The 127,510-nt window shown below is 41.5% G+C and overlaps 5 protein-coding genes across 5 annotated transcripts in view; 3 read left to right on the forward strand and 2 right to left on the reverse strand.

Annotated features, from left to right (window-relative positions):
• Positions 1–4,151: 4,151 nt before the first annotated feature.
• Positions 4,152–14,465, forward strand: MCM6 (minichromosome maintenance complex component 6). Its single transcript, XM_075180950.1, has 17 exons — positions 4,152–4,380; positions 6,071–6,217; positions 6,313–6,423; positions 6,714–6,963; positions 8,009–8,174; positions 9,004–9,149; positions 9,316–9,466; positions 9,553–9,694; positions 10,469–10,610; positions 10,828–10,935; positions 11,026–11,181; positions 11,634–11,762; positions 11,854–12,015; positions 12,182–12,308; positions 12,558–12,713; positions 12,812–12,951; positions 13,581–14,465. The coding sequence occupies exons 1-17, from the start codon at positions 4,274–4,276 to the stop codon at positions 13,698–13,700; spliced, it is 2,460 nt and encodes an 819-aa protein (XP_075037051.1). The 5' UTR covers positions 4,152–4,273; the 3' UTR covers positions 13,701–14,465.
• Positions 14,466–18,448: 3,983 nt separating this feature from the next.
• On the forward strand, positions 18,449–54,964 carry LOC142098566 (lactase/phlorizin hydrolase-like). Its single transcript, XM_075181402.1, has 17 exons — positions 18,449–19,046; positions 24,610–24,680; positions 27,956–28,036; positions 28,839–28,944; positions 30,760–30,838; positions 32,878–33,553; positions 36,230–36,875; positions 38,073–39,626; positions 41,112–41,380; positions 41,799–42,089; positions 43,735–43,939; positions 45,933–46,129; positions 47,056–47,165; positions 49,304–49,438; positions 51,695–51,915; positions 52,391–52,627; positions 54,744–54,964. Exons 1-17 carry the CDS (start codon positions 18,449–18,451, stop codon positions 54,962–54,964), a joined length of 5,697 nt encoding a protein of 1,898 aa, XP_075037503.1.
• A 7,549-nt stretch (positions 54,965–62,513) lies between these two features.
• LOC142098567 (lactase/phlorizin hydrolase-like) lies at positions 62,514–92,333 on the forward strand. Its single transcript, XM_075181403.1, has 18 exons — positions 62,514–63,111; positions 68,160–68,230; positions 69,730–69,810; positions 71,050–71,155; positions 72,774–72,852; positions 73,224–73,239; positions 74,994–75,653; positions 76,993–77,638; positions 77,873–79,429; positions 81,077–81,345; positions 83,310–83,600; positions 84,578–84,776; positions 85,643–85,845; positions 87,545–87,654; positions 88,373–88,507; positions 89,334–89,554; positions 90,821–91,098; positions 92,055–92,333. Exons 1-18 carry the CDS (start codon positions 62,514–62,516, stop codon positions 92,331–92,333), a joined length of 5,799 nt encoding a protein of 1,932 aa, XP_075037504.1.
• An 838-nt stretch (positions 92,334–93,171) lies between these two features.
• Positions 93,172–108,198, reverse strand: UBXN4 (UBX domain protein 4). Its single transcript, XM_075180951.1, has 13 exons — positions 108,021–108,198; positions 105,581–105,683; positions 104,372–104,400; positions 101,995–102,113; positions 99,867–100,017; positions 99,692–99,785; positions 98,526–98,580; positions 97,932–98,096; positions 97,142–97,269; positions 96,956–97,058; positions 95,770–95,901; positions 94,981–95,198; positions 93,172–93,821 (listed from the first exon to the last, which is right to left on the reverse strand). Exons 1-13 carry the CDS (start codon positions 108,100–108,102, stop codon positions 93,686–93,688), a joined length of 1,515 nt encoding a protein of 504 aa, XP_075037052.1. The 5' UTR covers positions 108,103–108,198; the 3' UTR covers positions 93,172–93,685.
• A 6,489-nt stretch (positions 108,199–114,687) lies between these two features.
• The window catches only part of R3HDM1 (R3H domain containing 1), a 255,260-nt gene continuing 242,437 nt past the window's right edge, over positions 114,688–127,510 (reverse strand). Inside the window, 12 exon segments of the mRNA XM_075180952.1 lie at positions 114,688–115,699; positions 116,421–116,505; positions 116,810–116,892; positions 117,702–117,846; positions 119,614–119,786; positions 121,779–121,882; positions 121,975–122,126; positions 122,505–122,662; positions 124,161–124,236; positions 124,238–124,285; positions 124,858–125,025; positions 125,027–125,116. Of these exon segments, the coding sequence (XP_075037053.1) occupies positions 115,320–115,699; positions 116,421–116,505; positions 116,810–116,892; positions 117,702–117,846; positions 119,614–119,786; positions 121,779–121,882; positions 121,975–122,126; positions 122,505–122,662; positions 124,161–124,236; positions 124,238–124,285; positions 124,858–125,025; positions 125,027–125,116 (1,662 nt within the window). The 3' untranslated portion in view covers positions 114,688–115,319.

The raw sequence follows: 127,510 nt of genomic DNA on the forward strand, positions 1-127,510 counted from the left end.
GTTACTCCAAAGCTTGTCTGTGGTACGCAGGTGCAATTTCGGTGATAATACCCAACTTTAGAATATAATAAAAATATTCCTTTATTTGGAAGCCGTAGTCCAAATGGTAAACTGTACCTCAGTGTTTCAACAAAAAGTTATAAGGAGAATCATTCCGCACAGCGATTCTGGGTGTATCTTTAGCTAACGTGTTTCAGCTGTAGTTTCTCAGAGGATAGTGGTGTATGAGAGTTGGTTTAATCCCGGGGGTGCCTATAGGGGTAGGGTGGGTACGTTCTCTTATTTGTCTGGTCTGATACATTGCTTAGTAAAATTGTCTCTCGGCAGCACCATTCAATGATCTGGTAGTTAGTACTTAGTTGGACCTTTAAAGTGCACCCAATAGCGTGTACAATCAAATGCCTAAAATGCAACATATAGTAAAGGGTCCAACATATATGGAAAAGTTACATGTCTATTTACATTAAATCTGTTTGCATGGTCTTAACAGAGTCTGCTTATTGACTGCTTGGAGCTATGCAAAAATCACACCATTTTGGCCCCGGGGGCCAAATTCCGCGATTCCCTGAGAATTGCGTCATTTACGATCTAATACTGCCTCTTTCACTATGATGTGGGACGCTGCCATACTCTACCGAGAGTCCGGGAGACCTACCCGGAATCCGAGAGTCTCAGGGACATTCCGGGAGAGTTGGTAAGTATGTTCTTAAGAGCTCGCAATATGTAATCAGGAGGGAGACCACTGTGCTGTAAAAGGAAGAATTTCAGGTGCACACTGGAGACAGATTGGGGAAATGACAACACCTGACAAAGCCGTCCAATCAGCTGCAGTCTATACCGATAAACAGGTTCTCTCATACTTGTCAAATGCACCTTCACAATTAGACCTCACTTCATACATCTGTTGTAGCTGCGCAGATCTTCCCGTAGCGAGACTAATGTAACACACAGCTGTGTGTGTGTCTTCCTTGCTCTCTCTGAGCTACCTCGGGGCATTGTGCTGAGTCACTATTAGAGATGAGTGGATCGGATCATGTGGAATCCCCCAAGATCCGACGTTGAGAAAAAATCGTGAATTAATTTCTCCCGCCAAACTCGGATCTCAAAACGAGGCAAAACATCTTTTGTATATATAGTTTTCCCTTATTTTCTCAAGTGCCCTTCTAGAACAGACAGCGTGTAGGGAGGAGATTAGCTGCGATGCTCTTCTCAGAAAATAGCGTTCAAGGTGAACAAGGGACATAGGAAAGCAATAGGATCCTGTCATTATTGCAAAACAGTTCTGTGGAGAATAGTCACATAGAATTGTTTGCTGATCAATTGCTTTTAATTTCAATCTTAAATACACTTTACACGGAGTAGTGGCAACTGGTTGTTGTGCATTGCATATATATAATAGTACTAGACATTATATACAGACTGAGTTAGATAGATATCATTCTGAACTAAGTAGTATATTTTTAGTTCTTGGAGAAAAAATGTGATTTTGCTGTATGACAGTAGTAGAATCCAAAAAACAAATATATTTATTTCTTTTAAAATTTAAAGTTTCTCTAGTGAAAGTAATCTTGTGTGGGGCAGTGAGGACCGAAATAATTTTGAAAAGAACTGGGTGTTTGCATGTGAGATTCAGCAGCAGCTGCACACCCCCAAAAAAGCCATATATTATATTCTATTTTTCAATACTTGTCTATTTTGAAAGGGTCATTCAGTGAAATCTATGGTTAAAAAGGGGTGTTTGCGTGAGAGGGTTTTTTCTGGGTATAATCGACATTCAGCGATCGCATGTAGAACGTTGCAGAGGCTACAAAAAAAAAATGTCATCTGCCATGCCACCAACTAAAGCAAGCCCATTGGATAAATTAAACAACAACAAAAAATTAGTGTAAAGTGTAAGACATAAAGATGTTGAAATGCTACGCACACACTAAATTTGAAATGTTTGACATGCAGTATTTGAAATGTTTGGCATGCAGTATGGAGGGGGAAGAGGCAGTAACAATCAGGTCATTAGATGGACAGAAGCATCAGAAGATATTTAGACAAGTAGATACCCAATTGTAAATAAATAAAGTATAAATAAAGCAGTTGTGTACTGCTGCTAGTCCGAGACCACCGGCAGAAGATTCACCCGACGGCAGAGGGATGAGGACCCCTGAGGCGTAATCCCTTTAATGAACCTATTGATTTAATCACTTTTATGTGTGGGCCAATTGCCATTGGAGAAGTCAGAAGACAAGTTCCAAGGTCAGTAATGTATGTGGAGGCCTAGGTAGACACCATCAATGCCCTTACTCCTAGCTCGTCCAAGAGTAATGTAAATGAACCCACCCTTAGACGGTCAAAAAGATGCAACAAAGGTGTGTTACCCGCCCGTTATAGGGAGTAAACTGTTATCTACTGTATATTCCTTGAGTGTTGAAGTTAATAAGTTATGTTACTGTTTGAACTGACTATATTATATGAACTTTTACTGCTCACTATTGCGTGAGGACATGCACGATTTCAGTCGGGAGGCATGTGATGATACCCAGAAACTGTTTGGCACTAGGAACCAGTGAAACAGGAATGTCTCACAGCGCGATACTGGAGAGACTTAAAGACCCAGAAAAGTCCAGCCTGTGAGGGCTGCTGGAAAATTCTGTGATTTGTGTGACAGGAAAAATGATGAGACTGTGGAGACTGATTCAAGTTAGCAGAGTAACGGAGAGAGGGCTGAGGAGCCTTGTGATAGGATAATATAGAGAAAAACAGATAAAAAGACAGCTAATGAACTGGAGCGACAGCAGCAGTGACCAGGAGAACTGACAGAGGAACAGAGAAGCAGCAGTGGCTGATACTTATGTTTAATCACCAGATAAGTGTGATGTGTGTCCAGTGACCTCACGATCACACAGAACCTCCATTATAACTGTAACTAACTGTCACCTCAGAAACATCCTCCATCTTGTGGTTGGCATCCATATTGCCTGGCTACGTCCACTACCACAAAGACTACCGATTGTTCATAGAGAAAGAAAAAGAGTAATTGTTTTATCTGGTATGCAGTATGTAGAAATGTACAAATGTGTTTAAATGCGACGCGCAATTTCCATAATAACTATTGCCAAATCATTCAAAGACAGTGAATATTGATTTAAATTAAAAGTAAAATATTTGTGAGTAGCATTGCTTATAACTAGAAAATTGTAATTATATGGTATTTTTTGCTAAGCATTATTTGCCCGCAAAAAAAACATTTTAGTAATATATTGTTCCTGAATAATAAATTTGATGTTACTTAAATTTTGGTGTCCTATTTGTATTGGGGACCTGATGGTTCTCTGTCCCATTACTGTGTCAGGATTCTTAGAAGAGCATCGGGAGACCAGGTATGATCCACACTGCACTCTAATAACACCAACCTATAGGAGGGTTACATATGGTTTGGCTTTATTTAGGGTGGGGTCACATGGGCTCTTGTTAAAGCTGTTCTTGAAATCAGGAAAAAGGGTCTCTGAATTACTCCTGTATTGAATAATACGATACTTGCGTCATTAAGCCCCCCCCTTATCTATTGCAAGGGCGAGAACGGGGAGGTTGCCCTGCTCTTCCGGGAGCCCAGGAGGTCTCCCAGAAATGCGGGAGTCTCCCGGACATTCCAGGAGAGTAGGCAACTATGCGTTAAAGAAAAGCAGCTAATGAATCTCTAGAGACTAAAGTGTCTTTTACATTTCTGTCTCCATTATTGAAGTCATGTTGACTTACCTGTCAGTCTATGATTAAATCTTGGTCTCCATGAAAATGGCCACTCTTCTGCTTTAGTGAATTTGCTGTTTACAAAAATGTAAAACTAGAACTATTTGCTGTTCCATACATTGCAGGGAGGGAATAACACCATTGTTACTTGAAAAACAATGTTGTGTGAGGAATGCAAATTTACTTTAAATGAAAATAGTATTTTGATATACATAATCCTAGTTCTCCTGACACACAATTTTCAGTAAAAAAGAAGCCCCCGTGAACTCTCTCTGATAATGTATCCGCCAGCGCTAGAGGGCGCTCTCCTTACAGTACGTCAGGTCAATTCTGTCCAGCGCACAGAGGGTTAAACGTTCATGCTCCACGAATAGCCCCGCCCCCTTCACCAGTGGCGCGAAAATCTCAGCCGTCTCTCTTCTCCTATAGGTCGGTACTGGCGCGAAACGAAACACGTGACGCCGCAGTTTGGCGCGAAAAGTCTATCGTGGTCCCGGACAGAGCAGGAAGCGGCTACTTAGCAGCAGTTAGTACCATGGACGTGTCTGAGCCCAACGCCTCCGCCGCGGCCGAAGCAGCCGCGCTCGTCAAGGACGAGGTGGCCGAGAAGTGCCAGAAACTGTTTCAGGACTTCCTGGAGGAGTGAGTGTCCCGGGACCCCCGAGCTCCGGCTGTTGCCCACCCGCTTCCCCCTCTGGTCTCTCTGTGTGTGCTCCTGTGCCCTTGTCCCCCCTTAATACCGACCTTGATCCCCTGTACAATCTGGGGAGATGCTGATCCGACGGCCTTTTATTTAATTTACTCCTTGTACTGGGGCTCATCCCTGCCCCCCCCCAAATACTGATCCCCTCTGTTACCCATTTGCCCCAAAAAATATAGTCCTGCGTGGACTCCATGCACCACCATCCCCCACATAACTGACCTCTGCTTGGTGCCTTTTATCATACTGGGAAGACCCCCCGTCCCCCCCCCCCGTCCCAATCTGTTAGTGCAGCCTTGCTGGAAGAGTCTTCCAGTACTGGTGCATGTTATAATTTACTCTATAGTGTCCTATGTTATTTATACAGGACTAACGTTTAGATGTCTGTGTGCAGGATATGTCACATGTGGCAACTGTCTCCTTTATGTGACCAGTACTAACATTGCATGTAATAAAGCTTATGTGTCTGTGTGTCTGTCACTTGCTTACCACATTGCAGAGAAGTCTATAACCCAGTGGATCCCAAACTTTTTTTCAGTTCGAGGCACCCTTATGGTCTCCATAATTTTTTTTCAAGGCACCCCTAAGCCAAAATAGTTACTAAGTAGTCCCCTGCTTTGCTTACCACTGGCCCTGGTTGCGGCACTCAGTTTGGGAGCCACTGCTATAACCCATTTGTCTTGTTTTTTTTATGAGGAGGGTTTTCTCTTCCAGAGCAGTGATGTTCAGAGTGTAAACTTCACACATGTTGAGTGTCTGTCTGACTTCAATTTGATCAGATTTGAAAACACTGTCCATTATCCTAGGAAGACTTGTGTACCAATTTCTTACATTAATGCTGAATACCCTTGCTGAAGTTTCTGTCAAATATATACTTTGTACTCTACACCCTCTAGATAAAACTACAGTTAGGAATTAATTGTATCATCCTCCTATAAAACAAAGCCTGTAATTAAATAAAAACATTACTGTATTAAACGTGCATTGTGTGTAGGGATGGACCTTGGCTGACAGAAGTCACATTTATGTTGGAGATCTGTGCAACTACTGGAGTTTTGGCTTCCACATTGTGGAACTTGGTGCATTATAAGACCTAACTGTAGCTGCTTACATCTTCTACAGGATTTTGGAAATTATCATGTCTGGTCCAAAAGTTAAAACATAACACATTGGGAGTAGTGACATCACCTCAAATGAGGTTTCAAGTGCTAATTGAGTATAGATTAAGGCTTTGCAATTGTCCACACTATACCATAAGTTCCTATGCAAGTTATTCATACTCCTTGTTATAAAAACGTTTGTTTGATACACTCACACTCCTTATACTCTCATACTGCTTAGATTTAAAAACACAGACAGCAGCTGTACAATAGCTATTTATGAAGCTTAAATAACCAATAAAAGCAACTCATATTTTCTAACCAGAGGCCTTTTACTTGTGTTTGCCCCCAAAGTTACTACTCCTGTCCTAATGCTTGCTGGATGGCAGAAGATACACCACTCCCTACATTACCGTTACTCCGATAGGTCTAGTTCTTTAGGCTTTAAAACCATGCATGTAAAACATTTACTATAACACTTAGTTGCCCCATGCAATAATGAGGCTAATAAATTGGGTTTGTCAAATTGCAGGTTTCAGAATGTGGATGGAGAGCTAAAGTACAAGAATGACGCTGAGGAGCTAATCCGTCCTGAGAGGAACACCCTGCTGGTCAGCTTCCAGGACCTAGAGCAGTTTAATCAGCAACTGGCTACCACTGTCCAGGAAGAATTCTACAGGTAATCAGTTGGTGATTATTGTATCACTGGAGCAATTGCAGAATCCTCTTTAGGTAAATTCTTCACATTGTCACCATTTGTTTCCTCCCTTTCAGAGTCTATCCATACCTGTGTAGAGCGGTCCGAGGCTTTGCGAGAGACCATGGAAATGTGCCACAAAACAAGGAATTCTATGTGGCTTTCCAAGACCTTCCTACCAGACATAAGTAAGAACCGTTCTATGTAATTAACCCTTGTTCCATGATAGGTTATTTTTTTTTTTCTTCTTCATAGGAGGGAACATTTATTTACATATTCAGCTGTCTGGAAGGCTCAGAGTGACTGATCGGGGTGTCTGCTAAAATATTCTCTTGTATTAATGAAAATGCAAGAGGCATTGGAGACTTTACCGTTATCTCTGCTGTCCGTCACTTTGGTTTTTGGGGGAGGGGGGTTTATGCATCTTTCGTAGCTGTCTAATAATTGCAATGAGTCCTAACTTGTGGTGTCCTCGCAGGATCCGAGAGCTGACCACACCTCGCATTGGCTCCCTGATGAGGATCAGTGGTCAGGTTGTCAGGACTCACCCTGTGCACCCGGAACTGGTTAGTGGCACCTTCATGTGCCTGGATTGTCAGACTCTGGTCAAAGATGTGGAGCAACAGTTTAAATACACCCAGCCCAGTATCTGCAGGAACCCGGTGTGTGCCAACAGACGGAGGTTTATGCTGGACACCAATAAGTCTAGATTTGTTGATTTCCAGAAGGTAATAACATATTTCAAGTGTAATGTGGGATGTGTATTTGCTGTAAAAGGTGGGCATTGTATAGTGAGCTGGGATTGTTTTGCATGTATTCGCCTTGGTGATCTTATATATAGATTCCTTGTTCCAGTGCACTTGTTAATATCTGATTTCTATAATGTATGAACTGATGCATTTCCTACATCTGGTGCCCTGTTCTGCCTCTCTGATGTATCACACTTGGAGCCTGAATAGATCATATTGGTACAAGCAGAGACATCATTGATCTGCTGCTAAGTCATGGGTGCACAGCTCAGGTCTATGTGAGGGCTATAATGTGAGATGACTGCATGCTGGAGGGGTGCACCCCATCCCCTAAGGCAGTGTTTCTCAAATCCAGTCCTCAGGACCCACTAACAGTGCAGATTGCCAGGTGACCAGTGAAATAATTATACCACCTGCTACACTGTGTCGGTCAGTAATGAATACACCTGTGCTCCAGCAAGGAGATTTGGAAAACATGTACTGCTAGGGGGTCCTGAGGACTGGATTTGAGAAACACTGCCCTAAGGTGTTCAAGTATACAGTACAGTGGATGATTGTCAGTCTCTCTCAGGGATATGGATATGCAGACAGCAGTGCCAACAAGATGCGTTTGTGTGATGGTATTTGTATTCATAAAGGGACATATTAATAGCCAGATATTAAAATAAACAGCAGGAGGGTACAATTAGGTTCGGTCTTTGCTGATCCTTTACACCATAAGTCAGCTTGGTAAAAGGGACTATACTCTCGGCTTGTGTGCAAAATTTTGTGCACCCTTGCGGAATTGTTCTATTGCACAAGATCCCCTTATCTTTCATTTAAGCTCTGCGTTCCACCCGCCACAAGTATAGATGTACGAATGAAGTCCTAAATGTGGTGTGTGCGGAAAAATATAATGTTTAAAGGGATAACAGGCTAATATTTTACAGGAATATTGTAGCTAAATTAAAAGTTTTTACTTCCTTTTAAAGCATGATGTACTGTGCTGCTGTAACTAACTGCTGACCCCCGTCTGTTTGTGCAGGTTCGTATCCAGGAGACGCAGGCGGAGCTTCCACGTGGCAGTATTCCACGCAGCCTGGAAATTATTCTGCGGGCAGAAGCCGTGGAGTCGTGTCAGGCCGGGGACAGATGTGATTTCACCGGTTCCCTTATCGTTGTCCCAGATATCGCTCAGTTGGCTACTCCAGGTATCTGATTTATGGGCCATATCTATAGAGATAACGTTACGATAGACAAGACAGAAATAGATTGTATACAGCGTGTCTGTTATTAAATGTCAGAGTCCGGGCTATATATCATTATGTAATGTGGTAATAATTCACCTCCTAGCTCATTGAGTGTAACATTGTATAACATTTATGTGGCTAACCTTTACACTGTCCACAGCAACTTAAACAATCAGCATGAGCCACGTCTTAAACCTATAAAAGACTTTTGATACTGTTATTCTCAAAAGATTATACAAGTGAATGGACCTGTACACACAGATTCTGAAGAAGATTTGAAATTGAATGAAAGTTTCCGACGCATTGCCAGTCTGTAAACTACAATGGAATTCTATGGTTGTGCTGAATACATGCATTGTTCGTTATGCTACAATGAGTGGTTTTCTTGTGCCATTGTGTTTCACCAGCTGCATTGCACTATAGCTTAAACCTTTTTCTGGCTCAAGTGTTTTATAATAGTTGCCTCTAGATGTATTGGAGCTTGTAAATTGTGCATTATGAAATGTGTGTCTACACTGGAAATGGTTTAACTTCAATGTAACGTAATCAAGGCCTCTGGAAGCATTTTGTTCGGCATTCAGTTTAGAATAAAACACGAGAAAGCGCCATGAGAGTTTGTGACCTATGTTTTTTTTGTGCTGAATTGAAACACATGCGGTCACCGGGATGAATGAGTCTGGTGCCCACAGCATTGTGTGCAATTTATTTTCAGTGTAACAGAATGTGGCAGAATGCCCAGAGCTCTCCCGTTAAACATCAATGTTAAAATGACCAAATGTTTTCCCGGCAGGTGTTCGTGCAGAGACCAGCTCCCGGGTGGGAGGGGGAGAAGGCTACGAAGCAGAAGGAGTACGTGGCCTCCGAGCCCTCGGTGTTAGAGATTTGTCTTACAAACTTGTCTTCCTCGCTTGCTACGTCGCACCAACAAATCCCAGGGTATGTAATGTGGGGAGGGTGATAGATCAATCTGTGGCCATAGGTGCTCTTTAAGTAGAAAGACGAGGTTTCCCTGATCTGCAGAAATTACTGTTAAATGTGCGCATTTTGGAGGCTTGGAGCAGATCACTAGCAGCATCCAGACCTAACTGCGGTCTTGTTTCAGTTTGGTGGCAAAGACCTTAATGAGGAGGACATGACGGCAGAGAGCATCAAGAACCAGATGTCTGTGAAGGAATGGGAGAAGGTGTTTGAAATGAGCCAAGACAAAAACCTTTACCACAATCTATGCACCAGCCTCTTCCCTACTGTCCACGGTAAGCAGGGTCCTCCCACAGCACCATCGGCTGCATCTTGTGGGTGTAAGTATCTGGTTAATTTGGTGTCTTTATTCCTCATTCAGGCAATGACGAGGTGAAGAGAGGCATTTTGCTTATGCTGTTTGGGGGTGTTCCTAAGACGACCATGGAGGGTACGTCTCTACGTGGGGACATCAATGTGTGCGTTGTTGGAGATCCCAGTACGGCCAAGAGTCAGTTCCTCAAGTGAGTACAATTTGATTGGTAAATAGCTCAACCCCTTTAAAACTTTAGAACATTATGGATTGCTATGGAGTATTTCTATTGACCGTTTCATTCTTGGATGTGTATATTTGCAAAATGCAACGGTCCTGACTTAATGGGTCTCCAGAAAAGAAATAATCAAGAATAAATGCTGCAACTCTGCCATCTGTCAGTAACCTTGTTCTAAGTCTGTTGCCCTGTGCTGACCTTATGCAGATTGACAGACAGGATGTCTCCTCACTGGCATTAGATGGCTCTGGTTCAGTATGGCAGTCTGCATGGGCTCCCAGAGGGTTTGATTCCTCCAAAAACTGTTATATTACATTGAGCCGCTGCTCACATTTTTTTTCATTCCTTAATGGATCTGAAGACCAAAACTGTATTACATCCCCAACTAAACTAGACCTTGTACCTCCTCTCTTTATGTAACAGACTTGTGCAACGTATAGCTAACATTGTATAACCTATGCTGCAGAAAACCCGATAGGGCTGTAAAAGTTAATATTTGTTAACCAGGCCATAACACAGGAATATTCATCTGAAGAGAACATTTTATTGCAGAAAACAAGTAAGATTCCAACTAAACAAAAATGTAAAATGCAGGACAGAGCCAGTGGGCTCTATAGTGCAAACTTGTGTTAAGCTTAAAATTGAATGATAGAGTTCAGTATACTCTGCTTTTTTGACTCTTGATTGCCTTGATTTATTAAAGAGTGATTATCTGCTGGATTGATGGAATAACTTTCCCTCCACCAGGCATGTTGAGGAGTTCAGCCCCCGGGCGGTGTACACAAGCGGGAAGGCCTCCACTGCCGCGGGTCTAACGGCGGCTGTAGTGAAGGACGAGGAATCGCACGAGTTTGTGATTGAAGCCGGAGCGTTGATGCTGGCGGACAATGTGAGTGTTGTGTTGGTTCTTCTGCTTTTATTGTCACTGTTTGTGGTCCCTGAGGGATGACAACCTGGGGAGAGGGAGCGTTAGAATTGTATGAATAGACGATATGGCTGCTCGCTACATTCCTGCAGTTTTTGCCCATTTTATGACGTGTTTTAGCAAATTGCCCCATAGTCGATAAGTATTGAGCGTCCAGTCATTGAGCTTTTATTCTCTCCAGGGTGTGTGTTGCATTGATGAGTTCGACAAGATGGATCTCAAGGACCAGGTGGCAATTCATGAAGCTATGGAACAGCAAACCATTTCCATCACCAAAGCTGGTGTCAAGGTAAAGAGTTCAACATATCAAGGTGCAGCGACCAAGGCTCTTGTTATCCAGAAATGAACCTTCTGACATCTGTAATCTGTTCTCTTCTAGGCCACGCTAAACGCAAGGACGTCTATCTTGGCTGCTGCAAATCCCGTCAGCGGCCGTTATGACAGGTCGAAGTCCCTGAAACAGAACGTAAACTTGTCTGCTCCCATCATGTCAAGATTTGATCTCTTCTTCATCCTGGTTGATGAATGTAATGAGGTAACACAAAATGGAGTGGCATTCCCATTTGTTAAATATTAAAGATTTATTGTTATTACCATTTATTTATATAGCTCCACTAATTCCGCAGCGCTGTACAGAGAACTCACTCGCATAAGTCCCTGCCCCATTGGAGCTCACAGGCTAAATTCCATAACACACACAGACTAGGGTCAATTTTGATAAACTATTAGTATGTATTTGGAGTGTGGGAGGAAACCGGAGCACCTGGAGGAAACCCACGCGAACACAGGGAGAACATACAAACTCCACACAGATAAGTCCATGGTCGGGAATTGAACTCATGACCCCAGTGCTGTAAGGCAGAAGTACTAACCACTGAGCCACCGTGCTCCGCATAGATACATGTTAAACTTGCCATAGTTAGTGCAGAACACACATTTCACATCATGTTTAAGAAGTATCTTCTAATATCCTGTAACGGTTTTAAGGTGACAGATTACGCCATTGCTCGACGTATTGTTGACCTGCACTCCAGGATTGAAGAATCGATTGACCGCGTTTACTCCGTTGACGAAGTCCGCAGATACCTGCTCTTCGCCCGGCAGTTCAAACCCAGAGTAAGTTTCAGAATAAATTTACTGCTGTTTCTGCTGTTTTTTCTGTTGTGTTTTTTTTTTTTGTTTTACGAAGTTCCCTGTTTACCAACAGATCTCTAAAGAGTCGGAGGATTTCATAGTGGAACAGTACAAGCGCCTGCGTCAGCGGGATGGGTCCGGCGTCACCAAGTCGTCCTGGAGGATAACTGTAAGACAGCTGGAGAGTATGATCAGATTGTCAGAGGCGATGGCCAGAATGCACTGCAGTGACGAGGTGAGAATAGAACATTGTACAAGAATCGGGTATAGGCTGTTGTTTACATCTGTGAAATAAACATTCTGCACAAATACTTCTATCTGTATCCTAGCACCTTCCCATTGTTTATTGTATGGCAAATAAGTAACACCCCCATCTCCTATTGTGACTTGTTTTATTACAGGTGCAGCCAAAACATGTAAAAGAAGCTTTCCGGTTGTTGAACAAATCTATTATTAGAGTGGAAACGCCCGATGTGAACTTGGATCAGGATGAAGAAGCGGTAGAAGAAGTTCAAGAGGGCGTCAATGGTGAGACTGGGGCCTAGATTTACTAAACTGCGGGTTTGAAAAAGTGGAGATGTTGCCTATAGCAACAATCGGATTCTAGTTATCCAACAGTCTACAAAATGACAGCTAGAATCTGATTGGTTGCTATAAGCAACATCTCCACTTTTTCAAACCTGCAGTTTAGTAAATATACCCCTTGGTGTCAGATTTTCAATTTCTGTAAGTATTGATGTAAGGTCTACCCGCTACTAACTTGTTGTCTCCTCCTAGGTGATGCTGGAGTTCCCAATGGTCACGTGAATGGAATAAACGGGCACGCGGACAGCGAGCCCATGGAGACGGCAGCTAAACCGTCTTTCCGCCTCGGCTTCACCGAATACAAGCGGATCTCCAACTTGTTGGTTCAGCAGCTGAGGAAGGGGGAAGGTTGGTAGCCGCTCGGTTTCCTCATGACGTGTATATATACACAACGTACTGTGTGGACGCGGCGGTCCTAACTGTGGTCTGTGTTTTGCTCCTTACAGATGAGGATGATTCATCCCAGAGGAGAAGTGAGCTCATTAACTGGTATCTGAAGGAGATCGAGTCTGAAATTGACTCTGAAGAGGAACTCGTCAACCGCAAGCAAATAATCGAGAAAGTTATACACAGACTTGTCCATTACGTGAGTAGTTTTTATGATGACGCAGAGCAGTTGGCAGTGACGCCCTAAACCACGCTGCGTCGTCGGGGTGGTGGTCTCAATCTGCATGAAGGTCTCGCGAATCTTGGGGGATTTTCTTTCATGTTCTTAAATGAATAATACCTAATATGTTTTGTCACCATAACATTTAAATGCCTATAATGGACCTTATTCCTATTGGCCGTGGTTTACACTCCAGTTAGACCACACAGGTGCTGCGAAAGTGAAACTGTTTTTTGGAATGTCCCCTGTGGACTATTCTAATCTACTGAAGGACACTGATTTAAAAAAACAAACCAAAAAGAAAGAGAATTTCAGCACACCCGTCCTTCTCGCCCGCTGTCACTAAAACACAGATGTGCATATACTGAGCATCAAAATCAATAAAGACGTTTTAGGACCTGTTTCTGGGGTTCGTGGATTATAAAACTAATTTTTTCAGGGTTATAAAAACTAAATTTAGATTAGAACATTTGTATGTTTTGATATGTACAATGCTGTGTTCTCTTATGTGTGGGGTATATTTCATACCCACAATCTGACTATATATTTTCAGGGGAGGCAATTGTTGCTCTTAAAACTATTTATTTTAATCTATTTCTTGTCTTCAGGATCAAATCTTGATTGAACTGTCTCAGACGGGGCTGAAGGGCTCGGCCAGCAAGGAGGAAGTTACAAAGGAAGAGGATCCTTACTTAGTTGTGAACCCCAACTACATACTGGAGGATTAGACCTGTCGGCATCATAGACATTATAGATCTTTTTCCCATTTACAGACTTCTTTTGAGCTTTTGAAAGCTTATGTTCTGGACCATCATCTGGGATTTCACGTCTGCTGCATTTATTTGACAGATTGAGCTATTCACATTCTGTAGCTTATATGTGTAGATAATTTTCAGGTATATCTGGCCAGGGTTTGGGCAGACCTTCTATGTCTGATGGCGTTTAAGAGATGGCCCTACCAAATGATGATGCATCATTATTTATCCCATGACCGTATAAATCTACTCTGAGAGCTGACAAATTCCTCGGTGGCAAAACTTCTTATACGTGGTCACTGACCATTGCCGAGGGCAGTATGAATATGTTGGAGAGGGCTTTTAAGTGACTTGAGGGCAGTTGCAGTTTTAAAGAGGATGTATGGTAATCACAAAATTTAAGACCGTTGCTGAGCAATTCTTGATTTTAAGAGCGAGATTTTGTTTTATTGATCCCTAATGCTGTTACTAATTCCTAGTGGAACAATAGGCTGAATATTCGATCAGACAACAGAAGGGGCTGCCTCTCAGTTTGTAGACAAGCTGTATACTTCAAAGGGTATACGTTTTGTCATAGATATACTGATCACATTTTAATGAGTAGTTTAAAATATTTTTGGGACTGGGGGGATTTTTTTTTTCTGTGTATTCCACTGTTTTACACACTGATCTTGTGTATTTTTATACTGCTTTTAAGTGCTGTAGATTTCTTGGAAATACATTACAATTGTTCTTGTATATGTCTTATGTTTTGCCTATTACATTTTATACCCTAGACACAGTCCGTTACCACCAGCTATAATTATAGTGACTGGTCCTCATGGCTGTTTATTGAACTTTTCAGGCAGTATCAGGGCAAATTATGGGAATAAAAATGTGTGTAAAGATATAGTTTGACACCTGTGTCAGCTGGCTATTAATACAGTGTCAACGAAGGGGCGTAATATATGTGCGCGTGGGCACAAGACGGATGAAAAGCTGGAAAATGTGAAAACTGAATCGGTTTCAGAGCATACCTGTAAATTGGCAAATAATCATTATATACCCATGTTGTCATCTGACTGCATAGGATCAGGTTCACTGGACCGAATGCTGAAATGGATTTGGCCAAATTGGAAATGCTTCCTGTCCCTCGTTCCAGGTGAAGTCAGCCCATGTAGCACCAGGATTCTGTAACTGCTTTGCAATGCACCCCAGTTTAGTTCTGTCCATGTATAGAAATAATCGTGTGATTTGCACAACTGCAGGATATGTGGGTGTGTAGTGCATTTAATTGTGCAAATGTATCTATAAGTCCAGTAAAATACTTAAGGGCACTGCCCCAGTAACTGCTGTGCGCGACCTTTTGATTGCCGGTCCACATGAAATGTGCGCGGGAGAAGGAAGGAAAGCGTCCTTTAAGTACTTTTCACTCGGCATCACTTTTGTCTGCAATTAACACAATCAGGTGGTGGTCGTCTCCATAACCTAAAGGTCATTACATTTTTTTTTTTATCTTTATTCAAATACATTTCTATTCAGGAATTCTTATAAATAAGATATTTATTTTATTGGTATCACAAAACCACCCTTTTCCTTTAAACCCATTTTTATAAAGGTTCCTGTTGCAGGAAGACCTTCCTGCACTTGTGTGAATGTTAAAGGGTTAAAACAAAACCACTTGGTGTGTGTTCTATCAAAATTATATCACACTCACTTCTACCACTACTAAGTTTGATACTAAAGCTGTTAATTTTGGACAAATTCAATTCCCTGCAGCGGGAGTTCCTCTGGAATAGTTGTGAAGGCAGTACGCAGTAATGTAACATCACTAATTTGTCTTTGCACCCCATAGAGGTGAACATCCCCCGCGCGCTCTGGGTACTTTAGTGAGATCAGCATTCTCTGCTATATTAAATATATGGGATACTGTACCTGGTAGTATGTAAAACAAGTCTCCACTCTTTAATAGGACAGAGGAGTACAGCAGTAGTATAGCCTTTGAGGACAACCCCCCATATCCCCAAGTCAGGGGGGAATTCTGCAGAGAAGTTATTTTTAAATATTTCGCCATAATTTAGTGCGTTTCTCAAATCTGGTCTTTGGGAACTGCTGTACAGATTTACACATAGATCTCTTAATATTTTCTGTAATGAATGCGCTTCATATAAGAGATATGGAAAACATGGCCTGTTAGGTGTGAACGGACCGATTTTGAGGCCAGATTTATGTGATCTCCAACCAAAACGGATTTATTTATTTATACATTTTTGGCGGTATTATTTAATTGTATAAAAACACCGAAAGTAAACCGTGCAGGATTGTATCCTGAAAAAAAAGATCACATTTTCATTTAAACAATGATATCTATATAGTAGAACAATATTAAAAATCCAAAAAAACAGGCTATTGGCAGGGTTGAACAATACAAAGATTTGACTTTGATGTTGGTATTAAAGAGAAATAAAAATTAGCATATAAAACATACATGTTCAAAAATATCTTACATTAAATGAAAAAAAGACTTGTACACATACATAGGTAGATATGGGAAACATAATGTAGGTGCACATAGTTTGAAATGTTAAAGACCAAACTCCGGCATATGTTCTATCCAAAGGTACCATTAGGAACAGTCTGTCTCCGATGCAGCACAGATAAAGTGTTCTTTTATTTACAATGAACAATCATTGGTTATTGGCAGTCATTTATAACTGGGGCCAATTCAGTTAGCAGCAAGGTTCTATAAATAGCCTTGGGTGTTGTTTATAGCACAAAAATGGCGATCTATTAGGTGTAAGTGAAAAATGAATGAAGATCATTACCTGAATATCACTGCTAATTGAATCGGCTTCACAGTTTCAGACTTACAATCAACTGATAAAGTCTGTTAACACAGACGTCCTTGTGTATTATATGGTGGATATAAGGTCGGTGCTCTGTGTTTGTAGGGCTGTTATCTAGGTAACCTATTCCGTGTTCCAAGCCAGTCTAATGTGCATTTATGTAACTAAGGAAAAGATGCAGCTTATTTTTATAGCGAGGAGGCAAAGTCTATTAGATACGCAGCAATGTAAAACGCCATATAATATGAGCTGCACACAAATGTCATTTTCTTTAATAAAGGATCTGTGGCCGTGAACCTAATTTTCAAGTAAGATTTCTAATAATTTTTAAAGAGATGCTTTGAGTTATCCTATGACTCTGTTTTGCAAAACTACGCGCTATCTACTAGAGAGTGTGCGAGTACAGAAGATGATTAGTGTATATAGCACCTACGTCTATCTTCCTTCTCTTTATTGGAGTATAAACAAAATTCTAAACAAGTAAAAGGTAAGTGCAACAAAGGTGATAATATAAACAGCATTGTCACAGTCTGTCCAGCAAAGCAGTAGCTGTTCTACAGAGGAGCAATATCCAGTTCTAGAAGAAAGTACTTTCTCAGTGACACACATGCTGAATTAACAATAAAAACATATATACCAAATATCCAAGTGCTTTCCAGTCTTCTTCCTTATAGCATCTGGTACCGACTCTGTCTTTTGTCCCTTGTCTTCATACTATATCTCCATTTCCCCCAATGCATTGTCTTCACTTTCTCCAAGTCCACTTCTCCTCTCTACTATTTCACTGTCAGTTACTCCACTGCTCACCTGTTCTGCTTCCTGCTCCTCACTCACCCTCCTTACTCTCTCTGCCACTTTACCCCCATAATAAAAGCAACCTGGCCTCCGCATCTTCCCCGCTGGATATAAAAAGGTCGACGCGCTACTTGGTTCACATTCACGAAAATGTAACTTGCACAACAAATATATCTGCCTATAAATACAATATCCCTAGGCAGCGGTGCATGCAGTGGTCAAATTAAAATCAATATACACCTCCAAAATGTCCCTTTATTTCTGTTATGTGCAGGAACGTAAACGTGAAAATATGCGTCTTTTTATACCCCACATTTCATCATCATCATCATTTTTTATTTGAAAGATATCAAAAAAACTTTGCAGCGACGGGCAGTCGGACTGACAAATCATACAAAATACAAATCGCTCATAACAATAGATAAAAGTACGTACAAGGTTGACTGAGGGTGCAGATGTGAGACGGAGGGAAGAGAGAGCCCTCATGGGGGACAGTCTAGAGGGACTGCCTACATTTAGTCTGGGGTGCAACCCAATGGAGCATTGTGAGGTGGATCTTCAGCACACAAATATACTCATCCAATGACTGGCTAATCAGGTATCACCATGGTATAAGGCACTAATGAGTGTATGCAGGGTTTCCCAAACCCAGTCCTCAGGGCTCCCCAACAGTGCAGGTTTTCTGGATCACATGTGACATAATTAGGACCACCTGTGGATCTGTTACAATGTATCAGTCAGTAATGAATACACCTGTGCTCCAGCAAGGAGATATGGAAAACCTGCCCTGTTGGGGAGCCCTGAGGACTGGGTTTGGGAAACCCTGGTGTATGGGATTGGGGGACATGCCCCTCTAATTAAATAAAGTTTGTTGGTTGTCAGTATATTAATCCTCCACTGATTCTATCGAGACTGACAAAAATGTACATTTGACTCAGGATAAAGACATTCCACTGAGCTGTTCCCTTTGCATGAGCAAATGTCTGTCAATAAATAGTTTTTCAGCCGTTCGTTTATCTGCATGGAAGATAATGGCTGTTTTATGGCCTCTGTTTAGGTATAAATGAATGAACCAGTTTCTGCGTGTCAGTTCTGCTCACAATGGGGCCAGCCTGGAGAGGGGTCCTCCTGGTTCTCCTCTCATTTCTGTGCCATGGACTTTCCTGGGTCGCAGATAAAAACTTTATTGCACTTGCTGGACCTTTACTTAGTAATAGAGAGGGTCCAACTAATGAGGTGAGGTCAGATGAAGTGTTTGGGTGCCATGACAAGGTTCTACGGGACATGAAAGACCAGATACCTGCTCTACAGAAGAACGGTGTCACCCACTACAAGGTACAACTAGACTGGACCTCTCTGTTCCTCAAGGAAACCCCCAGGACTGCGGATGAGAGACAACTACAATGTTATAGGACACTATTCCAGGACCTGGCTGAAGCTAGTATTAGACCTGTTGTCATCTTACAAGGAAGAAGCCTCAGTGGACTTTCAACGACCGGGACCAAGACTGCTAAAAACCCAACTGATTCCTACTTAGAATACGCTGACTTGGCCTTCCGTTCATTTGGGGATCTGGTCCATACCTGGATTTCCTTCAATGTTCCTACAGATGGCGTGACAGATCCACAATCTCTGCAGGTTCTCCTAGATGCACACGAGAAGGTCTACACGTTATACCACAAAACATACTATACAGGAGGTAAGATTGTCCTGGGGGGCTGGTTAAATATTGAGAATTTTTAATAATAATGCGCATTATAGGTCATGCAGAAATGTTTCCTTTCAGAAATTTAACATTGACCTGTAATCTTGTTCCAGCCACAACCCCATAGTTCCTATTTGATAGATTATTAGTTTAACTAACATCTCTATAGATCTGCAGCATAATCCTCTGTACTGTCTACTTCTATCTGTATGCGAGCTCAGACTTTTGATATCTAAATAGATACCTCTCAGCTGGATACCCAGCTCATCAATATGTGGGATAAAAATCAACTTGAATATGATTATATTTCCTCAATAAAGCTGCAGAAAAGTTTATAAAGATAAACTGTAAATCATCTTTATTATCAATTGAGTGATATGTTTTTTAAATTATTTGTGTTCCACATGAGTCCTCATAAAAGCAAACTGTGCAGACAGCAATTGTGCGGGCTGAAGTAACATTCATGAGAGTCTGGTGGCTAGTGTACGGGAGGACCTCCAGTCTGGTGGCTATTATATGGGAAGACCTCCAATCTGGTGACTAGTGTATTGGAGGACCTCCAGTCTGGTGACTAGTGTATAGGAGAAAAGCCTGTCTGGTGACTAGTGTATGGAAGGACCTCCAGTCTGGTGACTAGTGTACGGGAGGACCTCCAGTCTAGTGGCTAGTGTATGGAAGGACCTCCAGTCTGGTGGCTAGTGTATGGGAAGACCTCCAATCTAGTGGCTAGAGTATAGCAGGACCTCCTGTCTGGTGACCAGTGTATTGGAGGATCTCCAATCTGGTGGCTATTATATGAGAAGACCTCCAATCTGGTGACTAGTGTATAGGAGAAAAGCCTGTCTGGTGACTAGTGTATGGGAGGACCTCCAGTCTGGTGGCTATTATATGGAAAGACTTCCAATTTGGTGACTAGTGTATTGCAGGACCTCCAGTCTTGTGACTAGTGTATAGGAGAACAGCCTGTCTGGTGGCTAGTGTATGGGAAGACCTCCAATCTAGTGGCTAGAGTATGGTAGGACCCTTCTGTCTGGTAGCTAGTGTATGAAAGGACCTCCAATCTGGTGGCTAAAGTATAGCATGACCTCCAGTCTGGTGACTAGTGTATGGAAGGACCTCCTGTCTGGTGGCTAGTGTATGGTAGGACCTCCTGTCTGGTAGCTAGTGTATGAAAGGACCTCCAATCTGGTGGCTAAAGTATAGCATGACCTCCAGGCTGGTGACTAGTGTATGGAAGGACCTCCTGTCTGGTGGCTAGAGTATGGTAGGACCTCCTGTCTGGTAGCTAGTGTATGAAAGAACCTCCAATCTGGTGGCTAAAGTATAGCATGACCTCCAGTCTGGTGACTAGTGTATGGAAGGACCTCCTGTCTGGTGGCTAGTGTATGGAAGGACCTCCTGTCTGGTGGCTAGTGTATGGGAGGACCCCCTGTCTGGTGGCTAGGGTATGGAAGGACCTCCTGTCTGGTGGCAGTGGGGTGATTGCAATTAGCATCATCCTACCTCCGCTACCCGATGGCGCAAATCAAGGCTTTGCGCAGTAGAGAGCGGGGTCACAGTAAGCGATCATATTCCCGCCACTTGCTGCCTGACGTCGATGACCCCTGAGATCTCAGAAGGGAGGTTTTCAATGTTGGCAAGTATGGCAAAACTCAATTGGAGCTATCATTTAAACAGCAGTAACTCAGTTATTTCAAATCGTGCCCAGTGTGTTTACTACAAGTTCATTTTTTTGTTATATAACAGACATAAATTCTGCTTCTCAAACTGTTGGTCATCAATAATTTGTATCATACTTGTGTCTAGCAAAACATGCTGGATGTTGTAGTCCCTAAACAGCTAACAAGGCAGACACCAAAGCCTATTATACAGGTGCAAATTTAAGTTGCAATCAATTATTTAACTTTTCAACAGCAGTTTGTTGCAATTCAATTGATTTGAAAGCATTGTACATTGAGAGCAGATTGTCCTTCATATACACGTGTGACTTAACAGAGATTTATCGTAATAGATTCCTGTGACTGTTTTCTGTATCTGGAAACCAGAGCTGGCTTTTATGGGCTGAGCAAAGTTCATGTCAAAGAGAAGTCTTGTCAGCTGCTTTAAACAATCGGAGCGCTAGACTGCAAAGTGCATTTAATTTTAATAAAATATAAATGTTAGACATAGCATTAGGCTGATGTATGGGTAGTATAAATGAAAATCTCTTACTTGGGCATCAATGATCCTTACATCAAAATATGTCAGAAAATCATGCACCCTATAGCAACCAATCAGATTCTAGCTGTCATTTTGTAGAATGTACTAAACAAATAACAGCTAGAATCTGATTGGTTGCTATAGGCAACATCTCCACTTTTTCAAACCCGCAGTTTAGTAAATCTAGCCCTAAGACTACCCAGAATGCAATGTGAGAAAATGTGACAAAATTGATTAAAATCTTTCCTTCATATAGCCCTTATTGTACTCTCAACCAGGGCCGTTGCCAGGATCTGTGGTGCCCCCCCGCTTTAGCACTTGCTCTGTTGCCCCGTTCTGTGGATTGCAGGGGTGTGGTCTTAACACAAATGGGTGTGTCCTATATTATCCCAAGCTTCCGATTGCATTTGTTGGCAGGTGTGTTCTTTCCTGAAAGTACAATGGTCTTAAATATGTCTTAAAGAACTAAACCTAAAAAAAATTAAAACCAATTTTTTAAAACTCAACTTAATAGACATCTTGGGCCTGATTCATTAAGGTACTCATACTGAGCACAATGTGCGTTAGTTTTAAATCGAGTATTTGTATGACCAAATTCAACAAGGAGCGGATGTGAAGATACGTGCGGTGATGGATACAGGTCTAGGTCCGCTCTGCTCTACGAGACAAAACACTGCAGGATACGTCCAATACCTATGTGGGATAGAAACTGACTAAAGAACCACAGAAAACAAAAACCTATTCAGATAATATTACCTGTTAATAATATAGGCATTAACGATAAAAACATTAAAAAATAAAAAAGTGGGTTTTTTCCCAAATGAAATACATTTATAAGGCTGTTATGAATGTCTATTGTACATAAAATACATTTTTACAGTTGCTCCTCCTAAAGACATGTAGTAACATGCGTACACAGCCATCACCTTACCTATGGCTGGAGCAAGAGATAGAGGCTGAGAAACAAGAGATAGAGGCTGGAAAACAAGTACCTGAGAGATGTTCAGAGCTTGGATCTGGCGCTGCTGCGTGCACCCTGTTCTCTCCCTGAAGTCGTAGGTTGTAGTAAGTGTCCATTGTACTCGAAGGTGAATTGAACGTTGCTGCGCTCTGTGTCGTATAATCATCATCATTTATTTATATAGCGCCACTAATTCCGTAGCGCTGTACAGAGAACTCACTCACATCAGTCCCTGCCCCATTGGAGCTTACAGTCTAAATTCCCTAACATACAGACAGAGAGAGAGACAGACTAGGGTCAATTTTGATAGCAGCCAATTAACCTACCAGTATGTTTTTGGATGGTCCGGTGTGGGACATGCGCAGAGTAATTGTATGGATTATACGCACAAAATCACTATTTACGCCCCTTAATGGATCAGACCACTATTCTATAGTGTCCCTAAATTCCACAGACAGTCTCTGGTACACTTTGTCTCCCAGGAAATGTTCCTGTGTTTCCTGATACTCTATATACACTTACAAGATCTGTTACCCAGAATGCTTAGGACTTTCCCAGGACCGCTCAGGACCACTAGTGCTCAGGAAAGCCCCCCCCCCCCCCCCCATCCGAAAGGACTACCTAGTGGCAATACTAGCTCCCTACCCAAGTTTTGCTATGGGAACTAGTGGTGCACTGTCCTGCCCCTGTATTACCCTATCCATGCACAATATAATGTAATGGAGTGTCATATACACAAGTTAATTGTGTCTTGACAGGATTATTAATAAAGTGAAAGTCACATTTTGTTATAAAATGTCATAAACTACGAATACTCTCACATCCGTCATTTACCACTTTATAGATCAGATGGTGATCTTTCTTCCTGTAGTAGTCCAAATTAAATTGACAAAAAAGTAATGCAAATAGATGACTACAACACTAATTAATAAGCTACTATCAACTGGAGGGGTCAATATGCAAGCAACCAATCAGAAGTGACTAGACAGTGCTGCTGGTGTCATCTTCATGTCAGGATTCACTAGGATGAGTGGGATCCTTCTGTTTTGTCTGGGATTGATGGTACTTCACCCGGAGGCGCGGAATCTAACAGAGTGGAAGGTTTTCACCAGAGGTTCCCGCAAGGGAATTTGTGCTTGGCAGCTTCCACCCTGCAGGTCGCGGCCCTCTAGGGGAGTTCCCAGTGAGCGGTGATAGAGAACCGAGTACAGAGAAGGATGGTGGCACTAGATAGCTACAAATGAGCAGGATTACTGAGTGATGCTCGGTGATAATCCACAGAGAGATAGTAGGTGATTTGCAGCAGCCCACTTGGAGAGATGGTAGCGATGATCTGCAGTAGTTACCACTAACGAGTGGAGCAGGTAATAGGTGATTGCAGCAGAACACTTGGAGAGATGGTAGCGATGATCTGCAGTAGTTACCACTAACGAGTGGAGCAGGTAATAGGTGATTGCAGCAGAACACTTGGAGAGATGGTAGCGATGATCTGCAGTAGTTACCACTAACGAATGGAGCAGGTAATAGGTAATTGCAGCAGAACACTTGGAGAGATGGTAGCGATGATCTGCAGTAGTTACCACTAACGAGTGGAGCAGGTAATAGGTGATTGCAGCAGAACACTTGGAGAGATGGTAGCGATGATCTGCAGTAGTTACCACTAACGAGTGGAGCAGGTAATAGGTAATTGCAGCAGAACACTTGGAGAGATGGTAGCGATGATCTGCAGTAGTTGCCACTAACGAGTGAAGCAGGTAATAGGTGACTGCAGCAGAACACTTGGAGAGATGGTAGCGATGATCTGCAGTAGTTACCACTAACGAGTGGAGCAGGTAATAGGTGATTGCAGCAGCAGAGTGCATGAGCTGCTTCCAGGCCAGGAGTCTGACGAGAAGAACCAGCACTGAGAGGTGCTGGGAGGAGCCTTATAAACGAGAGGTAACCAATGGGTGAGCGGGACAGGTGAACACAGGTGGGATGATCACCTGCGCATGTGCAGAGCTGGTTGCCGGCCTGACAGCCAGGGAAGAAGCAGGGAATGAGGAATGAATGATATTCAGGTTAGCGGGTGGCAGCCGTGGGTGAGCGACGTGTGACACTTCATCATCGTGGATCATTCACCCGCTCTCCAGCAGCCGCACCTTTGGGGATGCGTCCTAACCTCATTACGTTGATCACAAGGGGATACGCACTTACTGTACTCACCTAACGCCTGCCTGTCCCTTCAGGTGTAACAAATGTATATGCAGAGGGATTTGGATATTGGTAAATAACAGTGTAGATGGAGAGAGAGACACTATATGGGAGGACTCGTCTTGTGTAGGGATACAATAATAATGATAGTGATGATCAGTTATTCTGTGATTGCACCTATGTTATATATTCTTGTTTTGTCAGGTGGAAAGTTGTCTATTGCTCTGGAGCCGGCCCTTGTGGACACCAGTGTATCGCTACGAGGACGTTTCCTGGTAAAGTTTCTTACAGCGTTATTCAATGAACCATTAAACCAAAAAACATTTTGTATTATATTAACCGTTAGTTCCATGTACAGATCTATTATTCTCAGCCAGGCACCAGGCACTTACTGAAATCACAAAGGGGGGTGATGGGATTGTAACACATTCATATATATATATTTATATCATAAATGTTAGACTGGTTTATGGCGTTGCCAGGGGAGGGCTGGCAAATTTTAGCCGGGGAAGGCAAGAATCGACTCAGCAGCCTATTTTAAATGATATAACCACGCCCCTGTTGTTACAACACCACGTCCCATAACCCTCTCTGTCCCCATTTGAACAGCCACAATGTTAGAAATGCCCCCGGCTGATTGGGTATCAGCCTGGGGGGGTCAAACAAAAGAAAAAAAAAGAATCCTGGCTGCGCCCTCACTTCAATATCCAATCTGCTTTTTTTGAAAATGTAATAATATTTATTAAAATATAACATTAATCACAAGCTACCAGCTGGCAATTAACATGATATACATTAAAACATAATCAGAGAAGTGTAATAAATCAAATAAAATAATACACTTCACACTTATTACTCACAAATTAGCCAGGAACGATAATAATGTGGTTAATTAGCTGCGGGAGATGTGGCCATTCTTTAAGGAAAGATTCCTAAAGAGACTTTGGTGCAAATATTGCAGCAAACTCAAAAGTATGTATCAGCACTGCTGAAATAAAAGATATCTTCACTAAAGCACCAATCTCTTAAAGGGGCACATTTATCATTTAACGTTGAAATAGAGAAATGGTTATCAATCCTTATCGGACGGATAAGTATTGATTCATTTCTCAAATTTATCAAAACCGGAGTACAGAAACAGCAGTCCCGATAATCTGCTGTTTCTGTGAAAAAAAAAAATCATACTTACCTGCCTCTTCGGAAGCGCTGTCTTCGGGTCTTCTCCTTACTCTTCAATTGCGCATGTCCAGTTCCAAGAACTGGACATGTGCACACAGATCCCCTCTCTGTCTCTGCAACGATAGTTGCAGAGAGAGAGCTGTGAGTGACAGGGAGAGATCATGTGATCCCTCCACACATGCGCTGTCCAGCTCTGCTCTCCGGAACAGAGCTGACAGCATTAGATTTCCTCATGTACGCCAGCTGCAGCTGGCGTACATTAACATGACAAGTTCCCGAAAAAAATGTTTTTTCGGGACTTGTTAGATTGCGGCCAGGAGCAGTCACCATTCTGTTGAATGCTCCCAAAAACGAAGAGGAGTGCAAAGCAGCAGAAATCCATGATATCTGCTGCGATGCCCCCTTAATAAATTTGCGGAGGACACTGTGGGACCTTAATTATCCGTTAAAAGCACTATCGTGCTTTATTAAATATGCCCTAAAGTCGTATGATTCCCAATATGTACATGTAAACTTGCACTCACTGAAAGTCTGCTCCCGTGTAGTGTTCTCCATGCGGCTGTCTCAAACCCCGCTACATCTGCTAATCCGCTGCTAAGCTGAGATCACTGTGCGGTCTCCTACGTGCGGTTTATCACAGTGATGTTTGTGTGATTCAGCTATTGCTCTTACTTTACTTGGATCCGATCTCCCAACATCACAGTTAATGCACTTTTTTAGTAACCCACTCGTCCCTGTACACATATATTATGTAGATAACGTGTAAGCTTATGTGAAATGTAGAATATCTTGTACTCTAACGCGTTTTGGGGTCTTTAGACACTTCCCTCAGAAGCCAATGGCTGAGTATGTACCAACTTAATAGAGATCGACCACCCAATAACAGAAGTCATTTCATATATCCACGGTTGTGGATATATGAAAAAATCGCTCTATACATAATAAGTAATTCCAAGATAGCATAATCTTCATGAAATCACAATCCATTATTCTATTCTAATTTGACATAAATTAAGCATCATATTGAATAATACATAACATACACATAATCTAAGTCTAATGAATGTTGTTTTAACGAAAACCTCTGGCTATTTTATAGTGTCTAACATGTAATTAGCCACCTGCAGAATATTAGAATATATATTATTCATGAACTAAATCCCTATAAATTCACAATTTATATGAAATTTCAATACTTAGTTTCCTATCTAAATATACAATTTATACTATATGATTATATAGGTATATACCTGTGGGATCACATTAGACCTCACTGCATAGTATATACCGTTATTAAATTCAAATATATATATATATATATATATATATATATATATATATGATCCTATTGGCTATATGATTGTTAATGACATATACAGTCTACCAGGCACCAAAGAAGAAATTATTATCCCAAAATGAAATAAAGGATCTACATGGAAAATAGACATTTCCTCGTATTGATCCTTCTCAGAATAGCACCATTTAGTAGCTGGATTTATATTAGTCTTAATCAAAGTCCAACTCCATTAATCCATTCAGGCCATCTGGATGTAGCGGGTAACTTTTGAGATTGTTACTATATTTGCACCAATAATTGTTAATTGTATTATTTCATTTCATTTATTGCCTGCAATTCTGTGATAGGTCGATGTTTTAATAGGTATCATGTTAATTACCAGCTGGTAGTTTGTGATTTCCAAGACCGCAGATTGATTATTGAAGCGAGGGCGCAGTCAGTATTCTCACTTATTTTCTTTGTTACCCTATTGGAGCTTACACAGTCTCCTCTGACGGCTGCATTCACTTTAATATAATTATTATTTTATTCATTTAGCTCTTGGGTGTGCCCTGACATAGTCAGACAGGGGGAAAACCTGACCAAAGAGGTTGAACCAGGGTTGGATGACGGTGTCACATGGTCGGCTAACATCCCACCTGGGGGGCCGAACTCTTCTGTCAAACAAAAAAACAGCCAAAGATTTGATATATGTGAAGCTTTAGGCTTCTGTGCACCGGCCTCCTTCCCCATCCCTATTTCAGAGTAAGACAAGATAGCAGAGAATTCCATTAAACAGTCTTTTCAGGTGCCTCTGACCACCTTTCTTCTTGTATCTAGTTTTCATCTTGCCCGGGATGTCCCCAGGTTTGAAGCAGGGAACAAACAAGCTGTAATAAATTAGGTCATCACAATGTTAGCAGCAGTTGAGTCACAGTTTAGTTTTGTATTAGGACTAGTTAGGATTAGACTAATGTTAGTTAGAGTGTTAAACGTTGGTGATAAACTTGCTGCAAAACTGCAGCTCTCCAGCACTCTTTGTCATTAAGTTGTCATGCTCTATGTTTAATACATTGCATATTACTTTTATTTCAGGAATTTGTTGATTTTATTGCACTAAACATAGATTACAATTGCCAAAATGCCGAGAAACTGCAGAAATGGAGCACAAATCAGGTAGGAACCAAAACATACTGAATTCTTATGTTTAGACCATATTTGGATGATATTGTTGTTACACCTATTTTGGTCCTGTCTCCCATGCTTACTGATTTCCCCGGACTGTCTGGGTCTTTATCCATTTCCAGAATGATTATTTTCACAGAATTAGAAACCCATTTGCACCTGTTTTAAACTGTACCCCGGTAATTAATAAATAGTCTAATTTCTAACCAGGCTGCCATACTGCGAGCAAGATATCGGGCCACGGGCCCCATATTGTAGTATAAGTGGCCCTAAACAACCTACCTTATAATGATCCTGATAATTATAATGAAGATAATTGTTGGGCATGTTGGTAAATTTCATCAGATGATGATCTCATAGTCTGTACTAATAGGCGGTAAGTAGTCCAGAAGCCATACTGGCAGTCACCGCAAATCCTGAACGCACTTGGGCGTCACCGATCTTGGTACACCCAAGTGCGTGGCCGAAATGAACAGAGATTCTGACGCTCAGCTCTTGGGCCTAGTGGAAATTCTCCCAAAAATTGCTCCACTTTCGCATGAATATTAATATATGTTTATAGGGCCTATAATAACCCATCCACTATTCCTGTAATAAGACACAACCTTTACAGTCTGCGATGACACCTCAATGTGAGTGTAACACAAACGGCAAATATAGAGAGTAGATGTGGGTGGGGCCAGTGCCCATGTGGGCGGGTTTATAGGTAGATCTAGAGGCAGCAATGGATGTGTAACAGCATGGATTAATGACATTTAATCTCAGTTTTATTCATTTTGTGTGTTTTTTTAAGAACATCGAGGAGAGTCCGGAGGTTTTAATATTTAGTTTAACGCTGACTGACTGCAACGTTTTATCCGAAGAAAGTAAAAATCTGCTGTTATTTAAATTATCTGCAGGTAAGAGGGTCCCATAGCACATAATGATCCGTGTGTCAATATATCAAGAATGAGAGAAAGCTGAAGTGAAATCGATTGATTCGAGTACTAGATTCACGAGATAGACACCAAGTTCACCTGTTGCCTCCGTATGGCAGCCATTTTGTGGTGTGACGCCATATTCTTGAGTTGCAACCATTCATTCAGTAAGACTTTAAAACTATATGGAGGTATGAGACATGAATTCGGGTTTTATCCCACAAATTGTGTAATTCCATTGTGTATCGAGGCGATTTCTGCCTGCCTCTATGATTTCACTGGTCCCTTGATAGGTTGCTTACTTGCACATATTGGTTTATTCAACAAAATGGCTGCCTCCTCTGTTTGATGGCAACGGGTGCACTTTAAACAAATCATGTAATAATGTTATCCTTAACAATAATAATAGGTATGTCATATTTAGACAGCAGGTATGAGAAGAGACTTGTGACCCCCTAGGATAAATAAATAATTTTCAGTGCAGTAAATTTGCTCCTATACCTAAGAAACACACTGTGAGTTAGATTCATCAAACCATTAAGGAAGGTAGAGAGTAGGTGTTGCCTGTAGCATAGGCAAACCGAGGGGGGGGGGAGTTCCTAGTGCCTGGAAACCCCCCTCCAAGCCTGGGTCACTGTATAATTGAGGTGGCTGGACCCTGCTCCCACTTCACAGAGCTCTGCTTGAAAAGGGAGAGTTGTGTGCACCTAACAGTAGTACACGCAGCATTGTCCATGTATATTATGGGTATAGGAAGAGTTGGAGAGCAGCCAAGCACTGTCTAAAATTATAGCGACGCCCCCATGCATGCTGGTCACGCCCACTGGCGGCGTGGTGTGGAAATCCCCCTCTACAAATCCTGCGTTTGCCCCTGCCTAGCAACCAATCAGATTGTAGTACATTCTAGAAAACGGTAACTGGAGTCTGATTGGCCGCTATCGGCAACACCCCACTTTTTATTTTTAGAAGAATTGATAAAGATGTTTTGAATCCATGCGTAAATGTAATCTAGAACACATTGCATTGTGGGTTGTTACCCCAATAAGTAGCTTTAATCACCGTCCATTTTTGTGTCCAAAATTAGTGATTATTTCTAAGTTACATCTGTCACCAGTGCCAGCTCCTTTAACTAACGTCCAATTTTATATAGTTAATGTAATAAGAATATTATGATATATTTTCTGTCTTAATTATTGCTACTCATTTTAGCTTGAGAATCCAGAAACACTTATCTATTAGGAGATGAGATTAACAGCAACATAAAGGAGTAAGATAATGAACACATTCTTTGTACTTCGATACATTTTATTGTTGGTGTAGAGACTGAGTTAATGGCACACAAAGGTAGTTACATTCTTAATTGATCCTATTTGTAGGGCTCAAACACAAGTGCACTTAATAGCAATGTCATTTTGATTTAACTTTAATAACATTTCTTAGTTTCTTCCTTGTGTGTTATGTCATTACTGTTAGTTTGCTTTGAATCTTATAATTATATTTTATTATATTATTATTATATTATATAATATAATTTTATTTATATTATATATCAATATTGTGTTTATTTAAAGGTTTGCAAAATAGAAATTTATTCTGTTCAGGCAGCTGCGTAATTAATATCTTAAAATAAGACAATAAGAAAGAGAAAACAATAATTGTCTCCGTATTGACAAAAGCCCCGGGCGGTGTTAGCTCTATCAGGGTGTTGCTGGTGCTCTCTGGTATTTAACAAGGACAGATATTTCCTGTAAAGTTTTATTCCTGCAATTTCTACAAGACTGTGTTTTGTTTTTATAGCGGCTATTGGTACGTTTGCCACCTTCTTGGGATATGACATCAATAATTTCTTACCTGTGTCACCTAGTGGAAAAGGAAGGTAATCATATATTACATTGTCACCATTAAAAGATATTAACAAATAGAAAATATATAGACGTACTCAGCGCTGCTGTGATCACATACATGAAGCAAGATAGTAAATTCTACAATTCCACTTTGATAAGTGAATACAGAAAATAACTAAAAAATACTTATATTCAACTGGAGAGTAGATCTTTGCATCACAGTGTTCTGGGGCCTGATTCATTAAGGATCTTAACCTGAGGAACTTCTAATTTCAGTCTCCTGGACAAAACCATGTTACAATGCAAGGGGTGCAAATTAGTTTTCTGTTTTGCACATAAGTTAAATACTGACTGTTTTTTCATGTAACACACAAATACTTGATAGCTTATTTGTACAATGAAAATTAAAGTTGATATGTGTGTGCTACATGAAAAAACAGTCAGTATTTAACTTATGTGCAAAACAGAATACTAATTTGCACCCCTTGCATTGTAAAATGGTTTTGTCCAGGAGACTGAAATAAGAAGTTTCTCAGGTTAAGATCCTTAATGAGTCAGGCTTCTGGTCTTTTTCTCCATATTACGTGGAGTGAAAATGTACCATAAAAAAAAGAAAATAACAACATAGTGTGATATTGTCAGAACAAAAAATGTTATACAAAATATCAGTGGAATATTAGTATTCTTCTCCAACATAATTTAATCCATAATTTTCCACTGCCGAATCTCTCCTTATGTGGTTCCACTCACCAACTAATATATGAATAAGCGCCTTAAGTGCTCAAATGCTTTTGATGTAAAATGGTGTCTAATCCTTCACCAACCGGATCCTTAAGTAAAAACACTTAAAAGAGTAAAATCAATATAAAGCCTGGTATCAATTTCTTTCAATTCCTCCGTAGAGATATATTTCCTCAGGATTTTTATGAAAGAGAAAAATAAAACGGATCTAGTGCGACACCGTTTGACTAAAAATACATATTTATTGCACATATACAGCTCATAAATCAATGAAAAAATCCATAAAAAAATATATAAAACACTGGAACATCAGATTCTGAGGGTCCCTACCAGATATAAAATGGGAAATATAAATTCCCAGGATGTACAGTCCCCACTTCTCTGGTCTTTCAGATGGTAAAGATGGGATCCTGAGGGGTTCCAGATCAAAATAGCCCTAATTGTACCAACGCGTTTCAACCTCTTAGTTCAGGGGGTAAATGTATCATACTCCGGTTTCTTCAACTCGCGGGAGTTCGGTGAGATGACAGCTAAAATTTAAAGCGGCGTTGCCTTGTAAAGGCAAGTTTCCCTTTACAGGCCAGCGTCACTTTAAATTTTAGCTGTCATCTCGCCGAACTCCCGCGAGTTGAAGAAACCGGAGTATGATACATTTATTCCCAGGTCTTTTTCAAGGATATTTAAATGATATGCCACAGTAGACATTCAAGAATATATTTCAGTGGGGATAAAAAAATTGTATTTATGAAATGTAATTTTCTATATTCTGTTTAAGTGTCTCTGGTTTTCATATTTAATACCGACCTAGAGGTGGCAACCAATCAAATTCTAGCTATCATTTATTTAGTACATTCTGCAAAATGATAGCTAGAATCTGATTGGTTGCTATAGGCAACATCTCCACTTTTCAAACCCGCTGGAAAACTCTCAGCTTGATACATTTACCCCATGTGTTTTTATGCATAAAGGTCAGAAAATGCAATTAGATAATAATTCCATTCAAGAGTATTTCGGTGTAAGGGCATGTTTGCAAGTTTTATGCCCGTTTGCGGACAGACGCCTCTTCTATGTTCCGAACGTGACATAAACAGAGCATTTTTACTGCAAAAATATTAGCCTATGATCAGAGCCGTAACTAGAAATTACAGCTCTGGGACAAGAAGGAAAACTGACAACCCCTAACCCTCAACTAAAACCAAATAAACCTAAATTATTAATTTCCCTGCACAGCAAAGTAGCAAACCAGAGCATAATTCAACAACTTACATGATTGCAAAATGTTCTATAAATGTGTTGTGTATTACATGTTGTGTTGTCTCTTGGATTGTAGATCGGAGAACCCAGTGGACGTGTCTTTATCCTCTCGCTCAGCGTTCACCACAGTTTGGGAAAGATTTTCCAGCCAGACCCCGGCAGAGAGAGATTCCTTCTTACAAGACACGTTCCCCAGTGGATTCCTGTGGGGCTTATCCTCTGCCGCATTCAAAGTAGAAGGAGGATGGGCGGAGGGAGGAAAAGGAGAGTCCATATGGGACGAGTATGGGAAGCACGGTCACACTGTGGACAACGGCACCGGGAACGTGGCCTGTGACAGCTACCACAAGACTGACTATGACGTGTATCTCCTGAAAGGCTTACAATCTAATATCTATCACTTCTCCATCTCCTGGTCTAGAATATTCCCAACAGGGTTCAAATCCAAAGTCAACTCAGCCGGTGTGAAATATTACAATACACTAATTAACAGGTTATTAGAAGAAAATATTAAACCGATGGTGACTTTGTATCACTGGGATTTACCCCAAGCTCTGCAGGAGTTTGGGGGTTGGCAGAACGAGAGCATCGTCGATGCGTTTGCGGAATATGCGGATTTCTGCTTCAGCAGTTTTGGAGATCGGGTGAAACATTGGATAACGTTCCATGAGCCTTGGGTCATTAGTTACGCCGGATACGGCACCGGAGAGCATGCGCCTGAGATTAATGATCCAGGAGACGCCTCATTCAAGGTACACAAAGGATAGATTTATTTGCCTATATTTGCTCAACGATTTTTAGTATAATTGTTGTAAAATTATAGAATTGTATCACGATGGGCCTGAGTCTTTAGGGAAAGTAAAGCATAAAAAAGGAGTAACTTTGCACCTGGGCAAAACCATGTTGCATTGGAGGGGGAGGTAAATCTAGCTTTATTTTTACACTGAAATTTAAAGTTGATCTAGTACAGGCCCTACCCCTAAAATAAATCTGTCCTCACATTTTAAATTTACCTCCCCCTCCAATGCAACATGGTTTTGCCCAGGTGTAACGTTACTTCTTTGATATGCTTTGCTCTCCTTAATGACTCAGGCCCTATATATTTAAATGAATACAAATCCATAAATGTCAATTACACAATCAAAGAAAACTCTGAAAAAGCATTTAACAGTCTCAGACAGGGATTCTAAGGGAGCCCCATGTTAGCCAGTTTCATTGAGCAGGAAAACAGCTTGAGAAAACGCTGTTTAATACAGGGCTCCCTCTTTATAAAGACAACTTAGCACACAGGCCTCAACATTGATGTTATAGCGATAATGACATTATATAAAAGGGGAGGGCATCATACGTGGGTGTCCAATGGTTGATTACAAACTACTAATTACAAGTCAGTACACAAAAGCCAATTTGAGAGGTCATCTATATTAGCAAATATTCAGATGTCGGTATTAAGACGTAAGCTGATTCAGTAACACATACGGGTAGACGTAAGCTGTGTTGGCCCAGAAGTGGGTAGTCAGTTACAGTTAGGCAAACCGAGAGGGGGGAGGGTTTCTAGTGCCTGGAAACCCCCCACAAAGCCTGGGGCACTGTATAATTGAGGTGGATGGACCCTGTTCCCACTTCTCATAGCTCTGCTTGAAGAGGGAGAGCTGCGCCTAACAGTAGTGCACGCAGCATTGCCCATGTATATTATGGGGATAGGAAGAGTTTGAGAGCAGCCAAGCACTGTCTAAAATTATAGCCACGCCCCCCTGCATGCTGGTCACGCCCCCTGGCAGTGTGGTGTGGAAACCCCCCTCTACAAATCCTGCGTTTGCCACAGTAGTAAGCAGTAGTAGACAATCCAAAGGAAACAGGTTCAGGTAACGGAAGCAAAAATAAACAAAATACTGAAGCAAAGCTTTAGTCAGGGAATTATATTTATAGGTCCAAACAGAAGAGAGAATCCAAGATGGATTTTTCTGAGAAAATATTTAGATGGCTGGAGGTGAAATTTTGTGCAGAGAAAATATCAGGTTAGGGTGGAATTATAAAAGGAGTGGTTTTAAAGAGGGGACATTGTATTTCACAGCTTTTTGTTTCACTGGAAAAAAATGCTACCCAAAAAAGTTCTACAAAATACCTGACCAGCACTGGAGAAGTAATATTAGTCATGAGCACTTGTTTGCTTCAGCTCTTTTCCTGCTGGCCCTAATCCTGGCATGTTGCACTTCAAAAGATGCCAAAGCAGGAAATCTGCTTGTGTGGCCCCATCCAGGTAAAACCCATGCACTTAAATAGGACTGGATATTTAAAAGGGGGTAAAAAAACACAGCTTAAAAACCTCTCACGTGACACCAACATTAATCTGTGAATAAAGATCAATCCCATTGGTTGTTATGTCATTTAGAGTAGTCTCTGTTATCTATTCTTAGGCAACCAGTTATATTAACAACTACTGCACTAATTATTCATCCTGTTTAAATATTGGAATGTTGAACAATTTCCCACTTCTCCTTTATTGTATTTATCAAATAAAAAAGTCTGAGACGATGCACTCATGACAGATAGGGTGTGAAATCCAGTATCTGCATAGGAAATATCAACCAACGGAACAGTAGAAAATTTATAGGAATGTAAAATACAAATGGCATATAACACATGGTGGGTGGCAGATTCACCCAAATCACCGCACCATTAAAAGATAAGATGGCAAAGTCACAGCTGAGTAAAACACTGTTCTGCCAGTGCCAAAATTGTGCCAGAAGCTACACTCACCAGGTGTGTTTCGGCCATGAGGATGAATGAGAATGAATGAATGGAAGGGTGGGCACGTGATATGGCCGCGTCGATCATCATCATCATCAACATTTATTTATATAGCGCAGTCAATGCGACTTGGCCTTTAACTTCCCCTCCCTTTGCCTCATTCCTCTGAATGTCTTCATTGCTGTCCAGTTCCTGTTAATAATATTTTAGGGTAATTTAAATAGTTCTGGTGCTTGCAGCAGCTGGCAGCTGAGCTGATGATCTGTCATGGGACTAAGGAGTTGTTTTACTTGGAGAAGTTAGTGGAAGATTATAGTAGTGGCTTATATGGAAGAAAAATAATACACTTTATACGTACAACCTTATTAAAGCTGCAATGTCCTTCAATTTCAGCCACTGACCAGGTAGTGTATGGACCAGCAGTCACATACAGAGACATTTATTGATTGGTATAGAAGGTCACATTAGCTATATTGATAAGTGACTATGACAGTGCAGGATATATCTGACAGCAGAATCCAAGCTAATGATTAGATCACCATAAACGCTTATCAGAGTTATGAAATAACCTGATATAACTGATGACGGCAGATGTAGAGTTAGACAAAATGAACAGATAATTTCATAATGAAACTTCTGGAAGGAGAAGTTCTGCTCTAAACATGTCTTCTTCATAGGTGACTCACAACATATTGAAAGCTCACGCTAAGGCCTGGCATGTGTACAGCGACACGTACCGCACGCTACAGCAAGGTCAGGTGGGAATCTCTTTGAATTCGGACTGGGCAGAGCCAAAGACCCCCACTGATCCAGAGGATGTGAGTGCGGCAGAGCGATACCTCCACTTCATGCTGGGCTGGTTTGCCCATCCGATTCTGGTCAACGGGGACTACCCAGAGGTTCTTAAGGCACAAGTGCAACAGAAACATGACCAGTGTCCCAGTACGGTGGCCCAGCTGCCCACGTTCACTGAGGCAGAGAAGACCTATATCCAGGGCACTGCGGACTTCCTGGGAATCTCTCACTATACGTCCCGGCTGGTCAACGTCTCTCTCAGCAATGACTGTGTCGCCGAATATGATAATATTGGAGGGTTTTCACCTCACGTGGATCCTTCATGGCCGGTCACCTCCTCCCCATGGATCTCTGTGGTCCCGTGGGGTCTCAGGAGGCTTCTGAACTTCATAAAAGAGGAGTATGTGAGAGGGAATGTGCCAATATACATAACAGGAAACGGGATGCCAACGCCAGATACCGGAGAGGTGTTCAATGACACAGCTCGCATGGAGTACTTGAATACCTACATCAATGAGGCCCTGAAAGGTGCATTTACTGTGTACATTTACACTTTAGAATTTGTAGATTAGTTAAATTAATTTCAATTATGTAAATTAAGTTATTGTTCATATTTTCAACTTCTCCAGAATCTTTTAGGTGTTGATTGTTCAGCTCCTCAAATACCAGCTCAATTTTTTTAAGCGATAACTCAATAGATGCCAATTGCTCTAGTTCAAACTTTATAGGGAAGAATTTATTACACACCAGGGGGTAAATGTATGAAGCTCCGGGTTCTTCAACACCCGCGAGTTCGGCGTCTTCAGACGCCGAACTCGCGGGTGTTGAAGAACCCGGAGCTTCATACATTTACCCCCAGGTGGTAGATTTACTTAAACTTGTAAAAAGGAAAAGTGGAGATGTTGCCTATAGCAACCAATCAGATTCTAGCTGTCATTTGTCTAGTACATTCTAGAACATGATAGCTAGTTTCTGATTGGTAGTTAGGGGCAACGCCTCCACTTCTGGCACCTTTAATATGTTGGTTCCATGAGAGAAATTTTAGCAATAGACCATTCAATCTACATTACAAGCTAAGACAGAAGCCAGTTTATACTGAACGCAGGAGCCTTCTATATGCTTAAAATGTATCCATCGTTCACACACACAGTGGAAGCAGCCATTTTGTGGGCTGCATCTGTAAGCAGGGACCAGGCTGGCGTAATTGGCAGACTCACACATATCTGCGTTGGCTTATATGTACGTTTCTAGAAATGCATTGGCTGATTCATAAAGAAAGTAAGGCAAATAAAGGAGTAAATATTATCCTGTGCAAACCATGTTACAATGCAAGGGGTGCAAATTAGTTTATTATTTTCCACATAAGTTAAATACTCTGTTTTTTTCATGTAGGACACAAATACTTGATAACTTTATTTTTACATTGAAATTTAAAGTTGATCTAGGACATGTACTGCCCCAACAATAAATCTGCCCCCACATTTTAAATTTACCTCCCCCTCCAATGCAACATGGTTTTGCCCAGGTGCAAAGTTACTACTTTTTTTTGCTTTACTTTCCTTAATGAATCAGGCCCATTGTGTTTGCGTTTTTCTAGTCCAGAATTTATCTTTTTAATAATATTAATTTGTTTAGTTAATTCTCAGTATTAGGTATTTACATATATTTTGTGATTTGGATGCTATTAACTGTTCTGACTTTGCGTCTCCTCTTATGTTCTTTCAGCTGTTAAGACTGATAATGTGTCTGTCAGTTCATATATAGTCCGGTCCCTTCTGGACGGCTTCGAGGGACAATACGGGTACAGCCAGAGATTCGGTTTACATTACGTAAATTTTGAAAATTCAAACAGACCAAGGACTCCCAAAAAATCAGCCTATTTGTTTTCCAGCATTGTTGAAAATAATGGCTTCCCAACCACGAAATGGACCAGGACAGCTCTAAATGCCAAATGGCCACATGCGAAAAAGTTAACACCTCTGCCGGCCTCAGATGTCCCCTCAAAGGCAAAAGTTATATGGGAAAAGTTTTCAGGGCAAACTGCCTTTGAAAGAGACATGTATCATTATTCCACAGTTTCAGAGGACTTCAAATGGGGGGTATCGACCTCTGCTTATCAGGTTGAAGGGGGATGGAACGCAGATGGAAAAGGACCCAGTATTTGGGACACATTTTCACATGTCCCAGGAAATATTTATGAAAATCACAATGGGGACATAGCGTGCGACAGTTATCACCAGCTAGAAGCTGACCTATACATGCTGAGGGGTCTCGGAGTGAACAGTTACCGGTTCTCCATCTCGTGGTCTCGAATCTTCCCAACTGGCCAAGGCACGGCCAATGATAAGGGTGTTGAGTATTATAACAGACTTATTGATGGCCTACTGGCAAACAACATTTCTCCAATGGTGACGCTTTACCACTTTGATCTTCCTCAAGCTCTCCAAGATTTGGGTGGTTGGGAGAACGACGTTGTACTTGACGCATTTCATAACTATGCAGAGTTTTGTTTTAAAACATTCGGAGATAGAGTCAAGTTCTGGATGACGTTTAACCAACCCCACACTATTGTAGCTGCTGGTTACGGGATTGGTCTGTTTCCACCTGGAGTGAAGGACGACCCCGGTTCAGCTCCATACAGAGTTGCTCACAACCTGTTGAAAGTCCATGCCAGGGTCTATCATACCTATGATGACAAGTATCGAGGAAGTCAAGATGGTGTCATCTCTGTGAGCCTAAGTACCAACTGGGTGGAGCCCAAAGATCACAATGAACCAAGAGACGTAGATGCTGCTGATCGTTACTTGCAGTTTACCCTGGGGTGGTTTGCACACCCTATTTTCAAAAATGGTGACTACCCAGAAGCTATGAAATGGCAGGTGGCAAATAAGAGTGAGCTCCAGGGTCTCAAGTTTTCCAGGCTTCCAGCTTTTACGGATCAAGAAAAGGCCTCCATCCAGGGAACAGCTGATGTTTTCTCCATCAATATCTACACCACAAAAATAGTTCAACATAAAACTATCAGGCTAAATCCCCCATCTTTCGAAGCCGATATTGATATTGCAGATGAATTTCATGTCGACTGGCCAACAACAGCCAGCGATAGCTTCAGGGCAATAGCTTGGGGCCTGAGGAGGCTGCTTAATTGGGTCAAGGAAGAGTACGGAGATGTCCCAATATACATCACTGAAAATGGACTTGCAATGGGCCCTGAAACCGATTTTGACGACATTGCCCGAATATTCTATCACAAGACGTACATTGACGAAGCCTTGAAAGGTTAGTACAAAGATCACATGCTAATTATATTCGTGCGTCTGAACCTACAGAGTTGATTAAAGACCAACAGGGCACAAAACTTCCTATTGCCGTCCTAGGTAGATAAATGATTGAGTATCTGCTATAGTGAGAGAGGAACTGGAGATGTGCGGGCGAGGAGAAGATACACTGGGACAGTTACACGTTGGGTACATGGCACCCATCTGACACCAGCTATTGGACGACAGTGGTTGACTTAACCTACGATAGAGGTCCATGGACAGCCCAGACCTAGATGAAAGCCCCATAATATATGTATCAGACTGTCCAAGAGAGACAGGTCCTAAAAAGAGTTCTACAAAGAAACATTGTGAATTCAGATAGTTACATAGTGACAAATCAATGAATCTTATATTTTTTAGATTTCTACTGTGTGTGGGACATTTTGTAAAAAAATGTCATACAGATACGTGTGTGACTATGAATAGTAATCAGAGATCACATGGAGTATGTCACGATGATAGCATCTTGCAGTTATTGAGTAGAACTCTGAGAAATGCTGCAGGTGTTGGTTTCTTTGCAGTCGCTTCTCTTTAGTAGCACCTTAGGGTAAATATATCAAACCTTTTAAAAATGAAAGTGGAGGCGTTGCCCAAAGCAACCAATCAGATTCTGGCCATCATTTTTTAGAATGTACGGAAAAAATGAAAGCTAGAATCTGATTGGTTGTTACGGACCATGTCCCCACGTTTCCTTTTTAGAAGGTCTGATACATTTACTCCACTTGTGTTTCTCCACCAAAGGTGGACTGCAGATGACAGCAGCCATAAGCTGATAACAACATTGCTAGATGTTCAGGTTTACATCAGAAGCTTTCATGATTAGTTGGGCTCTTTCACCAGAATTACAACAAAGTCATGAGTCAGATCAGGTGAGGTTCTGTAGAAGCCCCACGACAAGCACATAGCACCGCTTGCAGCTTCATTGTTTCAATGGTTAATTTTTATTGATTCGGCGAAACCTATTAGTAGCAAAATGTTGTGTTTTTTTAAAATAAATTAGAATTTAATTTTAAATTAGACTGCCTCTCCCCATCTCACAAATTAGCAATATGGCCAGGATACAATGTCAGAACCCCCCATCATTTGTCAGGCACTCCCTACCACGGCTCTTGATCAGTGGTCTGTTCTGTTCATCAGGATGAGGAATATATTTGAAATTCAAGAATTCCAATTTGTGCTTAGAACACTTACGGAATAATGCAGCTGCCGTCCAATCAGAGCTCTCGACACAAGAGGTGTCAGCAATGAAATTTTAAGCTCACCTGTTTATTTTACTTTAGAGAGCTACAGTATAATTTTAGGTTGGAGTAATTAACTTTGGTGAAGGTTTGTCTGTGATAACATCTCCCCTTGTTATGCCAGCAGACAACATGAGTAAAGATTGTGGAATTAGCATTCAGTGTTGAATTTAGTGAATATAATTTTTACACTCTCTCCTTAAAAGCTTACACTCTAGATGGGGTGAATCTAAAAGGTTACACTGTCTGGTCCCTTATGGACACGTTTGAATGGAACCAAGGACACCGACTGAGGTTTGGGCTGCACCACGTGGATTTCACTAATCCCAACCGTCCAAGGACAGCAAAGCGCACGGCTATGTATTACGCCGAAGTTATACGCAACAATGGGATCCCGCTGGAGAAGGAAGAGGAGTTTCTATATGGAGAATTCCGTAATGACTTTGCCTGGAGTATCGCCTCTTCTGCGTTTCAGGTGAGACAAGTCGTGGAGTGTTGGAACCTTTCTCCAGTTTGTTTCTCTATCTTATCGTGTATTTATCAGTAACAAAACACTTTGACAAGAAAAATAGAACTGTCCATTTAAATGCAGAATTAATATATATATAGTTACCGGTGGACTGTTTTCCTACCAGTGGTAGGAAGTTTGCTCCTTATACAGAGCAAAGCAATAGTTTATTTTAGTATATGTAATAAGTTATACAAGATTTATATTGTCACTTTATTGATTATTACAACTATCATCAAGAGAAACCATTTACTTAGACAATAGCAGCAATTAAATATGTATTTATACATTTCCCTGGACTTTAAATTACTTCCACTAACAATAAATTTAGAATCCATGCTCCACAAATGTTCTGGGCTAACTCCATCCTATTTCTCACCTCTAGATTGAGGGCGCTTGGAGGGCAGACGGAAAAGGACTTAGTATTTGGGATCAGTTTACGCATACAGCATCCAAAATCAATGATGACGGTAACGGAGATGTGGCGTGCAACAGCTACTACCGTATTGAGGAAGACGTAGAGATGATCAAGAGCCTCAAGGTCTCAAGCTACCGATTCTCCATCTCCTGGCCTCGGGTTCTCCCAGACGGGACTCGAAACAACGTGAATGAGCCTGGGCTCAATTACTATATTCGTCTGATCGATGGTTTGCTGGCCGCTGGTATTACACCACAGGTAACAATGGAATTACCCTTGTGATTTTGTCATTGGGCCTTATGAATACACTGGATTAGGGAACTCAACATCCAACATGATAGGAGCTTGCCCTATCCAATGCATCCTAAAGGGCAGAATTAACTATTATCTGCTGGTCATTGCAATATGAACCTACACTCTGTCCCTGACCTTGGCTTGTGGTACTGAATATAATCCTGGGCAACCAGCCAAGAACTTGATCTATTTCCTTATAACCCTCAAGGTAAATTCCAGAGGTTGAATAGTCTAGCCTGAGGGCTTCAAACTGTAGGTTCTCCTCATTGAAGCCAATCACTCTTTTATGTGGGACCATGGTGAAAAATGGGATACCATTACACTTGGCACCGCAGGTAAGCCAGTGCTAATCACTAAATGTGTAGCAGATGCATGTGAACAAACATTATGGATGTTATGACATAGAACAATGTTTGAACATGGACCAAGGTTCTGTTGAAGAACAATGTTCTAGTGTTGATTAGGCTTTATAAATACCTAGAAGGCCAAATGAGGCCACAAAATGACAAAGAACCCAAGGGTCTAGGATAGAAAATAAGATATGAATTTAAAGGGCTATATTTTCTTCTTGGGGCCCTCTTAGAGAGGGCCCACTCATTTTGGGTGAAAGAAAGAACAGAGAATCCACTGTAATTATCAATAGTATTTGTAGGCTCATACTATAGTAAGATACGGCAAAGTCTTAATGTTACTACTGGGTAAATTCAACATACTATATTTTTCAATATTTTATTACTACAAATGTATTTTTATATTTACTGTATTCTTTTTTGGGGGATGAGTGTTCATGAAATTTAATAAACTAGTGGTGATACTTTTGTAAAGAAATCTGCTAAGAAACTTATAGGGGGGAATTCAATTGGCCGTGGTAAGGCGCCTGCGCACTATTACCGATATTACAGTAATAGTGCGCATAATTATGTATGGTAAATTGAACGCTGTCTTTTTGCAGACATCTGTGTTAAAAGTATCGTATTAATGGTAATAGGTATTCTGGGTAGAATTTAATTCTCTCCATAGAGTAGGTCAATTTTAAATATAAAGTACCGTATTTCCCCATGTATAGGACGCTCCACTGTATAAGACGCACCTATATAAATCATGTGAAAAAATTGAGGATAAACATTATCCTCAATTTTTTCACAGAGTATTTGTGCAACTTATACAGTGGAGAGACAACGCTATAGTGATTTCTGACTTACCCTGTCAGATGCTTCCTCTGTCTGGTAAAGTCTTCTGTCTTCTCTCTCTCTGATCCTGATGCTGGAAACCCGATTAAGGTCCTCTCTGCGATGTCCGGATGTCCTTTCAGGACCTTGACAATCCTTTCAGGACCTCAAGGTCCTGAAAGAATGCCTTTCAGGACCTTCTCAAGGTCCTGAAAGGACATCCGGACATCGCAGAGAGGACCTTAATCGGGTTTCCAGCATCAGGATCAGACGGAGAAAAGACTCTACCGGACAGAGGAGTCATCTGACAGGGTAAGTGCTACTACCCCTGTATAAGACGCGCCCAGTTATTAGACCCAAAATTTTGGGGGAAAAGGTGCGTCTTATACATGGGGAAATACGGTAATTTGTAATAATTGATAATTTTTTCTGGAATACAGGTGACCCTCTATCACTGGGATCTACCCCAAGCTCTACAGAATTTCGGTGGGTGGGAGAATGACACTATTGTGGAATGGTTTAAGGACTACGCTGAGGTGCTCTTCCAGAGATTGGGAGAAAAAGTAAAGTTCTGGATCACTCTGAATGAACCTTATATCATTGCCTATCTTGGGTATGGAGTAGGAGCATTTGCACCAGGTAAGCGTTATATATTGCAATTATTTTATTTACAGTGCAGTTTCACATCCTAGCCAGGAGGTGGCAGTCTGTTCATCCTATCGTCTTACAGAGAGTAGTTAGGGATGTTGGCATATCTGGCTTCTAGTAGTATTGCAGCAGCAGTTCTTCCATTACCCTCCTTTTCCAGACAACACCTTAAGGGGATACCTTACAAACTGCTGTTTTAGGCATTTTTTTATTTGCCTATTTTTCTTTAGCTTTTGTTACTTGATCCAGCTGTTCAATTACAGGAATCATCACACAGTGTAATATTCATTTGACTATGCAGAATTATTCAGTCTGGGAATTTTTATTTATGTGTCCTTGAGCTGAAAAATCTGTAGACGAACCCAGAAGAAGAAGAAGAGAGGTTGACAACTGTTCGTAAAAATAATCACAACATTCTATAAAGGTTACAAAGTTCTATGTAGGTCAGAAACACTGTAAAATCCATGGGCTCGTTCATATTAGAACATTTACATTGTGTGCTCCTAAGAGAATGCAGATGAATCCTTGATACAGAGAAGTCCAGCATAGTGTAGTGCTAGAAAGTTTGTGAACCCTTTAGAATATTTAAATGTGGCTGTAAATGTGTTATATTTCTTCGGCCAAGTCATAAAAATCAACAGAGAACCCAGTAAATCAGATAACAAAATCATATACTTTTTTCATTCATTTGATTAAATAAAGTGATCGAATATTAAATTCCTTTGTCGGGAAAAAAGTATGTGAACTTGGTTTGGATCATCAGTTCAGTAAAGGGGATAGGATCAGGAGTCAACCAGTGGGATGGCAATCAGGTATGAGTTTGGGTGGCCCTGCCCTACTGGAAAAAACTGTAAAGATACTGGTGGTATTATCTGAAGCCCAATAGCCGAATAGATATCCAGAAAGTAGTCAGACGTTTGCCGGGTCGGTACACAAGCAGGTAGTCAGACGTTTGCCGGGTCGGTACACAAGAGGGTAGTCAGACGTTTGCCGAGTCGGTACACAAACGGGTAGTCAGATGTTTGCCGGGTCGGTACACAAGAGGGTAGTCAGACGTTTGCCGGCTCGGTACACAAGCTGGTAGTCAGACGTTTGCCGGGTCGGTACACAAGAGAGTAGTCAGACGTTTGCCGGATCGGTACACAAGCGGGTAGTCAGACGTTTGCCGAGTCGGTACACAAGCGGGTAGTCAGATGTTTGCCGGGTCGGTACACAAGAGAGTAATCAGACGTTTGCCGGGTCGGTACACAAGCTGGTAGTCAGACATTTGCCGGGTCGGTACACAAGAGAGTAGTCAGACGTTTGCCGAGTCGGTACACAAGCGGGTAGTCAGACGTTTGCCGGGTCGGTACACAAGCTGGTAGTCAGACATTTGCCGGGTCGGTACACAAGAGAGTAGTCAGACGTTTGCCGGGTCGGTACACAAGCGGGTAGTCAGACATTTGCCGGGTCGGTACACAAGCGGGTAGTCAGATGTTTGCCGGGTCGGTACACAAGCAGGTAGTCAGACGTTTGCCGGGTTGGTACACAAGCAGGTAATCACAGATGCAAGGTAGAGTAGCAAGTAGCAGGAGCTGAGCAAGCAGAATACTCAAGCACATGTCTGAACCAGGAAGTGCCATTTATAGGCCCATAAAGTAAACAGAATCCAAGAATGGTTTCCTCTTCGATGCCAAACTGGCCATCTTGGATAAGGGCAAATCTAAGGGCAAGTTTGCAAATACAGAGACATCTAGTGGTCGGAGGTGCAAATGTCAAAGTAATTCCTTACAAAAACAAACAAACCTGGGTCTCTGGCCCAAACCAACCGAAACAAAATTGAAAGTAAACTGAACTTGAAATGATTCATCTGCTGCTCGTGAACAGCGCTCACCCAGGAGTCTTCCAACTTATGGCGTTTACACTAGGATAGTTGTAGCCCTAGAGTTATGGCCTTGAGTTGAGCACAACTCAAGAAGGTTATGATGTTCTCTTATGTTCCCACCAGGAGAGTTTTCACCGGGAGATGGGGTTTACGTGGTGGGACATAACATGATTAAGGCTCACGCTGAAGTGTGGCATCTGTACAATGACAAATATCGAGCTACGCAGGGCGGTCTCATCTCCATCACGCTCAACTCAGACTGGGCTCTACCCGTCAATCCTCACAAGCAAGAGGATGTCGATGCAGCTTGGAGATATATGATGGTATGTAATATCGTGCATAGGGTACGTCACCAGAGGTGGCCTCATTCTGAAACAAAATATATGGAGTACGTATTTGCTACCATGGACCATGCTAGAGGCAAATGTAGGTAAATCTAATAGCGAGTAAAGGGACTGATGTTTTCGTAATGATCTAATGCTTCCTTCAGAAGACTGGAGATTTGGTCCTTTAAGTTATATAGAATATATATTTTTAAGGTTGCTAAAATTATAATATAATGAGTTGTTGGAGAGATACAGACAATGAAACTATATATACAGTATGGTGAAAAAAGATTGGATAATATACTCTACTAAATCACTGATTCATTAAATATACTATAGCAGATATTTAGACATGGGACTTACAATCATACACACAATACATCTAGCTTCCTTCCAGCCACTTACACACATACTCTGCTATACATTCATACAAAGTGAATAGGGAGATATATACTTAGATACACATAACACATCACAGGGACAATGATACTTATATCAAGAAAGATTGCACGCCGTTGTATATTCATTTGGAGATGTTATATATTCTTGTTAACATAACAATCTTGCACATAATAAAAAAACGGTGAGTCACAGATGGTTTAATACATCATCAAGCTTCCTTAACTCAGTATATTTTACCTGTTCTATAGTTATGTAACTTAATCATGTGTGTCTGTGTGTGTTTGTGGAAAGGGGGAGGGTTAGCTTGATACAATATTTGCAGTAAGAGGAGTTGCAAGAACATGTTCTTAAAGGAATCTGTGACATCAGCCTATATAACCTATATAGCATGCGTTTCAACAACATACATATCACGATTTATTTAGTCGTATATATCAATCATCCATACATGCAACCTAAATAGGTTTACTATTTAAAAAATGTGTTTTTTTTAATTTATTTTTTCCTTTAATTTTCCCTAGTTTTTCGCAGGCTGGTTCGGATACCCTGTTTTCAAAACTGGGGACTACCCTGAGATCATGAAGAGCAGAGTGCGGGAGAGGAGCCTGGCGGTAGGGCTCCCCAAAACCCGGTGAGTAAATTGGCAGCACCAACGAGCATCACAGTATTTGCATAAACTTTTCCAGCAATTATGCAATAAATAACATGGTCAATTTTACAAACAGCAAAAGCAGAATAGTACTTTGCATTTGTACATACTAATTGTGTTGTAATGCTTTTATTTCTTTGTTTTGTAATGGAAGTGGAACGAGTGAATCCAGTTAAACGCGTGCGCCATAGCCCCCGTATGTCCAGAGGGATAGTTACCCCATAGTACACTGGATAGTTTTCACCGTCAAAGCTAAATATTGCTCAGCTGCCATGGCAATAAAATAAAGTTAAATTGTGGTAATAATTTTTTTTTTTTTTACCATTTCTTACCCCAATAACTGCATGTTTAATAAATAGGCCTCTAAATTTATTTTTCAAATGTGAGAGTGATATGAGGTTCGATTCTGTCCCTGGCCGACATTTAGCAGTGAACCCCCAGCTCTGACAACCTGGATTGGGCTGGAATTACTCTGGGAATAATGGAGGGAGGTCAAGGCGTTACAGTTGATGCTGATGTTTCGTTACACAGCCAAGACCAAGGGGTAAATGTATTAGGCTGAGAGTTTTCCAGCTGGTTTGAAAAACCAATCAGATTCTAGCTATCATTTATTTAGTACATTCTACAAAATGACAGTTAGAATCTGATTGGTTGCTATAGGTAACATCTCCATTTTTCAAACCCGCCGGAAAACTCTCAGCTTGATACATTTACCCCCAAGTCTGGATTTACTCACAGACTCCTGATCCATGCCGGCTGGAAACCCATTCCAGGAAATAATGTCCAATAACTACAGCTGCTCAAATCATCCAACTCCTCAAACCAATTTGTTGAATTGCTAAAAAAAAATGGAAAATTTGTCATTTCTTGAATTTTTGAACAGCTAAAAAAATCAAGTTATATTCAAGAAGATCAAGCTGATTTGCTTAAATCAATATGTTAACAGTTTTTAATTGCAAACAGCGAACCATAAACGTAAACAGCAAACTTTCGACACAGTAATGTTTGCAGATCGAATTATAAACATGCTAAAATAACTCTTTTTATTTAAAAAATATTATTTCAATAGTCTTTAAAGATAAAAATATTTTAAAATACAACAACACTTTTGACACGCTACTGGTGAAAGGCAAATTTCAAGCCATACATTTGAATCCGGGTGAATTGGCGATTTAACCATGAGCTTGTCCATTGCTATCAAACTGGTAAAATGTCAAAATTGCTCAAAATATCATCATCATTTATTTATATAGCGCAACTAATTACGCGGCGCTGTACAGAGAACTCATTCACATCAGTCCCTGCCCCATTGGAGCTTACAGTCTAAATTCCCTAATATAGACACACACTCAGAGACTAAGGTCAATTTTGATAGCAGCCAATTAACCTACCAGTATGTTTTTGGAATGTGGGAGGAAACCCAAGCAAACACAGGGGAGAACATACAAACTCCACACAGATAAGGCCATGGTCAGGAATTGAACTCATGACCCCAGTGCTGTGAGGCAGAAGTGCTAACCACTAGGCCACCGTGCTGCCCATAAAATATAAAGAGGAAACAGATTATTCTTCATTTAGGGCAGTTTTTCACTGAGATTTAGGGGTATATTTACTAAACTGCGGGTTTGAAAAAGTGGAGATGTTGCCTACAGCAACCAATCAGATTCTAGCTGTCATTCTGTAGAATGCACTAAATAAATGAAAGCTAGAATCTGATTGGTTGCTATAGGCAACATATCCACTCTATCAAACCCGCAGATTAGTAAATATATCCCTTAGAGTTGCATGTGATGAGCTCCACGTGCGCATAATATGCTTAATCAAATCAGCATTTATTGCATGGTGAATATAGCATATATGGCACTTGGGATAGGGATCGTTGATCCCTATGAAGATCTGATCCACAGCACACACAAGCATTCATACTGATTTAGTGAATGTAGGTTGGTTGTATACAAGAACTAAGACTATTGGTGTATGCTGTGGGCCCATTCTTCATAAGGATCACAGATAGAATCAATGATCCCTATGCCAAGTTCCCTACAACAGACAGATAAAAATAACCATTGTGTCAGGCAAAGAAAAAACTAACAACAAATATTTTTTTTCTTTCTCCGCAGACTCCCAGAGTTCACTGAAAGTGAAAAGCAGAGAATTAAAGGGACATATGACTTCTTTGGCCTTAATCACTACACTTCTGTCCTGGTTGGGAACGCTAACTACGGCTTAGATTACCAGGCCTATGAAGGAGACAGGTAAGGGTTAACATAAAGAGAATATTCTGGTCACACATAACAAAAGATGCCCACCATACAGATATATACAGATACAAATTAACCCGTGCATGATACTCATGCATTCTAGTCAAATCAAGCTACTTAAGGTGTTAAAAAGGTTCTTGTCATGCATTTGGGCCTAGCCCAGGCCTCCTCAGGGGAAGAGCGTTACTTCCCGACGTAAGCGCCCTTTTTTAACGTGGTTTTGTCCACATGTCACCACCTCATCATTTTTCTCCATCACCTCATCCTTCATCTTTATCGCCACATCTATCCAGATGTCTATCCAGACACAGGGATCTCTCTCAGCGGTCCTGAGTATCACACTCCTCTCGCTCTGTCACCCCCGGCAACCACTAACCACTCCCCACTGTCACCCCCGGCAACCACCAACCACTCCCAACTGTCACCCCTGGCAACCACCAACCACTCCCAACTGTCACCCCCCTAAAACAACCAACCACTCCCAACTGTCACTTCTCCTTCAAGAAATATATATATATTTTTTTAAAATCTTTATAAACACTTTTAACAATTAACAAATTAAATGAACAAATTAAAAACATCTTAGTATACCAAATTTCAGCCCTTTCTGAGTTTTTTTCCCCACAAACACTAAGAATTTAGTAGGTCATTGTATAACTCCGCCCAGCAGGTGGCGCTGCAGCAAATTTCAGCCCTTTCTGAGTTTTTTTTCCCCACACACACTAAGAATTTAGTAGGTCAGTGTATAACTTCGCCCAGCAGGTGGCGCTGCAGCTTGGTTGTTTTGTTTCCACACACAGACACACGCCACTAGGCTTTTATATAGTAGATATCCACCTACAAACAACTTTATCAGCTTATTATACACGCCTTCTTTTAATTTTTACTAAATAAACTATTTTATGTTTCTGGTGTTTTTAACCAGAACTTTCATAGCATCTAGAATGAGTTGTTTATTGTTGTTGGGATTGGCTATGGCACAAAACTGCTCTGCCGATACAGTTGTATTCAATGTACAGAGCTGAACTGTGTCATATCCAAGGTGGTATAAAAGCTTTGGGTTTAAAAAGAAATATAGACAGAAGGCAGCAAGATAAAGTCATGTATTTATACTATTGCTTTGTGTATGCCCTCATGCAACATTTATTAATGTTTGGTGAAGGTAATATCAGAAATATTTGGTCTATAAGGGCCTCATTTAGAGTTGCCCATTTTTGTGGCGCAAAAAAACGCATCTCCAGATTTCTATAGATTTGTGTGTATCTTAGACTTAGGTGAACTTATGCCTGGAGAGGCGGTACGGATGGTGCAATCGTAAGTTCAGTACTTTGAGGGCATGTACACGTAAGTTTAGCAATCCCCCTCGAGTTGTGACTTATTTTGTGACGTATCCCCAGATACGCTTTTTGGGAGTCGTCTCTTTTGCAAATTCAGGTGTAAAGATATGTAATGATGGTGATGTCACCAGCAACATTATCTACCAGCTTCTGATTGGCTGTTTCTGTATTGACCCCTCCCTCTAATAGTACTAAATTCATTAGGGTCAAGGTTATATTATATCAAGTCGCGGCCGTCTATCCTGATTTCTTATATTATATCCATTTGGGTTACAGCAGGAAAGAAGATTCCCAATGGATTTATAAGGCGTTAAACTACGGATGTTGTTTGCGTTCTGTTACCATTTTTAAGGAAACCATCCACTGGATGGCCACTTATAATACAGTTGAATACTAGGTAGCACCCTCCTTCACCTCTTTACTATGTGTTGGGCAGTGTTATGGATATTTGCATTTTAATTCTTATATGATTTTCATATTTACTCCGGAGTAATTTGTATACATTGTGACCTATTGTAATAAATTGTGTATTTTTATTTTTCTTGACTTTATATGCTTTACTTATTAACACACATTCAGGTGAAGCCCTTTCCAGCGCTGTAATATTTCTGTATTTTTAAGGAAAATGCAACTTTCACATTTATCAACAACACTATTCTCATTTACATATATGACACGTCATTGAATTGTATTGTGTATGAATAAGGTACTGCAATTTTCACATATATAATTAACACTGTCAAACCACATCGCTATCGTTGGGTAAAGGAAATGCATAAGCCTGCGTTTATTTGTGTCAGAAATTTCCCGCGTACTTTCTGGCCGCAAAATACACAAAACTCTAATTGAGGCCCTACATTTGCATATTCTACAATAAAAAAAAAAATCATTTGTTTCCTCCACCTCATTACAGAGGAGTGTATTTAATGAGTGATCGCACCTGGCTGGGATCTGGTAGTTCATGGTTGAAAGTGACACCGTTTGGCCTGCGAAGATTATTAAACTGGATAAAAGAGGAGTTTAACAACCCCCCTATTTATATAACGGAGAACGGAATATCTGAACGTGGGTCAAGTCTGAAAGACACGTGGAGAGAACATTACTACAAACATTATATCAACGAAGCTCTAAAAGGTTAGTAAATAAATAATTTAAAATGTTTGAACAAGGGCAATAACTCTGTGTCCCCTCTGCCTGGTAACCAAATCTGATCCACGTTTACATACCTCACACCAGGTCATTAAAATACCACACTCTCTGTGTAGTGATGGAACCAGGGAAATTACTGAATTATTGAAAATAATTTCTGCTTAGAATCTTCATACGAAAGACATTTAATATGTAATTTGTTTACAATATAAACTGTTTTGTTCCACATATTTTTTGGGACCCTTTTCTTAGATACATGTAGAGAAAAGACATGAGGGATTCTCAAAGTACCTTAGTAATCTAGTAGATCTTTCAGTTCTCCAACCAGGCAACTGATTAGTTGGGGGTTTGCTGGTAGCTCCTTGTTGATTCATAAAGAGATCCACATGCAGAAAATACCAGCAGACAAGAACTGTAATCTTCCAAGTAAATAACATACTCTGATTTTTGTCCTACGCAGCTGTAAAGTATGACGGTGTGGACCTCCGAGGGTACTCAGCGTGGTCTCTGATGGATAACTTTGAGTGGGCAGAAGGATATATTGAACGGTTCGGATTGTATTATACAAATTTCTCAGACCCAGCCCTCCCTCGTATCCCTAAAGACTCTGCAAAGTACTACAGCACTGTGGTCCGCTGCAATGGTTTCCCCGACCCGAATAATGGGCCTCATCCCTGCCTGGATCAGGAGCCGGAAGGTGAGTCAGAAATATCAATCTGTGAGATTCATGTTTCTGGTCAGAGGCAGACTGGGCTGGGGGTTCTGGTCAGGGGCAGGCTGGGCTGGGGGCAGGGAGGCATATACCCCCCGGGCCGGTACCATAGTGGGCTACCTTGGGCTGGATCATTGGGCCACCATTTTTTTTTTCCCTTTAAAATGTTCTTAATAGGCCGCTGATCCGAGTCTTGTCCCGCGGGCTAAAATATGCCAGCCCTCCCCTGGTTCTGGTTATCTCAGACCACTCACATTTTTCCACCACTGCAAACTTTGGTAATCAAAGAATAAATGTCAGACTCTGTTGCAAGTTTCTGATTCACAATAGTGGGACCTTCAAGTGCAATCTATACATGGCGATATCTATAGAAACAAAACTATAATGTTACCTTCTGTCATCACCACCTGACAAACAGTACAATTTTCGTTGCCCACCTATAACTGGTCAACAACTACCATCTCCAACCCTGTAATGGGTAAAGAGGGTTTAGGTGCACCATTCTGCAATGCTGTCTGTACCATCTAGATCTACCTATACTAAACACTGCATTACTCTAATTATTACCTCTCCTGAGACTCTTCTATATTCCATCCTTCTATATCCCACCTAGTTTTAATCAATTTCCATGGAGATCCCCCCAAATTCTGTTAGGCTTTACCTAGTCATACCAAATGTACATACTGTCATTACAGAGAGGTCTACCAATATCCGACTCTCCTGTACACCATAGTTGTCCACCCAGATCTAACCCACAAGGCCTTACCATACCTTTTTCCATTCCAAACTGTGATCCACTCATAGTTCATTACTCCATCGAGTTTATACTTAGTCCACTGCAAGATCAACCCAGCTTTACTCCCAGTTATTACCAATGTCCTCTGAGATCCAGCCATAATCTATTTTGCTTTACTCTGCTGAGTTATATGCAGTTCCTCAGCAAGATCCTACAAAACTCCACCTTCGTTAATCCCAATGTCCATTGAGAGCCACCCAAGCTCCAGTCTTGAATTTCTCCATCAAATTATATCCAATGTCCACAAAGTCCCACCCAAACTCCACCTCGCATTGCTCTACCTTTATCTCCACTCTACACCAACATCACCCATACTTCATCTAGTTATAATAATTGTCCACCATGATCCACCCAATCTCCACTCTGTTTTGCTCCACCTCAGTATACTCAGTCCACAGCAAGATTCGCTCATACTACATCCTGCTTTGTACTATCTAGTTATTCCCACTTTCTTGCAGAGATTGATCCATACTCTACTTTATTTCACTCCCTTACATCTACGAGTAAATGTATCAAGCTGTGAGTTTCCAGCGGGTTTGAAAAGTGGAGATGTTGTCTTTAGCAACCAATCAGATTCTATAATTTATTTAGTACATTCTACAAAATGATAACTAGAATCTGATTGGTTGCTATAGGCAACATCTCCACTTTTTCAAACCCGCCAGAGACTCTCAGCTTGACACATTTACCCCCTAATCTCCACTTTGAACCCATAAGTAGTTATTTCCATCTACTGCCAATTTCCAAGGTATCCACACCATGTGAGAACAGACATGGTAGAAGGGGCTTTAGCATGCGACTTTTAGAGGAATCCACAGGGGGATATCACATTTGTAGTCGCCCCATTTTTCTTGATTCCTTCTCCAGATATAATTTCAAATAATTTTCTCTATATAAAGTACAGGCGTGGCCAAAAATATTGGCACCCTTGCAGTTATTTCTAGTAATGCACCATTTCTTCCAGAAAATTGTTGAATCTAAAAAAAATTTTGGGGGGTATCCTCAAATCGATTTCTTTGGTTTGCAGTTTAATACAACATAAAAAGCAGATTGTGAGAGAAAAAATCGATGTAATAATGATAATAATAATAATTGCTATTATATATTTTTATTATTATTTTTGTTATTTTCATTATTATAATTATATTTTTTACTGAATGGCAACGATTTATTTTGTATGACATTAAATTGTATTTTATGTTTAATGTCTATTTGATTATGTGTTTGGACTACAACTCCTGTCATCCTCCGTCATGTCCCAGGTAACTGGAAGAACCATTTACCCAGAAATCTTTTTTCCTACAGGCACAACAGCCCCAACCTCCAGCAGTCACACAGAACCCCCCGAAGATCCAGAATCTGGCACCGTTAGTTTCCTCGGTCTGGACATCTCTACGTCAGACGCGATGATTGCGCTATACGTGGAATTTGCACTTTTACTCACTGCTGTTTTAGGCATCATTTTGTTTTCAGTTCTGTACAGTAAACTACGCAAGAAAATTAAGTCAGCCGCCACGTCATTTTAGCTGAAGCCATCTGTAATTTTATAAGAAATATCATCCTTAATTGACTGGAATAAAATAACAAGATAATCTCACAACAAAGACCTGTTATTTGTATGTCTGAAGCTCATCTATTATTTGGCTTTTCTCAAATTAATTAAAGCTGCATAATGTAGACTCTTCATAAAAGGATTAATATTTATACATGTTTCAGATATTTGGATATTTTATACATCAAATCAGGATCTAGCCACTAGATTTACATTGTATAGATTATAGCGTCCTCTTCTTCCTCTCAAAATTATCTTGTATACTCTTCATAACAAATACAACTGTGAGCTCTCTTAGAGAACTTCCTGCCACACTTCCTGCTCTTCCTGCTTCCACACTATCTTCCTGTTCCCACACTATCTTCCTGCTCTTCCTGCTTCCACACTATGTTCCTGCTCTTCCTGCTCCCACACTGTCTTCTTGCTCTTCCTGCTCCCACACTATCTTCCTGCTCCCACACTATCTTCCTGCTCCCACACTATCTTCCTGCTACCACACTATCTTTCTGCTCCCACACTATCTTCCTGCTCTTCCTGCTCCCACACTGTCTTCCTGCTCCCATGCTGTCTTCCTGCTCCCACGCTACCTTCCTGCTCTTCCTGCTCCCACGCTGTCTTCCTGCTCCCATGCTACCTTCCTGCTCTTCCTGCTCCCACGCTGTCTTCCTGCTCCCATGCTACCTTCCTGCTCTTCCTGCTCTTCCTGCTCCCACGTTGTCTTCCTGCTCCCATGCTACCTTCCTGCTCTTCCTGCTCCCACGCTGTCTTCCTGCTCTTCCTGCTCCCATGCTACCTTCCTGCTCTTCCTGCTCCCACGCTGTCTTCCTGCTCTTCCTGCTCCCATGCTACCTTCCTGCTCCCACGCTGTCTTCCTGCTCCCATGCTACCTTCCTGCTCTTCCTGCTCCCACGCTGTCTTCCTGCTCTTCCTGCTCCCATGCTACCTTCCTGTTCTTCCTGCTCCCACACTGTCTTCCTGCTCTTCCTGCTCCCATGCTACCTTCCTGCTCTTCCTGCTCTTCCTGCTCCCACGCTGTCTTCCAGCTCTTCCTGCTCCCACGCTGTCTTCCTGCTCCCATGCTACCTTCCTGCTCTTCCTGCTCCCACGCTGTCTTCCTGCTCCCATGCTGTCTTCCTGCTCTTCCTGCTCCCATGCTACCTTCCTGCTCTTCCTGCTCCCACGCTGTCTTCCTGCTCTTCCTGCTCCCACGCTGTCTTCCTGCTCCCACGCTGTCTTCCTGCTCTTCCTGCTCCCACGCTGTCTTCCTGCTCCCATGCTACCTTCCTGCTCTTCCTGCTCCCACGCTGTCTTCCTGCTCCCACGCTACCTTCCTGCTCTTCCTGCTCCCACGCTGTCTTCCTGCTTCCATGCTACCTTCCTGCTCTTCCTGCTCCCACGCTGTCTTCCTGCTCTTCCTGCTCCCACGCTGTCTTCCTGCTCTTCCTGCTCCCATGCTGTCTTCCTGCTCTTCCTGCTCCCACGCTGTCTTCCTGCTCTTCCTGCTCCCACGCTGTCTTCCTGCTCTTCCTGCTCCCATGCTGTCTTCCTGCTCTTCCTGCTCCCACGCTGTCTTCCTGCTCTTCCTGCTCCCATGCTGTCTTCCTGCTCTTCCTGCTCCCACGCTGTCTTCCTGCTCCCATGCTGTCTTCCTGCTCTTCCTGCTCCCATGCTGTCTTCCTGCTCTTCCTGCTCCTACGCTATGCCTAAGGATTGCAAACACAACAGTGAGTGCTCAGGGAGGAGATCCAGCACTAAGTAAGAATACAAGAAAACAATTGAAATACATATCCATACATGTACACTAAGAGAATCTACTTGATGGGTATTTAGTCCCTATGCACTGACTCTACTTTTTTGAGCAGCTTTCAAGCTCCACTGTGCTCCATTCACCACAGAGTAAGCAGCTCACATGCCTGTGAGAATGCCTCAGCATTAAAGATTGGAAAATTGGGACATGTTAGATCAAGCCTCTCAATTTGCCTAAACAATGCCCTGATTCCTGCAGAAAATAGCTGATTACCCTCATTAAATAAGACCACAGAGGAGTCCATTCAAGGCAATCAGCTGAAAATTAAAAGAACCAAACAAATTAATATCCAAAATTGAAAATATTTTTAGTGCATTAGTTATTTTAACAAAATGTTTCTTGTGTTATAAGCCGCGGTGGCTGCGGGCACCGCTGTGACTCGTTCCATTCTCCTCCTTGCGTCCTGGTCGTCACTTCCGGTATTCGGCCCGACCGTTGCCAGGGCAACGGCCGGACGCCAAATTGAGAGCTCTCACGCACCGACAACACAGGGCAGCCGGGCGCGCACACCACCAAGCCTGCGGGTTGATTTAACAGGGTATTATTAATTACCACTGCCTGGGAGTGATTACAGGGCAAAAGCTCTGATTGGCTACCTCTAGTATTTAAGGCAGGGAGGGCTTAGCCTCCCTGCCGGTTATAGCGTGGATTCTGTCTGTTGCTGACCTGCTCCTGTCCTGTTCCTGTTTGTCCCAGTGTTCCTGTGGATACTCTGTCCGTTTACTATTGGACCTCCTGTTGTGACCCTATGGCGTGTTTCTGGATTCTGCTCTCGTGCTGGTGACCCTGACCCCTTGGTGTGTTTTTTGACTTTTCTACTTGCTTGTGACCCCTGACCTCGGCTTACGTCTGACCATCCATTACCATCTATACAGCCTCCTCCGGCCCCTGCCGCTACGGTGTTGTTAATGAACTTGCATTACATTAAGAGTAAAGTCCTGGGGGCATCTGAGTACCTGTGAGCGCATAAAGCTCTACGGGAAAGGCGGCTGCTATAGGCAAAGACCTCTACCGCTAGTTCTGTAAGTTTATTACGAGACCGGCAGCCTAACAGTTTGTAATTCTTATTTGCAAGTTCCGGCAGAGACACAGATGTGCATTAAGGTTATATATATATATATATATATATATATATATATATATATATATATATACATATACATATATATATATTTATGTAGTTTGCAAATTTAATAAACTGCATGTATGTTGCTCAGTTGGTCCCCACAAGGTCTCTCCCAAGCAAGAATTTCAAAGCAGACGGGGTTTCAAAATCTGCTGTTCAAGCTCTTTCGAAGAAGCGCAAACAAACAGGCAACGTTGAGGACCGTAGACAAAGGGGGCAGCCAAGGAAACTTAGAGTATCAGAGGAAAGATCCACTATGCTTACTTCCCTTCCAAATTTAAAGATGCCCAGCAGTGGAAGTGTACCTAGAAGAACTGATGCTCTTTTGAAGGCAAAGGGCGGTCACACAAAATATGGATTTGATTTAGATTTCTCTTCTCTTCCTTCACTTTGCATTTTGTTAATTGATAAAAATAAACTATCAACACTTCTATTTTTGAGAGCATTCTCACTTTGCAGCATTGTTTCCACACCTGCCTAAAACCTTTGCACAGTGTTGTGTAAAGCAAGTTACACAGGTAATTGTCATTGTCTCTGCAGTTTTTATACATTTAGTGCATTTTTTCCCTTTCATTTCCTGATGGTCTATTTTTTCAGGTTTTCTGTGCCAATGTTTTTTATAAATGGCCCCCGCAGTATTTTATTTGCCAATATCTGAGTATTTTATAGTGTTTCCCAGTCTGGGTTAGTGCGGGCTCACCTGGAGGGTGAGTAGGACATAAGTCTGACTTAAATGCAAACTGTCCAACTGTAGGAACCAAACGGGATTCCGAAGAACACTGCTGCACCACTGGGGCTGAAGATAGGTGCGAGTACACTTTACTTAATTCTACTAAATTGAAAAAAACAGACTGTTTGGAAACTTCTACAACAGAATTTTCAGTATGGTTGACAGGAAAATGGGTGGACATGTATTAAAAAGGAAATATTTATTTCATGATATAACATGGTATAATTTTCCCCCGTCTTCTAATTGATTGATTAGATCAGACAGGTCAGGTCCATCTATACGGAGATGATGGCCGAAATTGGTCAAAAGTGACTAAATTGGTTGAAAATCCTGTAAAAGGGAGTTGTGCAAATAATACATTTACAGGGAGGGGTACTGATAATACTGTCCCTTGCTTGAATCAAACCTGATCTTAGCAGCAGAAAGGGGAGCAGCGTCGGGCTGTTAGATGCCCCGGAGTATTTGCAGCATCGATTAAACACAGTACCGCCAATAAGTAACACTTTGTATTTTAGTTTAATATAGAGATGTTCTCTGAGCCCTGTGTTTTGGTTTTGGTTTTGGATCTGGATTAGCTTCGTGTTTTGGTTTTGGATCCTGATTCTTTTCTAAAATCTGTTTGTTTGTTTTTGCTAAAATCACATAATTTGGCACTTTTTTTTATCCCTTCATTATTATTAACCTCAATAACATTAATTTCCAATCATTTCCAGTAAATTTTTGTCAAGTGACAAGAACACTGCTACCCCTCCTGTTTCTGTATGAGCAATGGTACTGAGCAATGTCACTGGAGACTGGAGAGTGACAAGAACACTGCTACCCCAGTTTCTGTGTGAGCAATGGCACTGAGCAATGTCACTAGGGAATGGAGAGTGACAGGAACACTGCTACCCCTGTTTCTTTGTGAGCAATGGCACTGAGCAATGTCACTGGAGACTGGAGAGTGCCAAGAACACTGCTACCCCTGTTTCTGTGTGAACAATGGCGCTGGGTCTCCTGGGGAGGGAGGTACTTATGGAATCCAAAACCTGCGAGATCCAACAACGCAACAATGACATTTTGGCTCAATTAAAATCCGAGGACTTGCAAAAGTAACGAGCTGGCTCATGAGCCTACTCGGATCCCCTAAGTTCGGGTGGGTTCGGTTTTCAGAAAACCGAGCCTGAGCATCTTTAGTTTAATATACACCATAGAATTCCACCAAAAACTATATTTTACGTTATGGGTGGAGTTCTCCTTTAATATGTGTCCTTGATTAATGAGATAATCTGTTAGGACTACGTTATCTCACAAACAGCAACGTCCTCATGTTGAACAAGCTCCGATTTGTTGATTAACAGAAAGTAATAAATTCGAAATATTTATCTTCTAACTAGGATCAAAGAGCAAAGTGATCTCAATAAGATATTACCACTTATGAATCATGTTCAAATGACTGAATTAAATAGTGACTCATCCTCCAATTACTTGATGTTTAGTAATGAATTGAGTTTGATCCTGCATTGTATTTGTTATGTTTTAGTTATGATTTATTGTTTATCGTTACCTTTTGTTGCATGGTATTGTACATAATTGGTTTGTACCATGGAAATATAAAGCTAATAATAATAATAAGTGTTGGATAAATGTCCATCCCAACAACTTTTAAATTCCATTACTTTTCACTTCAACATATGCTGGAAATTTTAACTCATTCAAAAAAATAAATTATATTAATAAAGACTATAAGAAATAACTAAATAAAACCACTACAAGGGTTGTGTAATTACCTTGTCACATCCTCGACACATTTTCCCACTGATATAAGTATCGGCATTCATGTAGTAAACACTCTATCAGTCCATTCCAACGAGCGCTTTAAGAGAATTGTCTCAAATAACATTCTAAATAGAATGCAACACTGCAGCCTCCTGGACCAATGACGCATCAGTCTGACCAATGTAACCAGCACATGTGTGCAATATTGTCATAGTGATATTTGATTGCACCACGTTTCATTTGGAAGGATGCGTGAACAAATGCTCCTAAAATACTCGATGGAACAAACCCTAAAAGACAAATGTTATCTCTTTGGACTTTAGATGTACCTACAACCGGTGGTAATCGTTTTTACGATTACCACTATTCTGACATGGAGAAGCCCTACAAAGAAAATCCAAAATTATGAAAAACCAATTGGAAAATATAGGAGCTATAACACAGCTTCCAAATAAGTAAGGCCACTTCATACATGACTTGTTTATCTGGGAATACCTAGTAACTGAGGCACCGATTATGGTTATGATTTAGATACATTTATAACAGAGGGATACTTTCCAGTGGAACAACATTATAGGGAAGAATTTCACGTTCTACTGCCACCTAGAGTCCACATAGATATAACAGGAATAGTGCTTTGGTGAAAGCAACATTGTTACCATACTATAGGATTTTATAACCTGGTTTATACTCCTTGGCTATTTTACATCTTACCTATCCTGTACATACATGTGAAAGGGACCTTTATTTGGCAGACCTTCCCTTACTATTAGTATTCTAAAGATTGGCTCCACCACAGGGTTATACTAATTTTAATTCTATTCTTTTCAACACTATTATTTTTAAATACTTCGCTTTTTTTAAAAAAACAAGTTCTATACCTATATACATTCTTTTTAATGCATACCAATAAAATATTAGTATTAATTGATTATTTACTTTACACCTGGAGTGCTACATAGGTCAAGATTCTGTTCTCTTTTCAAACCCATATGTTATATATATGACCTTAGCACCCCCTCACATAGCAAAGTTAATTCAAGAGTGAGGTTGGCTGTTGTCTAGTGCGGAGCGGTTTTTCCCTTTCCCCCATTTTCCCAGCCTTTCCCTTTGGGATCACAAGTTGATATTTATGTATCCTGAGTCCTTAATAAGGTTTGGTGTACTAAAGTGGAGGAAGCCTGGCATGATGGGGACTGCAGAGATGTAATTTCCACCATGACAGTATCATGTGTAATGTGCTTAGACTCTGCAGCAGCGTATACCTGGAACCATGGAGTGATGTTATCGTTCTTATACTACGGGGTGACCCAATTAGGCCGGCTGAAGTTCTGTGAGCTTCCTAGGGGTCCATTTCAATAGGAGCATAAGTGCTCTGGCTATAAGGTACTTGCCGTGTGTACACAGAGACATCACCTTGCAGGATACACATAATACATATGTACAATATAATGATACTGCAGGGTTTTTAGGCGATTATCAGGCTAATAACAAGATAAAAGACCGTCTGTCTTGATATCGCATTAGTGTGTACACTGCAACGATGAACCATTATCTTTCCAAAGCTGATCATATAGTTTGCTTTGATTTTTAAACTGGACTAAAAATCTAATTTAACGATGGAACGATGTCGTTCCAATCCTGCAGTGTGTAAGCACTCAGAACCGGCAGTGTCTATAGATCTCTATGGAGTGTGCAGAATCACCATCTTTTCAGCCGTCGGTTATGACAGATGAAGAGCACAGACCTGAAGGTAAATCTTGTAAAACGTGTATATTGTGTACACAGGAATCAGCTGCTGATTGGGACTGTTTTTCTTTCTTTCTGTTGTTGGTAAAATTGTTAACAATATCGCATCCGGAGAAATATTCTGTAGTGTGTACCCAGCCTTACTTATAATTATTTTGACGCGTCTTGTTCTATTAACAATTAGAAGACAGTCTGGCTTTGTATTCTTGCAGCTGTGCATTTATCTCTTCGTAATTGGTCTTTCTGCAATTTCTTTATCTGCATGCGAGATAAGACGGAAAATGTTCATTTTATGGCCGTTATCTTGGTATAAATGACTCCACTGGTACATTTTTGGATACAGACTAAGCAGAATGGGGCCAGCCTGGAGAGGGGTCCTCCTGGTTCTCCTCTCATTTCTGTGCCATGGACTTTCCTGGGTCGCAGATAAAAACTTTATTGCACTTGCTGGACCTTTACTTAGTAATATAGAGGGTCCTACTAATGAGGTGAGGTCAGATGAAGTGTTTGGGTGCCATGACAAGGTTCTACGGGACATGAAAGACCAGATACCTGCTCTACAGAAGAACGGTGTCACCCACTACAAGGTACAACTAGACTGGACCTCTCTGTTCCTCAAGGAAACCCCCAGGACTGCGGATGAGAGACAACTACAATGTTATAGGACACTATTCCAGGACCTGGCTGAAGCTAGTATTAGACCTGTTGTCATCTTACAAGGAAGAAGCCTCAGTGGACTTTCAACGACCGGTACCAAGACTGCAAACAACCCAACTGATCCCTACTTAGAATACGCTGACTTGGCCTTCCGTTCATTTGGGGAATTGGTCCATACCTGGATTTCCTTCAATGTTCCTACAGATGGCGTGACAGATCCACAATCTCTGCAGGTTCTCCTAGATGCACACGAGAAGGTCTACACGTTATACCACAACACGTATTCTACAGGAGGTAAGTTACACATAGTAAGGGAAATCATTAATTAGTGTCCTTTCATAATTCCATTCTGAAATTGGAAATCACAATTAATACCAGTTACAAGTTTTGTATAAAGACTGTTGCAAATTGTTTTACTGTTGTGTCACTGACGATGGATCTTACTCTTCAGCTGAGCTAAAATTATTTACAAAACCAGAATGAAAATAACAACAATCTGCAATATAATATTATTATCATTTATTTATATAGCGCCACTAATTCCGCAGCGCTGTACAGAGAACTCACATCAGTCCCTGCCCCAATGGAACTTACAGTCTAAATTCCCTAACACACACACACAGACTTGGGTAAATTTTGATAGCAGCCAATTAGTCTACCAGTATGTTTTTGGAGTGTGGGAGGAAACCGGAGCACCCGGAGGAAACCCACGCAAACATGGGGAGAACATACAAACTCCTCACTGATAAGGCCGTGGTCAGGAATTGAACTCATGACCTCAATGCTGTGAGGCAGAAGTGCTAACCACTGAGACACCGTGCTGCCCTGACCTAACATGTGAGAAGAGTCCGTTGTATACAGAGAATCTGCCGTATCATTCATGAATACATACACTGCTTACTGCAAAATTAGTTTTGGACCCACTGTGCTCCTAAATATCCACTGGGTTGGCAGAACGAGGAGAAGAAATTATCACAGGACCGGGGGAGGCGGAAACTTGGGTGCCGTAAGGGTGGTCCTAATAAAATGCATAGTGAGATTAATGAAATGAGATAAATTGATGGATCTACCCGTTAATGATAAGGCTGGTTATAAAGTGTTAGGAGGGTGGACTTTGACATTTTGTAATTGGCAGATACGTCTCCCGTGATGGAGTCTGAGGTTTATATGAAAAAAAATGGGCAGATTAAATGGACCGTGCTTATCTGTTGTCAGTTTCTACGTTTGTAAAACAGCGGAGAGTGGGTCGTGCTGAGAAGACGGAGGCGTCGTAGCGTGCATACTGCGTGCTCTCACTTTGTAAAAGAGGCCTAATATGTATATTTACATTCATGTATGTGGAATCTGTGACTTTGGAAATAAATGTGTTTTGAATGAACCAAAACCCCACAAAGCAATAAAAAAAACGAAAACAACACTTTACACAAACGCATATAAATTAATACGTTTATATAGTAACATTTATTTAAGTAAGATACTTTCATCAATTTTATGTTTAAAACTGGGCCATATGACACTTTCTCAGACCTGCCACAGTCACATGGTCCCACCATGAAAGTCAACAGTCACCTGATCCATACAGACTTTTTATCATTGTGATCGATTACACAGCACTGAGGGCCTGATTCATCAACGCAGGTATCTGCCGATTTTGAGCTCATCGCACGCAAAATCACTCTGCGCAGACCCGGGAGATACGTCCGTGAACTCTGATTTTTCCGCTGCGTCTTCGAACACAAAGGGCACTTACTACAGCCTATGATTATATGCACAAAAATTGAGCTATAAAAACAATGCAATATATTTAGTACAAGTTGTAGGATGGCGCGTCCAAACCCTTCTGCAACTCATCATCATCGTTTACTTAAAAGGCGCCACAAATTCCGTAGCGCTGTACAATCATCTTACAGATATGACAAACGTGAGTGCAATAAATATAATGACAGATACATATAATAACAGTGCCATGAATACAGTAAAGCATAATATTGTCTCCATGGACGGATATAAGCCAGTAATAATAACTTAAGATAGTGGGGGATTCCACGTAAGACATGACATTAAGGTTGTGCTAGAGATGCTCGGGCTCGGTTTTCTGAAAACCGAGCCCACCCAAAGTTAGGGGATCCGAGTAGGCTCGCGAGCCGGCTTGTTACTTTCGCACGTCCTTGGATCTGAATCGAGGCAAAACGTCATAGTTGAGTTGTCGGATCTCGCGGGTTTTGTAATTCCATAAGTACCTCCCTCCCCAGGAGATCCAGCGTCATTGCTCACACAGAAACAGGGGTAGCAGTGTTCCTGTCACTCTCCAGTCTCCAGTGACATTGCTGAGTGTCATTGCCCACACTGAAACAGGGGTAGCAGTGTTCCTGTCACTCTCCAGTCTCCAGTGACATTGCTGAGTGTCATTGCCCACTCTGAAACATGGGTAGCAGTGTTCCTGTCACTCTCCAGTCTCCAGTGACATTGCTGAGTGTCATTGCTCACACTGAAACAGGGGTAGCAGTGTTCTTGTCACTCTCCAGTCTCCAGTGACATTTTTGAGTGTCATTGCTCACACTGAAACATGGGTAGCAGTGTTCCTGTCACTCTCCAGTCTCCAGTGACATTGCTCAGTGTCATTGCTCACATAGAAACAGGGGTAGCAGTGATCTTGTCACTCTCCAGTCTCCAGTGACATTGCTCAGTGTCATTGCTCACATAGAAACAGGGGTAGCAGTGTTCTTATCACTTGACAAAAATTGTCTGGAAATGACTGGAAATTAATGTTATTGAGGTTAATAATAACGTAGGAACAAAAAAAAGAGCCAAATTATGTGATTTTAGAAAAAATATGGATTTTAGAAAAAAAATAGAGATCCAAAACCAAAATCAAAACACAGGTGGGCGGTTTTTACCAAAACACGAAGTTAAACCAGTTCCAAAACCAAAACCAAAACACGGGGGTCAGTGAACATATCTAGGCTGTACGGGGGGGCAGATATAAGACATAAGGAGGAGAGCTTACAGTCTGGAAAACAAAATATATCATCTATTTAAGGCATAATGCACTGTTAATATGTGTAGAAACCTCTGTCTGGATATATAAATAACATGAAACCTGTCACTTATCTCTGGGTTGTCCCAAGGTGACATATTATTGTCAGATATAACAGATCACACCTTGAACTCTGCACTTAGATAAGTCTTGTTCGTGCAAACCAATATAAAAAAACAGATAAATCATTAATTTAAAGTGATAAGAACATATAACATATCTGAGATTTCGTATGAAGAACTCAACCAAGTCTAAATAATCGGACACTTGTTGCTGCAAAATGTAAGAGGATTATTTTCAAAGAAGTTAGTAACATACAATGTCCCATCAAATGTTAATTTATATTCCCTCATTGATAATACAATGATTTTTAAGAATTGGTATTATATATATTATAACATCATATAGCATATAGAGTGGATATAATTCTACACACCCGTATTGAAATTGTAGTTGTTTGTGACGTAAAGCCTGAAATCAAGATTAATCACGTCAGACCTTTTTCCACCTTTAATGTGAAAATTCAAGTGTAAAAAAAATAGACAAGTGAAGTCAAAATGAAAAAAAAAACTTTAATACTCTGGTTGCATAAGTATGCACACCCCATAAACTAATACTTTGTGGAAGTAAGATCACGTTAGGACTCATTATTTTATGTCTGCAAAGCTAAATAAACTCATTTATGACCAGACAAAAGTGCAAATCTACAGAGCAAATGTTATATTGTGCAGGTGCATAGAATTATTAGAGCTACTCACTGACCCCCCGTGAACTGGTTTTGTTTTTGTTTTTGGATTTTTTTTGAACAATCCTAAAATGTGCTAAAATCACATATTTTTGCTTTTTTTTTGTTCCTACATTATTATTATTAACCTCAATAACACTAATTTCAAGTAATTTTCAGTCAATTTTGACCACCTCACAGATCACAATATTATTTTCATACACTTTTGGACAAATACTGCAGCGACCTGGCTGGATGGTAAGTGACAGAGCAATGACACAAACACACGGCAGTTCCTAGCACATCTAGGACACATTGATACACAGCAGTGGCAGAAAAGATAAATGGTGCAAGATGGAATTGTCCTTGGGACCTCCCACCCACCGTTATGTTGGATCTTAAAAAGGAATCCAAAAATCGTGAGATCCGAGATCCGACGATGTAACAATGACGTTTTGTCTCATTTTCGATTCCGAAAGCGCGTGACAGTACCGAGCCGGCTCGGTACTCGGATCCCCTAAGTTCGGGTGTGTTTGGTTCTCGAGGAACCGAGCTGAGCATCTCTAAGAATTACATAGCAATGTGCATGGATATAGCTACATAGGCAACATTTGCAGGTGGGTAAAAGTCCATAGCTGGTAGTCGGAGGTGGGGGGGAGGGGATTGCTTAGTGCGCCTTTCCACCCAAGTGGGAAACTGAGATTTAATTTTGCAGGACAGTATTATTTAAAGAAGATGGCAGGCTGGCGAAGTTGCATTTAGAGAGGCATGCCCGGTTTTATGGGGAGGAGGGCACAGAATTTTATTCCCCTGCAAAAGACCCTGAATTTTTTCGTCTGCTCAGAGGTGGTGTAAACGTAACCTCGTCGTACACTTATAATGCGATGCGTTTTGCGTCTTTCGTTTGCACTTTGTCACAAAAGTGAATATCGAAGAGTAATCCGTGGTTGTACTTTGTAGTAGAAATTCACTGGGAGGAAAATTAGAATAAAAAAAAGAAGCAATATTAAAAAAGAAACAATATTGTAGCTTTCCAATCTCATCTGCTGGTTGCTGGCAATTGAAAAGCTTGCTTAATTTGTACATTGTAAATGATTGAGTTTTTATCTAAACAAAATAACCAATAAAAAGCTCATATACTATGCTGAACATTTGTGGCGCTTTATAGTTCAAATATAATAATAATAGTTATACAGAATGACCAAAATTAACAACTAACAATCGAAAATAAAATTCTGCAACTATCCCATTAAATCCTGTGTTGTGACTTCTGCTTGAGCTGATATAACAGCTTTTCCTATAACTGAGGTTGAGCCGAAGGTGCAGAATATGTTATATATAAATCCCTACAGGTTAATTTGGATGAGGTGGGTCCATCGTCATTGCAACTTAAAGGGTCGTAGCAAATAGTATATCTGCAGCCACTACCAGATCTATGTAGATCTATTATAAAGTATCTGCATTAATGGTTAATGGATTAATCAGCTTAATTCAGAAAAGAGGAAATACATTATCACAAAACATGTTCTGAACCATTTAACGATGCTGACTAATGACATATTAATGTATTTGTTTCACCAGGTGGAAAGTTGTCTATTGCTCTGGGAACAGCAGAACTCAGTACCTGTCTATCACTAAGACCTGGCTTCCTGGTAAATTCAATTCATATGCATATCTCCTACAAACACTTCATTTTTAACATTTATATATTTTTTTTTACATTTTAACTGACTTATAGCAACAGACTTGAGAGATTCCAATATCAGTGTATCTATATTAGACAGAAATGTAATAATTTATTAACATCACTTGTGACCTTAATCCATGTGCTTAGTTTGGCTGTGTGGCCAGGTCTCACGTACTTTGAGAACGTGATATTACCCAGAACACTGGGTAGAATTATTACCTGACATGAATTCACACGGCGGTATATTTAAAGGGCCGCTACCATCCAACGTGCTAAATATGTTTAAAAATAAGTTGTTATCTCTTTTGTACTCGACTTCAGTACATTTCATTACATTAATTCTTGCAATAAATTCATCACATTGATAAGCTGCAGCTGTTATCTCCCAGCAGTCTCAGTTTATACTACAGGGGCTGTAAAGTTATTACTGGAGATATCACCAGGTGAGATGTAAACGCAGGACTGGCTCAAGGACAAAGCAAATGAGGAAATGACTTTAGGCAGATAAACATTAAAGACTTAAAAAAGCAACTGATTATTATACTGAAATTTACAGTCTGGGGGATAGCAAGTTCTATGTTATTTCAAATTTATTCCCACCCGCCATATTAGCAGGATATCCTGCGTGGACATTTCTGCCCCATGTTGTAAAATAAATAATAATTTATTTAGCTGTGTTTACGTTCACATGCGGCCTTGACTTAAAGATTCTTTGAAGGAGTCGCACACCTAAAACAAAAAAAGTAATCTGTGGGCACCATTGTGGCCCCATTGCCGTTCTTAAATGCCAGCCTCTGTTTCCTCACATCATTGGTCTCTGCGGGTACCTTCAGTCACTTCAGGTTCCAGCGTCCTCACTTAGCGTTGCGGCGTGTAACTAAGCCTAGCAATCATGCAGTATGAGCCACAATTGCATCCAACATCTGTACACAGGTTGGAGAACACTCAAATCTGTACCCAGAGGACACCATGATTATCAGTATGTTATACTTCACATAGCAACTCACATTTACATAGTTATTTTATTTTGTTTTAGGCAGTATCTAGCTAGTTACAGAAATGACGGTTAGGAGGTGATGATCAAAATTTCGCTAACAGCACTTAAAAAAGGACTAGATGATTTCTTAAGAAATTATATCTGTAGCTACAGCGGTCAGAAACCTAATTAGAATTTATTATTCCAGATCAATGTTTCAAGAAAGTAGTGGCCCCTTTATCTCAAGGCAAATATAGTAAATTGAAAAGTGCATTTTTCTACATACATTAATACCCTCAGCACCCGGCGATGAATGACGTGCGGGGTCACTCTTACTTTAGGAACTTATTAGTTCACTAGGAACCAGCGATGTCACTAGCCGTAAGGTACAATCACTGTGTGTACAGGGGATGGAGCCACCTAATTGCTATGTAGAAGCCTAAATTTATGTTGTTTGTTCTTTGCATAACTATCTCTGCTTGTTTCAGGAATCAGTGGACTTTCTTGCACTGAATATAGAATATAACTGCCAGGATTCTGATCAGCTGAAACACTGGAGTATGAATCAGGTATGGGATAGGATTGTAAGTGACCGTGATACAAAGTATCCCTCACCTGGTTCCTTGTCTTCACAAGACATATATATATATATATATATATATATATATATATATATATTTATTTGCTCTATATAACAAGGTTTTACAGACAACTAAGCCAAGCCCGGGAACAGAAATTTGGAAACTCTGACCTATGCCAAAAGTTCTTGTGTGCTTTAATTAATTAGTGGGCTGGTGGGGGTAAAATGGGATTTAATAATATAGGGACTGATGTGAGTGAGTTCTCTGTACAGCGCTGCAGAATTAGTGGCGCTATATAAATAAATAGACGATGATGATGATATAGTCTTGCTTTGCAGTCGCAGCAGACTCTGAATGACCACACACGCTTAGTGCTGGTGGCAATACGTAGATATGATTGTGAGCCTTTCAGGTCATGATGTAATGAGACAAATTAGTGTAAATGTGTTTTTTTTTATACCAGGGTTACTTGTTAGGTCCAGGGGTTAAATGTATTAACCTCCGGGTTCTTCAACACCCGCGAGTTCGGCGTCTTTGGCGTTTAAATTTAAAGCGGCGCTGCCTTGTAAAGGGAAACTTTGCGGGTGTTGAAGAACCCGGAGTTTAATATATTTACCCCCAGGTCTTAAAGTAATCATAAATAGTTAAATTACCATATATCAAGCATGTGGTAAAATGCATTACTCAGACACCCCATTGCAGTTTTTGCTCCATCTCCTCTCTGTATAACAAATAGAATAGAATGTTGGCAATTTGGGCCAGATAGATTATATAGCAAAGGATATTTATTCCTCTTCAAACTTGTAGTGACATTTCATTACAGTCCCCTGTGTGTGTGTGAAACTACTGTATATAGTATTTTGGTTACCTAGGAGACCCCAAGTCAATCATTCAGATGACAATTTACTTGTGCAACTGTAGAGTGATGTGAGATAGATTTCTGACACATCACACAGTCCATTTTTCACAGGAATTATAAATTATAGAGGGGAAATTTATATACACAAGTCATGCTAGGAAGACTCTTTATTTATACATTTATTATTTATTGTATTTCAATATTTATATTTTACATATTAATGTTTAATTGTTGGTTTAATTCATTTTTAAAAGATCTCAGATTCTAGAAAGGAAACCTATATAGGTCTATTTCCCAATCTGGCAGATACGCAGACATTTCAGAAACAGTCTGTTTGCTGGTAATCTAAGATCTGTGTCGTTCCACAGAACATCGAGAAGAGACTGGAGATTTTGGTTTTCAGCTTAACCCTGAATGATTGCAACTTGCTGGCAGAGGATAACAAATACGTCCCAGTGTTTAAGATAGTTGAAGGTAGGCTGTCTAGTATGTTATCTGTACAATAGTCAGATGCGGAGATTGAATGTAAAATATCTTACATTGAATGGCATAATCCTTATATAGCCAGATCACTTACGCAATAGATGCACAGAACAAAAATAATAGATCTGGTAAAAGGAACAAAACAGCAAATATCATGTAAACTGCTGTGTAATTGAGCTGAATGAAGAGAGGTATAAAGGGAAATAAATTACTCACCATTTAATAACTAATCTCATGAATTAATCACTCACAAATGCAGTTTCAGGTTTAACCAAAAAAATCTATTCCTTTCCTGCTCTAAATTACTGGGTCTCCCAGCAGCACAGATAGCAAGTATCCTAGACGTGAGACTTACAATCATCCACTAAATATATACAATTTGCTTTCAGACACTTACACACAGATTCTGCTATACATCTATACAGTACAAACAGAATACATAACATGATACACATAACACATCAAAGGGACAATGATACTTATATCAGGAAAGATTGCACACAGATGCTGAGCATTATTTAAGATATTATGTATTCTCATTAATACAATCTTCAATAAATATCATACACATAACATAAATCAGATTAGCATAGATGGTACAATACATAATCAAGTTTATTTACGTTGAATCCTTTACCTGTTTTATATATGTGTATAATTACTTTAGTCTCATGTGTTTGTATATGTCTGAGATATAAAAATTACAATTCTAATCATTACTAGCTACATCTCTCATTATTCATCCCAGTAATAACTACAACTACATTTCATATATTTATCTCACAAAACCCACACACTGGTACATACCACAAATGGTAGGCTCTAATTACAAACACACAGTACCACTATCATTAATCAAAGTACAAATGCACATTAACACTATCTCAAACTCCATATGCATCACAACACAATCCAGATGCTGATATATGTAGGGAGAGAAAGGGAGGAAAAGGGGAAGGGGGAGGACGAGTAGGGGAAGAAGGAGAATACATTATGGGGGAAAGTCTAGGATTTTAAAGCTCACCTGCTCTCCCAGCATGCTTAGCTCCCACATGTGTGTATTAATGTCAAAAGTAGAATGTGACGAATTAAGACAGAGAATAGCATTTGCAGCTGGATCTGTATATCCATGCAGGGGTTTATTGTAATAGTCCTTAAGTGTTGGAGGATAATAAAACTCACATCAAGAGTAAAAAAAATCAGTGTTTCCAAAAATCAAATATTGTCCATATGTATTCATTTAAATAAAAAAACAGCTTAATCTATTGGATGCATACTCAGTTTCTGAGGTCATGAAATGCAGTTCACAATCTTGAATATGAATGGGAAGAACCATTCGTCTGTAGAGTAAAATTAAAGGTACCGCTATGGGTACCTCCTGGTTAGCTTTATAAATCGTTTTGATCATCCTGGTCTGAATTTTTGAATATAAACAGTATTAAATGCAGAATTAAATAAATTGAATCATTATTTACCCACTTAAAGGGACATAAGTAGTATTGTACATGAATAAGATGTAGGAAGAATTGAACAATATTTCAATATAACAATAAAAAATGCAGCTTTCTACATTTATGCCACTTTTAAATATATGTTTGTATTTCTGCAGCATTGGCCAACTTTGGCGGCGTACTTACAGGTTATGATATCAGTGAATTTTTACAGCAACCTCTTGCCAATAAGGAAGGGTGAGTACCGTGTGTATATATTAAATTCACCAGGAAAGAATTTGATAACAAGAGACTTTTTTATTTCATGTAGTATTCAAGTATATTTTATATTGTTATGTAACCATTGTTTAAGAAACACTTGGACTAAGGATCCTTTTAATTTCACTTGAATAGACAAGCATTAAAGAGCTATTAAATATGGTTAGATTTCTTCTTACTATTTTTCCCATAATTATTCTCATCCAACTGATATAACATCTCCCAAAATAAGTGCTTAAAGTATTCACCTATATCTGATGTTTGTTTTGATATTCAATTTGTGAACTTTAGCAAAGTTTAAAGAACATTGTACTGTCTAGAACACTGTGTACTTTTTGAAGGTGCATTAGTCTAGCGCAGAACACAGTTTGTTATCAAGCGGGCCGACGTGGAATAACTTGTAGCCAATCATATATTGGAATATTTACAACAGCACTGAGTATTTCAGTAGATAAGCACAATGATCTTGTAACAAGCAGTGACCTTGTGTCCACGTGAGTGATTATGTAAGTGCACATGTGACAGAGAAAGTGACATGATGTGAGGAGGGGAATGGAGGCAGCAGGAAGCCACAGACTGAGAGTTATATAGTGGGAGGAGCAGGGTCCCCCAGCAGCACAGAGTCAACCAGCAGCACAGAGTATATCAGGAGACAAGTGATTGTGTTAGTGAGGACAGGGCTGCATGTGACAGAGGCAGTGACATGATGTGAGGAGGGGAATGGAGGCAGCAGGAAGCCACAGACTGAGAGTTATATAGTGGAAGGAGCAGGGTCCCCCAGCAGCACAGAGTATATCAGCATATGAGTGATGTGTTAGTGAGGACAAGACTGCATGTGACAGGGGCAGTGACATGATGTGAGGAGGGGAATGGTGGCAGCAGGAAGCCACAGACTGAGAGTTATATAGTGGAAGGAGCAGAGTCCCCCAGCAGCACAGAGTATATCAGGAGATGAGTGATGTGTTAGTGAGGACAGGGCTGCACGTGACAGGGGCTGTGACATGATGTGAGGAGGGGAATGGAGGCAGCAGGAAGCCACAGACTGAGAGTTATATAGTGGAAGGAGCAGAGTCCCCCAGCAGCACAGAGTATATCAGGAGATGAGTGATGTGTTAGTGAGGACAGGGCTGCATGTGACAGGGGCAGTGACATGATGTGAGGAGGGGAATGGAGGCAGCAGGAAGCCACAGACTGAGTTATATAGTCGAAGGAGCAGAGTCCCCCAGCAGCACAGAGTATATCAGGAGATGAGTGATGTGTTAGTGAGGACAGGGCTGCACGTGACAGGGGCTGTGTCATGATGTGAGGAGGGGAATGGAGGCAGCAGGAAGCCACAGACTGAGAGTTATATAGTGGAAGGAGCAGAGTCCCCCAGCAGCACAGAGTATATCAGGAGATGAGTGATGTGTTAGTGAGGACAGGGCTGCATGTGACAGGGGCAGTGACATGATGTGAGGAGGGGAATGGTGGCAGCAGGAAGCCACAGACTAAAAGTTATATAGTGAAAGGAGCAGGATCCCCCAACAGCACATTGTGGTATTGTGAGGTCCCTGACTGATGCTGGTAGAGTGTGATATGAAACACGCCTACATGGAATGAAGTTCATACATTCAAGTTGATTTTTAGCCCACCATAGGTCAGACCACTTACTAATGGACACAATTGTTCATTTTATTAGGTAATGATCATATAACAGAAGCTGAAACATCAACATTAGATTAATGAATAAAAAATTAGTATATGTGGATAAATATTTTTTGACTGCCATGAACTAGCTGCAGAGCTCATCACACAGTAAATCCGCAGATCTACCAGACACCTAGAGGATATCTAGGGTACATATATATACATGAAAATGTAGTGGGAAAAAAAAGAATTCCACCTCTACAATGTTCAGGAATAACTGTTTCTTCTTTACTCTAATTCATAAGTGTCCCCCATAGCAAATCAGTAAAGGTGAGAAAAATAGAAATATTTTTTTTTTTAGTTTTTTTTTTTACCTTTGACTATATTTCAAGCACTAGATATTATTGGTCATGGTAACATCCCATTATAGAAGTCAGTGGATGCTCTGGTACGTAGATGTAACGTTTTCCTGTCTCTTATATTATAGACTTGAGGATCCAACAGTTACATCCCGCTCAGCGTTCACCACAGTTTGGGAAAGATTTTCCAGCCAGACCCCGGCAGAGAGAGATTCCTTCTTACAAGATACGTTCCCCAGTGGATTCCTGTGGGGCTCATCCTCTGCCGCATTCAAAGTAGAAGGAGGATGGGCGGAGGGAGGAAAAGGAGAGTCCATATGGGACGAGTATGGGAAGCACGGTCACACTGTGGACAACGGCACCGGGAACGTGGCCTGTGACAGCTACCACAAGACTGACTATGACGTGTATCTCCTGAAAGGCTTACAATCTAATATCTATCACTTCTCCATCTCCTGGTCTAGAATATTCCCAACAGGGTTCAAATCCAAAGTCAACTCAGCCGGTGTGAAATATTACAATACACTAATTAACAGATTAATAGAAGAAAATATTAAACCGATGGTGACTTTGTATCACTGGGATTTGCCCCAAGTTCTGCAGGAGTTTGGGGGTTGGCAGAACGAGAGCATCGTTGATGCGTTTGCGGAATATGCGGATTTCTGCTTCAGCAGTTTTGGAGATCGGGTGAAGCACTGGATAACGTTCCATGAGCCTTGGGTCGTTAGTTATGCTGGTTACGGCACCGGAGAGCATGCGCCTGAGATTAATGATCCAGGAGACGCCTCATTCAAGGTGCGCAGAGATTTATTTGCCTATTGCTGTCAGTGATGTTTAGTATGATTGTAGTAGAATTATGGAATTGTCTCACTGTAGATATAAATCCATATAATTCCAGAATTGTCAATTAAATAGCTAAACAAATCCCTTCAGTACAGGTATGTCTGATAAATCTGTTTAATACAGTGCTTTCTCTTTATAAACATCGCTTAAAACACAGGCCACAAAACTTATCTTATAGCGATAATGATAAATAATGGATCTGATACATTTGAATGCATTTTGGTACAGAGAATATAGCTAGTGGTAAGTTAGGGAGGCATTATAAAGGGGGGATGGTCTTAAAGACATTGCACTATATTTAGGAGCAGTTTTTCCACTGTAAGCAACGAAGGTGCCTGAAAACCTCTACATAACACCTGAACAGTGCAGGAAAAACAACAAAGACCTCTATAAAGCACTTATTTGCTTCAGCTGTTTTCCTGCTGGCCCTATTTCCTGCATTTACTATTTTAAAAAACTGTCCGAACAGGAAATCTGCTTGTCTGATCCCATGTAGGCAAACCTCTCTAATTTTATTAGAAATGTATGTTTATAAAAAAATTCTGACTTTTTCTGGAGGAAAAAAACCCTCAAACCAAGTCATGGATTGCTTTGTCATTTATAGTTGGCCCTGTTATCCGCTCTGAGCCAACCAGTTATGCCAACAATTAATAAACTAATTATTATCCTTGTTTTAATATTGGAGTTGTGGAAATGTTCCCAATTTCCTGCTTATAATATTTACCGATAAGTCTGGGATAATGTGCTCATGACAGATAAGCAATAAGTGAAATCCAGGATGGAAGTATCTAACTGCAGACAAAATATCATCCACAGGAGCCAGGTGTTTTCTCCATGTAACTAGGCCATTATCCAGCCTCTAACCTGTCTTCATGTTTCTTTCATCATCCTCTTCTCATTATCTGCATTACTGTCTGGTTCCTGTTAATAGTATCCCATAGATGTTTAAGTTTTTCTGTAAGTCCAGAAGCTTCAAGATGTTGGCATTTGAGCTGATCATCTGTCATAAGACTAAGGAGGTCTAAGGCCAGATTGGCCAAGGCTACACATTCACGCATGAAAGTATTTATCAGTTGAACAAGAATATCACTCTCGCTATATTGCCGTGTGACTATGACAGTGCAGAATACATCTGACAGCAGATTCCAAGCAAATGATTAGATCGCCATAAACCTTTATCAGAGTGATGTAATAAGCTGATATAACTTATAGTCTTACAAAGGTGAACAAACAATTTGATAATGAAACTTCTGGAAGGAGAAGTTCTGCTCTAAACATGTCTTCTTCATAGGTGACTCACAACATATTGAAAGCTCACGCTAAGGCCTGGCATGTGTACAGCGACACGTACCGCACGCTACAGCAAGGTCAGGTGGGAATCTCTTTGAATTCGGACTGGGCAGAGCCAAAGACCCCCACTGATCCAGAGGATGTGAGTGCGGCAGAGCGATATCTCCACTTCATGCTGGGCTGGTTTGCCCATCCGATTCTGGTCAATGGAGACTACCCAGAGGTTCTTAAGGCACAAGTGCAGCAGAAACATGACCAGTGTCCCAGTACGGTGGCCCAGCTGCCCACGTTCACCGAGGCAGAGAAGACCTATATCCAGGGCACTGCGGACTTCCTGGGTATCTCCCACTATACATCCCGGCTGGTCAACGTCTCTCTCAGCAATGACTGTGTAGCCGAATATGATAATATTGGAGGGTTTTCACCTCAGGTGGATCCTTCATGGCCGGTCACCTCCTCCCCATGGATCTCTGTGGTCCCGTGGGGTCTCAGGAGGCTTCTGAACTTCATAAAAGAGGAGTATGTGAGAGGGAATGTGACAATATACATAACAGGAAACGGGATGCCAACGCCAGATACCGGAGAGGTGTTCAATGACACAGCTCGCATGGAGTACTTGAAGGCCTACATCAATGAGGCCCTGAAAGGTAATGTACATAGGGCATTTTTATGCCTACAAGATGGGTTGTGTTTTATAGAATGAAGGAAACACTCCTTCATGAACTGGTTCTTCTTTTCTATTTTAATTTTTCTTCATATTCTTTTTTAACTCTTTTTTAATTCTTAGTCTCTTAAATTCCCCAATACTTAATATTTTTTTTTCGTTCACAGGAAATACAATAACAAGTTCTCACTTTTATGTCTCTTGTATCCCCCTGCAGCTGTTAAGACTGATAATGTGCCTGTAAGCTCATATGTAGTCCGGTCCCTCCTGGACGGCTTTGAGGGCCCTCAAGGATACAGCCAAAGATTTGGTCTGCACTACGTGGATTTCAAAGATGCCAACAGACAAAGGACACCCAAAAAATCAGCCTATTTGTTCTCCACCATTGTTGAAAACAATGGCTTCCCAAACACAAAGCTGGTTAAATCTGTGGCTTCAAGTTCCAGATGGTCGTATCCCAAAAAAATAGCACCCCTCCCAGCATCGGATGTCCCCTCAAAGGCAAAGCTTGTATGGGAAACATTTTCGGGGCAAACTGCCTTTGAAAGAGACATGTATCATTATTCCACATTTCCAAATGATTTCAAATGGGGGGTCTCGACCTCTGCTTATCAGGTTGAAGGGGGATGGAACGTAGATGGGAAAGGACCAAGTACTTGGGATACATTTACACATGTTCCTGGAAATATAATTGGCAATGCCAATGGGGACATAGCGTGCGACAGTTATCACCAGCTAGAAGCTGACCTATACATGCTGAGGGGTCTCGGAGTGAACAGTTACCGGTTCTCTATATCATGGTCTCGAATCTACCCAACTGGCCAAGGCACGGCCAATGATAAGGGTGTTGAGTATTATAACAGACTTATTGATGGCCTACTGGCAAACAACATTTCTCCAATGGTGACGCTCTACCACTTTGATCTCCCTCAAGCTCTCCAAGATTTGGGAGGTTGGGAGAACAATGTTGTACTTGACGCATTTCATAACTATGCAGAGTTTTGTTTTAAAACATTCGGAGATAGAGTCAAGTTCTGGATGACGTTTAACCAGCCCCACAGTATTGTAGTAGCTGGCTATGGAAGCGGTCTGTTTCCACCTGAAGTGATGGACGACCCCGGTTCAGCTCCATACAGAGTTGCTCACAACCTGTTGAAAGTCCATGCCAGGGTCTATCATACCTATGATGACAAGTATCGAAGCAGCCAAGGAGGTTTAATTTCACTGAGCCTCAACACAGACTGGGTGGAACCCAAAGACCACATGGTTCCAAGAGACGTAGAAGCTGCTGACCGCTACTTGCAGTTTACCCTGGGGTGGTTTGCACACCCTATTTTCAAAAATGGTGACTACCCAGAGGCTATGAAATGGCAGGTGGCAAATAAAAGTGAGCTCCAGGGTCTCAAGTCTTCCAGGCTTCCAGCTTTTACGGATCAAGAAAAGGCCTCCATCCAGGGAACAGCTGACGTTTTTTCCATCAACATCTACAGCACAAAAATAGTTCAACATAAAACTATCCGGCTAAATCCCCCAACTTTCGATGCTGATCTCGATATTGCAGAAGAAATTAATACAAACTGGCCGTCAACAGCCGTTGACTTTCACCGAGCCGTAGCCTGGGGACTGAGGAGGCTGCTTAATTGGGTGAAAGAAGAGTATGGAGATGTCCCAATATATATCACTGAAAATGGAGTTGCAACAGACAGTAACCCTGATTTTGACGACAACAACCGAATATTCTACTATAAGACATATATTGATGAAGCTTTGAAAGGTTAGTAAGACTATATATGTAGTTATGCAATTTTGGTATAGTTTCTAAACCCAGTTTTCGAAAACTCACCTATTTTATGCTCAAAGTTTTCTTTGTGAATTATACTCTGCATTTCTTTTTATCTGAATGTTCTAATTAGGAATATGCACAGTGTTTGCTAAAACTGGAACACAAGAGTATTTCAGATAATCAGGAATATAATTCTGTACGTGCAATTATATTGTACTCTCCTTTACAGGCAGCTAATGATAGCGGTGTCTCAAATTGACTTACAAATTATCCCTTCCAAATGCAACTGCTAGCCCCATGCTCTGCAAGCTGACACTGTGGTCCAGCTCCCCAACTATAATAAAGGGTGTTTTTTAAGCAAACATGATGCACACAACAAAACGGTTTGGTTTTGCGTTGCTGCGACTGGACGGCTCCCAGCACAATTCAAGTTCTACACACTGCACTCTGCAAAAGTGTCCAACTACCGCGTTAGCCTCGAGTATCACCCCTTTTAGTAGTACAAAACATTTGTCTTTTCTCTTAAAATAATGTTCGCTTTATCCTCATTGAGGGCTTAAAAGAGTCATGAGAAGACATCGGAACTGTTATATATATTATCTGCGTGTTAAGCGTATTATAACATTGCTCTGAATGCACCAGAAAATGTACTTCTTCACCCCATGCAGCATAAGAGTAGCTGCATTAAATTACAGCTACAATATATCACTAGTTCTGAGTGTTTCAAATAAAGATCTGCAAGTTCTATGATAAACTGAAAGACACAATTATGGTCACCGGACAACTCTTGTGTGAAAAACAGCAAATATAACACAAGCACCATCTTGTGGGCAGCACAGTGGCTCAGTGGTTAGCACAGCACTGGGGTCATGAGTTTGATTTCCAACCATGGCCTTATCTGGGTGGAGTTTGTATGTTCTCCCCGTGTTTGCGTGGGTTTCCTCTGGGTGCTCCAGTTTCTTCCCACACTCCAAAAACATACTGGTAGGTTAATTGGCTGCTATTAAATTGCCCTTAGTCTCTCTCGATCTGTGTGTGTGTATCTTAGGGGATTTAGATTGTAAGCTCAAATGGGGCAGGGACTGATGTGAATGAGTTCTCTGTACAGCGCTGCGGAATTAGTGGCGCTATATAAATAAATAGCTATACAGAGCATCTATCCCATCGTCTATCCTAGCTGGAGAGGTGCTTTATTCGGTTCAGAGATTTTGGGGACATAGCGTTCCAGGAGAGGTTAAGTTTATCATGCTGATGTTTTATGTGGGCCGTCATAGTTCACTTTTCAATCCTGTCCCTAAACCCCCCCCATCTGCCAGCTGTGTGCAGGTAGGCACAGATATATAGTAAGGCAACCTAGGCCTAGTCATAGGGCAGCAGACCTGGAGACGCCAGATTGGCTTACTTCACATTTGGGCACAAAAACCTGCCATAAAACAAGCATCATTTTTTTAAAGCACTTGTAGAATATGTTTATTTATTTTACATATATAATTGTTTTGGTTTCAGGTCTTTACATAGTGGAAGTGCACCTTGAATGCTGAGCAAATTTAGGACATTTTGATTGATTAAACAGCTAATTAGAGAACATTATATTATGTCCCATAAGTGATTATGATTATGCTTCTTCTCTTCGCTCAGCATACTCTGTAGACGGGGTGAATCTTAGAGGCTATACTGCCTGGGGACTCATGGACACCTTTGAATGGAATTCGGGATATAACGTGCGGTTTGGGCTGCACCACGTGGATTTCGCGAATCCTAACCGTCCAAGGACTGCGAAACGATCTGCCATGTACTACGCCGAGGTCATACGCAACAATGGTATCCCGCTACAGAAGGAGGAGGAGTTCTTGTACGGAGAGTTCCGCCCTGACTTTGCGTGGAGCGTGGCCTCCGCAGCCTATCAGGTTATACATATTGACAGCTCTATACACACACACACAAATACATAATCTCTTATACAAAAATGTGTCACACTGCAGAGGGCATTTATGGAAACTGTTACATAAGAAAATGGTGTTATCACCCACAGTATAAATCAGATTATAGGGTTTAGAGAAATAAAGTAAAGCATCTAATTGGTCCTTTGGGTTATACTACCTCTGTCCTGTGCACCAGTTTTCATAAATGTTACACTCACACCTGTATACATTGCTTATACCAAGATCACATGTATATTTCCCCTGGTCTGGTGCAGCACATGTCACTTGTAAGCAGTGATAAGTCATTTACACTTGGGTTTCTTTAATAAAAAAGTGTAACTGCACAGCAAGCTATAGTGACCAATCAGAAATCAGCTTTGCTTGACATTGGAATCATATCCTCCAATCAGCAACTGGCTTTCATTTGGGCAGCTGGATTGGTTCCTGAGCTGCCTACGCGCTACCAAAGCCAGTCAATGTCTCGCTAACTCCTAGTGCCCCATAATAACTGGAGCAGCTGGATGGGTACATCCTTGGTCCTGGCTGAATGTAAATAGCTGGACCCTGCTCAATACAATAGATGGTGTGAGTAAGATAAAGGGGAAGGCATGCATTTAAACCCTTTAAGTAGTTTGAGTTATAATATATGCTAATGAGACAAAACGGGTGTTGTTAAGATTTAAACAAAAAAAACAACTACGGTAATTTATATAGAATTGGTGTACAGTTTAAATTAAACCCCCCCCCAAAAAAAAAAACTGCACCAAAAACAATTCTCCATAATGCTAGTGGCGTTCGCAGTTAAAAGTGTTAAAAGTTAGTGTATTGTAATGTTACAAAAAAAAAAAAAAACCAACAAAATGTGATTTATTTCTTTTTTTTGCAAGAAAACAGTTTTTGAAAGAATTAGCTGTTCGTAAATACAAAATCATGTTTAAAGGCTTTTTTAAATAAATTCATTAAGTTACTCTCGCTTGAAATTGTTTTCATTATAAAAAAAACTATTTTGTAGATAAGTCATCTTAACATTGTTTTTTACAGACTGTAATGTGATTTACGTAAATTTACTCCTCCAAAATGTAATATCTAATTTACAGTAAAATCACTATTACACCATTTTTATAGAATGTGCTTTAATTCTTGCTGCAAAATTTTTGGGGGTTCTCCATATAGAATAACTGCCATTGATTTATGTACAGTAAATGACGCAGAATGTGTAGTAACCAACACCTTATAAGCATACTTGCCAACTTTTCCTCCTTGGCTTCAGGGAGATCCCGGGGGAGGTGGACGTGCGGGGCCGGGGCTTGGCGAATCGCATCATTTTGGCCCTGCCCCCTAAATGATTGTCACGATTTTGACCAATAACAGCAGGGGACAGGGCTAAAATGGCACACTATTTGCATAATTAAGCTCCCCCCCACCACTTATCTATTGCGTGGGCGAGAACCGGGAGGTTGCCCTGCTCTCCCAGAAATGCGGGAGTCTCCCAGACATTCCGGGAGAGTAGGTAACTATGCGTTAAAGAAAAGCAGCTAATGAATCTCTAGAGACTGAAGTGTCTTTTACATTTCTGTCTCCATTACTGAAGTCATGATGTCTTACCTGTCAAAATTTGATTAAATCAAAACCAAATGCTCCACAAAACAATGAATATATATATGTAAATCAATATCAGGGTCTCACATAAATACAGTTTAATTGAATAAATTACATGCCAAGAAAACATGGCAGATCATGTATACGGTCTCTGTACCAAAGAGCTAACAATTTTAGTTGGAGAAGAGAAACGTTGCACTATAGACATGTACATGTGTATCTACTATAAAATGTACTGACATCTTTAGTGGTTATTAAGGCGACTTTTCAAAAGACTGTGCAAACTTTACAGATATAATAGCAAACTCCAGATTCTACTTACACAAATCTCTTCCCTCTCTGACCCTCAGATTGAAGGAGCCTGGAGGGCGGATGGGAAAGGTCTAAGTATCTGGGACAGGTACACACACGCACCACTCAGAATCTCGAATGATGACAACGGCGACGTCGCCTGCGACAGCTACCACCGGGTGGACGAAGACGTGGCGCTCCTGAAAGAGCTCCAAGTCTCACACTACCGATTCTCCATCTCGTGGCCTCGGATTCTCCCAGATGGGACACTGAGCTTTGTGAACGAACCCGGGCTCAATTACTACATCCGACTTATTGATGCTCTCTTGGCTGCCAAAATCACCCCCCAGGTAACATGGAAGCCATTAAGGACTCAGTAAATGTGATCAATCTATCGGGGGTTATCAATATAATTTTCGGTTCTTGAGTCTGTTTGTGGAGATATTAGGTCTGTAGTCCAAAGCAGCTCTATCAAAGCAACAAACACACTAATCTGTTCTATAAATTCACGCGTCGCTGGTAACGTGCCCCAACTTGGAGCCCACCGGGTACAATCCTAGTTCCCAAAGTAGCAAACAAAAAGCTAGTTCCTCCATCCGTGATGTCATAATGAGACGATGGCCATGTTGCGTTATTATCAGATTGCTGACAATGTGTTTAATGCCAAATGGGGCAGCGCTGCGGAATTAGTGGCAGGGGCAAGCGCAGGATTTGTAGAGGGGGGTTTCCACACCACGCCGCCAGTGGGCGTGACCAGCATGCATGGGGGCGTGACTATAATTTTAGACAGTGCTTGGCTGCTCTCCAACTCTTCCTATCCCTATAATATACATGGGCAATGCTGCCTGCACTACTGTTAGGTGCACACAGCTCTCTCTTTTCAAGCAGAGTCGTGTGAAGCGGGTGCAGGGTCCAGTCACCTCAATTATACAGTGCTCCAGGCGTAGAGGGCGGTTTCCAGGCACTAGGAACCCCCCCCTCGGTTTGCCTATGAGTGGCGCTATATATATATATATAAATAGATGATGATGATGATGATGATGAATATGACAAACAACCTATGGGGTCGTCAGGGGGATATAAATATTTGTAGACTCCATAGCAACGTTTTGAAAGGGCCTCCATGTACCATCCAATAGTGAACAAACACAGACACACATGGGCTTTGACAAGGAAGGCCAGATCTTTACCACCCTACTAATATGGTATTCGCGCCTTTGAGTTTAGGGCAAAATATGGTACAAAATTAAAGGGATTTATTTTTCCCTTGGGCCTTAGAGATACCGTCATTTTGTAATAATTTATATTTGTTTTTCATGTTATGCAGGTAACTATATATCACTGGGATCTACCACAAGCTCTTCAGGACGTCGGTGGGTGGGAGAATGAGACGATAGTGGGAAGGTTCAAGGACTACTCTGAGTTGCTCTTCCAAAGACTGGGAGACAAAGTGAAGTTCTGGATCACGCTGAACGAGCCGTACATCATTGCCAACGTGGGGCACGGTTACGGTACAGCAGCTCCAGGTGGGACCAAACTCTAAACTATTTTACTGGGTGTCTAAAATGTGACACATGTAGAATACAAATCTTCTGGTTCAGGACTGGACAAACTGTGGCTCTCCAGGTGCTGTGAAACTACATGCCAATAGCTGGCAGGGTATGCTGGGACTAGTTTCACAACATCTGGAGAGCCACAGTTTGTCCCGATCTATTCTAGTTAGACCTTACGATGCATCGGCAGAATTTAAATTAACTACTTCTTTTGTATAGGTTATTAATTCTTAAACGGTACGTCCACACATTTTTTGCATTATATTACTAAATTTTTTACTGTCTTTCAATGGTAAATAAATAGATATGTTATTTCTAACCTATCTACCTCTGAGCTGGAGAATTCAGCCAATATGTATAAAGGAAATGTGCAAAGATAATAGTCTAGATTCGCTCCCTACACTTTCCTATTTACTACGATGGAACGTGGCAGGTAGACAAAGTCCTGTTTGTTTTCTTTTTCGTTTTGGTGCAAAAGTGGACCAGTTAATCCTTAGTGCAACAGAGAAGCAGTAAGGGGCCTCCGAAGGTGCTTTATCAGTCCCTCAACTAGAAATCTTGCCATTTCTATCCCCTCCCCTCTCACATACGGAAAGACAGTTGCCCAGTTCACCCATATGCGAGAGGAGTAGTTTGCCCCCTCCCCCTAGTGCCAACTTTTGAGGGGTGACATCGGTGCTACCAGACTGGTCCTCACAACTGTGATGGCCCCATTACAGTCTGGAGATACTTAAAATCGAACTATAATATTTCCTTCAGACGTAACTATGAACCTTCGAAAGGCATCAGAGGAAATTGTGCTATTGTATCAAATGTTGTATTTTGTTAAATCCCTCAAGGAATCGCAAGTCGGCCCGGACGGGCACCCTACGAAGCTGGACATAATCTGATAAAGGCACACGCGGAGGCCTGGCATCTCTACAACACTACATACAGGCCGAATCAAGGAGGACTCATTTCTATCACCATCAATTCTGACTGGGCCGAACCAAGAAATCCGTACAAGCAGGAGGATGTAGATGCGGCAAGAAGATACATGATGGTATGGTCCAGATATCCAGCCAGGGACTTTTAAAGGAGAATTAAATGTGTGTATATATGTATATATATATATATATATATATATTTTTTATATATATATATATATATATATATATATATATATGTATATATATATATATATATATATATATATATATGTGTGTACATATATTTATATATATATATATATATATATATATATATATATATATATATATGTATATATTTTGTATAAATATATATATAATATATATATATATATTTTTATTTTATATATATATTTTGTCCTGCTCTATACTACATAGAGCGTTTAGTCAATGACTAATACATCTTAATTAGTGTCTGTAGCAACAGTGACATCTGTAGGTTATAAGAACACGGTAGCAAAAATACAGACGAAGGGGGAACAACATAAAGAAATAACAATTACAACGTATTTTCAACAGTACACAACATATAAAAAAAAAAGGGCCACTATTGTAAATAACATTTTTTTATGTAGCATGCAAGCTTTATATATAGCACAATAATAAACAATGTTGACTTATTTGGTTAATAATTTTTGGATAGGAGATCACATTTCTATTTTGTTGCATCAAACATGCTAAAGGCTTTGTGTGGCTTAGGGTCTCGTAAATGATCCTCTGCTCATTCCCACATTTAACCTGTAGATATTGATAACTGAAGTCATTTTGATTCTGATACTGTTGCAATATGTAGAGGATGAACTGTTGTAGGCTTATGAGTTGGTAAAGCCAGGTATATTCTATATATGTATAATATATTATGCAGCTTATAGACAGCAGATTTTAAAACATTCTGACAATCTAAACAGTCAAACATTTAAGGTTAGATGTTAAGCAATCATCTGCCACAGAGAAGAAAGAACTGCAGGGACTCTCCCCAATAAATTTGTTCCACTGTCTGTATTTACTAAGGAAACATGTATTAAAACATTGTCATTGTTAAAATGTAATAAATTGGCGGGTTAGACTAATGTCACATAGACACTTTGTATTTCCTTATGGTTCAGCTATGTCAAACTATGATGAATAATGGGAATTTTTTAAACTTTTAATGGGTTTTTAAAAATGTGCATATAAGGGGTTCATCATCATCATCATTTATTTATATAGCGCCACTAATTCCGCAGCGCTGTACAGAGAACTCATTCACATCAGTTCCTGCCCCATTGGAGCTTACAGTCTAAATTCCCTAATACACACACACACAGAAAGACAGACAGAGAGGGAGAGACTAGGGTAAATTTTTATAGCAGCCAATTAACCTACCAGTATGTTTTTGGAGTGTGGGAGGAAACCGGAGCACCCGGAGGAAACCCACGCAAACACGGGCAGAACATACAAATTCCACACAGATAAGGCCAGGGTTGGGAATTGAACTCATGATCCCAGTGCTGTGAGGCAGAAGTGCTAACCACTAGGCCACTGTGTTGCCCCCAAACAATCATCTATCTGACCCACCAATTTCATAGGTAATGAGTGACTCCCACACGGATATCACCTTGTAGATAGAACACAAGAACCATACATTGCTCACCATGTCAATTTCCTTGTATGATTGGAGGTCACCTCTGTTGGCCAATAGTTCTGCTAAGCACTTTGTATTACGCATTGTGATTAGAATTTATATACTCATTTATTACAAGTGTCAATAAATATTTTTTTTTTGCTGTCTAGTTTTATGGCGGGTGGTTTGCGAATCCAATTTTCAACAATGGCGACTACAACGAGATTATGAAATCGCGGGTGCTGGAGAAGAGTCTTGATCAAGGACTGGCAAAATCTCGGTAAGAACGCAGACGAAAGCTTCACCCACTGTTAACCAATGCAATTCTCTGTTGCACCATCTTCGGATTTATTGCAAAATTCTTATGCATGGACATTCATGTAAATCCTTACGTCTTGTGAGTTTAATATGATAACGCTAAAGATCCCCAACCCTTAATATTCACCAACAACCAGTATTTTTTACTGATATTAATGTGATAGGAAGATATATTACAAATACAATTACCAGCCATATAGGAGATAAATGTAAAGGAACATCCCAGATGTGGACCCACCATGACGTTAACCTGGGATGCAATGTCTAATGGGACCCCATGCTTTTACCAGAGACCCCCGCAAGATGGACTTTAGCGCGAGTTTGTGGACCCCAGGCTAGTAGACAGAACAACAGGGAGCGCTAACAACAAAACATACAAACATATTGCTCAGCCACCGGCAGGTCTAATTATAGTGACACAAACATGTGTACTCACATCATCATCATCATCATCAACATTTATTTATATAGCGCCAGCAAATTCCTAGGTGTCTCTACTATGGAGCATCCACAAAGCTCACATCTATAGAGCTGCGTTTATATCCAGTTGAGAGTTGATCCGCTTACAAGTCTTGATTATTCCTCCACAATCGACGTAGATCTTTCCGAAGAGACTTCAAGAATTATTAAATAACATACAACATGTAATATAGTAACATTTATATTTTAATCCTCAACAGGCTTCCTGAATTCACAGAGGAAGAGAAGAAACGTATCAAGGGCACCTACGACTTTTTTGGCTTCAATCATTATACAACCATCTTGGCCTCTCCCCTCAACTTCCCCAAGAACCAGCAAGCCTACGATGCGGACAGGTAAGAGTTAACAAGACAATGTTCATTTAAACTTAACGATTTAGTATCAATAAAAATTAAACAAACTTTATTTGTTAAATTCATACACCTAACAAACATTAATATGGCATAAATATACTGTGTTAGAAAGAAACATATAGTAGTAGGAAACATACATCAGTTTATATTGTATATTCTGAAGACAGTGGGCCAGATTCATTAAGGGAAATTAAGTAAAAAATTGAGTAGGTTTTCTCCTGGACAAAACCATGTTACAATGCAAGGAGTGAAATTTTGCACAGAAGTTAAATACTGTCTATGTTTTCATGCAGCGCACAAATATCAACTTTAAATTTCAGTGTATAAATAAGCTATCAAGTATTTGTGTGTTACGTGAAAAAACAGACAATAACAGACAGTATTTAACTTATGTGCAAAATAGAAAACTAATTTGCACCCCTTGCATTGTACCATGGTTTTGTCCAGTAAAAAACTTACTCAATTGTTTACTTAACTTTCCTTATTGAATCAGGCCCAATATTCTGAGGCTTGAATATCCAGACTCCCAATTGTTTGCTCTTCAACAAGCAACAACTTTTGACAATAGAATGTCTCAATCATAAGAGTAATGATTTGGACCTGCCGTCTACACCCATGGGCTAGACCAACGAGAGTGGAGCCGATCTATTCTCTATGTTGGAGTTCCTCTTTAATACTGGTCATTAAGTGCCTCAGTGCTATCCGCCCCCCCCCCCAGGTGATGAATGCTCTTTTGCCTACAGGGCTTCTTTGCTTTTGAATGACTGGTTACTGTTTGGGCATTAACACCATAAATGACTTGACACAGGGGTGTGGCGTCTCTGACGGACCGCAGTTGGCTCGGCTCCGGCTCCCTTTGGTTGAAAGTGACTCCTTTTGGATTCCGGAGGATACTGAACTGGATAAAGGAAGAGTACAACAACCCACCGATCTATGTAACTGAGAACGGCATATCTGAACGGGGGACAAACCTGAATGACAAGTGGAGAGAACATTACTACAAGCATTATGTTAACCAGGCTTTGAAAGGTACAAAATTCTGTGTGCACCAGGGATTAAAAACCTGTGTCAGGCAACCTATTTTGGATCTCCTGCGATCCTGCACTTATATTTGAAATTGTTCCAGAGTAAGCAACCGCCAATCTGTTTCAATTGTGAAGATCCCCCCAGACACAATATTGCAGTCCTATTTTTACCCTATATCCACTACTATCCTTCATTTTAATTAACGGTCGTATCCCTGGATACACTATTCCGCAAAAAAATTTGTCTAACCCTTTCTTAAACATATCTATTGAATCTGCCATCACAACCTTCCCTGGCAGTGAATTCCATATCTTGACTGCCCTTACTGTAAAGAACCCCTTCCTTTGCTGGTTGTGAAATTTCCTCTCCTCTAACCGTAGGGGGTGACCGCGTGTCCTGTGTATAGTCCTTGGGGTAAAAAGTTCCCATGAAAGTTCTCTGTATTGACCCTTAATGAATTTGTACATAGTAATCATATCTCCCCTTAGACTAAGGTAAACATGCCTAAACTGGCTAACCTTTCCTCATAACTTAATGACTCCATACCCTTTATCAATTTTGTCGCCCTACTCTTAACCCATTCTAGTTCAAAATTATCTTTTTTATAAAGTGGTGCCCAGAACTGTACTGCATATTCAAGATGAGGTCTTACCAACGATTTATAGTGGCAAAATTACACTGTCTTCCCTTGCATCTATGCCCCTTTTTATGCATGCCAATACTTTGTTTGCCATTGCAGCTGCTGCTTGACATTGAGCACTATTGCTAAGTCTACGAGCACTGTCTACGAGCACTCCCAAATCCTTTTCCATTATAGATTCTCCTAAATTAATTCCATTTAATTTATAGATTGCATTCTTGTTTTTGATCCCTAAATGCATAACCTTACATTTATCTTTGTTAAACCTCATATTCCATTTGGCCGCCCAATCCTCCAGTTTATTTAAGTCCCTCTGCAGAGAAGCTACATCTTGCTCTGATTTTATTACCTTACAGAGTTTAGTGTCATCTGCAAAAATAGAAACTTTACTCACTAAACCGTCACCAAGGTCATTAACAAAATATATTAAAAAGGAGTGGCCCCAGCATGTAGTGGATCAGAAGTCCCCTGTAAGGGATTAATAGGCCCCTTTGCACTGTAGCATCTTCTACCAGACACATTGGTTTGAGCACATCTATGATTGGTCAGGACTCTCAATGATTGTTAAAAAAAAATAATAAAAAAAATAAACAATGTAAACTCCTACAATACTGGTTATTTTTACACAGCTGTCAAGCAGGACGGGGTGGATATCCGCGGTTATACGGCTTGGTGTCTGATGGATAATTTCGAGTGGGCGACAGGTTTTGCTGAGCGGTTCGGTTTGTATTACACCAATTACACAGACCCAAACCTGCCTCGTATCCCTAAAGAGTCTACAAAGTATTACAGGCAACTCATCAAGTGTAACGGATTCCCGGACCCAAGTAACGTCTCCCACCCCTGTCTGGAACCAGAACCTGAAGGTGAGCAAGAGACATGGAACACCCATTCATATCACCCCCTAGTATATACCTTCTTAAGCTTTGGGACGGGTTCAGTATCTTGTCCAAATGCAGATCTCAATTATGCACTTTCTTACTCCAAAAAGTTTTTAAATAGGTAGAACTTTAAACCATTAATTTCCCTGATTCATAAATCCCCTTAACAAAACATAATTATATAAATTAAACAGTAGTAGTGGATGTCTTCAGACACAGATGTAGTTACAATGTGACCAACACTGAAACCTTGTTTTAGGTAAATAACCGATTACAGCAGAATGGTTTATTCCCAAACGAACATGTTAGTCCCAAGAGAAATGATCTTTTCTGTGGTTTACACCCAACTACATTGTTCCAGGCATCAATTATTGTTCTCTGTAAAACATGTAATAATCTTACATGGCTGCCCCGAGTCATATATTACCCACTGGGGTAAGTCTCCGACTACCTACAGCTACCAATTGCTTTGCCCTTAGTGAGGTCTTCAGCGAAGGTTAGGGGAGGTTTGTGGCTAAACACGTGAAGCACTAGACAATGAAAGGGTTGGGGAGCACTTTACAATACAGTCACTGGAGTAGTTTAAACAGGAAACTCCTCTTGTGCAGACAGCTCCTGGATGCAGAAAACCCCTAAGGTTGCACTGATAATCCTCAATAAGGGCTAAACAATCTGTAGGAATTCTAACCCCAAAGTGACTTACTTTTGTAAAGCTCAGAAAAGTGACTCGTGTAATGCAAATGGCCTAAAAGTTGCTTCTCCTAAAAAGGAGTTGTCATTCAGGAGAAGGTAAAACTTCGTGTCAGCAAGTACAAAAACTTCTAACATTATTCTTGACCTCCCAAAACCCCACACACTTAACTTACATTGGTAACTGTAGTCCTTTGACAGAGAATCAATTTGCATGCTGAGAAAAGACCACAGCGCCTTGGATACCAGTAATCCTAATGTTATTTTTGTTATGACGAGTCTCCTATTTCAGATTATTGATTATCCAGATCTCTCTTCTCCCATAGACACCACTACAACCCCGACCACCACAGGTCGTACAACTACAACCACGGTTCGCCCCACAAAACCATCAGAAGATCCAGAATCTGGCACCGTTAGTTTCCTCGGTCTGGACATCTCTACGTCAGACGCGATGATCGCGCTATACGTGGAATTTGCACTTTTACTCACTGCTGTTTCAGGCATCATTTTGTTTTCAGTTCTGTACAGTAAACTACGCAAGAAAATAAAGTTAGCAGAATTTTTTTAGGTTTTTATGTATCGGATTACACATTACTTCTATAGTGTTAACTGAATTTCTGTTTAATTCTGTTCTAGATTGTACAGACTGCCTGAGTGGACTTTGTAATTGTGTACATTTGTAATCACCCCTATCCTTGGCGTAAAAAGGGGAGGGGTCCACCCCCTCTTGGCACATAGTTTATGGAGCGTGCACAGTGCGAGTCCTCCCCCTGGTAGACATTGTGAGCTGGTGACACAAGTACTATTTGCCAACACTTATCTTTTGCTATTAAATAAACGCTGTGACATAACTTTTGCCATAAACGTGTCTCTGTCTCTTTACGTCTCGCATGGTATGTGGGGGCAAGAGCCTGAGAATGGGGGGAGGGAGGAAATTAGCCACTCAGAACCTCAAGCTGCTCGGTCTCTTATCAAGACAAAATCCAGCTTCATGAGCATTAATTATAACTAAAAAAAAATGGCAAATCCATAATGATAATAATGGGATGATTTATAGGATGGAATATGAGAACCACAACAGACAATTGACCCAATGAAAATGAGGCACTTTGAGCCTCCTGCCTCAGTGATGTCAGCATTTCTGGTGAATTAACTGGCTGCATGCTACCTCATGTCCCTAAAAATAACAGACCACTCCCACTTGCACGATATGGAACGCCAGGTACCCGATTAAAAGAACACAACAGTTTGCAAACATTCTTATAGTACTAATGTTTATATATAGAAATGACATGTTACAAATATATATATATATAAATCAATATTTTATTTGCACACAACTGCTGAAAAGATGGAAATAAAAGTCCTGATATATTATATTTTGGAACAGCTGAATTATTAACAAATTCTTGGGACAAATTTTTTTTTTTATTGATAAAAAAAAAACAAAACAAAAAAAAACTTTTATTGGCAACATTTGAAAATCCATGATGAAAAATTATGAGAGACGCCGGGGGTCTTCCTGTAGTGGTAAAGAAAACCTGTCAATATAAATAAGTTATGGTTGTTACAGTAGCAAAATGTTTGTCTGGAGAACCCCGGTCTGCAGCGGAGAGCGCACACTAATAAAAAGGATCCGAAAAAGGTCTCGTGGGATTTAACGTTCATCCAACAAACAAAACAAAAACATAAAAAATAAGAATCCTGAAATCATGTTTATTACATAAGCGTATTCTATATGGAGCAGCATCTCTAAGAACAAAAGATTAAATTAGAAAGCAGTTCGAGGATCCTAATTTCATGCATCGAGCTAAGTAATTAGTGGCCGTATGACTGTGATTACAATACGGGAGAGACCCCAACTGCAGCAATGTGGCAAAACAAACCGAAATCTAAATAAATCATCTGTCGTTCCCGCTCCTACATCTGTTGAGTAGAATTCCCGTTCCACGTGTTGTTTTCATCCTCGTCGTCTTGCGTCCTCAACCGGTAGACTTTACCTTCTTTTTTGAACTCCTCAGGGCGTTTGTCAAGGACTCTTTTCCGAACTGCTTCCCTGGAGAACACAGAAAAGTGGAAATTATCGGACAATTCAGGAGACGGTACTGTCCCCCCAAATGTACAATGTACCATATTTTTCCACAAAAAGATAAATTTGAAGAGATTCCTCACCATGTAATCTCCTGTGCTCACAGACGGTGGTGTAATTAGTAGCAGAATCCTACAGGAGTCCACATACTGCATATCACGAAGGACCGAATCCCTATCTACCCTTCACTGACAAGTGCTCTATCAAATATAATTAGATGCAGCTTTCTGTACACAACAGCCTTAAATCGACAATATGTGTCATAATGGATCTCGCGCAGAAGCTGGTTACTAATTATAGAAATATTTCTGGACATAGTACTAGGCCATGTTTAGTTTATTGTTTAGACCAGTGACTGACACCAGGCGAACCTCCAGGCCATCACCATCTCCATCCTGCTTTAATGTCAGATTCCATTGTGATCGTTTGTAACAATTGTTAAGTTACAATAAACTGTCGGCAGATAAGTTATTACACGTAGGTGTCTCTCTATTATTAAATGTATTGTTTTACCTTAATACAGAGATCAGGGGTAATGTGTGACCCATTTGAAGGCTAGAGGGCTGTCCATGTGCCCCTTGAAGTGTATCAGGTTGCCTGTCACTGGTTTAGACAAACAAAATTGCATTTTATGATCTGAAACGTACAGTATGTATAAAACACAAAGTCTATAGAAAGCCATTTCTGTTATTAGTACTTACAGGTCGGTGGGGGGGGGGGGGGGATACATTTTTGAGGGTCTTTGGTAACAAATTGACTACAACGCCAAAACTAAATCAGGACAGAAAGCAGCTTGGTAGCAAATTACTGGAAGAGAAATCAAGGGCAGGAGCCAAATCTACAATGGAGACAAATCTACAATGATTTACTCCAATACATCCAAGATACAGAATTTTCTAAGTGATTTCCATCAGGTTGTATGGATCGGTGCTTTACACATTTATAAATGTTCCCGCTGCTTCCAAATTAGAGGGAAAGACCAGGCGGGCAGCGGAGAACGCAGCATTAAACAGCGTGGCCATAAATGTGAGTTAAGAAGACATCTTTGTATTGGGGTGCCCACGGGTACACCAAGCAGTACCTTCAGGTCCCCAGGTACATGGCGGCACATTTCCTGCACACTTACTTCTTTGGCTCCGAACTGCTGGATGCGGACGCTGAGGAATTTGTACTATCCTGCTGTGGATGAGCCGATCTGTCTGTGTGTTGTGCTGGTGGGGGGCTGCCGAACAGGAAATTGCTGAGAAAACGCCACACTGCAAGGAGGGGATACAATAATGTGCCCAATATCCCCCAGACACCAGCGTCTGATGACGGTACTATGGCCCGAGCCGGCCTTCCAGCCTGTAAACACAAACAGAACACTATACATATCCATATCAGTCATGTATCCCATATCTGTACTCACACAGGACACTCGCAGATACTGCAATTAACCTGTCTCTTAAATTATAATAAAATCATAATATTCTGATGACTTTAATGTGTTGACCAATAAAGGTTGTTTCATAGTGTACACAGTGATAAGCAGCTATTAGAGTAAACCAATATCCACTGTGAATCCAGGACACATCCCTGAGGCACATCCTATTAACAAGAATGCGGCCAATCAAATCACTAGGAAGAAGTGACATCACTGCAGCACTTTGATTGGCCGTGTACTCAACCACTGGACATGTTTCCAAGGCACTGACACTTACTAATGAATATATCTGTGGGGTGAGGGTGACCCTCTCCTCTTTTTGGTTTTAAGCAAATTTTTAGACAAATTTAAAAAGCACCAGGATATTTCACATTGTCTGTAACCTTGTTATTTCCACTTTTATCAGCCATCAGGCAGAAGAAATTATAGCACCCAATTCCCGACGGTGGTACATTCACAGAGCATAATTTTAGCAGTTTACGGTACACTTACCGGCAAGATGACTATTGAGGCGCCGGGTGCAAGTTCCAGAGACAGCAGAGATTTCCCATAATCCTCCTCAGTAAAGTCTCTCCGAGGGAACATAGATGCTAAGGAGAAATTGCCGTAGGTGTTCCCCACTGTCTGCAAGCACATCAGAGAACCCGTATTACTGTCCTGCACCAGCCTTATACTGAGCTTTTATACATTTATTTTTCAAATGTGAATATTTTGCCCTCAACCTGAACACTGTAATAAGAAAAATAAAAGATAATTGAGTTACAGCTCGTTAACCTTTCTATGATAGGGCTTCACGATTGGTAAAGAAGCCGAAAATAATTGTTTTGGTAAAATCACATGGATCGTTATTTATAGATTCCTGGGGGTAAATGTCTCAATCTCAGTATTATGCAAGTCGCCGGAAATCGGCGACATTGCAGTGAAAATTTAAAGTGGCGATGGCTTGTAAAGACTGCCTTCATAAGCCATCGCCGCTTTAAATTTTCACTGCAATGTCGCCGATTTACGACGACTTGCATAATACTGAGAATGAGACATTTACCTCCTGGTCTTACTTTGGAAACCAAGTGAATCTGTAGACAGTCAGCATATTAGCAGAGTAATATATTTATACATTATATAAACTTCTAAATATATGAACTTCTTAGGAAGGACTCATTATCATAACCATTTATTTATATAGTGCCAGTAATTCCACAGCGCTGTACAGAGAATATCATTCACATCAATCTCTGTCCCAGTAGAGCTTACAGTCTAAATTCCTTAATACACACACTAAGATTTATCAACACCCAATTAAACAACCAGTCTGTTTTTGGAGTGTGGGAGCAAACACAGGTAGCGACCCCACATAGATTTTAATTACTTCACTGATGTGTACAAAGTTAGGTATTCAATTGCTGTTCTAACTACTTATAAAAAGAGGATTCAATTGAAGATATACTAAAGAATATACCAACAAAATACACTCGTCACCTGCACACAGTTCACTACCAAACAGTGACCTCAACGATGCACTTTGGGCCTCAATAATGGCAGTTTCATTGTAAATGGACAGGATGCCTTCTTAATAACTGGTAACTAGTAAATGGTTTGTTGAATTCTACATACAGCTGGAAATAACTTCCTAGCTTTTATCCATGATTGGACGGCTGGATTGCGCATTCTCCAGTATTACCTGTGCGGCAAACTGGCGCGCTTCCTCCAGAAGAGATTCTGATGGGAACTGATTAGTGAAGGAAGAGCCATCCGGAAGTCTGAAATGTATCCTGGCGACAGTCCTGAAAAGTGATAAGAGAACAATGTAATATAACGGCAGGTATAATGACACATAGTAACTGGGGACCAGGAGGACTATACTAACCTTCTCTCCCTCTGTGCCGCCTCCTTCCTGGCCTCCATCTCAGCCTGTCGTGCCTGTAATTCTGCTGCCTTCGTCGCCTCTTGCTCCTCTTTAGACTTTGCAAAGCGGGCAGCTCGATCCGCGCGGTCCTGCGACAATAAATGGAATTGGCTTAACTATAAACTCCAGGGTAATCTCAAACTCCCCAAAAAGCGCACAGTGTTGGCAGAGAGCCCTACAAAGGAGGACAACGCTTCACTGGTGACATTTTGCCGTTGTATAAAATAAAACTAGTCGGTGGATCTACGAGTCGTGCAAAATAAGAAACCTTCTGCAATATCTGCAAATAGCCTGCAGGTAGGTTTTGATTTTTCCACAGTAGACAATGCTATAACTCTCCATTTGCTGTGAAACTACAACTCCCAGCAAGCCTGAGTGGGCTCTAGAACTATGTGCCCTGACTGACAGGGAATGCTGGGATATGTAGTCCTACATAATTCAATTCAAACATATGTAAAAATAAAATAACTGAAGAGAACAGTAAAGGATTTTAAAGCAAACACGGTTTTCCTGGTTCCAGAGGCTTTGCCTGGGATTCTTCCATGTCTCAGATTAACCAATTTGAGAATCCAAAATTCTACATATAGATCCACCAAGAGGCTGGAGCAACACAACAAGTATAATACATAATTCCATTGGACTGTACACATTAAGTTTTGGCGCAATGAGTTTACTCTGCATAAAAAGGACTTTTTATGATACTTATTTAATGTAGTCATATTATGGATATTATGTCAGAGTCTGAGTCTACCTGGGCGATCTGCTGCCTAATGCGATCCAAGGCAGCTTTATCCTCCGCCTTCTCCCTGTTCCTCTCGTCCAGCGCCCGCTTGGCCTGTTCGTCCTCCTGCTTTCGTTTATACTCCAGCATGTCTTTACCCACTTTTCTCCTTTCTATCTCCCTCTTGATCTCTTTCTGCAGAAAACCACAAACCAGACAAAGGTGCTGTACAGTAATCCTGTGTGACCAACAATTCGCTTGGTTCAGTGCACACACTGGATCACTGCACCTATAATGGGATCCTTAAAAGTTGGTATATACAGCCATGTACATGAAAGGTCATTTTGATGCAACTTAGTAGCATTAGTAGTACGGTCTGTTTACAGAAGTTGATATAAATCTAAGAAGCTAGAAGTCATGACATGGAGATCATACCTGGCTTTAAGGACATATTACAGAGGTACTAACAGACCAGCAGCTAAAGGCAGGAGTGTAACACACCTGGGCTCAGAGTTATGTCCTGGACATCTCCATTCAAGGGGAGGAGCAAGTAACAGAGGAGCATCATGGGAGTGATTTCTTGGGCACATATAAGATGGAATAAAGCAGATAATTCTCACTTACCTCTTGCTCTTCCTTCTTTTTCTTTTCCGTGTTCTGCTCCAGCAACACGACCAACCTAAAGCAAATAAACCCAGCTCATATAGGAGTAACCGCTGTACAATCAAGCATCAACAGAACAGTATTTTAAGCTGAAGAATTGTGTTATATAGTTTTACCTACAGGAAGGAGCCTGTAATCAACATTACAAAACTAAGGCGTGAAATTAACATTTTTGGCCGTTATACTGGTTTGGAATCACTGTACGCAGGTTTAGAGGGTTTCTACCAAAGCTTTGCACAGCAGTCAGCAACTCCCGATGAGATCTATTATTACAGACTCATGTAGCCGGGTTCAGGCTGCCTATGACAGTAGGATAATAGCGTGCGGGTCAGACAGACACAGCATGAGAACTGATGCTTATTCTCTTTGTGTTACGGACACTCTGTCTCCTTTGTAAATCTTTTATTTCTCAATGGCCGTTACTTCTCGTTGTCTTCAGTTCCATCACTGCCGGATCCCTCTCACCTCTACGCAGACAGTGGATCTTTATTCTCTGCCTACAATCACCGCAGACTATAACCTTCACTGCTTGTGAATTACAATTCTCCTCTGTTCTGAATCCTCCTACAGAGGAAAGGCTCCCGACAAGGAGACATAGACGCCTTCTATTCTGCTGATGGGTTTCTGTTATTATTGGCGGGTGTTCCATACTGAGATTTCCGGGGGTTTGCTATTTGCAGTTAATAACCATTTTTATCTGTGTATTTGGGAATGGTACATAACTTCCATATACACAACGTATTCTTTTACAAAACTGTGCTGTATATTGTCAGACAAACATCACAGCAACAGTAACACTACACATGTATGTTAAAATATGATGCTCTGCACATCTAAACATTTTCTTGCAGCGTTAAGCTTGTTCTTCCCGTAGATGTGCGTCACTCACTGCAACAATTGCTAATGGATCATTTATTTCTAGAATTTACATCACTTTTCTGATGCAACTCCTCCTGTTAGTATGATCAGCAATGGCTTAACTGATTGATGTGATTTAAAACAAAGAAACATTATAACTAAACACTTGAATGGCCTGTGCACAATCACACAATGAAAAGAATGGAGTTTCCAATCACATATGGACATAACTCAGACTCTGCTTTAAAGTAGTTAAGATTGCAGCCAACCTCTGCATTTCTTCTGTCATGTCTCTGGCTGTCTCCCCACTGGCTTCTTCCTGGGGCTCCTCTGATTGGTCAGCGGCTGAATCCTCACTTTGCACTGGGATGGACATAGAATGAGAACATGAATATGTGGAATATTTAGAGGATGATTGTAATTGTAGGGTGTGGGGACCTGTACCTGGTGAAGTCACTGGGGGTGCAGGTTGTGTCTCTACAGGTGATGGACGTTCAGACGGAGACAATGGACATGATTCAGTGGAACAGGTCACTGGAGAATTGGTAGAGAGGTTTGTGTCTTCTGGTAAACTATCATTTCTCCCAGTGTGCATCTAAAGGTAGACGGAAATAATCAGACTCTCCATTCTCTGTAGTATTCTACTCAGTATTATGAACCACTGATTACAATGAAAGTGTTACAAAATATAACGATCTAATGAGATAAAAGTCATGTTGGATATGTACTACAACGTTCTGTCTCCACCTCAATGTCCAGTCATTGCTGTGCCCCTAGATCACACTATACTACAGCGTTGTCTCCACCTCAATGTCCAGTCATTGCTGTGCCCCTAGATCACACTATACTACAGCGTTCTGTCTCCACCTCAATGCCCAGTCATTGCTGTGCCCCTAGATCACACTATACTACAGCGTTCTGTCTCCACCTCAATGTCCAGTCATTGCTGTGTCCCTAGATCACACTATACTACAGCGTTCTGTCTCCACCTCAATGCCCAGTCATTGCTGTGCCCCTAGATCACACTATACTACAGCGTTCTGTCTCCACCTCAATGTCCAGTCATTGCTGTGTCCCTAGATCACACTATACTACAGCGTTCTGTCTCCACCTCAATGCCCAGTCATTGCTGTGCCCCTAGATCACACTATACTACAGCGTTCTGTCTCCACCTCAATGTCCAGTCATTGCTGTGTCCCTAGATCACACTATACTACAGCGTTGTCTCCACCTCAATGTCCAGTCATTGCTGTGCCCCTAGATCACACTATACTACAGCGTTCTGTCTCCACCTCAATGCCCAGTCACTGCTGTGTCCCTAGATCACATTACACTACAGCGTTCTGTCCCCACCTCAATGCCCAGTCACTGCTGTGCCCCTAGATCACATTACACTACAGCGTTCTGTCCCCACCTCAATGCCCAGTCACTGCTGTGCCCCTAGATCACATTACACTACAGCGTTCTGTCCCCACCTTAATGCCCAGTCATTGCAGTGCCTGTATATCACACCATACTACAGCGTTCTGTCTCCACCTCAATGCCCAGTCATTGCAGTGCCCGTATATCACACCATACTACAGCGTTCTGTCTCCACCTCAATGCCCAGTCATTGCAGTGCCCGTATATCACACCATACTACAGCGTTCTGTCTCCACCTCAATGCCCAGTCATTGTAGTGTGGTGTGATATAGGGGCACAGCAATGACTGGGCATTGAGGTGGAGACAGAACGCTGTAGTATGGTGTGATATACGGGCACTGCAATGACTGGGCATTGAGGTGGAGACAGAACGCTGTAGTATGGTGTGATATACGGGCACTGCAATGACTGGGCATTGAGGTGGGGACAGAACGCTGTGGTGTGATCTAGGGGCACAGCAGTGACTGGGCATTGAGGTGGAGACAGAACACTGTAGTGTGGTGTGATATAGGGGCACAGCAGTGTTCTGTCTCCACCTCAATGCCCAGTCACTGCTGTGCCCCTAGATCACACCACAGCGTTCTGTCCCCACCTCAATGCCCAGTAACTGCTGTGCCCCTATATCACACTACAGCGTTCTGTCTCCACCTCAATGTCCAGTCACTGCTGAGTCCTTATATCACACTACACTACGGTGCCACATTTCTTAAATGACTCTTATAGTTTACTACATGACACAGTGATAACCGGGCAGCTTGGTAGAGGTGTAACGTTGACCTTCCATCAAACCTCATTTGTAGGAAATGGCAGCTGGTGACTGTGATCAGTGTTTAATGCTGGGATTAGGATAAATATACCTTATAAAACTGAGGTAACCACTAATTAACTCTAAAGGGCAGAGGGATTTGTCTTGACAAATTACTGAATGCAAGCTATAGCTATGTAGTATGTATTCACCATAAAAGGCCACAAGGAGCTTTGCAGGCTGTGTTGTAAAGAAAGGGTTAAAGGGAAGGCGAGGCAGGGTGACAAATCTCTAAATAAATTTCAGCCACTCTATGAAACAGATTAAGAGGCTTTGTGGCCTTGGCAGGGCGTCCTGGCACTGCTACAGACACGACAGGCATGGACCGTGACTTGCACACTGCACCTGTTTCACTTTGGTTATCTTTGCTATTAATTCCTCTGCGGATATACTGCCAGCAATGACCTCCAGCGGAATGCCGTTCTCCCCGATAAAGAAGCTGGATGGGACACAAACCACGGGATCTGAGGAACCGCTAGTAAAGGAACAAAGACAGGGATCGTGGCACCTAAACATGCCCTAACCCAGGCTGAGCAACCCAGCTATAAGGATTCTTCTGTTATATTTCTCCAACAAAAAGAGTGACCAGTTGCCAAACGTATTTACAGTGGCTCTATGACACAGCCATAATAACTACTAGTAACTCATACACTACATATAAAGCACATCTATGATAAAATAATGTAATGTCTAAAAGGTTTATAATCTCCTATATTGTCTGAACATTAGTGAAAAATTGGATAAAACCAATTATATTAGAGAAAAAAAAAAAAAGAACTGAAGAAATATATGTAAAAGTTTTGCTCACAAGGTCCATGATATAATATCTGCAGTTCAGGCATTTAAAAAGCAGAATGTCATCAAGCAGCTGTTAGACGCTGTGAAGAAAAGAGCTGTTGACACGTGGATTGGATCCCACTGCTGCAAAACGGAGTAAAAGAACATCTCCTGACGAGACGGATGCTTGCAACATCGAGGGTGACACGATTTACAAACACCCAAACATTGTATGAACATCAGCTGTGAGTCTCGTTGAGTGCCATCTTCGGGAGCGGCATTAAGATCACAGAAGGGAAGGTCTGTATATGGAAATATTATTTCAACCAACCCAGCCTGTTTAACATTGGAAGAAATAGACATTTTTGGGACAAATCACGTTACCCACACAACTGAACTAGTGACGGTATCTATATTATCCTAGAATACGGAGATAGTGTGAATCCGTTTTTGATATCGGTAGTGGCATTGGCGAAGCTGCCTACAAAATCAAAAGAAATTCAATTTCAATGTGTGGTTTATGTCATGTTATGTTAATATTTGACATTTGAGCGCTGTAGCAATTGACAATCAGATGTAATTTTTGAAGACTTGGGGAAGTCTCTCTATATGCTGCTCATGTCAAGTAATTTGTGATCTTTATTTGAGCGCTTATCCATATACTTTTTTGTATTAAAATAACAAAGAATGACTACATATTATTAAAAGGACCACCAACGTTTTTTTTTTCCCCCACATACCTTGGCAGAACTTATGACATTTTTTTATGGGGGGGTTCTGCAAGAAGGTTTATTTAAAAAAATTAAAAATAAATAATAATAAAAAAAGCTGCACGTTTGCTACCATCTACTAGAAAAAAGGCCACAATGTGATTGGTTGCTGCTTTCCATAAAAGTCCCCAATTGAAGTAGCATTTGCCATGCAGCTAAATGAAAACCTTTGTTCTCTGTTAAAAGTCATTTCAAACAATGAGAGTCTGCCTACAGTGCCCATCAATGGCCGCATTGTCAGGGAGCATCGTAACCGTCACAGCAATCTCAAATGTTTTTATTTCTGAATGACTCCTGATACATTTATATATGCATTATACTTGTCACCGGTATTAGCAGCTTCTTATATAATGCACTTTGTATTCTTGGTTTAGTGGCCATTTAACGGAGGTTACTGCTGGATGAAAGCTAAGTCTTAATTTGGGATACTCTGGATGGGACCAATCGACTACAAGGAGCGCACTCCATCTATATGTGTGTTCTACAGTCCAGGTTAATACCGCTATAGTAACATAGAATTATTTCATGACCCTGTGGCTAATATAATCCATCCCTATGAATGATATTTAATATTCCATCAGAGCAACCATACAGGACCCAATAAAGAGAAGACTACTAATGCCGAGAGATGCAATTATCTGAGATACAATCATCTCTATGTGTGCGCTAACTGGAGTGGTCGACGGTCGCAACCTAAGAGGACGTTCAGAAATGTGATTGTCCAAGTTTCATTATTCTGATTGCCCAGTACTTGAAAATAATTGTACTGCAAAATGTGTTGCCGAGGGGTTTTTTTTTTTCGTTCCTTCAAAATCTCAGGTATAACATATCTAGGTTGTTCCGTGCATGTACAAAGCGTTCACTAATAACATGCTGTGGAATTACATTATTCACAAGGAATAATCATTTTAAAATAAACATGTGTGAGAAGCCATACATAGCCATGATTTTGCTAATATTTATAGAAAAGAAAGGCTTAAAAAAAACACTTGAGTAGAACACAAGATTTTCAATAGTAAATAGGCTCTAACAGATAATAGTAAATAGGCTCTAGCTCTGTTATACCGATTACCACCGAGATGACAGACACATTTAACAATGATCATTGCTGGTCTTAAGCTCTTAATAAAAGACTGATCTTTACTTAAAACATAAGAAATATCAGAAAAGGATACAGATCTGGGAAAATTGAAGGCAAGTTTCACTGTAAAGAAAAAAAAAGTCATGACATACTAGTTCATAGATATGCGCTTACATGAGAAAAACAATTGTCACAATCCCCACAACAGTCAATAATTGGCTTCATTAGCTACAATGAGACACGTGGAACCTATTTCAGTGTTACGTATTAAAGTTATGAGAAACGTATATAACCTGGGTGCTGGGAATCTATTGGAAGGATTGAAACAATTAAGTTAACGCTAAGACTCTGCAATTAATACCAGGGATAACTTGCATTATCCGCAACTAAAAACAAACAAAATCCTAGAATTCTGTGCAGCGCTAGAATGCATTGAGCATTGTGGGTTTAAAGTGACTGGTTGTCAGATTGAATCTATATTAAAAAGATTCTGGTGCTGTAAACAATTCTAGAATTTTGCAAGTACTAGAGTTCCCTTATCTAATGCGTATCATTGGGGAACACAGACACCACGGGCCACCCCAAAACAGTGCCACGAGAAGGGCAGCACAACATGCTTTAAATAAGATAGAATAAGTCCAAAGCAATTCATGAGGGGTGTTAAAGGATTGCCATTGAGAAGACCCAGCATTTTGAGGTGGATTACGCTAATGCATTTAAATAAAAAACAAGGGGGCTGTGCGAACTGACCTGCGGACCTCAGAACTGGTTTGCACTGAGAGATGAAGAAGCCGGTACAATTAGACTGATAAAGTACTGAGGAACGGGAAACTGCTTCAGTTATTGAGGTTACATCCTCCAGTACACACCTGGATGGGGGTAAAGTCACCAACCTCTGATAGGAAGATGGGTTTCAGTGCAATGGTAAAAAAACAAAAACAGCCATTCCTGGGACCAGGGGTAGTAATATATAGGAACAGAGTAAACTTGCTGCTTGCAGTTGATTGTCCCTGATCAGCATGGGCCACGTACAAGGAATAGCCAAAGGTGATTATCCCGAGCACAGAACATTCTAAACTCTGTCATCGTCATGCACCCCATCCCTCTCCTCCAGTGGGAGGCAGTGTTACAGTTGAGAGGTCACAATACCCACATAGTGCCTGTGTCTCACTGATAACACAACTAAATGACAAATATTTGGCTGACATAAACAAACACATAGAAAATGTATTTTGTTTTTCTTTCAGACTATACATCTTTTGTATTAAACTGCAATGTAGAAGTGACGGTCGTGTTAACACACCTCTGACTGTCAATCCTAATAGCTACAAAGCCTCCAGAAGCCGTCTGCACCACTCCGTCATTCATCCAGCTCTCCTCCATGTGCTTGGATGGCTCATCGTCTCCTGCAACAAGTGGACATTGTGAGTCTGCGCTCAAGTTACCAACAGAACTTCAGGCAGAGTTTTATATTACACTGTAGCTATATCCTACTGAAAAACTAGTTGTTTTTAAAAGTACACTTTTCTTGTTAAGGGATAAAATAATGCTGCAAATTCACTAGGTACACATGTAACCTATAGCAATTATACCTTAAATGTTCAATATTAAATGCCCACATCTAGATTATATGATACACACAAATGGCGAAATTCTACTTTGATTTGGTTTATGATTAAAAGCAAAACACAAAGCACTGTGTGTTTCTAATATTACTGTGTTTTGTGTTTGTTTACTGTAATAGTTAAACAAAAACAGACAACTTTAAGCACTGGAGGAATTCTAAATACATTTTTAGGCAGATGAAACACGATTGGACATCGTAAGACTGGGCGGGTAGACCCAAGTACTCCAGGGTTCTTAAGGCACAACAGGTTCAAACAGCAATGCTGAAATCTACAAACCAGGAAGTTTTCCTGCAAGAACATGGGAATGTTTTCTGATTTTAGACCTTTGCATTAACATGTGGATAAATACTGACAAACAAGTAAAACTGGTACTAGTATGCCGTACGAACAGATTATAACAACAGCCATTACATGTCAACAAGGGACATCAACAGCTTGTCTCAAGGGCACAGCTCTGTGCCAGTCTGCAGTGATTGGATAGAGCTGATTTCTTGCAGACTGCATACAGCAGAACATGCACATTAGTCAAGGAATAATGAACTGGATACACATGACAATTACACATATGCAGCTGGGTGGGGCCCTATAACCAAAACACAGACAAATAGGTCTGCATAAGGGACAAAACAATTATATGTTTGCAAAACTTTCTCCCTCCGTTGTTATGGAAGATGGAAGGCATGCATGGCATTTATACCAAGCTCCCAAAATGAACCATGAGTCATCCCTCAGACACTGCCCTGGCTCTGCATTGTGTACAAGGGTAGCAGCACCATCCAGCTCTTCAATATTCTCTGTCCATCTACTGAACTCTACCAAATCCAATTTACTGTTCTCTTTATACTCACACCAAAATATTTTTTGCTAAATATCTCCTGCTAGGAAAAAAGAGCATGTTAACAAAAACTGCAACAGTTTAGGTACAACTTTTTTATTTTAACAACTGAACATGCAAGACCATCTCCTTTCCTTTGTGATTGCGAGGGTTAATGTTCATGACACTCTGCACTCTCTAGCTCCATCCCCATGAAGACCGTCCCTGCGCTGTCTACCTTCATCCCCATGAAGTCCATCCCTGCGCTGTCTACCTTCATCCCTATGAAGTCCGTCCCTGCGCTCTCTCCACTGCTCATGGCGCCCGTCCCTCCGCTCTCCAGCCCCTTCCCCATGGCGCCCGTCCCTCCGCTCTCCAGCCCCTTCCCCATGGCGCCCGTCCCTCCGCTCTCCAGCCCCTTCCCCATGGCGCCCGTCCCTCCGCTCTCCAGCCCCTTCCCCATGGCGCCCGTCCCTCCGCTCTCCAGCCTCTTCCCCATGGCGTCCGTCCCTCCGCTCTCCAGCCTCTTCCCCATGGCGCCAGTCCCTCCGCTCTCCAGCCCCTTCCCCATGGCGCCCGTCCCACCGCTCTCCACCCCCTTCCCCATGGCGCCCGTCCCTCCGCTCTCCACCCCCTTCCCCATGGCGCACGTCCCTCCGCTCTCCAGCCCCTTCCCCATGGCGCACGTCCCTCCGCTCTCCAGCCCCTTCCCCATGGCGCCCGTCCCTCCGCTCTCCAGCCCCTTCCCCATGGCGCCCGTCCCTCCGCTCTCCAGCCCCTTCCCCATGGCGCCCGTCCGTCCGCTCTTTAACCCCTTCCCCATGGCGCCCGTCACTCCGCTCTCCAGCCCCTTCCCCATGGCGCCCGTCCCTCCGCTCTCCAGCCCCTTCCCCATGGCGCCCGTCCCTCCGCTCTCCAGCCCCTTCCCCATGGCGCCCGTCCCTCCGCTCTCCAGACCCTTCCCCATGGCGCCCGTCCCTCCGCTCTCCAGCCCCTTCCCCATGGGGCCCATCCCTCCACTCCCCACGACGCCCGTGCCACCGGTCTCTCCCCTTCCCATGACGCCTGTCGCTCCACTGTCTCCCTTTCCCATGACATCTGTTCCTAGAAACACACAGTCTCTCTTAGCTAAGAATCCCTAGAGACACACACAAACATACATACATGTATGTATATACACAGAGACACAGACACACACACACAGACAGACACACACACACACACACACACACACACACACACACTGTGGCCCTGACAGGCTCTATCCCTTGTCCACAATCCGGGGTTCTCTGTCTCCTCACCCGCCACGAACACGACAAACACGGAGCTCCGCTGCTTGGCCGCGGCAATGGCCTCCGGGATGGACCCCTGGAACCACAACATGTCCCGGCCTGAGGTGTCCCTGACAGGCTCCTGTCACTGCGAGCTGGACTCACGGCGATGACGAAGCGCACAGCGAACCGTGACGCGAGGTAACGTCATCACGCAGTACGTCCAGGAACTGAGATTCCCCGCCCACTGAGACTGAGTGCATGGATACACGCCCCCCGGAGGCTGAGCGCATGGAGACACGCCCCCCGGAGGCTGAGTGCATGGAGACACGCCCCCCCCCGGAGGCTGAGTGCATGGGGACACGCCCCGGGAGGCTGACCATGTGGTGACACGCCTCCTTATAGGCGCGGTTACCATTAACACGCCCCTGAGCGTTGTCACGGTAACAGACGCAGAGATGTAGCGACGGGAATCAGCGACATTGTCGCGTTTAACCCTTTAGTGACTGAATATATTTTTAGATTATCTGCATTATATGTACAATACAGGGAACATGTGTTACTTTAACAAATATTTTAAATTAACTGGTGATTTTCAATCATTCAGTTTGTGAATTGTACAGTTACAGGGACCTCCATCTCTTTTTAACATTTATTTCAAAACTGCAGCCTCAGGGGCCTATTTATGAACTTCCAGAGAGGTATAAATCCACCCAAAACTGCATTATCAGGTAACTCACTGACATATCTGCTGCTGCCCCAGCCTCATCTCACATAAGTCATACCTGCTAACTCTCCCTGAATGTCAGGGAGACTCCCTGATATAGGGGTGATCTCCCGCACTCCCTGAAGAGTCTGGCATTCTCCCTGATGCTGAGCCAGTACAAGACATGGTTGGCTTCACCATCTGTGGCATGATGACACAGGTCAGAAATTGTGTCCTATGTCCATGTATTGATGTCTATGGAGGTGGCCATTTTCATGGAGACCAAGATTTAATCAAAGACTGACAGGTAAGACAACATGACTTCAGTAATGGAGACAGAAATGTAAAAGACACTTCAGTCTCTAGAGATTCATTAGCTGCTTTTCTTTAACACATAGTTGCCTACTCTCCCGGAATGTCTGGAAGACCTCCTGGGAGAGCAGGGCAACCTCCCACTTCTCGGCCCCGCGATAGATAAGTGGCAGGGGCGGGGCTCAATTATGCAAATATAACATCATCTTAGCCCCACCCCCTGCTCTAATTGGCCAAAATTGTGACTAACATTTATGGGGCAGGGGTAAAATGATGCAATTCATAAACCCCACCCCCACACACCTCCCCCGGGATCTCCCTGAAGCCAACGAGGAAAAGTTGGCAAGTATGACATAAACCCAGTCCCTATTGGGTGTCTACGGAACTCATGACCCTTCAGAGCCAATGTAGTGAAAGCTGACAGCCTGATGATGTCACAGGCTGTTCTCAGGACAACACAGCCAGCACGCTGCTGCTAGAACGCTAAAAATTCACTAAGCTGTTTAGCAAAGTGAATTTAGGAACAAATAAATAAGTAAATGTAACATTATTGTTTATTTGTAAGAAACCGCAACATGCTGCAACACCATCGCTACAAGCCTAGTTTTTCAGAGCTTGACGCTGATGGCATTAGTCGGCCTATAGGAAGAGTTTCGCAGGAGAGGCATTTCCAGCTCCAGCAGCCTTCATGCTCTCCCCCTCCGTTAACTAACAAAAATGGCTCTGCACATACGCAGTAAATACTTCAGGTCAAAACCTAGAGTTGTTAGTAAGGTTGAGTCATCAGACTGTAATAAATGGGCGCTTAATGTCATCTCTTATCTTTGCGATACATAACGGTCATTCATTCAGTTGATGAAGACATGACACAGCGGACAGAGAACCCTGCACGTGGGATATTACAATCTCGAGGGAAAGGGTAATTACTGAGACAATACGAGCTAAAGGGACATGATAGTAGGAGAATATCACCGGGGGGGGGGGGGGGGGGGGGTGAGACAGACATTAGTGAAGAGGTGGGGGTTTGAGTGGGCACTTTAAAGACTGAAAGTTGGGGGGAAAGCTGGTCAGTATAAAGGACTGAACTGGATGTACGGTAGACGAATTGGGAATGACACCAAGGCAGCCGGCATTGGGGACTGGGGAGAATGTGGTGTCAGCAATGTGAAAGATGTGTGTGTTGGTTGGTGAACGGGGTTGGTAGTGACACTGGGAGCAAAGATGATGAGCTCAGTTTTGGACAGCCAAGTGGAGGTGGCAGAGATCCAGTTGGGCACATCAGAGCTGTAACTTAGAATTCTAGCGCCCGATGTAAGAAAGACAAATACCTCCCCCCTAACCCTCAATTTTAACCACATTAACCTAAAATATTTCTAAATTGCACCCTACCCCCCCCCCCCTTCAGCATTGCGCCCTGAGCGGTCGCCCCTGCCGCACAGCCCTAGGACACATGGTATAAAAAGAGGTCAGGGGAGGAGACATAAATTTGTCTGTCATCTCCATAGAAGTGGTAGTGGCGGCCAAAAGGAGCATTAGCTCACCAAGGGAAGAGGTATACGAGGACCTTGAGGGATCCCAACAGATAGTATGAGTGTAGGGAAGGACGAGGCAGAAGTAGACACACTGAAGGAGCATTCAGAAAGGTAGGTGGTGAACGAGAGCACAGTGCTACCGAGGCCAAGCGAGGGGAGTGTGTGCAGAAGAGGGTGCTGGATCATATCAAAGCAGCAGCCAGGTTAAGGAGGATGAGAAGGGAGACGTGCCTCTTCAGTTGTGAGCAGATAACTGATCTTTAGTGAGTGCAGCTTCAGAGGAATGTAGAGGCTCAAAGCACAATAGCAGAGGGTCAATCAAGGAGGGAGTGAGAGGAGAGAAAGTGGGCAGTGGCGGAAAGATCATTGGTGCAGCGGAGCCAATGGAGATAATGGGCCCCGGTTCCCTCCTCCTTGCACCAGGGCCTGCAGCTCGCTAGTTCTGGCTCTGAAGGTGGGATAAGTGGTGGTTCACACTTAGGAAGCAAAGAGGAGAAGAGTAACAGGGCGTTGATTGGAGAGAGGTAGGACCAAGCAATGGTTTCTTGAGTGTTGGTGAGTTTAGGACATGCATGAAGATGGAAGGTAAAGGGCCAGTGGAGAGGGAGAGGTTGATGAGGCAATCTAGATATGGGTAAGCATTGGGTAGAGGAAACAGGGTCCAGAACACAGGTTGGGTGGGGAGAAGTGCAATGATAACATCCACAGCAAAAGGAGAAAAAATGGATGGTGGATAGGGAAGAGAAGTGAATAATGGGGGTGGTTGTCAGAGGAGCGAGGTTATGATAGCGAAGACACAAAGAGGGTTGTAGAATTGGTAGATATTAGGGACTTGAAGTAGACTCAGTGAGAGACAGGGCACTTAGTGAAAAGACCAGATATATTTGTAGTGGATGAAGTTGGTGTTGAGAACAAGATTTTCTCCATTGGTGTACGGCCGTATGTAAGTACTTATGCAGCTGTCGGGTCTGGGGGTAGGTGCCTACCCTAAGGCTGCAGTGAGGGCAGTGTTTTAAGAAGAGACTGCTGCATTAGGTCCTTACAAGGGAGGCCGAATAGAAGATCGGGTCCGGAGCTGTGTGTTGCCTATGCAGATATCCGATTAATACGCAATTGTGTAGACGACAGGTATTCTAAGATGCATTACCAGCAGTTACGTTTAGGTAATTTATGTCACATCTGATGTCACTCGCTGGGAGTGGCCCTCCACAAGAATAGAACACGGTGTATATAATATGGAGAATTAGAAAATCATATAATTTATACATCTGGCCAATCAGAAAAGACGCCTGGATAGAATAGGCTTTGTATAGGCTACTAGCACAACATTGATTTGATATTGTGAGATGGTGTGTAAGGAAATTCCAGTCTAATCATGGAGATGTTCCTTGCTGATTGATTAACCCATTTTGCTGCCATTGTGGTGTACTTTATTCAGCCAGATTGTGTACGTGTCATGTAAAAAAATAAAAAAGTTTCTCCACTACCAATTAAGTCTAGCAATTATTTGAGTAAATTGTGTTAGCATATATAATGAACCAAGTTGTTTGCCAATTTCAGTCAGCAGTTCAATGCTATATATTCTGTGTAAGTTCTTGCGTTGTGCTGGACATAGCCTTGCTGCAGATTTTCAGATTTTAAATAATATTTCTGGTCTAGCAGAAATATGATCCATGTAATCCTTACCTGTGCTTGCCGATGTTCACAACATATGTGCCATTGTTGGCATACGATTGGCAGGAGGTCACATATTTGCCATGGTTTTGTCATCTATAACACACAAACCAATATCCTTTACTGAGAAGGTGGTAATGTGCTTCAGAGAAAAATGCTGCCCACTAATCTACCTTCTCCAAAATATCTTTAGTTTTGTTAAAACTTTCGTATAGGTCATGCTGAAGGTTATTAGCATTGCTTTTTATTAAAACAAATTGCCTTTTAGGTATAGTGGAGCAGGTTCATTTTACATAGACCGTATTTAGTTGCACCAGGATGGTCAGTCTAGCGCAGTGTTGGCTAACCTGTGTCACTCCAGGTGTTGTAAAACTACAAGCCCCAGCCAGTAAATAACTAGCTGATAGCTGGCAAAGCATGCTGGGGCTTGTAGTTTTACAACACCTGGAGTGTCACAGGTTAGCTATCACTGTTCTAGTGCAACCTACTCTCCACCCTTGGGAGATGCATCTGAAAACTAAATGATCCTTGCGAGGAGACAGAACAATCTGACAAGACACAGTGAGCAAATATATATGTGTCACGTAAAAGTCCAACCTCCAATTATTTTAGCACTAACCCTTTCATTATGTGAAACTTTCTATCCTCTAATCATGCTTGGCTGAGTTATTTAGGATTTACATTAAACAAGGTGCTGAGGGCCATTAAATGTATCAGACAACACCCAAAATTCACCAGCTCAGACCCGAGTCGCGTTCTTGTGAGGTGGATATTGCTATATCCCGTTCTGCAAAGCTAATTTGTCAATATTCTCACACCTATCGCCAAACTCCTGCTTTACCATAAGTGTGCATCCAAGTCTGCTGCCTGGGTGTCATCCTGGACTCCTCCATCCCCGACATTCAGACCTTTTCCCCAATCACGCAGCTTTCACTTCGTAACATCTCCAAGATCAAACCATTGGTCACGCTGGACACAACCTAGGGCTATATTTACTAAACTGCGGATTTGTAAAGGTGGAGATGTTTCCTATAGCCAATCAGATTATAGCTATTATTTTGTAGAACGTACTAAACAATCTGATTGGTATAGGCAACATCTCCACTTTTTCAAACCCACAGTTTAGTAAATATGCCCCCAAGACTTCTCTCTCACCTGGACTATTGCAACCTCCTCCTCTCTGGCCTTCATCTCACCCACTTCTCCCCAGCTCAGTCATCCTTAACACTGCTGTTAGTCTTATTTTCCTCTCGTCATTCCGTCTACACTGACTCTCTATCCCTTACAAAACATAGTTTGAATGTCTCACCCTCACCTATAAAACCCTCATCACTCCTCTCCTCCCTTCGTCTCCCGATCTTTCTTCCCCGACCGTTTACCTCTTAGCACTCCCGCCTCCAAGACTTCTTCCACGTCTGGAACTCCCTCCCACACCAATAACCCACCAGTCTCCACAGCTTCAACTGCTCCATAAAACTCACCTTTTCATAAATGCCTACCAGTACTGCTCCTAACCCATTCCCTCTCCCTAGAACAAACCCCCTCTGTTGTACACTCCTCCCCTTTAGATTGTAAGCTCTCACATACACTTCCCTCATGTCCTCCCCCTCTCACGATCAACGCCACCAACACACCTATGTCCTGCACCTCCTTCCTGGGTTCTTAACGCTTTGTCTCCTAATCTCTCTTTTCTCCTAACTTCCATCAGCGGCTTAGGTTGTTTGCTGTGCAAATACTCCTGCGCACAGGCTGTTCTGTCCCCTTCTCCTGTTTTGCCATTTGTGTTTTGTAGTTTAAGGTCCTGTTTGGCTGTATGCGCTTTATACATAGCTGCTGACCCTTTGTGGCACCTTCTAAATTAAAGATAAGGCTTCCAGCTTTTTATGCAAATCCACGTGCTTTGAAGGAGATCTAGACGAACAGATACTAATTGATGTGACATCAGAGGATTCCGTATAGATCACCCGCTTTCCTCTTCATAAATAGCACCGTGTGTGGGGACTTTCACATTGTTGCTGCATTATACAGTATCATAATCCAGACAATAGGTGTTACCTTGTATGTATATGGTACGGCGCTACGGACACCTAGTGGCGCCCTATAAATAAAAAATAATAATAATAATAATAATAATAATAATAATAATAATAATATGGTACCCATAGAATACTAGCTGCTGGAAATTAAATTTATTCATTTGGCACCAAATCACACCCCTACCGTTCATTGTACAATATTATACAGGTAATTTATTCCTTTCTATAAAGTATATGGATATTCAACCAGGAGTACTGTGAATATATAAAAAGGCTGAAAGGCTTTTATACAGATCCCCAAGGTGACTTCTAATATCTAATATCCAATGAATATTCTAGTGAGATGATTTTTACAGGAATAGATCTCTATCCTACCATCACTTGTGTATTATAATCTATCAAAAAAGAAAAACAAAAAAAACCAATTAAAACCACAATTAAAAATAAATTTTCGTGAGAAACATAATTTATTTACAATGAACTGTCACAAAGCCTTTATGTATATAACTTACGAAGGGCATGGGTGAAGAGAATCAGTAGTTTAAACAGCGTGCCCCTTTTAAAGACAGGGGGGGGGGAGGGGAAAGGACCAGACTTCTCTTCAAAACAGTAATAGGTCTATTATTATTATTATAATATATATCTATGTATATATATTTTTCTTTTTAAGTGCAGCGATAAATTTCCCCACCCTGTTCTATCAAAGTGGATGGCAAAGTGCTGGCTTTGGAAAAAGAAAAGTAGAAAACACAGACTTATTTTTTTCTCGTCTATTTTTTTTTTTTTCTTTCCAACATGGGCATTCATTATGAACAACAGATTTTTCTGTACAAGAGAACTTTGGGTCCAATACAGAAATATAAATATAAAACAAAGACTATAAAAGGGTCAGGGGAGGGGGGGGGAAAGGAGGTTTGTCCTGCTGATTGATTACTCTCTTCCAGCTCCGTGGGATGCTCTTCAATTACTAGACCGTGATAATGAGCTTCAGTGTCTATTAGTACACGCGCGCAAGAAAGAGGCCAATCATTAATGGAGACAGAGGAAGGCTGAGCCTCCACTAACACTTCTATTGAGAGCTTGCTCTTTCTAGGATGTGAAGGTCGTAGGGCTTCCTGCTTGTTCTCAGTCTAAACTTGTTCATTAATAAGTTATTGTGTTTCTTCAGTGCATTCTGAGCGGCAGACACGGTGGGGAACGTGGCTACGATGGTGTAAGTGGAGGCCAAGTCCGTGGAGGGGTTGGGTTGTTCAGTACTCGTGTGGCTGTTCCCGCCGCCGCCGCCGCCACAGTAGGCTTGGTGATGTTGGTGCGGGGTTTGTTGCGAGCGAGGGTCCCGGAACCAGCGGATTTTAGCACCGACTTTAAATAGTTCACCGAAAAGCATTTCTGCGTCTTTGCGGGTTATCCCGTCAGGCAGTTCTGTGATTTCTAGGACCTTTCCAATAACTGCAGTGACAGAAAGGAGATAGGACATGGATTGGTTAGATGGTCAGATCCTGGGGTGTGGTGCATATAGACTTATTCCTACACTTCCTATAGGGGTGACAAGCTGATCCTGCCTAGACTCTCTATACCCCATTGTCAGTGTCCGCTGAACAGGTGTCCCAACTACACGAATGTCGTTATCTGACCGACATCTGTCAGGTCATACATATGAGAATCAGTAGTTTAAGTAGCGTGCCACTTTTTAAAGATAAGGGGGAGGGGAAAGGACCAGACTTCTCTTCAAAACAGTAATAGGTCTATTATTGTAATATATATCTATATCTAAAATCCTGCCCCCATCCTCTATCAAAACCTGCAACTTCGCCCTGGGTTATGTTTTAAACTAGGAAAATCGGGGGATTACTGAGGCCTGAGCACCACATGAGAACAGTCAATAAAAAGTTTTGGCTTGACCATGGTGCCCAGGTACCAAAACATTGCCAGTGATTCTGGGTAAATAAACTTTATTGATGGTTACCGCGTGGTGCCGTCTTTTCCGAACACATTTGTTGGTGAGGACTGGTTGGCAAGCCCACATCTATATCTGAGAAACTCAGGGGTGCTGTCAGATTCAGTTTTGATCACTGAGGCACTGTGCCGCAAGCCTCACCCAGTGACGTCACTAGTTCCTAGTCTCAAGTCCACAACTACCCCACCATAGTTGCTATAAGAAGTGACGTACCTGGCTCACCTGCAGACAGTTCTGTGGAAGCAGCCTTCTTGGCCATTTTCTTGCCCCTATTTCCATGTCTGTGTCCAGACTGACCCTGGAACACAGAAATTATTTCTGAAACACAGATTTACTATAGAGCGTTGCTATAGAAAAGTGGTAAGCCTCAATGTGAAACGTTAGATAGGACTAAGCAGTGAGGCCTGTGTGTATCTGAGAGCGTGTGGCGATACCTCTGGCTTAATGAGTGCGACAGATACTTGGGCACATAGTCCCGATATGTCAATGCTCTGTCCCCAATGTGTTACGTATGTCTCTAGGTTAAAAGTGAGTGTTGTCCCATTAAATCCCTTCATCACATCTAGATCTGAAAATGCAGATTCAAGAACACGATTAGAAACCTGTTGACTTGTTATATGTCCATGTACTAATTGAGGAGCATTGTATTGTAATGGCTGACCAAGAAACGGATATCTTGTATCACCTGCCAGAAAAACACAAACAAAAAGAGCACAAATAAGATGTAAACTCAGATACAGTGGTTACTATTGTATAGAAAATGTACAAGAATATACCACTCACACACCCAACCCCAGAGTATTCTACCTAGGGGTTATTTTATTATATAAATATATACCTATAACCTACACATAGACTTTAGAATTTTAGGGCCACTGAGCAGACACATTGTTGCCACATTTAGAATCTTGATTCAGGGCGGTCACATGACGCGGCATTGTTCCAGCTAGTATTCATAAGTACCGCATTGCTGCCATAATGAGACATTTTAAAAAGGAAATGTGTCTCCCTAGTCACACGAGAGGTACGCTGTTCTGAGACTGCTGCACGTAGGGCTCAAAAAAAGCTTGAGCAAGTAAACTGCTTGTGTGACACCCTCTTAAAAGCGCATTAAGGCTACGTACACACTGCTGATCAAAGTTTGCGGTGCAGATCACTTTCTAACGCAATAGCATGTAAACTGCTGTGAAAATAAAAGACATTGTAACAAATGAGATTGAACATATTTGCATGGTTATGTGGGTTAAACATATCAAGGTGTACGTAGCCTTAAATCTATGAAGAGCTTTGATAGCACTTTATGGGTGTTTTCACACAGGCATTTGAAACAGACCATTAAACAGTTGTAAATATGGCATTTATAGTTGTGGGCTGGTGTAAAATTCAAATATTTTTATTCTATTTTTCGGGTGGGGGGACCTAAAACACTCAACTTAAAGTTTGTCCCAGAGATCTTTAAAGGACAACTTTATAATAAATCATATGACCACTTACCTTGGCCAGGAGCAAACGGTCTGGAAAAATGTGGAACTAGAGGAAGTGGCGATAAACCTGGGCGGATGTTTTTCAGGTTGGTTAACTGCACAGGAATCGGTGACTGATTGGGCGATGTGATGGGACTGCTTAGATGTGAACTATGCTGTAAGAAGTGACAAAATAAAATATATATTTACAATATTTCTGTACATAAATACCATCGGCCTGTTTAGAATACACCATGTTGTCTAAACGGATAACATTGGCCGCTTGATTAAAGGGTTATTCTACCGATCAGTAAATATGTCTAAGACCAAACTAGAGGAGTGACCCGAGGCACAGGAACAAATGACAGCTCTGGATTGGCTGTCTGCAGCACCCGTCCAATCAGGAGTCTGCTGTAATTTCTACCCATGTGTTGGATGGATTCTTTGCCACTCGTATTTCATTACAGCAGCCTTCCAGCAGAGGTCGCTATTAAAACTAATCACAAGGGGCATCTGCATTCCCAGATGGGCTGTTCACACCACACTACCCCTACACCACCAGTTCAATGAGCAATCAGGTGTCAAGTAGGTCAACCGATAACTCCTGTGTGTTATCCTGGTTCCTGATGCCTTAAACCAGGGCAACTAGACAAGCCTAACATCATCAGGAAGGGAAACCGGTGGTAGTCCGTTTCACGATACCGACTACCCCGACACAGAACAGAACGACCTGAGGATTCCGAATGAAGACTACACCGACCTGTGAAAAAACCTACTTACCGGAATGCAGAAGACTTCACATCACGACTCCCTGTATTGCCAGCTGGAGAAAATTACGTCATCACTACCTGCGACTTGGCTTAATGCGCCGATGGACGGACCCATCTATCATTTATGTAAAGTAAGTACTATTTTAGGGGTTAGGGATATTAGGGTTAGGAGTTAGGGTTAACCCTAAGCCTAACACCCCTTAAACAGTACGTATATTACATAACTGACAGACGGGTCCGTCCATCGCCGCATTAAGCCAAGTCGTGGGTGGTGATAACGTCCATTTCTCCAGCTGGCAAGACAGGGAGTCGTGATGTGAAGTCTTCTGCATTCCGGTAAGTAGGTTTTTTTCACAGGTCGGTGTAGTCTTCATTCGGAATCCTCAGGTCATTCTGTTCTGTGTCGGGGTAGTCAGTATCGTTAATAGGTACTACACCCAGGGAAACAATCTGTCCATGGGGCTTAAAAATGGGATTAAATATACAAGACAAACAAACACACACAGGTGAAGTAAACATAATTTTGTGGCATAGAAGTATGAAAAGACCCAGCAATGGAAATCCTAACAGCTTTAGCAACTCTTTGAAAAAACATTTTTTATTTTTTTATTTTTTTTTAAGATCCCCAATAACATTATTCACACTAATGCACCCTCACAACTGTCCCGATCTCCACTGAGCCACATTTGCTCCTTCTGTTTCAGCTGTGCCCCCATCCACTTAGAATGTAAGCTCTCTTAATGAGAAAACCCTTTGTTTTCTTGTCTGCATTAATTTTGTCTACTTTGTATGTCCCTGTTGTATGTATATGGCTTTCCCCACCGTGCGGCGCTACGGAGCATTGTGGTGCCTTACAAATCTACGATAATAAAGCTCCCATTAATTGTAAACCATAGAACTAGTCACAGAAACAGACATGTATGGCTGCATGAGATCTTGGATCCTGAAATGATCTCTGGATCACACCTACACAGCTCCCAGTTACAGCAATGAGATCTCGTAGTAACATTGCAGCTGGCAAACGGTCATTCGCTACAAGGAGTAAATCTTACTCGGCAGTGGCTAGAATTAGCTTTTCGATATGGCTGTAGCCATACACAACCATTGACTAAATTGAAAGGCCCATTTACTGATGGAGACAATTGGTTTGCTCACACGCAATAATAAACCTACCTGCGCAGAAGGATCCAGGCTGCCGTATTCTGCAGTCTTATGAGCCCTCTGGTGGTCACAATAATATTTATTTGGCTTCCACTGAGGTGTTGGATGTGTTTGAGGTGGTGGGTTGTTGGGTAAATTGAGCTGCATCATCACCATCCCACCACCAGAGGGTGCTGTTGGTACACCTATAAAGAGAAAAATAATTTGTGTATGTCCTGTCTGAAACAAGCTAATTGCAAGTAAACACAGCCCACATAGATATGTAATGTATTTACAGTAAAAGGAGTGTGTGGGAGGGAGGGGTATACAAAGAGTCAATTAACAAGGGTTGTAGAAGTTCCCGAAAGGATAGAATCACACTGACATTTTTTCTGCAGCAATTAGTTTAGTAAAAATCCCAGCGCATAAATCGCTACTGGAAATTGCTGTTCTGCTGAAACCAACAGTATCTGACAATTGCACAGTATGCAGAGTACATTCACAGCTGTTAAAAAGCTATTTGTAGATGTTTTTTTTTTTTCCCTGTGTGTAACTTCAAAATCATCAGAAAAACGAAACATTCAGAAGCGATTTTCATCAGCAGTTATTGATGCAGCGAAAAAAGTCAAAGAGCTCATGAAAATTTAAGCAGCAATTTTTGGCTGTGGAAAGCGATCGTTGGGAGTGCGCTCACGCTGCTGGACCCTTGTCCTCTACGATGAGCAGTCAGACGGAATTCACACTAGCGGCTCCCTATACGCGTGCGCACTCGCCAGGATTGCCCAGTCGTCCCAGGATAGTCATCTTCACGCTAGAAACCTTTCTAAGTTATCTGCTGGATCACAAAATATCCACAGTGTTATAGGCCAGACGCATAAATTGGAATAAGCTCCTTTTCAGTGCAGCCTCCATATCTCCGATATCCTTCTTGTAGGTATCAACCGTTTGAGTAGCCGACTTTAAGGTTCTAATTTTTACTAAAAGTCCGTGACCCTGATTATTTAATTCCCATAAACCCAAGTAACACGATGTGCCGCAGACTTCCCGTTAATGGCACCCATTATATCGGAGTTATTTATGAGCAGTGATTCAGACTTCTCTCAAGTCTCATTTTGAGTAAAAAAATATTAGGTGACCTCAATGACCGGTCAGAGAATACTCTTAAGAATTAAGGCGAATCCTCTTTGGGGCCCATATACTATCAGTTATACTTCCTGTCTCATTCAGTTGAACTTCACCCGTTTTATATAGGCAACTAAACCCAGCTAACCCACAACAAAGCAGATTTTACCTTTGCTGAAACCCAGTAACAATGGCGGGATGCCAGATCTTTTGCGATACTACCAGTCTGCTTAATAGATTATCTTATTAGTTCCTCAAAAGGACCAACGAGGATTGTGTCGGCCTTTACAGCGATAACCCCAGGAAGGCTCAATCCTGCTGCCTTCACAGCAATTAGACTTTGAACGGAATCTTTTCTGGTCCGATAGGAGGAGATGCAGGAAAGGGGTCTACACATTCCAAGGTCTTCCCCATTAATATCTATATGGGGGACACTCCATAAAGTGATAGTAAAAAATAAATAAATCACAGGTTCTACTATGCCCCAAGACCCTCCACTGGAAAATCTAAATTGTTCCCTCACTCACAGTTTGGGTTTAATGAGTTAACCGAATAATCCCCATTAATAAAGATAGAAGGCAGATATTGTCCCTAATTCACATACTTTACCCCCCTCCCCAATCTACCCTTCCCCTGCATCCTACCCCCCCCACAAGCTCAACCTCTCTACTGTGTTGATTTAAGTAGTCATATCAAAAGTACTTTAATGTAGTTTTTAATGAAGTTTTTTTTTTTTAATAAAAAACTGTATGTGTGACTTCACTGTCATGGGAGTCCGCGATCTCGCATGTTAAAATATGATCTAGCACTAGGAACACTATGGGATATAGCTTCTGTCTGTCAGGTCCTCTACCGCCACCCCAAAGGTGGGGTTCTACAGCCCGCAGGGGTCTGTGCGTGTGATCTACATCTGTAGGTCACATGTATAACATAATGCACAAATAAGGTCACACAGGTGAAGGAAACAGGTGACCCGCAGGAAAATCAGCAGCATTTACAACTGCAACACACGGAAGTCTATGGAAGCCCCTCTTCTCTAGCCCACAAAAAAAAATCCCGGCCTTCCTTTCTTTTACCTGCACACGGAGGACCCGGCAGTGGCTGAGAATTGCAAGGAGAGGTCGTCCTAGGAAACTGCATTTGATCGGATCCCGGGGGCTGCATATACCCCACTGAGGAGCTGTGAAATACATAGATTGTTATATAGACGGCCATATAACATGAACACAACTATGTGTGTTACATGTACAAACACACGGACTACAAACATACTTCATGTTGTTTTGCTGCCCTGGTGAAATGACGCTGTAGTACACCGGCATTCCTGCTGTGGGTAACTGCCCCTGGTTGGACTGGTTGGGGATGAGCACCTGTTGGTGATATGGCTGTTGGGGCACCGATTGGGAGCCTTGCCTAACGGGAACCTGGTAAACCATGGGTAGAGGGGAAAGAGACATTTGGGATAAGATTTTTCAATGTAATCACAAAATAGATTATTGTTGTAAATGTAATTTGTTAACCTCTCCCTTTGAAGTCCCTACTTTAGAATTAAATACAATATTACAGATTTTGTATGGCCACACTGTGAACCCTCCAGCCAGAATTTAGGAAACGTCGGTCAGACACAGCAGATCCAGGAAGACGTACGTTTGACCAGCACAGCTACAGCTCAGACACAACATTTAAGCAAACTGATTGGTCAAATTTAGTTGTCAAAATTCTAGCACCATCTAACACAGCTACATCCCGTGTCACAGTATAATTCCAGGTACTGCCATGGATATAAGCCTAAGTAACACTACCTGGTATGAGGGTACTGAGGAGTACTGCACCATTACCCCGTGGATGGGATTGGCAATATTGCCATGTTGGCTGCTGACCAAGGGCTGATTCTGAGGTTGTTGCACATTGACCATGCCTTGGTAGTTTGGTTGCTGGTTTGGCATTACCGCTTGGTAACCTGTGAAGGATAACAAATTAAAATAAGTAATGTAGCATTAAGATGGCCCAGACATCTATACAGAGCAGAGACATTTTATGGGCCGGGACAGAATTCAGCCCACAAACATTAGATAGAGGAAATCACTTAGACAGGACTTGAGTGGTTAGAGGTGCTCATATCAACTAACAGGGGGACAAGAGATTCCAGTGTGCACTTAGCTGCCCAAGTCATCCCTATCTCCCTGTTAGATTTCTCCTTAACCAATCCCAGAGATAAATTCTCGCTCCCCGCACAGAACCACGTGACCAGGCTCCCCGCACAGAGCCACGTGACCAGGCTCCCCGCACAGAGCCACGTGACCAGGCTCCCCGCACAGAGCCACGTGACCAGGCTCCCCGCACAGAGCCACGTGACCAGGCTCCCCGCACAGAGCCACGTGACCAGGCTCCCCGCACAGAGCCACGTGACCAGGCTTCTAGGGCAATCTGCAGTATTACCAAAAGATGGCGCAACTTAATACGTACCATCGCTAAAGCAGAAAATTACTCATTTAAAATATCTTAAGAGTCATACAATATTATAGAAAATACATGTAAATAATAATACCCTATTACACATACAGTTCATATTTCCTTATTTGCACCTTCCTATACATTTCAAATTACAAGTCCCGATAGTCATCCGTTTATTAGATTATCATTGTCACTGTTTTTGGCTGTCGGCAAATCGGTTATGTTCAAACCCCCAACCTGGAAACTAAGTGAGAGCACAGAACTGGGACACTTGTTGTACAAAGTTGAAGATATTTAGGATTAACACAACAAGCATTTCTGTCCACATTCAAAAAAAGTTATTAAAAAGATAAAAAACGTTACATGAAGATGGTCCTGATCGTCTGATAAAGCAGCACTGGAGATTAATCATGTAGACCAGACCTTTCATTTTCCTTATGTATTGGTCAAACAGAGGGGCGGACCTAGACGTAATTTTTAGGGGGGGGGGGGGGGGGGCGATTTTGCATAATCACGCCCCGTCTTCGCACTGAATACTGAATGTTGCATTGTCCAGTGAGGAAGGGGTGGTATATCCTCTGAAACTTTTAAAATGGGGTTTTAGTAGCCTTGACATGAAATAAAGGTTATTCTACTATATAAAGTTGATGGATTCTGTTCTGTGTGAAAATACGTACAACAGATAACTCACACCAACGCCACAAACTAACGAGTAACAGAAATATATCCAGCTACTGTGCAATTCATTCATTCTCGGTTTTGTTTTCTTGTGACGGGTTACGCAGGAATTGGATGACAAAAGCAGAATTGTGAAATCAAATCTTTTAGACGGGGATCCGAGAAGAGGAGGAAGTGGCTGGAAAAGAGACCGGTTCACTGTGAGAAACGTAAACCCTCTCAGACAGCGCCCCGGGCCCGAGTCCCGCCGCTCGAGGTCACTATGCTTATCTGGGAAAGGGGGGGGGGGGGGCGGGGGGGGGTAACGATACATAAATCAGACAAACCTGTTTGGTGGGAAGATTGTGGCAGTGTTTGATTTGGTTGGGAACTGAACTGGACCGATGTTACTGGACGATATTGTTGGTTCGAGTGAGGGAACTGGGTTTGGAGCACAATAGCAGGTTGGTATCTGAAGCAGAATAAAATAAAAATAAAAAAATATATTAAATTTAAAAAAAAAAAAAAAAAACAGGACATTACAACAAGGAAACAAATACATTTTCATTTTTTATTGCTGAACGCAAGGATAATTCCTCACGACAGATGATTTTGCCTTTACTTTTTCTGAGGTAATAATACATCAGTCTCCCCTCATGTTTCCATTTTCTGTATATAATGAAGGCAGCCATTTTGTGACATCCTTGGAGCACCTTGCTACTCACTGCTTTTAGTTAATGGATAGTCTGCATCATCATAAAAGGTTGGCGAACAAAATGGCTGCCACCACCGTGTGTAGATGAAAGGTATGTATCAATGCTGCAATAATTACATTATGTGACTGAAAGACTTTCTGGCTGCACGTACAAATCAATTACTACTTATGTTTTTGCTGAACAGTTGGAGGATAATCCCTACTTCTATAGAAGACATTATGGCTGTAAATTCTGGACACCAACCATAGAGACCGTAGTTAGCTCAAGGTGTCCATTACCGACACTGTACTCATTAGTACCAGAGCTGCCCCCCTTGTGGAGACCGTACCTGCTGGAGGGATGGGGGCTGTATGTATCCCTGTTGCTGCAGCACTGAAGGATTGACAGGCTGGCTGGAGGCAGAGTAGTTGGGAGGTGGGACAGACTGTCCGAGGGGTGGAGGAGGGGTGGCCATGATGTAGCCAGACTGCGGCGACGGTTGAAGCACCACGGTGGATTTGGAACATGGTGGAGTGAGCATCTGTAGACTCTGCCGATGGCTGTCTGGCAAGACTCATATGGCTAAAGTGTGAGCCCAGGTTGTCTGGCTGTACAACGACAAGACAAAAATACGTAAATGTTCAGTCATACGCTAGACCGGCAGAGAACAACAAAATCAAAACATGCAGGGAGACATTTATAGGGTTAAAAAATGGAATGGCCACATGGGAGAACGAACGCATTCCTGGAAGAACCAATTGCAGACTTTTCTAATGATCCATCGAGATGGCTTCTGTCTAGGGGACGATTCATATATAAACTGTTGTCTTCTTTGCAGTATTACTAGACTGTCTGGTGTGTGCGGGCGATATACCTCACATATAGGTTTAGTTTATTGTCACTTTTAAATAAAAGGTTTATTGAGGCACCTGGTCATATTGTTCTATGCAGACAAACTAATTTCCCTGCATGGTAAATGCCAATCAATCATCAACTCCAATAAAGGCACCAGAGAGGCCCAAATTATCATAAAGAACTAGAAGGCATTCTAATTGTTAAGACAATAACTTTATCCCGGCTTAGAATCACAATTGCTTGTTATGTTAAAACTCTATAAAATGTTGCATGTTTTATAATGGGTGATGGGGGCAGCACGGTGGCTCAGTGGTTAGTACTTCTGCCTCACGGGCACTGAGGTCATGGGTTTAACTCCTGACCATGGCCTTATCTGTGTGGAGTTTGTATGTTCTCCCCGCGTTTGCGTGGGTTTCCTCCGTGTTCTCTGGTTTCCTCCCACACTCCCAAAAACATACTGGTAGGTTAATTGGCTGCTTAACAAATTAACCTGTGTGCGTGCGTGCGGGAATTTAGACTGTAAGCTCCAATAGGGCAGGGGACTGATGTGAGCGAGTTCTCTGTACATCGCTGCTGAATTATTGCCGCTATATACATAGCTGATGATTATTATGTCCCTTTAGGGACAGACCCTGCTCTGCTTCATCCGCGGTATTAGATGGAGGAGGACAGCTGCACTCACCTAAGTAAGTGCACACAGTCACCTACTAGTAAAGGCAGTTTATAGGAAGCGCCAGTATTCATGACAATGCAATCTAGGAACTAGAGACATCCCCGAGGCAATTCATTCAGCCAATAATTTTATGAGCCAACGAATATTCATGAGAATTTAAGCACAGATACAAGTGGAATTAGAAGGACACCAGTTCTGCAAGAGGAGTCATTTCTGCCTCTGTGGGGGTACAAAATAAAGGTGTAGCCAGGAAATCAAACTCTGATAGACGAAAACAAGTTCTATACTGGATCACCAAAGAACCAGGAACTTTAAAGACAGACTTTGACCCGAAAGCTTACATTCTTATAAATATCAACACAAAAAGACTGCACCCACTGTACAGGAATAGTTACCTATTCCTCAACTCATTTTTAGCTGTGTCTTGAAATCCATTTAGTTGTAAACAGTAGTAATAATGCTTTGTCTTTTTTACACAGTTATTCCCGCTAGTTACTTTAATTTGTCAAGGTGTTATCCAAGTAACGTTGAATCAACATAATATTTTATCGGCCATCCCCGAAGACACAAAAAAAAAAAAAAAAAAAAAAGCTTAGAAAAGCAGAGTTTACGCTGCATCCTGGAACAATGCAGAACACATCCCTCGAGTTCAGAAAATAATTAAGAAAATAGATAACTCTGCCAGCACTGAGTTAGCACAATCTCGGACAATCTATAAAAATGACAAACCAAGAGCGTTGATTAGAGAGCCCTCGAGGATAATTATGGTTGTTTAAGATAATTACACTTATCGTGATGTGCAAAGAAAAAAAAAAAAAGAAAAATTAAAATATGTTTTTAATCAAGTTTGAAAGGAGAAGACGTAATGAATTGGTTACACAAGGGCTGCACGCGTTCTGCACTTTCACAGGATTCTATTCATCTTCAATTATTTTGCATATATAACAAACCCTTAATAACACCTAAATTGCTGCGTCTTCTGCAAGTCATGATATATTATAATAAATAATTGAAATGGCTTTTTGCAATTATATTTGATCTATGAATGCCTTAGAACTTATGAAAATAAAACAAAAAAAGACCTTTTATTTAAATTCCCTTAAATACAGACTTTTTTTTTGTATTGCATTTAATTATTATTTAAAAAGGACCTTGAGGTCTGCTAGGGGGAGATTACCAGATCATTCGGAGGAATCCGGCTATGTGGGTGGTCTACTTGCATCATTTACATCAATTGTTCTTCATAACATCTAGGTCCCGAAACTCACAACATAAAATCCAATGCAAGTTTAATGAAGGGGATCTCCTACTCTTGCAGTTAGGGGCATCATACACATTCTGATAAATTAAATCTCCAGTAAGAGGGTTAAAGGCAAGATTATCTCATATGAAACGGTGTCTTCAGCTGCCTGTTCTTACACAAACACTAATGAGAACACATCCATCCAACTAATGCGCTCTAACTACATCACCA

The sequence above is a fragment of the Mixophyes fleayi genome, chromosome 7 (assembly GCF_038048845.1).
Source record: "Mixophyes fleayi isolate aMixFle1 chromosome 7, aMixFle1.hap1, whole genome shotgun sequence".
Classification (NCBI taxonomy): Eukaryota; Metazoa; Chordata; class Amphibia; order Anura; family Limnodynastidae; genus Mixophyes; species Mixophyes fleayi.

Excerpts from the sequence above, each read along its gene's own strand:
- UBXN4 (XM_075180951.1), bottom strand. The coding sequence starts at position 108,102 with ATGTTGTGGTTCCAGGGGTCCATCCCGGAGGCCATTGCCGCGGCCAAG. Across the intron at positions 104,401-105,580 it reads ATTAGGATTGACAGTCAGAG|TGAAACTTGCCTTCAATTTT; the intron begins GTGTGTTAACAC and ends TTTTCTTTACAG. Across the intron at positions 97,270-97,931 it reads TTAGGCAGCAGATCGCCCAG|GACCGCGCGGATCGAGCTGC; the intron begins GTAGACTCAGAC and ends TTATTGTCGCAG.
- LOC142098567 (XM_075181403.1), top strand. The coding sequence starts at position 62,514 with ATGGGGCCAGCCTGGAGAGGGGTCCTCCTGGTTCTCCTCTCATTTCTG. Across the intron at positions 63,112-68,159 it reads CAACACGTATTCTACAGGAG|GTGGAAAGTTGTCTATTGCT; the intron begins GTAAGTTACACA and ends TTGTTTCACCAG. Across the intron at positions 69,811-71,049 it reads AACACTGGAGTATGAATCAG|AACATCGAGAAGAGACTGGA; the intron begins GTATGGGATAGG and ends GTCGTTCCACAG.
- MCM6 (XM_075180950.1), top strand. The coding sequence starts at position 4,274 with ATGGACGTGTCTGAGCCCAACGCCTCCGCCGCGGCCGAAGCAGCCGCG. Across the intron at positions 6,964-8,008 it reads GATTTGTTGATTTCCAGAAG|GTTCGTATCCAGGAGACGCA; the intron begins GTAATAACATAT and ends CTGTTTGTGCAG. Across the intron at positions 11,182-11,633 it reads TGGTTGATGAATGTAATGAG|GTGACAGATTACGCCATTGC; the intron begins GTAACACAAAAT and ends AACGGTTTTAAG.
- LOC142098566 (XM_075181402.1), top strand. The coding sequence starts at position 18,449 with ATGGGGCCAGCCTGGAGAGGGGTCCTCCTGGTTCTCCTCTCATTTCTG. Across the intron at positions 36,876-38,072 it reads CATCAATGAGGCCCTGAAAG|CTGTTAAGACTGATAATGTG; the intron begins GTGCATTTACTG and ends ATGTTCTTTCAG. Across the intron at positions 42,090-43,734 it reads CCGCTGGTATTACACCACAG|GTGACCCTCTATCACTGGGA; the intron begins GTAACAATGGAA and ends TCTGGAATACAG.